Below are 137,342 nucleotides of genomic sequence, written 5' to 3'. Positions count from 1 at the left end.
GGGCTCAGCTGCACCCCATGGGCTGCTCGGTTTGGGGTTCAGCCTGGGGCAACCATCAGCTCAGGCTCCCCAAAACCCCAGGACTTTGGGGCAGGAAGGGCCTCAAGAGGGAGCTCAAAGCTTTCGAACCTCCAGCCTGGAGCTTGCAGGGAGCAGCCAGGCAGAGCCTGGGCCCCCCCTGATCTGGGGGGGCTCTGGGCAGCCCTGCACCCAAAAAGGGGGGTTGGCTGCTGCGGATGGAAGCAGTCTGGGCCAAGCTGAACCCCAAGGAACCCCAAAACAAGGGCAATGGACAGGGAGGTCCCATGGTCTGGGTGGACATGGGTGTCCCTTGTGTGTCCCCAAAACCCCCCCAAGGCAGGAGGGGACACCTGGACACGTGGTGGGCAGAATGCTGCTCTGCCGATTCCCTCGTACTTCTGCTCCCCCTCCCTCCTCCTCCTCTTCAGGATCAATTAAGATTATGAGCAGGGCTAATTAACAGTCTGCTAATTGCACTCTGAAGCCCTCTGTAAATCATGAGCTTTAAAAGCAGCTCTGAGCAAGATGTCACGTCCCTTTCTGCCTGCAAAAACCGCGCAGGAACCCGGATCCAGCCAGCCCCCAGCCCCTCTCTACCCAGGGATGGGGACCAGACCCCTGGTGTGAATGGGGCGTAACGACACGCGTGTGTGTCCCGGGGCTGTCCTGGGAGCAGATTTCCAGTCAACCCTTGCAAACCCCTTCCCACTGCTGCCCTGGAAGCTCCGCTCACGTGGCGAGAGCTGGGGAGTTGCATCAGTTCCCCCTCGCTGCTGTAAACACTCCCCGTGGGATGAGCAGCTCCCGGGCAGCCCTTGGCATCTCCACCCCGGTGGCAGGCGGTGACCTCTCCGGAGCTCATCTGGGGGCCTGGACACAGAGCCAGGATCCATCGGTGTCCCCCCAAGCCCAAGCTGGCCGTGGGTTTGTCACCAGGCGGCGGAGCAGCAGCTCGCTTTGCTCTGCAGAGTGCACGCCGGGTCGCTCTGCACCGGTTTCGAGCTGCAGGATCCACCAACACGTGCATCCTCCTCACCCTGCTTGAGGTAGCCGGGCGCTCAGCGGGTTTCTGCCGCGTGCCCCTGCTGGGGACGGTGCCAGGAAATCACAGCTGGTTCGTCCCAGGTGTCACCGGGTCCTGCCCCTGCCCGGCGTGCGGGATTTGCAGCGCTTGCACCTTGCAGGCGCTGGGTTGCTTTTTATTTTTTTTTATTATTATTTTTTAATTTTTTTTTTCAAAGCAGGTCCCCGGCAGCTTGTGGGGTGCGTGTTGAGGTTTCGCTCAGCGTCCCCGGCACTTCCTCGCAGCCTCCCTCGTGTTATGTCACTGCGGTTCACCGGCCCCCGCTTTGGTTTCCAGGACCACTCGCTGCAGGGTGGGGATGGCCGAGCTGAGCAAATGCAGCAGCGGCCACGGCTGGCGTCTGTCCCGGCTGGTGTCTGTCTGTCCCAACCGGTGTCTGTCCCGCCTCTCCAGGGGGCCAGGGACAAGCCCCTTGCAGGGCAAAACATTTCATTTATAAACATAAAAGATAAAAAAGGGAGCGAGTGCGTTAACTGTTTCGTTTCTGAGCAGGTGAGGTTTTTTTCTCCGTGGTTTTGCTGAGCCCCCTGCGACCCTGGGGAACGGGGTTTGGGCACCCCCAGCCCCACAGTGGATGGATGTGCGGGGAGCTGGTGATGCTGGGGGGTCCTGGGGATCTGGTGTGGGCCAAACCCAGAGCCTGGCCCTAAACCCATCCCCAGGAAGCCTCCGCTCAGCCTAAACCTGTTCCCCTGCAGTGAGGGCACAGCCACCCCCTAAATCTCATGCCAGCCCCAAATCCCCACCAGCCCCACATCTCCCCCTATCCCCAAATCCCTACCAGCCCCACATCCTCCCCCATAACACCCCCCAAATCTCCCACCAAATCTCCCCCAGACCCCAAATCCCCCCATCCCCTCCCCAACACCCCCTTTATGCCACCCCCCCAGGACCCCAAACCCACCCGCTGCCTGCCCGCGGTCCCCCAAACCCCAACCCTTAGCGCGCCTCCCTCCCCTTTCCTATTCGGGGAGGGCGGGCTTATGCAAATCACCGCCCCATATCCTCCAATGGGAAGGGAGCCCGGCTGCTCTATGCAAATTTTTCTCGCGGAGAGGGCGGGGTTATGCAAATGCAGCGGCGCGGCTGGGGCAAGCGGCGGGCAGCGCGCGGCTCCCGGGACTCGCACCGGCACCGGACCGGCACCGGCACCGGCACCGGACGGCGGCGGCGGGGCCGCACCGGGGCCGGGCCGGCTCCGTTGCAGCGCCGGGCCCCCGCGGCCGTGCCGGTGGAGACTTACCGAGGAGAAGCAGCCGGCGGCCAGGTGCGTGGCCCGGGCGGGGAGGGGGGTCCCGTGCGTCCCGGGACGCGGACAGCCCCCGACCCCCGCTGGGGAAGCCGGTACCGGGCGGCACCGGGGCAGAGGGCACCGTTGGGGTGCCGGGCTGGGTATGTGGGGGGGTGCCAACCGCGTGCCCCCAGCCCCGTGCCCGTTCTCCACCCCCGGGTGGTGGCAGCCCCGCGGTGGGAGCCCCGTCGGGGCGCACGGGTTGGGGGAGCGGGGTCGGTCCCGGCTGGCCGGGGGGTGCCGGTGCGGCCGGGCCGGCGCCCTGCGGGCTGCCCTGGGCACGGCGGAGCCCTGGCCCCCGCCCCGCCGTCTAGGGATGGAGCGCTATAAAAAGCCTGCGGTTTGCGCTGCGCTCGGGGCGGTTATTTTTACTCGTGTCTGTGCAGAGAGGAACGCCTAGGTTTAACCCAAAAGTGCAGCCTGGAGGGCAGCCGCCCTGCCCCGCCACTGCCAGCCTCATAAACCTGGTCCCCAGCGCCCCTCTGCTGGGCTTTGGGTGGTGGGAGCGAGCCCACGGTGCAGAGGGGAAACTGAGGCACGGCACAGCCGGGCTGTCTGGGGGTGCAGGCACAGCACCGGGACACCCCAGCCACGCTGCAGGACCAGGGCCTGATCTCCCCGTAGCTTTGCTGGGATGTTGCACGGCTCTGGCAGGCTTGGAGCTCGGTTTCCTCGCTGCTCCAGAGCTGGGATGCCACCCGTGCATGGCTCTTTCTCGCCAGCGCGTGGCATTTCCAGCGTGTCCCAGAGCGTGTGAGCCTCGCTCCATCGCACGTCCCCGTGGGGCGAGCGAGGTGGATCCTCTGCCGGGTCCTCCTGCCCGCTGCCAGCAAGTCCCCGTCCCCGGGGGCTTTACTCTTTTAATGAGAGAAAGTTTCCCAGAGCTGCTGGCTGTGGAGATGGGTAATGAATTAACTCGGCAGCTGGCAGGTGAGCCGGAGGGCAGGGACCTGCCTCGATCAGAAGGTGCCCCAGGGAAGGCGATGGGCTGCGTCCCCTTGGCCCACGAGCATCCCTTGGGATATTGGGTACCGGTCTTGTTGGGAAGGGAGCCAGATCCTGTCCCTTTGCCATGTTCCCAACAGGTCGAGGGGAGGCCTTTGCAGCTCAGGGTGCGGGGTTCGGGGCACAGATGCAGGCCCTAGGTTTGATTTAGGACTTCAAAATGCTCCTGCTCTCCTCCAGGTCTTGGGCACTGACGATACCTTGGTGCCAAGAGCAGCAGTGTGGGTGAAAAGCAGGGTTAGAAAACTTTGCACAGGGCAAGGGAGAGGGAGGGATTGCTGCTTACCCCCAGTGGGACTCATCCCCGCAGGGGCAGGGCTGGAGGGTCAGATGTGCTGAACCACGACGGGGGTCATTTAAACCCAGAAGCAGGGGGAGGATTAATCTATTTTGGGACCCTTGGCTTTCCCTCCTCTTCGCAGCAGGACAGCCAGGAGCAAAACAGATTTGTAACCTCCGCAGCCCTGAGGCCACGAGGATGGGCTCAGGCGAGCTGGCAGCACCTTGTGGCTGCCCCAGCGAACCCCCCCAACAGCAAACGAGTATCATTTCCCTTATTAATGCCCAGCTGCAGTGAGGGGCAGCCCAGCCCTGCAGGGACAGCGTTTCCACCCGGGGCTGCCGCTGGCAGCATTGCCAACGCCAAGCCAAAAAGGTGGCCCCAGCCCCAGCGAGGCTTGGTGTGTCCGTCTGTCTTTCCAAGGAAAAGAGCCGCCTCGTTTTTTTTTGGGGCCATTGCAATCCTTCCTCCTTCCACACAGTCATTTTGGAACCGAAAAGCCTCCGCCCATCGCTGCGCTTCGCCCAAGGGGCCGGGCGCTGGTGGGACTTTCGCTCTGTGTCACTCCCAGCAGGGTCAGAGCCAGCATGGGACTGGGACTGGATGGTGCCCAGGTCCCCCCAGGTCCAGCCCCATCCCAGATTTGGCTCGGAAGGATGCAGGGCAATGCCATTGATCGAGCCCCGTGCTGCAGAAGCGGGCAGAAAGATGAATTTTAATGGTCCCCGGGGATTTTGCATGGTGCTGGGGTGGTGCTTGGTGTGTCTGTTTCTGGGCTCAGTTGACTGTGTGTGTATGAGATGGGGGGGAGGGTGTTCAGTGCGAGCAACCCCCCCTGTCCCCAGCTCCCCGATGGCCCCAGGGGGTCCCCAAGCCCCTCATCCCCCTGGGTTCTCCTTTCCCCTGCTTCCCAGCCGGCTCCTCCTGCTTCCCCGCTCCCGTCCCGCACCACTGGCCCGCTCTGGTTTATACTGGTTGGTTGGTTAAACAACCCATAAAAAGCAGAAGGGCCTGCCACCCCCCTGCAGAAACGCTGCTAAACTTTGACTTTTCCCTGCACCAGCCTCGGGATGCAGTTTGCACCACGAGGTCCCAGCACCACCAGTCCCCAAGGACCTTCCCAGGGACCAGGGTCACATCCCCAGGGCCAGAGTCACATCCCCAGGGCCAGAGTCAGGTCCCCAGCATGGGGCAGGGAAGCTCCAGCCGGCGATGGATGCAGCAGCGGTGGTCCCTGCGCCGTGTCTGGCTGTGACCGGGGGTCTGCACAGCCCCACTTCGAGCCCACTGCCCTCCTAGCCCCTGTGAAGCCGTGTCTGGCCTGCCCCCCCCTGGATTTTGTGGCTCCTGACCAAGCTCACGTCTTATCCCAGTGAAGGATGCGATGGAAACTCTCTAGCCCTCTTTAATCGATGTTTTCCTCCATCAAAACGCAGTTCAGAAGCCACCAAATGCAGGCAGGGGGGATTTGCTGGCTGCTTTCCTCCCCCTTTTCTACCTGCAGACCCCCAGCATTTCCAGATTTGCAACAGAATCCCCGTTATTTGGTGAAAATGACCTCGTTTGCCCAGTTTCTACGCCGATGCTTCAGTGTCCCATTGGGGAGGGAGAGCGGGAGGTGGGACGATGAAGCACGGGGGAGCTCAGAGAGGCCCTGGCAAGAGGTGTCCGCTCCTTGCCCCTTCCTTGTGCCTGGCACTTCGAGGCTCTGGACCCAGGGGTCGAGGCCACGTCCCCTCGGGTCAGCAGTGACCGTCCCTTCCCTGTCCCTTCCCCCTTCTCCTAGCTCCAGGCACAGGACGTGGCTGCGCAGCCGCCCACCCTAATAACCGCCCCATCATCTGTCCCCGGGCTGAATTTGGGGAGAACTTTCTGCGTTTAGCATTTCAGGGGGCTCTCAGAGATGGAGAAAGATGCAAAAGCCCCGCACAGAGCCCGGCACGATGCACCTGCTGCCCGGTACCGTGCCCGGTGCCGAAGCGCACCGATCCTCGCAGCGGCACAGCCAAGCCCCGCGGCTGCCCTGGGGCTGTGCTGCAGCTCATGGAAAAACACGCTGCTCCCAGGGGGCCGATCCGGCTCAGCGCGCTAATTAGGAGAGCGGATAGGAAGTTTACACACTCCGCCGTGATGCAAATGACCCCTAAAGATGCACAGGAGCCGGGGAGTTAATTATAACCCTGGCTGCAGCCGGAGGGCTGGGGCGACACCTCGCTGCGCCTCCCCGGCTGGCCGAGGGACGGATCCTGGCCAGGGGACAGCTCGCAGGAGCTGGGTGGACGCGAGCCGGGTGCGTGCGAGGGAGCAGAGAGCCGGGGCTAAAGATACGCAGGCGTGGGAGGGAGCAGGGGCCGGCGGGACGCCAGGCAGCGCGGGGAGCTTCTGGCCGGCGCAAAGCATCTCCTCTCCTCGACCGTAGGTGGGGCAAGGCAAGCGGGCTCTCCTCCTGGCCTGGTGTGGGCTAGAAGTTGCCGAGGCTGGGTTTGAGGGCTGCAGAGCTCTGCTTGTGTCGGTGTAGGGGTTTGCTGGGCCCCCCAGAGCCCGGTGTGAGCGCAGGGAGCTCCTTTCCTAGGTCCCCGTTGCGCTCTCCAAGTCTGAGGGCCGCAGCCGGGAGCCCGTTGTGGGTGCTGGGTGCTGCTCCTGCGGCACCGGGGCGCTCCCTTGGTGCTGTCCCCGGCCGTGGGGACAAGGCTGGAGGGACGGAGGTGACACCGCGCCACTCGGTGCCATCCCCTCGTGCCCGTCACGGCGCAGCTGCGATAATCGCCTGCAGCACTAATGCCGCTTATCGCCTTATCGCCTGGGCGCAGCAATTAAAACCCGGACCGAGAATCCTCCCCCCCCCCCTTTCCCAGCCCTTAATACCTGCCGGGGGGGGCACGGAGGAACCGAGGAGCCGGTGCCGTGCCGCACTGCGGTGTCCGAGCCCTTGGGGCAGCCCCTTTGGAGGCACGAAACCAAAATGCCAGCACCACCGGTCACAAGAGCATCCCTCCCCGGTGCCCGGTGGTGCTGGGGCTGCGCGAGTCCCCCCGCGGGTCCCTCGTGGCCGCGGTGGCCTCGTGGCCGGGGCGATGCCCCAGGAGGACCCAACGGGGCTGAGCGCTGGCTGCCGAAATAATGAGCTGCTCGGGGAGGAGGCTGATGAAACCGCCCCGCGTGTTGCACGAGGCCTCGCTGCGCCCTCAGCCCCGGTGCAAGGGACCGGGGAAAAGGGGGGGAACCTGGGGGGGGGTCTGCACGCGAGTCCGGCCCCGGCACGACCCCGTTTCCCCCGCCGCAGCCCATCCCGACGGCGCTGTGGCTGCCGCTTCCTTCTCGCCTCTCGCGCCTCGCCTCCCCCCCTCCGCCTGCTATTTTGGGATGGGGCCTCCGCAGCACCGTCCTGGGGGTGCCGGTGCCCCCCGAGGGGCTCTGCAGCATCAGCGTGAGGGTGCTGGGGGGTCCCGACGCACCCTGCTTGGGTGCAGGGGGGGGACGTGGCAGTCCCAGGGGCACTCCCGTCCCCTGCCGTGGCTCAGCACGGGCAGGGGGGACACGGAGAGGTTGGGGGGGCCCTTGCAGGATCAATCCCAGCGGTGTCAGATGAGCTTCCCAAATGTGAGCACAGCTGGAAAGCGGGGTGCCGGAGCAGGGTTTTGGGGTGCCGCAGCACCTGAGGGGTGGCGGTGCCGGATGGGGGGGGCCCTCGCCAGCATTTTGTGGCCCCCGCTGCAGGACGGGCTTGGCCTCCCCAGCACCTCTGAGCGCGTACAGCACGGCCTCTCCTCCGTGCTGAGGTTTGTGAGCCTTTAAAAAGAAACCCTCGGGGTGCAGCTGTGCTGCACTAGCAGGGGCGCGGGGGGCTTGGGGCCGGCCTTGGGGCCGTGCAGCTTCTTCTGGCCAAAAAGGGTCAAAGCAGGCTGCGAGCACGGCCCCCAGGGGAGCAGCTCGCGTTGCTGCACCTTCGACGGAAGATCATGGGGTTGGGGCGGGCAGGTGGGAGCCGAGCTGCCCCCGCAAATGCACCTGGGGATGCCCCGTGCCGTGCCGCAGGTGTCCGCACCAGGAGGGCAGGATCGGTCCCGGTTTTGGGAAAACCTCTGCGCTTTCACCAGGGAACTGGTGGCTGCTTTTCCCGGCAGGGCCGTTCCCCGCGGGGCTGGGGATGGTCTCGTCACCCCCCCTCTGTACCTTCGCGCCGTGCGTGGGCCCGGGGACGCAGGGTGGCAGCGGGGCCGTGGGAACGGCAGCACAATTTCCTTCCATAAATTAAAATTAGTTTTGATCAGCTAAATATAGCAGCTGAGCAAGATGGTAAATGGCAACGTGCTTGAGAGAAGGAAGCGGGACGGGCTGGGGCACTGGGGGAGCGAAAGGCTGGCGGTTCCCCAACCTGCACCGGGGCTGATCCCTGCCACGGGGGCTTGAGGGGCTCGCTTGGGGGATGCCCGGAGACATTTGGGGAGCATCGTCCCCTGGAGGGCTGATGCTGCAGCAGTGTCCTTGGTTCCCAGGCCAGCTCTTGCCCCGTGGCCATGGTTTGGGGTCAGCGGGGACGGAGCTGGCCCAGGGCTGCACCCAATTTGGGGCGGATGCGAGGGTCCCGCTGGGAACACGGTGATGCCAACCGTGGCTCCGTACCAGGTTTCCATGGAACCAAGCCCCCCGGCATCATCCCAGAGGGATTTTGGGGTGACCAGTGCTGGGGGGACAGCAAGAGGAGCCCCGGCTGCGTCCCCACGGTGTCAGTGGGGTGCAACAGGGACCGGTGCCCGGTGCTGGGCTGCAGCCAGGGCTGGCACCTTGCAGCGGGGTTGGGATCCGGGGTCCCTTGGCCCCTCGCTCTTCCCATCACCGCCTCACGTGGCACCAGGAGGTGGGTGGTTTCGCTTTGCTGTCTCCTCGTACAGCCACTTCCTGACCTGCGAACGGCTGAGGTCAAATTTAGTCTGTTCGCATTCAAAAAAAAAAGAAAAAAAAAAAGCAAAAAAAAACCAACACACACACACACACAAAACATTGAACCTAAAAACAGCCCCTTTGTCTTACCGAGGACCCTCCCCGCGGCCAGCCCAGCCTCTTTTGTAACCCCCCTCCCCATCAGCCCCATCCGCCCCGGTAAAAACCCCCGGCGAGGGCGAGCGCGGGGCAACGACGGCGCAGCTTTGGGATGCCAAGGCTGAGCCCACGCTCCCGGAGAGGGATTTGGGAACGTGGCACTGGCGCTCTGCAGCCAGCACACCCAGGTGCCGGGGGGCTGCCGGGGGGCTGCCGGGAGGCTGCCGGGGGGCAGGGGTGTCGGAGATGGGGCTGTGGGGCCGGCTGAGCAGAGCAAAGGGGAATTTTCCCGCCTGCCCCAAAGAATTTCCCATTTTTTTTGGTATTTCGAGGGCTTTGACGCTCTTTGCGGAAAAGCTGGGAAATGCCGCCGGGACCAAAACTTCCTCTGAAAAGTTATTATTAATTTTTTTTTTTTTTTCAGCAAAGCTTATTTTGGCTGGCGGAGGGGCGAGGAGGCACCCAGGAGGTGCTCACGGGGTTTCTCTCTCTCTCTCTCTCTCTCTCTTCCAGTCTCCCTCCGAGTCTAGGAGTCAGAAATGGGCCGGAAAAAAATACAGATCAGCCGAATTCTGGACCAGCGGAACCGGCAGGTAGGAGGAGAGGGGACGAAAAGGGACGAGGAGCCGCGAGGCTGGGGAGGGACGAAGGGAGGCGAAGCCGCTCGGCCCCCAGGGGCATCGGATCCTCCAGAGGCTGGAGATTTTGGGTGCTGGAGGGGAAAGGAGAGGGCGGCGGGGCCGTGGCGGTGGCACCGGGGCAGCGCCGCGTCCCCTTCCCCGCAGGTGACCTTCACCAAGCGTAAATTCGGGCTGATGAAGAAGGCGTACGAGCTGAGCGTGCTGTGCGACTGCGAGATCGCCCTCATCATCTTCAACAGCACCAACCGCCTCTTCCAGTACGCCAGCACCGACATGGACAAGGTGCTGCTCAAGTACACGGAGTACAGCGAGCCCCACGAGAGCCGCACCAACTCCGACATCCTCGAGGTAGCGCCGGGGGGCAGAAAATTGTGGGGTGGGGGAGCTCGGGTAAAGAGCAGGGGACCCCGCTCACCGCCCCGCTCCCCACAGACGCTGAAGCGCAAGGGGCTGGGGCTGGATAGCCACGAGCTGGAGCTGGACGAGGGGCTGGACGGCGGCGAAAAGATGCGGAAGCTGAACGAGGGCATGGACCTGACGGTGGCACGGCCCCGGTTTTACGTGAGTGGCCGCCACAGCGTGATGCTGGGGGACAGGAGCCGTGTCCCCAACCCCAGCCCTGACCCCAGCTCTCTGTTTCACCCCGCAGAGCCCGGTGCCGCTGCCCGAGGCCTCCTACAGCAGCTCCCCACCAGCCGGCGGTGACGGAGCCCTGGGCGGCACCAGCAGCTCCCCGCAGCACCAGGGCCGCCCGCCCGCCTTCAAACCATCAGCACCGAAGCTCTCGGGGCGCTCTCCAGGACCGATGCCCCCAGGTAGGCTCAGATATCGCTCGGCTGCGTGTGGGTGGCATCGCAGCGGGGACAAGGTTCCCCCCGGCGGCCACCTCGCTGGCCCCGGAGGGATTTTCCAGGCCGGACGCCGCATGCAAAGCTCCCCTCGCAGCATCTCCCGGGGATTTACCGGGAGCGGGGCAGGGGCGGGCGCGTGGGCAGGTAGCGCTGCCGCAGCTGCGGAAACGCCACCGGCTTCTGGCCTCCCTCCAGCTGCTTCCTGCGCGCTGCTGAGTCACGGCCGCCGCGCACCCAGGTGGCCCCGGGCACCCTGCACCCATGCCTCGTGTTCCCTCCTGTGCAGCAGAGCTGGAGCCGGGTGCCCGGTGGGGCTGGCGCGGGACTGGGTGCTGCCGGGTGCCCCCAAAGCTTCTGCCACCCTGGGGTCGGGCAGCAAAAACGGGGCTGGAAAAATTGATGCCGCGACTTGACCGGCGGAAAGCCCCCCCGGGTGGGTAGGAGGTGGCACGGGGGTGGCCGGCCCATGGGTGGCTTTGCCACAACCGGGATGGGCTGAGCCTCCACGGCTCCGCACTGCTCCTGGGGCAGGATGTGGGCACGCCGCGTGCCCACCTCGGACGGCAACGACCTGGCCGGGGAGGTGGAGGTGCCACAGGATGTCCCCCCGCTGCTCCGCGGGGAGCTGAGCCGCGAGGGCTGCCCGCAGCGGGGTCCGGACGGGGAGCTTTGCACCCTGCTGGCTCCCGGGGCCAGATCCGGCCGTCGCCTTCGTTTCCGCTCGCAGCACACGGCCGTGGCCGCAGCGGGCCGGGGGTGGCCACCACAGCCCAGGTGCGCTCAGGATGTGGCTTTGCCGGAGCGCGGCACCGTGCACGCACGCACGGGCACCCACCGGGGACGAGGGCACCTAGGCCACTTTCTGCATCCCTGGGGACCCCCTGAAGACAGGAGCCTGATGGTTCCACGTCCTTCGGTGCCACCCGCGCGTCCTCCTGTCCCTCTGTCCGTCCAGGTATCGGCTACCCCCTGTTCCCCCCCGGCAGCCTGAACCGAGCCCTGGCCACCAAGACGCCGCCGCCGCTGTACCTGGGAGCCGACGGCCGGCGCGGCGAAGCCCACGGCAGCTTGGCCAGCGGCAGGAGCGGTGGCAGCACGGCGGTGAGTGACACCAAGGGACTCTGCAGCACCCGGGGACATCGCCCCATAGATATAGCCCCATAGATTCAAGACCCCAAATGTGCAGCCCCCAGCTTTTGGGTCTCCGGGGTGCTCCTGGTGGCCGGGGGACAGTGCCAGGAGGATGCTCGGTGGCCTTGTCCCCCCTGTGTCCCCTCCCCAGCTGTGGCACCATGGGAGGGGGGCAGGGAGGGGTCCCCTGTTCCCAGCCAGCCCCTGTCTCACTGCAGCCAGGGGGCCACTGAGGTTCCTCCCCCCCCCAAATTCAGCAAGGAGCTGCTCTGATCCGCTCCCTTCTCCTCTTCCTCCTCCAACACCGGGGCTTTGCTGCGGGGCTGGGGAGGGAAAGGGAGCACCACAGCCCCCCCTGGGGGTCTCAGCAGCACAAAGCCTGACCTGGGGGGGCACTTTCACATCCCACAGAGGCCTCTGTACCCCGGTCTGCAGACCCTGAGCCCCGTGCTTCCACCGGGCAGTGCCGGCATCCCCAACCACAGCCTCTCCGGCTTCCCCTTCCTCGCCCCGGCACAAGCGGGTAAGTCCTGGCCCCGTGCCCCAGGAGGGTCAAAGACCTCCAGCCATGCCCCCCCCCCCACAGCTCCTGCTCACTTTTCATCCCCTGCTCAGCAGAGTACGGGGCTGGCGAGGCCCCGCCGCCCCCCGGCTTCCTTCAGCCTGGCCCCCCGGCTTCGTGGCAGCCCCCGCGGGACATGGCAGCGCTGGGGTAAGGAGCGGGTTGGGGACACGGGACAGCAGGGGACAGGGTCTGGCAACGGGGTGGGGTGAGGGAAGGGGGAATTTCGGGTTAACCCTTTTTTTTGGGTACCCAAAGCACAGCCCCACACCGTCCGGTTTCACCCCAAAACTGGGGCGCACGGGGACAGGCTGGGAACCCTCCCACCCACCCAGTCCCAGCCCGTCCCGCTGGCAGCGGAGCCTATTTAAAGCCGAATTTGGCCCCTGGGGACTTGGCCCCCGTGTCCCCCCCATCACACACCAGGCTCCCAGCAGCCGTTCCAGCGTGTGGGTGGGTGGCAGCCTGGGAAGCGGGTGCTGCAGCCCCCCCCAGAGTTGCTCGGGGGCGAGAAATTGGACGGAGACGGTGCATGAGATGAGTTGGGAGGCTCTCAGCCCTGCTTGGGTGGGTGGGGGGGGGGACACCCTTCCCACCCCCTGTGTGTCAGCCAGGGATGCTGCATGGGGACACCCGGCCTCACCCTCCCTTCTCACCCCAGGACCAGCACCAGGATTGTCCCCGCCGAGGACGTGGCCCCCGGCAGCTCCCCGCAGCCCCACGCCATCAGCATCAAGTCGGAGAGGGTCTCGCCGGGGCTCGGCTGCCCCTCGGGTACCCCGCAGCCCCCCCCTGGTGGTTTGACCTCCCTGAACGAAGCCTCCCGAAGCTCCGGAGACCTCCAACCGCGGGACGACTACGCCAAGGGTTATCCCTACCCCCTGGGCCCCCCCCGGCCGCTGGCGGAGGAGCAGAGGGCCACCATCCCCGTCCCCCCGCGGCGGGCACAGGCTGTGGACGGGTGGCAGAGATAGCGAGGCTGACGGGGTGCAGGGGGGAGCCGCCCCCCGCTTCCACCCCATCCCCGGACCCCCAAGGAGCCCCCCCCCCCAACTCCCTGGGGGCTTCCCAAGGGGTCCTGACCCCAACTCCGGGGCTGCAGCTCCCAGACCTCTCCCCCCCCACCCCAGCGCTCCCCATCCCTGACACTGCTGTCCCCCCCTTTTTCTCAGCTCTGCCCCCCAGCCCCATGCTCCTGCTGGGCACGGCGAGGTTGGGACCCCCCCGGCGTGACACGGTGTCCGGTGCCGGACTCTGTCTGTCCCCGTCCATCCGTCTGTCCCCGCGTGTCCCCACCGAGCAGGAGTGCCTGGGAAGTGCCACGGGGTGGCAGCAGGACTGAGAGCAGCAGCCGATGGCAGCGGGGGGGGGGGGGGCCCAAACCCTGCACCCAAAGGGCCAAATCCTGCCCCCCCCCGGCTGGGGCGAGGAAGGGGGGGGGGGAGAAGAGGGGGGGGGCAGAGGGCGCTGCTCCGCCAGCCCAGGGACTTTTTTTTTTTCTATTTATTACGTTCTCACCAATAAAGAGCTGGGGGTGTCGGGGTGCCTGGCGTCAGCTCCTTGGGGTGGGGATGCGCAGCTCGGTGTGGGGTGGCAAGTCATCAATGGCCCCGAGGGGAAAACTGGGCTGTGCCCCGTTAATTTTGGCTCGGCGCTGCTGTCCCCGAAGCCCCCCCTGACTCCAAGCCACCTCCCTGGGGTCACCGACCCCCCAGCACCGATGGCAGCAGGGTCACCCCGGCCCTCACCCTATCCCTGTGTCCCCATGGCTGAGCCGTGTGCTCCAGGAGACCCCAAAAAGATGCTTGGAGGATCTGATGCTGCAGGGTCAGTGCGGGTGGACGGTGTTCCCACTGACGGGGAAGCGGAAAACGCCCTCTTGTGCCCCAAATATCAGCATTAATGGGGACACATATGGGGTGAAGGAGGGTTGCTGGCACCTGCCCCATGCAGGGCTGGGCTTTTTGCAGCTCCCTGGGTTGGGGAAACCCTTCATGGGCCCTGCGACGTGTCGGGGATGGGAAGGAGGGTTTGGGGAGGTGGCACTGCCCACCACGTGCGGGTTTTTGGGGGCCCAGCAGCTCTGCAGCATCACGGGGGACGTGGCGTGGGGATGGGGCCCCTCCGCTCGCCGGCGCTGAACTCGGCTCCCGGGGAGATTACTGGGAGCCGAGCCCCGGGATTAAACCACGGCACGGAGATTAATTCCGGGGAGAGTTTTTTCCCGTTTTAATAGAGCCCAGCGAGCGGCGTAAATACCAGCCCGGATTAGGGGCTGCTGCCTCGGGACGCGGCTCCGCCAGCCCCGGCACGGATCCGGCCCCTGGTGATGCTCAGCCACGGGGTCTGGGAGCGGGGCAGCGGCCACCCCAAATCTGGGGGACAGCGGGGTGACAGCGGAGGTGACTGCAGCCCAGGTGCCCCCCAGGTGGTGGGGACGGTCCCCTCCCGACCCGCTCCGGGTCCCCAGGCTGGGAAGGGGCTGGTGAATGCGGCGAGGAGCCGAGACACCCGGGGAAAGTGTTGGGGGCTGGGGTAAGAGACACTGATTGAATAGCAATGACTGCATGATTTATGGTTTGCATTATTGCATGGCTCATTTGAATATATGCTAATAAGGCTTTTCTCCTCGTTTTGTTTGTAAGATTTAGATTTGCTATGGCAACCCGCTGGCATGGAAGGAGCGCCAGGAAATGTCAGGGCGAGGTGAGCCCCGGGGAGGGGCTGGGGCTGTTGGGGGGCCACATCCCACCGTGGGGACACGGCAGAGGCCGGCGGGACCGAGGGCAGCGGTGGGAGACCCAGGAGCCGACCGGAGCCGCGCATCCCCCCCCCGGCTGCCCGCAGGTCCAGTACCACCCCGTTGCGACAGGTCCTAAACTGGGGTGGGGGGTGCCCCGGGGTGCCCCCAGCCCCATTTTGGGCTTGCAGTGAGGCCCCTCTCACCCTCTGGCCCTGTATCCCTGCCCAACTCCCATCACGGTGTGATGTGCAGTTGCGCAGGACCCAAAGGTTGTAGCAAGGCCCCCCCAGCTTTTTTTTGGGGTGACAGTGCTCAGGGTGGTGCTGGGAAGAGACACAGCATCTGGCTTCGCTCTGTGTTCCCCCCCCCATCCACCCTGCAGGGCCCTTATCCATTGCAGAAGGGTCTGGGACACCTTTACGTGCCCCTTCCCAGCAAACGGGGGAACCACCCCAAAAAAAACCCCGTTACCTGCAGGCCCGGCGTGGCTGGGGGCTGCGCTGCTCCGCGAGGGTGCTGGGCTCCAACGCTGGGGGCTGCAGGGCTTGGGGGGGCTTTTTTCCCCACCCCACGCTGCCACCTCTCTGCCAGGCAGCAGCTGAGGAGAGGCTGCTCCATCAGGGCTCTGTGCACCCCATTTTATTTTTTTTTTTTGGGGGGGACACAGGCCTTGCAGCTGGGGAAGAGGCGCACTGGCTGCTTTTGGGGTCCCCCCCCCCCACATGCGTACGGGGCTGGATCCCAGCCCAGCGGGGTGGAGGCTGCTTCTCCGTGTCCTTTGGGGTCGTGGTGATATAGGGGGGGGGGACGGGACACGACAGGAGCAGAGCGGAGGATGCGCGCCCCCCCCCCTCTCCACGGCACCGGGACTGGGCACCGCGCGTCCCCGCGGCCACCCGACGGGATGGGCCGGGGCCGGGCTCCTCTCCCGGGGCTTCCCGTGGTCTTTTCACGCCTTACACCGGGGAGGGAACGAGCCCCGGGCTCCCTCCGGACACCCTCCTCTCCCCCCGGTCCCCCCCCCCACGCCGGTGCATCCTCCCCTAAGCCCCCACCCGGTTGTTTTGCCAAAGCCCTGAAATATTCATGGCGCTGCGCACAGCGCCTCGCAATGAATTTTTGATCAAAACCTTATCAGGGAGCCAAAATACGCCTCCCACCCCCCCCCAAAAAAAAAAAAAAAAACAACTCCCCCCCCCCCAAAAAAAAAACAGCAGAAGGAGGGGGACCGGGCCCGGCGGTACCGCGGGGCTGCAGGAGCCGAGCCCGGAGGAATTTACCGGGGAAGGCCCCGGTGGCAGGGTCGGGATTGGGGGGGGGGGGAGCAGCCACCGACCGGACCCCCCCGTCGGGGATGGGGCAGGACCGGCTTTGAGACCCCCGAGGTTCAGACCCGGGCCCGGTTCCTGCCGCCCCCCCACCGGGACGGGCCCCGAACGGCCCCGGTTGGACGGGGCGGGCGGTGGGGAACCGGGACAGCCCCCCCCGGCAGCCCCCAGCCCCGCGGGGAGAAATATTCGTTGAGGGGGAAATTGAGAAGCGGAGCTCACCGGGGCCAAAGCCGGCAGCGCTGGGAAAGGGTTGGCGGGGGGGGGGGGGGGCACGGAACGGGCCCGGTCCGAATTCGGAGCGACTCCCGATTGCCGGCACCGATTTTTAAACGCGCTACGAAAATCCCGGTGCGCCGGGACGGGGTGACCCCCCCCCAACTCCCCCGTGCTCTCGGCTACTTCGGAGCGTGGGGGTGTTAACAGCCAGGGCGGGGCGTTCTTTAATTATATTTATTTATTTTTCATTAAAGATGAGCCGATTTCGGCTGCGTTTCCACGGATAAATCCCGCACCGGGCTGCGAGCACACCCGGGGCACGGGGGTGACCCCAACCGCCCCCTCCCTCCTGCCGCAGCGTCTGCACCAGCCCCGGGAGGAGGGAGGGGGGGGGCAAAGACAGGAGGACCCCCCCATGCCCCTCGTCCTTCCCCTCGCTCCGGATCCCCTCGCTCCGGATCGGGCTCTCCCCGATCCCCTCTCGATCCCACGGGGCGTGGGGCCGGGAGGAGGCACGGGGGGGGGGGGGAGGAATCCGGCCCCCACCCGGCCCGGCCTCCCGCTGCCCTTGTGGGGCTGCACCGGCGGGGTGACCCGGAATATTTTTTTTTATTATTATTATTATTCTTTTCCCTACAATCCCCGTTATTTTTAGGTTCTGCTCCCGGAGCCGCCCCCGCTCCCCCCCCACCCACCCACCCACCGTGGCCCCCCCCCCCCAACTCCTTCCCAGCCCGTGCATTCCCCCCCCCCCCCAGCGCAGGGCTAACCTATCCCGCTCCCGACGTGAGGACGTCATGCCTTACGTAGTAAAATATGGAGAAAGCGGAAAAAAAAAAAAAAAAAAAAAAAAGCGCATTTTTCCCTCCTCTCTCCTTCTCTCCATTTCCAAAAGGGACAAAATGGATGTTTGGGCGGAATCCGCCCCCCCCGGGCCCGGCGGTCTCTAGGGGGGGGGAAAAGGGGGGGGGTTACCGGGGTTCAGGCCCGTTAAAGCCCCCCGGGCAGACGTTTCTGTTTAACCCCACGTAACGGCAACGTGATCGGGGGGGGCTCCGCTTCTCCCAGCCCTGCTCCTGGCACTCCTCGCCGGGAGCCGCAGCCCGGCTCAGCCGCTCCGCATCGGCTCCAGCCTCGGGGGGGGGGCTCTCAGCATCCTGCCCCCCTCCCGGATGCTGCCGCTGTCCCGGCGGCTCTCGGCTCCCGCTGCCGCTTAAGTCCTAAAGGATGCAGAGGTGCGGAGGGAGGTAAATAACGCCCCCCCCCGGCTCCCCTCTCTCCCTGCCCCGCACAGAACTCCCCGGGCCGGGGCAGCCCCCGAGGTGGGGGGGGGGGGTCGCAGGGGCAGGGCGGTGCGGACCCCCGCAGCATCCCGCCCCCCCCCGCCGCTTCTCCCAACTTGGAGGAAGTCTGCCAGGGGGGACCCCACGCTCCCCTCTTTCCCCCCCCCCACAACCCGGGCCTTTTTTTTTTTTTTTCCCCCTTTATTTATTTTTTTCCTGCGGGTTGCGATATTTTTTTTTTCTGCCTTTTTTTTTTTTTTTTTCCTTCCCCCGGATTAGAGGGTCCCGCCAGCCCGGTGCGAGTATCGGGGTGGGGGCGAAGGAGGGGTGTGTGTGTGTGTGTAAGGGGGGGGGGGGGGGGGGGGTCGAGGCGTGGAAAGCTGCCCTCCCTCCGGCTCCCGCAGCGCCGGGAACAATGGCCACGGGCTCCGTGGGGACAATGCCCGGCGGAGCCGAGCTGCTTGGGTTGCAGGACACGTCCACCACCGCCTCGGCCCCCCCCGGGCCCCGGCCCCCGCTCCCCCGGGGCAGGCTCCCCCGCTCCCCCGGGGCTGTGGGAAAACGCGTGGCTGAGGTCTGGGGGGGGGGGGGGGGGGGGGGGGGAAGGATTTGCAGCAAACTTGGGGAAAGTTCCCCCCCGACGGAGCCGGCTCCGTCCCCTTCCCGGCTTTTGGGGCCGAGCCTCCCCTTTTGGCCGTTTTTTTTTTTTTTTTTTCCTTTTTTTTTTTTTTTTTTTTGCAGCAAAACTCCGAGGGCACCGTCGGGGCTCAACAGGTCGGCAGCGGGCAGCCCGGTGTGCGCGGCTCCTCCGCTTTCCATTTTCCCTTTTTCTCCACCCCTCTCCCCCCACCCTAGCGCACCCCCCCCCACACCCCCCCCACACCCCCCCCCTCGCCTTCCCCTAGCCCCCTTCATTATTTCTGTTATCACAAGGCAGCCTCCGTGCCCAAACGCCGGCATGTGCGAGGCAAACAGAGCGCGATTGTTCCGAGCCTGGGAACGCGCGGAGGGGGCGCGGAGGGGGCGCGGGGGCCGCCGCCCGCCGCCCCCCGCCCGGGCCCGCTCAGACGCGATTGTGATGGAAATCGCCTTCCCGCATGCTGTTGAACTTGATGTTGACTCCTTTTCTTTGGGGCTCCACGTCTCCCCGGCCACTTGTTTGTGGGAAAATTTTCTGCCGGGCTCCAGTGTGAAATTAATTAATCAGGGCCTCGAGATGGCAATGGGACACAAAAGGGGACAGCCGGGGGAAACTCCGGCAAACTCACAAAAGCCACCCGGGGTTTATAGCCCCCGGGGCTGCCCGGACCGACTGCCCTGCCCTGCCCGCTGCCCGAGGTAAGGGGCTGCCGGAGCGAAGTTTCGGTGTGTGCAGCTATTTCGGGGGGTTCGGGGAAGGGATTTGGGGGCCGGGAAGGGGTGTTTGGAGAGGATCCTGGCGGTGGTTGGTGTGGGCATCCTTCCCCCGTCCCCTCCGAGCCGTGCCATCCGCGCTGCGGGGCTGGAAAAGGCACGGAGAAATTCCCCAACCCAAAGGGCCGGGGCTGAATTGGTTTTGGAGAAAGAGGGGGGGAAAAAAAAATCTCTTTTTTTTTTTTTATTTTTTTTTTTCCTAAAAAAGTAACTCGGGTGGTGGTGGTGCTGAAGCTCCTGGCTCTGCCCGAGCGAGCACGGCGGGGATTTCCTCGCCGTTGTTTTCCCGAGCGGGGAAATCTCCGCCGGGCTAGGGGAAAGCGTTCGGCCCCGGTGTGCTCCGGGGGGGGGGCTCCGCTCTTATTTCCAGTCTCCCCCCCCTCGGTATTAGTTTCTGCGAGTGCTGTGCGTGCCCTCCGACGGGCTTAGGAGCGGCGTGCGGATAAATATAAAATCAGATTGTCTTTTTTTAAGCACTTCCCAGGGCAGGCTATTATTGCTTTTAGAGAGATCAATCTTTGCAAAGCGTTCGGGGCTTAGGGGGAATATTTCTGCACGGGAGCAGGCCAAAAATACGAGCGTCAAACATCCTCCCTGTCTTTGTTGCCACCACATCTTTGGGTGACAGCGACAGCAGAAATAAAACAATTCCGAGCGCCGGCTAAATCTTTAGTTTCGGCACACATCGAGATCTCCGGGAGGGCAACGATTGGGGAGGGTCTGGCCGGGGGTTTGGGCCCCTTTTTGCTGGGGGTCGCCCCCCCCCCTCTCCGGCGCTCTCTCGATGCTCCGGTGCTGGTTGAATTGATGTGCGAAGCGATGTGCAGGGAACGAGTCGTTGCGTTTTAAATGCAAATAATTCCCAGCGACAGCACCGGAATCAAAACGCTAAAAAAAAAAAAAATTAAAAAAAAAAAAAAAACGGGGCGGGAAAAAAAGAAGAAGGAAAAAAAATATATCTATATTTCTGGGAGGGGGGAAAAAAATACACAAACCAACAACAAACAGCTGAAAATCCGCTTCCGAGGGGCGCGGGCCGGGCTCCGTTCACCGGGGAGCGGCGGCTGCTGCCCGCTTCTGCGGGCCCGCGGCCGGGGATGCTCCGGTGCCCGCGGCACGGGGGGGTCGGGGGCAGCTCATTGCCCCCCAGCCCCGGGGGCTGCAGGCCCGGCGCTGCCGTTTCTCGCCCCCCGGTGCCCGTTGCAGCCGGCCGGGGGGCAGACGTGGGGCTTCGCTGCTGCAGCTCCAGAGGCCGGGGCCCGGCTTTGCCCCCTGGGTAGGACCGGGGCTCCCCTCGGGACCCCCCCCGAGCTGCTGGGGGCCGGGAAGGGCTGGGTGCTGGGGGGGTGGGCTCCAGCACCGCCCCCGCTGCCAGCCTCCCGGCAAAGTTGCTCCAAGTTGGAGCCGTCGCGCTCGCTGCTTCGCCTCTCGGATAGAAATATATACGTAAATCTCGATAGATAATTTATTTTTTTTCCTTTTTTTTTTTTTTTCTTTCTCTCCCCAGGTGAGCTCGGCCCAGAGGCTGCGCCGGGGGACTCTGCCCGCCCGCCGAGGAGGTAATTGCGGTTTTCCGTGCCTCTCGCCGGGCGTTAGCCCCGGGGCTGATGCTCGCCCGTTCCCACCGTGGGCAGCGGCGGGGCCGGGACGGGGCGGGCAGCGAGACCCTCCCGCGACCCCCGGGCCTGGCGCTGCCGGTAACGGCGACAAGTTGCCGTGCTGGAGGGGGTACGGCTGCGAAGCGGGGCTTCGGGAGAAGCCGGCCCGGGCCCGCCGGTTCCTCCGGTGGGAGCACGGCGCCGAGCCGAGCCGAGCCGAGCCGCGCTGCCTCCCACCGAGGCGCCCGGCGGCTCCTGCGGCGAGCGCCGTGCTCGCACCGGAGCCCAACATGGCTGCTGCAGTGAAGGTATTTGATGCACACGGGGGTGGCGGCGAGGGGAGGACGGGGGACGAGAGGCACCGGGCTCCGAGCCGGTGCCCGCAGCCGCCGGCCGAGGGCTGGAGGCGGCCGAGCGCTCGGTAAGTGCCGGGAAGGAGCGGGGCCGAGCGAGCCCCGGGCCCCCCCTTGCCATCCTCCCGCCGCCGCGAACACGCGTGGGGCAGCCGCCCCTTCGCTGCCGGCCCTGCCGAGCCTCCCCCGCCGCTTTCCCGGGCCCTCCCGGGGGCGCGGAGCCGAGGGGAGAGGCACCGGGAGACCGGCGGGGCCGAACCGGGCCGCTGCGGCTCGCTCGGTGCCTGCGCGGCGGCTTCCCGGGCCCGGGGGGAGGCGAAGGAACGGGACCGGTGAGGATACTGAGCCCCAGCCCTGCCGGTGCCCGGAGCTGCCCCTTCCCGAGGATGCTCCCGGGGCCGCTCCGTGGCTCCCGTTCGTTCCCCCGGCGGAGCTTTAGGGCTGCGGCCATTGCGGGGGGTTTGCCCCCTCGGGAGGCACCGTTTCACCGGGGGAAAACCGCCGGGGTTAGGGAGAGGACCGGGAGGCGGCGGGACCCCCGGAGGTGTGGACGGCAGCGGGGCCGAGCCCGCCGGAGCCCTCGCCGCCGCCCGGTGCCGGGCCCCGCGCCTCCATCTCCGGTGGTGGCGGCGTTTCGGAGCCCGGTGGCGGAGGTAACGGCACCGGCTCGGTGTGCCCGTGCCCACCAAGCCGGGGGGGGACCGCGGGCGGCAGCTAGCGGGGCCGTACGGGGCGACGATCCGTTAATTCGGCAACCGGCTGCCTCGGTGGCACCGTCTCCCACTCGGAACGGTTCGCCGTGCCGCCGCGCACCCGAGCGACGGGAACGGCGGCGACGCTCACGACAATAATTAATGATAATTAGAACAATAATCACGAAGTGGTGGCGGCTTGGAAAGAGAAGGGCCGAGGAAGCACAACCGCGCACGGCTCCGGGGCCTCCCGCCGCGGCGGCGGCCGCCGTTCAGCACCACGGAGAGCGGCGGGGCCGGTGCCCGGTGCCCGGTACCCGGTGTCCGGTACCCAGTGTCCGGTACCCGGTGCCCGGTACCCGGTGCCCGGTGCCGGCGGGAGCATCCTCAGCCCCCGCCCCACCGTGCTGGGGCCGCCGCCCGTGGTCCGGGCTCCTTCCGAGGGTTCCCTTTTGCCGGGAGGCCTCGGTGCGGGGCACAAAGCCCCGGTGCCCCCGGTGAGCCCCCGGTGAGCCCCCGGTGCCTGCGGGGTGGCACCTCCAAAGCCACCGCCGTGCCCGGCTCCCAGCTCCTTCGGGCGCAGATATTTCTATAGGGATCCAACATACCCATATAGATATTTTTCTATAGGTATATCTAACAGGGTGGGTGCGGGCAGCGGGGTCGGGACGGTTCCGTGCGCCCTTGGCTCTCCCTTCCCAAAACACGGGGCGCTGGGAGCGGGGCCCGGGCCCGGCCGGGGGGTGCCCGCATCCAGCATCCCGGTGGGGTCGGGGCCGTGCCCGGCGGCTGGCGATGCCGGTGCTGAGCCCTGGCCGTGGGTTGGTTTCGTTTTCCGCCCTTTTTTTGCGGAGCCAGGTGCGGTGCAGAGGCTCCGAGAGGGATGCGGACCCCCCCCGGGCCGGGACAAAGCCGGGGGGCAGAGGGTGCGGAGCAGGGGTGCGCGTGCACAGCTGTGCGAGCACCCCAGGGGCGTGCACGGCGGTGCGTGTGCACCAGTGCGTGTGCACCGGTGAGTGTGCAAGGGGGGGGGAGTGCTCCCCGGTGGGCACCAGGGTGGGGCCGGGGGGGCGCGCATCGGTGCCCGGGCACCCCGCGGTGCGCGCACGGGGGGCGCGCCTGTGCCCGCCGTTGCGCTGCCCGTGCAAAGAGGCTGGGGGGGCCGGGAAAGGGTCTATCCCTCCCCCCGGCCCGGCTTCAGGGGCTGCCCCCCCGTGCCCGGAGAGCCGAGCGGGTCCCCTGCACCGGGCAGGGCCGGCCCCGGGCGGCCGCACGGGGGGGACGTGGAGCCGGAGCTCGGCGCCGCGCCCCGGGCTCTGCCCCGGCACCCCTCGGAGCCGCGGGCCCGCTTTGTCCCGGGCTCCAAACGTGCCCCCCCCACCCCGTCCCCCTCCGGGCTAAGGGACAAAGCCGAGCCCGGGCCCGTCGGGGCCCTGTTCCTGCCGGGGGGCGGGGGTCGTGCCCGTTTTTAGTCCGGAGCTGCCGCAAAATTTGCCTCTTTGCAAGCAGAGCGCAGCCCCGACGGGAGGGTCCGGCTGCCCCCGCCTCCCTTTCTCCCCCCCCCCCTCCCGACTCGCTCAGGACCGGCCTTTTCCCCGCCCCAGCCCTTCCCCGTCGGGTTTAACGCCCGGCTGGGGGGGGGGCGTAAAGAGGGTCGGGGGGCGGGGGGCGGCCCCGCCACAGCCCGGCCCGAGCGGGGTTAGCCTCGGGGCACCGCCGCCTCCCCCGACGGGGCGGGCCGGCTGCGGCCGGGCTGGGGGGGCGGCGAGCCGGGAGGCTCCGTGGTGTTGGGTAAAGGAGGGGGGGGGCGAGCAGACGGGGCGGCCCCCTTGCGGGGGGGGGAAAGCGGCGGCCGTGGCGAATGGCTCTGCCCCCGGGGGGGTGACCCCTGCCCCGGCCCCACCGCCCGGGCTTTGTCCCCGCCGGCCGCCCCGTCCCTCCTCCCGCCCTTCCCCGCCCTCCGCCGGCTCTGCCTCAACTTTAGAGGCAGGTCCCGGAGGCTCCGGGAGCGGGACCGGCACCGGGCGGGGGCTGGAAGCCTCCTCCCCACCCCGGCAGCACGGAAAGGACGCGGACACCCGGAGCCGACGGCGACAGGTACCCCCGCCCCGGTTCTCCGCCCCGGTTCCCCGCCCCGGTTCCCTCCCCGGTTCCCAGTCCCGGTTCCCTCCCCGGTTCCCAGTCCCGGTTCCCCTCTCCGGTTCCTCTTTTTTTGGGGGGGTTCCCCCTTCCTCTCCCCGCTCCGTTCCCTGCCCGGAGGAGCTTTGCCTCGCTGCGGTGCCGCCGCGGTTCCCCCGCCCGGCCGGAGCCCCCCGGTTGGGGCAGCACCCGACCCCCGGAGCGAACCCCCCCGCGGCCCGGCCGGTGCCCGGGGCCGGCCCCGAGCCTCCCGGTACGGGGATCCTTCGGGTCCCGCTGCGGGCGAGGCTACGCTGCGAGCACGGGACCCCCCCGGCAGCTCCGGGGTCGCCCCTTCGGGGCATCAACCGGTCCCGTCCCCCCCCCCCCCCAGCTATGAGAGGTCCCCTCCAAATATTCGGGGTCCCCCCAGCTCTAAAGGGTCCCCCTCGAAGATGCGGGGTCCGCATCTTCCCCCCTGGGCACGGGGACCCCCAGGAGGTGAAGGCTCCGGTCCCGCCCCCGGGGTCGTGAGCGGGGCCCGGCTGCAGAGAGCGGCTGCGGGAGGAAGGGGAGGAAGAGGAGGGCAGAGCGGAGATGCGGTGGAAACCCCGCGGGGCCCTTTCCGCTGGGTCCGTCCCTTCAACCAGCGACTCTCATGACTCAGCAGTTCCCCGCCAGTAATTTACAGTAATTACAAAGTGGGAGCGGGCTCCGGGCTGGGGCTGGGGGCGAATTTGGGGTTGGGGAGGACGCAGGTCCCTGGGGTGCTGGCAGAGGCTGCGGGGACGGCGCCCAGCGAGCACCGTGCCCTGCACGGCCCCCAGGCTGGGGGGGGGCTGAGCGGGGCTGAGCACGCTTCGGGGTGCGCGCGCGTCCCTTTGGGGTGCAGGTGTTGGGTTGGAGCTCTGGGGTGGGCAGCGCCGCTCGTCGCATCGTGCTCTCCCACCGAAACCGTTGGGGTCCCTTCGTTATTCGCGGCGAGGTGACGGGGCCGGCGGCCACCCCGGGGGGCTCCAACGGGCCGTGGTGGCTCGCTGGTGCCGGAGCGAAACCTCCCCGGGGTTGCGCGGCACGGCCGAGGCCTGATTTTAAAAGACCTGGGTTGGTTTTTCTCTTTGGTTATCTAGCTGTATGAGTGTATGTGATATCATAAAGCTAGAGAACCGAATGTAAAAACCCGCTCGCTATTCTCCGGGAGAAATCCCTGCCCTCCCGGCAGGAGAGGGGCCCCGCGGCCGCCGGCCTCCCCAAGGCACCGGCCACGGCGCCTTCGCCGGGGGAGAGCGGCTGGAAGCCAAACGCGCCGCGTCTGTGGAGTGGAAATTTCAGTGGGGTTTTGTCTTTAATCATTTTTATTGAGGCCCAGAGCTAGCGTCTGTGCCTAGGTGATTATTTCTATTCAAACCCGGGGTTCCTCAGGCTAGCTACAAACCCAGAACCTTTTATTTTATTAATTTTTTTTTTATTTTATTTTTTTCTGCAGTGGTTTTAATTTCCACGCCGACAATTAAGCTCGGTTGCACCGGGTGTGCTGGAGACAAATGAAACGGGGCCAGCTCAGAAATAACCCCCAGAGAAGCCCTGTTTATAACGAAGTAGGAGGAAAGTTGCTTAAATAAATTACCGCATGCAAATTGTAATTTAGCGCAAACCCGTTTCCGAGGCCGGTTTATCTACTGGGGAAGAGAAATAAATCATCGCCGCTCGTCGCTTATTCTGCATCTGCAGAGATAGTGCAGCTTTGTTCCTCGGAGAGGTGGATTTGGGAGCCTCGCTCCCACCGTGCCGGTGCTGCCGCGGTCGCAGCCTCCCCTCTGCGTGCCTCCCGGGCTCCGGCTTTGCTCCTTGCCGTGCCGCGGGTTGGGGTGCCCCGTGCCCGCGTGCGCCGAGCTCCTTCCCTCCTGCTTCCTCGGGCAGAAAGCTCTGCAGATGGACCCAGCCAGCGATGTTGTGCCGGGTCGGGCACGTGTTAAGCCCTCGCAGGATCAGGCCCGCGGGAGGTGGACACGGCGCGAGGGGCTCCGCAGCCCGTGTAGGGCGGTGGCGTTGGGGACATTTCCGCACCCCGGCTCGCTGTTCTGTTTGGTGCATCTCTTCCCTGGCTTGAGAAAAGCAACGAGGAAGAGCAGCGGCTCCAAATAGGAAAATGCCAACCCCGCCACCCCTCGCGCCGTGAGCCTCTCCCTGCCCCGTCTCTCCTGGCCGGAGTTTCGCTTCTGCGTGCAGTCGCACCTCCTCTTCCAACTGACGTTGCCGGAGTCTGCAGGGAGAGGGGAGCGAGGAGGATTTTGGGGGGCGAGAGGAAAGGGGTGCCCCTTTCTCTCCCTCGATAGCTCTTGCTTTGTTCCACCGGAGAGAGGGGCAGATCGCGTGTGCCGCGATGCCGGGCGCTGATCCTTCCCCCCAACCTGCAGGGATGCCCTGGGCTGGCCCGGTTAGGGCCATGCTCTGGGCAGGGAGCACAAGGGCCTGAAATGAGGTGTGGGAGAAAGCAGAGCAGATTGGCGGTGGGATTTCACCTTCTCGTTCCTAACCGGTAATGGTGCTGGTGGCATTTGACAACCTTTATGGCTGCTGCGGCTCTGCCCACGGCTCGGGGACGGGAACGCGCTTGCTTTAGCAGCAGCGATGCCGAGGCTGGGTGAAAGCATCCACCACGGTGTAATGCGGGGACGCGGGGCTGTTCCTGAATCCAGAGGTCACCATGCAGTGGGAAACATGGTGGGGACACCAGGTTGTGTCCTTTACACCGGTCCCAGGAGGGGGAACGCACCCCATCCGCCGCCTGATGCCACCCTGCGCTCTGCTCGCACGGCTGGAGGAAAACCTTCCCCAGCTCCTTGGTGCTGAGCCCAGAGCTCCTCCCGAGGCCCCTGGGCTCTACAGGAACATGATTTCCTGTGGTCTGTCCCCAAATCCTACAGCTTCACGTGCCGGGGCTGCCGGCAGGGCCCTGCCTGCGGCTCTGTAGCACCAGCGGAGGGAGATGCTCGATCGTGGCAGCAGCGAGGCCGCGTGGGGACAGCCAGGAGGAAGCGGCTGCAGCAGCAGGAGGGATGCTCAGGGCAGGTGCAGGGAGCTGACACCTCCCGCCTCATCCCACCCTCTGCATTTGGGGTCCCACCCTGAAGGGTGTCCCGAAACACAACGCCCCGGACCCCAAATCCCAACCGGGAGCAGAGGTGGGGAGAGCGCGGGCTCTGCCGCCCTCGGGAAGCTTTCTCTTCCCTCCTGACTACTTGTAAACCATTCAGAAAGAATTTCTTAAAATAGGTTCCACTTTAAGGACTTATCTGCTGAATGCCATTAATTTTCTGGGGTTCGTTAAAAGCAAACTTGGTATCATAGCAACTGAATCTATTCCAGGAAAGCAGCCAATTGCAAAGCACGGTGTGTGCAACCGAAGGCGAGAGAAAGGAGCCTTTCAGGTTTATTCTCGGGCTTGTGCCTCGGCAAGTGAAGTTTTAATTTTCAGTGTTTTATTCCTTGCAGAATATTTTATATATATATATTTTTTTTCCCAACGAATCTGCAGGGAGAGGAAAATGACGGTGGGGGCAAATGTTTGCAAAATCGCCTTCGTTTTGGGCAGGGGCGGTTGCAGGGGGCGGTGGCAGGCGCTCGGGTGGGCACGAGGCAGGTCCCTGCGGGTGTCAGTGCCACCAACCCCGGTGTCACCCTCGGGAACGGGTCCCTGGGTGTGATGCTGAGTGTGGGCATCTCCAGCAGCTCCGGATATCCGTGGGTCCGGGACCGCCTGGCGGGATTGGGGTCTGCTGGTAAAGAGGTCGTTAATCCCCTTCTCATTTCCATGGCCTCGCTAAGGAAATAGTCATTATTTTCCTTTTAATCCCATCTCTCTCCTCTTTTCCATTAGGCCCTAAACTGCAATCTTATTCCTGGGGGATGTTACGCTGTGGATAATCCCAGGCCCCCCGGCCCGGATGGTTTGGGGCAGGGGCTGCTGCCTGCGTGTCGGGGCTGAGCCCGGCCACCCCGTGGTCCCCAGGTCCCCGGCACGGTGCTGAGCATCCCGGCACAGCAGAGCAAAGGTGGAGCCCTAAAAATCTCCCCACCGATGCAATAATCAGGCAGAGCGGATTTAATTGGGGACGGGAGGTGGGAGCTGTGTTTGCAGCCATCCCGGCTGCTGGTGTCTCAGGCGGGTGCCCAAAGGTGTGCATGTCCCTGGCCACAAAACCCCAATTGCCCGTCCCGTGGCAGCGCCTGCCTCTCCTCTCCCTGGTGGAAGGATGGTTTTCCAGCTCTGCTTTGTGCTCGATAGCAGGGAGGGGAAAGAAAAAAAAAAAAGTCATTTATGATAAAAAGTATCACTTAAATAGATAGAAAGGGTAAAAGCCCCGGACAAAAACATATCCCTGAGCAGGAGAAAATGAAAAACACTGATGTGTTTAACTTTAGGCCATTTAAAAATAACCATTGAACAGGCAACAGTAAATAACAATTCCTTCCAATCAGGTATGTGTCATTGCAGCAGAAAAGCTCCCGTTTATTTACCCAAAGCTGGCAGAGGATGGCCCGGCCAGCTCTTTATCTGCTAATTTTTATAGATGTCAGGCTGGAGTCTCCAACCCGGATAAATCAGCAGCCGGAGGTGGATGGAGCGGCGCAGCATCCCTCAGCTGCCCTCCGGCACCAAGGGGAGCGCGGTCGGTGGGCACATAGGACCCCCACCCGTGAGACCTGGCAGGGGGGGTGACACCAGACCCCGTGTGGGACATTGGGGTACTCGGGGACCCCAGCCAAAGCATCGCCCTCACTGCTGACACCACGTCCTGCGTGGGGAAGCGGCCCCGATGCCGCACGGCATCGGATCCGCGGCTTGCAAGCCTGCCCGCCTCTCCTTTCTCTTCCACCCCCCCCCCCCCACTCCTTTTTTTTTTTTTATGGAGAAATTATTATTTACAGTTTAATATCTTCATGTTTCTATGGAAACTCCGTGGCTGCGCTGGGTGGAGGAGTCAAAACCAGCTGGGGAAATGGCAATATTTGCGAGGGAGCGGAGCGGGTGGGCGCTCGCCTGCGCCGGGTGGCACGGGGGAAAGTGCCCCAGCCCCGAATGTAGGTCACGCACATGTGTGCATAATCACATACATATGTTGACTTCAAAGAGCTCGGGCTCATCCTCGGAGATAACAAACGCGCGTGTGGCTGTTAAACAGATTTGCATTTATAAACCACCAAGGCGGGCACGTGCGCTCCGTACCGGGGGGCCGGGGACACCCCCCCAGCCTGGCACTCATGCGGAAAGAGCGCGGCGCTGGCGGAGACCTTCTCCCCCTAATAGCCGGTGACAGGGACTCGCTCGTGGCGATGTCCCCGCGCTAGGCACGGAGCAAGGACGGAAGGTGTGCGGCGTCCCCGCTTTTGTCAGAAAGTATCTATCAGAGCAGCGGGGAAAGGTCAGCGGGAAACGCAGGCGGCCCTGAGGATGCTGTCCCCGTGCCCGTCCGTCACGCTAACACCAGCCAGCCCCAACCTCTCTCTCTCTTTCTCTCTCTCCCCCCCCCTCAGGACAGCTGCAGATTAGCTTAAAAAAATCACAGCCGCTTCAAAAAATAATAACTGTGGCTCGCGCTGCATTTGCCTTCTGGTTTTTCAGCCTTTGGGGATGGCGTTTTCATGCCTTGCTCGGCAGCCACCAGGAATGTATTTATTTATTTTTAATGAAAAGCACGATCCTGGTGCTTTGCTGGGGCTGGGCCTTGGTGAACAAGGAGCTGCCGCGCGGCCGGGCTCAGGCTGGCAGGTGGAGGCTGCGCGGGTGTGCTGGGAGCTCCGGGGATGAGGATGAAGATTAGGATGAGGATGAGGACGAGCCCCATATCTCTGCGGTCACCGTAGCTCTGGTCAGAGCCTGAGCCCCGACTTCCCTTGTCCTAATTCCCCGGGAAGCCAGGCGAGAACCGCTCCCGTTTATTGTTTTCTATAAATCTCGGATTTCCACCGAGTTTGGAGACAATTTCCTAGCTCGATGTAAAGGAAAATTAATACGTGACACCCCCCCTGTCCAAACTACCCCCTTCCCAGGAAGCCCCAGCCCCGGGGCTCCCATCGCTTGGTGCATCAGGTGGAGATGGGGACGGTGCACAGGGTGTTTGCTCTTGGAGCATCGGAGGCTGGCTGCGAAACCTGGGCACGGGGCTGGGGTCCCCATGGCTGGGTCACAGCCCCCAGCAGCCCCCCCCCCTTGTTTTTAGGGCCAGGGAATGGGACAGAGGACACGGCCACGGCCATATGTCTGCCTGCTCTTGCGGAGCCTTCAGTTTTGGGAGGAAAAGGAAGGTATTTGTGCATCAGGGAAAGGCACTGGCAGCTTTTGCTCATTTCTTACGACAAAATAGAAGCATTCAAATGAAAGGAAAAAAAAAGGGGGGGCTCCACGGTGGGGGCATCGACACCAGCTCCGCTCCCCGGGATGGGAAAAAATCCCCTCGGCCGCTGCGAATTTCTCACCTCCCCACCGGCCGCCGCTTTGGGGAAAAAAAATTCTTCTTTGGGGAAAAAATCGGGCATCAGCCGCAATGCATAACCGTGTGCCTGGCACACCCGGGTGTGCACACGCACGCACACGGCTTGCACACGCGTGTGCACGCACACGGGCTGCCCCGCGGCGGGGCTCGCCGGCCAGGGCCGCTGCTCCGGGAGACGGGGCGCGAGTGGCATTTCAATGCAAACCAGGCAGGAACAATGAGGTGTGTTTTTAAGGGACTGTGAAAGGGGGGTTTTGCTGAATAACTGAAAAGGCGGAGGGGGGAGGAGGGAGCCGGCAGCCCCTCCATTAGCTCAGTGCAGCAGCGAGAACAGCTGTGAAAAGAGCCCAGGCCTTTTTCCCACGCCCAGAGGAGCGGAGCGAGGGAAGGAGCCCTCCCAGCGAGGTCAGATCCCATCACTAATATATACACAGGCTGTGCCCTCATTCACGTCACCCCGGCGCAGGTTTGTTTAAGGCGCGCACACTGACACTAATTTCTCCTCCCGCTCGCTCCCCCAGCCGGCCCCATTATGGTCCCCGCTGCATTAAACCCTCCCCGCGGCCCCGCGACGGCTGGCGGCACCGTGGTGTCCCCCCCCCCTCCCCAATCCCTCTCCAACCCCTGCCCAGCACCTGACCGGCAAGGTCAAGAGGAGCCCGCGCCGCCGTCGCCGCCGGGATCTGGCCGGCAGCTGCTGCGCGGCCGCGCCGGGGCTGCCTCGCAGGAATGCGTCCCGCAGATGGGACCTGGCTGGGCACGTGCAACGTCCCCGTGCTGGTCAGATTCTCTCCTTGTCCCCGTTTTCATTCCTTGCACCCATCCCTAGGTGCTGGATGAGTGCATCCCGGGGTTCTCCGCGCGTGCCGGGGGAGAAGGGGATGCTCCCGCCTGGCTTTCCCTGCCCTTGTCCTCCCTCACCCCGCTGTGCCCGGTATCCTCCGAGAGACGGGCATCAAATAAATCAGGCCTTGTTTATTCCCGTGCTCGGGCTTGGTGTGTGAGTTCATTTGAAAACGTTCTGCCTTAAATTACAGCCTAATAAATCAATAGCCACTTAGCGATGCAAGCGAGTGGGAGCGGTTTGCGCAAAGAATTAAAGTTGGCTCCGCGGCTCTCGAGCTTTGTGACGGGCGAGGGAACGGGGTGCTGGCCGGGCAGCTCGTGCCTGGCCCCGTCCCCTGCCTTGGGACACGTGTGTGCATGGCTGGGACACGTGTGTGCATGGCTGGCACACGTGTGTGCATGGCAGGGACATGTGTGTGCGTGGCTGGGCATGGCCAAGCCATGGATATGCATGGCCGTGTGTGGCAGGGACACGATTTAGGGCAGGTGCGTGCCACCAGCTGCCCCGTGCAGGGGCTTGGTGCAGCCTCAGAGCTGTCCCAGCTCCTCTCTGACATGAATTTCCCCCCAGCACAGGGCGATGCGGATCCCCCATCCCGCTCCCACCCTCCTCTGCCTCGCCACCTTCTCCTCCTTCGGGGAGCTGGGTGATGCCCTGCACTTGGCCAGTGGCTTTCCCCGTGCGTCCTCCTCCCCTTCTCCCCTCCACTCACACCTTGTGCTTGTCTAATCCCCTTGTATTTGCCTGGGCCTCCTTCCAGGGCCACCCACCTCTTTATAGGGCCACTGCTAAGTAAACGCTGCCTTTGCTCTGCTAAACGGGGACTCCTCCTTCACGCAGCCGGGGTTTGCAGGACCAGCCCTGCCCCTCTTGTGCCCCGCTCGCCTTTCTGGGGGCTGCTCTGCCTCCTGGCACTCTCCATCCTCCTCCTCCTCCTTCCTGATGCCCTCAGATGGATGGGAAGGGATGTGTGGCTCTCACAGCAGCCATCATGCCCGCTCCCACCAAAGCTGCCTCTGGCGATGCCCAAGGACCCCGTCCCCGTCCCTGTCCCCCCCCCCCCACCCTTTTGCATCCGAGCCGGTTTCGTCCCTCCCCCCTCGTCTCCCTTGCCAAGCCCTGACACTTGATGGCAGCCCCATTCAAAATGCATGGGCTCCCCTTTCCAAGCGCCCCGGTCCTTTTGAACTAAAAGGATTTTCTCAGAGGCTAAGTTCAAATGTATGGCCGTTATTTATTTATCACCCCGCTATGTATTATTCATTTATTTAAAAATGTATGGCAGCTGGGAGCCCCGTGTTTAATCACCCTGTGGATGGCGAGGGCCAGGTGGAGACGGCCCCTTGCTCCGCCGGTAACCTGGCGCGGTCGCTGCCGCCGGGACTCTGGCCTCACGCCTGATTTAGCATCAACACGGCCAAAAATAAACCCGGCCCCCTCAGCAGCGAGAGGACAGCAGCCTCACGGGGTGGGCACGGAGCTGGGGACGGTGTTTTGGGGGGCTGGGGGGATGCCAAGGACGTGGGGCTGCGTGTAGGGGTGTGGGGATGTTGTAGGATCCCCACTCCAGCACCGCTGGTTGGGGATGGGGTTGGGGTTGGGGTTGGGGACGTGCCCTGCTCGCTGTCTGTGTCCCCCCCCCCCGGTGGTCCCAGCTGGCAGATTGCTGCCCGCCGTACGAGCACGCAGTCGCCAGCACGGTGCTGATGTGCATGGAGGCCAGGAGGGCATGGCGTTGGGCTGCCAGCATGGAAAAAAAAATGAGGGAAAAATAGGAAAAAAAAAAAATAATAATAAAAATATGACCAGCTTCCAACTCACCGCTTTGCTTTCCCTGGCATCGCAGGGATGAGGGCCGCATCCAGCCCCCCCGCAGGGCTGAAGGGCCGAGCCCCCTTGGAAGGAGCACAAAGGGTTAAGGATGCTCTCGCTCCCCCCCCTCCCCAAACTCCCCACGTCCCCCCCCCCCCCATGCGCTCCCACCACCCTCTTCCTCGCCGGCCACTCGCTAATTGAGACAGCTTCAGCCCCTGCCTCCCTCCTCTCCCCCTGGGGCTGAGCTGCCTCTTCCCAGGGGGAGCACATTGTCTGCTCCAGCCGGGTTGATGTAATCCCTAAGCCCGAACAATACTTCCCCACCCCGCTCCCGCTGAAAGGGTATTAGTTGCCCAATGAGATAATTACTCCCCAGGCCACCCTAATCACCGCGCCCGGCCGGCCGCTTTCCCCTTTTCCATCCCGCAGTGCCCGGGCTGAGTTTTTGGGGTGCCCAGTGGTGGTGCCATAAAGATGCAGGGACCCCAAATCCCCAAATCCCCGCAGGGTAAAATAGAGCAGGAAAGAGGCACCTGCTGCCTCCAGTGCATCGGTTGCAGCCCCAAATTACTGCTGTCACCCCAAATTGTCACCCGTGGGTGCTGTTCGGGGTGCTGGCGGGCACGGGATGGGGGCAGCCCCGGTGCTGTCTCCACGCTCACCACCCTGCAGAAAGTTGCTGATGGAGCACGGCTGGGGTGACCCATGGTGAGGTGGGATTTGGGATTTCCTGATGTCCCCGCCTCGGTCCCCTCTTTTAAATTTCGAGGCTAAAATTTTGGGGGGAACAAAATTCCACCTCTTCGCCAAATATCGGTGTTTGCGCAGGCGCGCTTTTGAAAATCAGGATTTCAGCAATTAAAGGAACTACCCCAGCCCGTGGGATAAACGAGAGCAGTTTTCCTGAATTGGTTTAGCAGGAAATAATCCAGGTTTGCAGCTCCCACGTGGCAGCGCCGCGTGAATCGCAGCCCATGGGACGGTGCCAGGGCTGCCTTTCCCCTCCCGAGGTGCTGCAGTCGGAGATGTCTGCAAAAAAAAAAACAACCCCAAAACGGACCCGTTTTGGGATGCCCAAATTCCAGCCTTATTAATCCTCCTCTTTGCGGCTCCTGGCGCTGATGAAGCCGGGGATTATCACATCTGCCTTCCTGCACGCCGGAACGAGGCAGGGGGAGAAATAATCTCCGAAAGGTTTTGCTGAGCCCATCCCGAGGAACGGTGTCTGGGGATGCCCGGGGGGGGGATGCGGACCCTCCGTCGTGGCTCTGTTTTTATGGCTGCTGGTTTGGCACGGGGTTCAGAGGATGCTCACCGGGGCACGGGGTTTACGTGATGGGACCGGTGCGTGCACCGAGCAAACTTCCCAACGAGGACTTTTTTCCCCCAAACCCATTGGGATTACGGATGCCGGAGCGGGGGCCGCGCAAGGCCAATGCTGCGGGGAGCGGCGAGGGACGCTGCCCCGCTGCAGCCACCGCTCCTCCCCGTCCCTTTCTTGGCCGATCTCTTCTGACAGACAAACACAGTTTCTTTCTCCGAAACAAAGTCCTTGTCCAGCCAAGCACACAAAGCGGATCCATTATCCGATGGGGGACAGAAAGGAGGGGCGGGGGGGGGGGGGGTGCTGCCGGGCGCACAATGCACACAAGTGGCGCGCGGGGCCGCCCCTATTGTGTCTGGGCAGGAAGGGCCGGGACCCACGGCGCGGCCCCGTGAATGGCAGCATTGTGTCTGAGCCCTCCGTCGCCTTGGGCGTCCCTGGCCCCCCGGTCCCCCCCCTTTCCAGCTCCTGCCGCCCGTCTGGGGCAGCAGAGCCAACCTGTTCCCTTGGGTGGGGAAAGCCGATGTTCTGTGTTTTTGGGGTCGGAGCGTCCCACCGGACACCGTAGGGGCTGTAGGAAAAGGGGCAGTGGCCAAGGGGTGCTGGAGGGGTTGAGTTTTGGGGTGTGAAGCAAGTGGTCCCAAAGGTGTCGCCCATGGGCAGGGTGGAAATGGGTGCTGGGGACTGAGGGGTGAAGTCCTCGCCTCCAAACCCAACCTGGAGAGGGGATTTGGGGGGTATTAAAAGGCTGATTTGGGGCAGAACGAGGCATCCCGTCACTGGCAGCGGGTGCTGGGGGTGGGATAGACAACCAAGGGCAGGTCTGTAGGGGATTTGTCCCCATCACCCAATGCAGAGCCTGGAGGACCCCAACAGCTTCATAATCCCTCGGAGAAGCTGCTCGGACCCTCAGCCTCTCCAGCACCCTTCAGGAACAAGCTCCTGCAGCTGGTTGTGTGTCGTGCAAGGGAGGAAATCCTCCTGTCTGGGCATAAAACTCCCTGCCTGGGCATCACCCGGTGCTTCCACGCATTCCTGCTCCCCTCCTCACTCGGCTCCTGCCCTGCCGAGGTCCCGTATCCACACAGAGGGATGTGGGACTTGCTCTGGGTGTGATCTGTGGGGTGATGGAGCCAACCAAACCTCCCCTTAAACCCCAGCGAAGAGGCCAAAGGAACATTTTGATGGGCAACACGAGGCAGATCCTGCTCACGGTGCTGTGTGCGGGGAGAAGCTCGGGGCTGGTGGAGGCAGGGTCGGGTACGGGGACCCCCCAGCAGCACATGGGCTCAGGAACCTTCACCATTTCCCTAAATCATCATCTTAGCCACGTGGGCTTGCCCTGCGTGTCGGCTGGGCTGTTTCGGAGGGCTCTGTGCTGAGCAGTGTGAGAGGGATGTGCTGGAGGTGGCCGTGGTGTGTCCATGCCCCCAGCTGCAGTCACCAGTTCGGGTCAGCGGGGTCCCACAGACCCCGGGACCACCACTTATAGGGTTGGCTGTGACGTGTCCCCTCTGTCCATCCTCACTGTTCCTTTCCTTGTGCAGTAACTAGAAGGAAAACAGAGCTTCCAGCTCCTACGGTAACCATCCTCGCAGCACCTCATGCATTGCTCCTTTTATTATTTTTTTTTTCAGAGGAAAAATCCCGGCATCGCCTCGATCAGCGTGGTTTTGGCAGCACCCACCAAAGGGGATGGGGACAGGGACAAGGAGAAGCCGTGCCAGCACAGGACAGTGGGGAGACGACCACCTCGCAGCACCCTCGCCCTGGAAATCAAAGGAAAGAGGAGCTCCACCAGGACCTGGGGTTAGGACTGAGCTTTCCAGCCCAGAGGAGGCTGCTCCTGCCGTGGGTTTGCAGCGGTAAAGTTGTCCCTGGCTTTTGGGGCCGGGCTGGCGTGGTGGCATCCCTCCTCCACAAGCACGACACGCGTGGAGCTGAGCACGGGAAGATACCTGCGCTCCCCCAAGGATCCTCAAGACCCCATCGCCCCTTGTGGATTCGGTAAGTTTCTGATTTTCCTTCTTTCTTCTCCCCCATCCAGCCGGCACGGGGTTTTCTGCTGTATCCAAACCCCAAAGCCAGCTCTGATGGGTAAAACCTTCCCCTGGCTCTCTGCAGCCGGGGATCTGGGGGGGAGCAGGGGAGCGTGGTGGGGGCTGCTCCTCACGGTCAGGTCGGGGCAGGGGGCTGTGATGGCCGGGATGCAAGGTGCTGGGCTCGTGGTCCCTTTTTCTCCATGCTTTAGGGGGAAAAAAAAAAAAAAGCTTGCATCCTCCTTATTTAAATACCCTTTTGAAAATATTCAGCTTTGCACTGAAAGCTGGCGGAAGACTGGTTAATGTTTTTCCCCTCTTTCCCTTTTTAATGCACATCTTAAATCTTTCCTATATGACTCAAAACGTCATTTTCTGTGGGCAAACAGCAGAACGGGGACTCTTCCCTCCACCACCTCGTGCTTTTCCCCCGCTGGGGTTGCATTTTCCCCCCTGAAACCCGCAGTTCTTCCTGCTCTGCCCCATCCGACCCTCCCTGCACACGTTTTTCCTGCTGGCAGACATCGGGTTTAGCCACGCGAGCTCCTTCCAGCTCCTCCAGGTCTCCCATTTTTTTGGGTAACCTTCGCATCCCAGCCTGCGAGCACGCAGGGGAAGGGGGCGGGGAGGAGCGCAGCCGTTCGGCAGCAGGGCTGAACGCAGCCTTGGGGGTTAGTCAAGGGAAAAACCCGCAGCCCCCGCGGCTCGGGGTTTCGCACGTGACAGCAGAGCTGTCCGAGGCATCAGAGAAATAAACTCGCACCTTTCCCAGAGCGAGCCCCCATGCGCCCGGCACCGTGCCCGGCATGGGTGCTGCTGGCTCACCCGCGCTCCCGGAGGGATTTTTCCCCTCCCTGGTCTTGGCTGCTGGGATTTGGGAGCTCCTGACCTGGCCTCGTGCTTCGACTCTCCCCCAGCTGCATCACAGGGAGATGAGGAATGTTTTCCCTCATTTCCACACCAAGACAACTGGTTGTGGGAGGTTTTTGCAGCGGTCCCGGGGAGATGCGCACGAGCAAATCCCCCCAGTAAACCCCACATTTGTGGGCAATCTCCAGCCAGCACCACCCCATCTGGACCCCGGGATGCGGGGCTGGAGGGGGGAGCCCCAGGCAGGGCGAGGAGCAGGGCACCAGGCACGCCACCCCACCAAACGACCCCACCCATGGCTCCGAACCCCCTCCCCATCCCTTTTTCCTCCATCCCTTTATTTAAACACCCCCTTCTCCCCCAACCCAGCGTGAAGGATGGAGAGGGGGGCTGCTCGGGGGCCCCTTTGGTGCCGGCACCCGCGGCGGCCCCGTGCCCGGCGGGTGCCCCCGGCAGATGCTCGGCGCCGCGGGCGAAGCCGTCCTCCGCCTCGCTCTAAGATGGCCGGCGGCCCCAAAATGGTGCTGAGCATGAGACGCCATCTGCAAGGCTGGTCCCACGCCCGCCGTGGCCTTTTTATGCAAAGGGGAATTAATTAGATTTGAATATGGTAATTAAGCCATCAAGCCCCGCCGGTGCGACGAGGTCCCTTCTTTTCTTCGGGCTTTCTTCTCGCCCCTCTCTCCCGCCGCCCCTTAACCCTTCCCCCTCCGCTTTTGCACCCACGGCACCGCTCCTGCATCTTAATGAAACGCCGCGTCTAGGACGTGCCCTCGCCCCCCGTTTCCCGCACCCGTGCCGAGTTCTGTCTGTCCTCGGCACGCCGGCCGCCTGTCCCGGTCGTGCCCCGCGGGTTGAGCGCAATACCCGCGTGTTTCACCCCAAAAAAAAGCCATGAGGTCGTGGAGGGATGCGGGCGACGTCGCCGCTATGGCCAGCGGGTTTTTGGCAGGTGGTGTGGCTGCAGTGGGGAATCAAGACGAAATCCATGCCCCCCGGTGCCGGGTTGTTTCCTCTCGGATCCGTTCGTTGCTCTTAGCGGGTTTTCTTCGTGCTGCCTAAGTCATGGGCTGTAGGGTCGTGGGGTGCTGCTGGTACCCGCCTGCTGCCCCCGCTGATGTGTCGGGATTTCTGCTAGGGTATTTTGTGCTTAGAAGGAAAATAAACAAAAACTGAATGTGTTTTCAGCATCTATGTCCAGAAAATGATATATTTTTTTTTTTCCCACTAGCAATTAAAGGTTTTAACGTTCCCATATTTCTAATTTCCTTCCAGTCCAGCCACCCTGACCCACAGCTGCTGGGTCCTCGTTCACACAACTAGGGCGAGGTGCAGAGGCTGGAAAACTCTTGCAAGCAGGGATCTGAGCAGAGAAAAAAAAAAAATCCCTGGAATATTTTTATGCATATATTTATCTATATAAGGAAAATGTTCCTTTTTTTTTTTTTTTTTTTTTTTTCTTTCACTTACCTCATAAAGCGAAAGAAAGAAATCGGGGAAAAACCTGTGGGAGCTTGTCAGAAAAGCCTGCGGGCGCTTTCCGAACAAGTTGCTGAAAACTTGGGTGGACGTCTTCTAAAATCGGAGTATTTGCGCCGGGGTCATTTTCGGCCAAACTTTTAATGGTGGTGGCGAGCAGCTTCCCACCAAAACCAAGACAACGACCGAGGTTACACACCCATAAATATATGATATGTGTACGTGCAGGGTGTCACCCCAGATAGATGCGTTATGTGCATGTATCCAGGTAGCACAGGTGTAGGTGTCCATGAGCACCATGCCCGGGCTGCTCGGAGTGGTGCTGGATGGTGCTGGGCTCTGGGAGCAGCGAGCAGAGCACGCCGGATCATTGCCCATCACCGCTTGCTCGTTAGGGCTCCTTCGTTTACGCACCAGCAGCTCGCCACCAGCGGCGAGGGCCAGGATGCACGGCTGGGGCAAAACTTGGCGATTTCAGGCGCCGCTGAGAATTTTTCAGCTCTTCGCCCCCGGGAGCAGCAGCTCTGCAAAGCCAGGACCCGCGCCGTCCTCCCCGCTCCCCCGGCGTCGGTGGGAGGCATCCAGGGGTTTAATCCAAGCTGGCACCGCTGCCCGCGGGAGGGGCGGCCCCGGGCTGGAGCCCCCGCGCCCCCCCCAGCCCTGACCTACATAGCGGGCGCAGGATGCGGCCACCTGAGCGGCTGCGGCTGCCACCAGCACCGGCTGCTGCACAGAGGGGCCCTTCCCCAGCCTCAATCCCACCCCCCTCCAGCACTCATTCTGGGTGAAATAAGGGAGAAATTGGGTTTTCTGCTCGCCGCTGGCTCCTGCTTGCTGTGGGTGCCTCTGGGTGCCAAGCCCTGCGCTCTGCTTCGTCCGAGCCCTCTCCTGCTGGCTCTCGCCCGAGGTGCAGGGGACACCGGTGGCATCTCCCTGGCCGCATTTTGCATCCTTCAGGATGGGACCGTGGGAGCCCTGGGGTGTTTGTCCCCACTGCCACCGTCCTGCAGACCCCTCCTGGGAGGGCAGAGGGGAGGAAAGAAAATGGAGAGGGGGGAAAAGAAGCCGGGAAAGGGAGAGGGGGAGAGAGGAGAGAAATCTTCAGAGCAGTGAGGGAAGAAGGCGGTGATGGAGCTAACTACGGGAATGACAATGCCAAACAATGAGGGGAAAGAGGCAGAATGGCAGAAGGAGCAGAGAATGGAGGGGCTGGCGGCTGGCAGACAAATCTGGGGGAGAGGTGGGAAAAAGAAGGAGCTGGGCAGCTCGGAGATAGAGGAGGAGGGCGGCGTTGGGTGCTGGGTGACCACGGAGCTGGGACATAGGGGTGGCAACGGTGGCTGCGAGGTCCCTGCCACGCTGGGAAGACCCAAAGTTGATGAGCATCCCCATATCCCCGCCGCCAAACCCATTAGCTCGTTAGCCGGGGCTGTGGCTAACGAGCCCGGTGCGACGGGGCAGGCCAGGAGCACCCATAGGCGGCCGGCTGCGAGCTGCAGGGCCATAAATCTCGCGCGCGCGGCGCGGGTGCCGCCGAAAGCCTTCCAGCAGGATTTATCTCCCCATCCCGCTCTCCCCGCCTTCCCGCAAATGCCACGTGGATTCCCCGCGGCAAGGGAAAACAAGCGAAGATGCTTTCTTTTGTCTCCGCCGCCTGCTTGGCCGCGTCTCTCCGGCTCTAATCCACCTTGGCCTCCTCCCCTCCATTCACAATTTTCTTCCCATCCCCATGGTGGAAGAAAAGGGACAAACCTCTTCTTTCTAATTTTTTTTTTTTTTTTTTTTTTTTTTATCGGAAGCGATGGCAACTTACATAAAATCAGCGTTTGGGAGGTGGGAAGAGAGGGAAGGGGGCACAGAGGTGCCCAGAGCTTGGCTCTGGCCAGTCCTGTGGCACGGCCGGGTCTCCGTGGGTCTGCCCATGGTTGCACCTCCCCAAACCCCCACTCATCGCCCACCTCGCCTCACTATTCCTCATTATCCCTCAGAGCTCCTACGAACCATTTGTGCTATTCTGTGAAAAAAAAAAAAAAAGAAAGAAAAAAAAAAAAAAAGAAGTGATGGATGCGTGCGGAAGGGCTCAGCACCAGAGGGAGAGAGGGGAAAAAAGGGGGGAGGTTGGAGAGAGCTTAAAAATTACAGTGGGAATTAGCAGGAGTCTAAGCTGTTGTTTGCAGTGCCCATTAGCATCTGCCTATTTATCTGTCACCAGAGCCTCGTGGCATCCATCCATCCATCTGGGTCCTTGTCACTCTGTCTGCCTACCTAATTATCCATTAGCATGGCAAAGCCCCCATGACAGCGGTCTCGGCGAGCCAGACACGAGACCACCTCATCTGCCCCTCGCCATCGCCCCGACACTTTTAGAAGCATCGGGCTGACAAAATTGGGCTGGAACCACCGCCGACCACGCTGCTTGGAGAGGGAGAGGCAGCGCAGGCGTTGCCCGCGGGGCGTTCATTGCGCACGGGCGTGCGCTTGCACACCAACGGGCTGCACGTGCACGACTCGCCACCTCATTTTGCTGCTCGTGGGTGCTCCACCTGGCTCGTACGAGACAAAACCGGGGCTGCCACGCCGGCGTGATGGGCGCTGAGCTGCCGCGATGGCACCAGCAGCGGCACGCCACGCCGCGGGCAGCCCCGGTGCCGGCGGCTCTTTGTGCCCGTGCCGCCGCGTGGGGTTTCTTTGTTCGCGGCAGCAGCGGTGGGCAGGTTCCCCCTCCCCGCCTGCCCACGGGCCCCGCTCAGCCCGAGGAGCAAATCAGCGGCGTTTGCATATTCAGAGCAGGTGGGGGCCCATATGCCTAAGATGCACCAGACAAAATTAGCCACCATAATCATAATCAACTGTGCCGTTGTGCTGGGGGAAGGGAGAGGCTGGCAGACAAGCCTGATAATTATGAAGCTCAGCATGTGCGCAGCGGTTTTGCAACAATTATGCCTAGCTCAGCAAGCCGGCAATGATGCTTGTTACAACAACCCTCAATCTCCAGCCCGCCCTCCGGTTGTGCGCTCCCGGGAGGGCTGTGCCGCGCCGGAGGTGCCGTCCCGCTCCTCCCCGTGCTGCTCTTGGGAAGGGGACACGAGGACGGTGTGGGGTGGTGGCCAGACCTTGTTCTGCTGCCCCTTCCCAGTGCCATGTGTGCGTCCAGCTCTTGGCAAGCTGCTTTGTGGCTTGGTGGTGTCCTCCAGAAAGCTGCCCCTGGCTTTCCGTGTGCCCCATCCATCTTGGTGCGCCCAGCTGCACCCCGATTTCCACCTGGAAAAACCCACAGTGTAAGAGGCAGCTCAAGAAATCGCCCTCCCCAGCTGCTCCCTGCCCGCAGAGCACTGTGAGCCCCTCGCTTAACGGAGCTCTGGAGCTCCAGCAGGTTTCTCTTTGCCTCCCCGGACCTTCCCTTTCCACCCTTCTCTGCTCGCCCTGCTCTTTGTGGCTGCGGTGCTCTGCGATGGGAGATGCTGGCGGGAGGTGACACTCCCGATCCATCGCCAGCCCTGGCGCTCGTGGGCTGGTGTCACGCAGCATTTTCCTGAAGGAGCCCTGGGGAAGGGGAACGGCACGAGGCCGCCACGCGCGGTGCTCTCAGATGGGAAATGTTGTGCGGCGAGGAACAGCCCCTGTGCCGTGTCCTTGGGAGGCGGCGGTTCCCAGCTCAGCAGCGAGCAGCAGTGGTGGCAGGATGCTCCACGACCCCTTCCAACCCGTGGCCAAGAGATGAGGAGGAAAATAAAACGCTTTCTTCTTTTAAATAGGCTGGGAACTGCAGCTCAGTGTGGCCGGGTTTGGGGGTGATGCTGGGGATGCATCCTGCTCGCGCTTCCCTGGGTGCTGTGGGTTCCCTGATGGGTGAGGCTGGGTTCCTCGCTTAGGGCTCAGTGGTCTCCTGAAATCTTATCGAAGTCAGCCACAATTTGGGTTTTGCAACCTAAATTTGGGGTTTATGACCCAGTTTGGGTTTTGCAATTGTTCTGCCAGAGGTGGGAACGGCTTTGGAGCCCCAGGGCTGCTGCTTGGGTTGCGGCGCGTCCTTCCCAGTTGCTCAGGGCATGGATTCCATCACCTTGCTCGGGTACAACAAAGCCAAATCGGCTCAAAAGGAGCTCAGCATGCACGGGAATCACGGCCGAGCTTTCCTCAGCATCTCTCCTCCTCCTCTCATTTCTGCACGGGAGGGACAGCCCTGCCCGAAGCGCAGCGGTACCGCAGCTCCGGGGTGAGTGCAGCCCAAAAGGAGGGGTTTATCCCTGCTGAGAGGCTCCTGGGCATCCCAGGCACCTTTCTGCCCGTTAATTCTGGGGTGGATTAAGAGAAGGATGCGCCAAAGCAGCACAGAAATGCCCATCAGAACTGGAAGCTTTGCACCAGGGATTGGATTTGGGGCTGGTTTGCTCCAAACTAGCGGGTTTATCGGAAGATGAGGGTGAAGCTGGCAAAGGACCGTGTTGGTTCATTGAACCCATGGCTGGCATAGAATTTATCGCAGGGCATTTCCCAAAATCCAGCAAAACACATCCACACCGTAATTATTTCAGGGGTGCTGCATCCTCTCTGGGCTGTTTTTTGTCTCAGGGAGGGGGGAAGGACGAGAGCCTCAGTGCTCCCCCACCACACAGCCTCTGCTCCCCGCCGTGCTCCCGCGCCTGTCCGCAGGGGAATAGCAGCAGCAGCATCCCACGGCATTGCCCGGTTTATTTGTCATCCAACCCACTTGTAAAAGGGAATAAATGCAAAGCGGGAGGTAGGAATTAAAGTGGGAAATAGCCCAAACTGCTAAATATATTTTTTCCTCTTAATTTGTGTGGCGACAAGGATCCAAGTTCAGCACCCCAAAATGCTGCTGGATGAGCGGGCTCCAAAGCAGCTGCTCCATCCTTATGGCTCTGCACATTTATTTGTGAAGGGCACAAATAAATCCACAAAGAATAGGAAATACCCAACAAGAATAAATTTTCTCAATGTCCTGCGTTGCTCCACGAGGCTCTTCCAGACTTTCCTGAAGCCTCAGGAGCGTGCAGGGGTTTGTCATGAAAACACAAAAGGTGTGGGTGCCTCCTCCTCGGCCTTTGGGACAGAGGGAATTTCGCTGATGTAAAGCGAGTTAAAGGCAGCGGCTGGGGGTTCCCGATGCCTGCTGCTGTCAGGGCACTGGGGGCACGGGATTTGGGGTTCCAGTGGAACAATTCAAATTCAGGTACACGTGGGTGTGTTTCAGGCACAGGCTCGCTGGTGTATTTTATCAAGGGTGGAGGATTTAGGGCACCGGGCTGCTTTTACATGCTAAAAACATTTCATACAGAACCCGTTTTTTTGCCTTTTTTTGCCTTTTTTTTTTTTTTTCCTTCATTGTTAGTTAAAAAAAAAAAAAAAAAAAAAAAACAGAAAACAGCAAATTTTGTAGCACCGGGGACATGGCCCCGTTTCACACCCATGCCCTGCATCAGCCCAGTTTTCAGTAGAGTTTGAAATTTTGAAATCACTTTGCAGGAACTTGGGTTCGCACCCGATCCGTTCTTACCCCCGGTCACACGCTGACATCATTTACCTTTTTTTTTTTCCCCAAATCCCAGCAAATTGAGGTCATGCCCTGCATTTTTACAGATCCTCTGTCTTTTGCCCCAAATGTGAAGTTTCCCCAGTCTGTGCCTTCCTGAGCAAGCAGCTTTCCATAAATCGTCTGCTTTGGAGCCGGGAGCTGAGCGAGGCTTTGCGGGGACTCGGGTGGGCTGGGGGCAGCCCCAAACCCCCACCCAGGGCACTGGGGCTGCAGGTACGAGATGTGATGGGAGACAGGGCACTCTGCCCCTTTGCTTTTGTTTTAATCGGTGTAGGAATTAGGCAGCGAACAGAAACACAGGAAAACAAATCAGCAACGTATTTTCCCCACCTTTCCCACCTCCCAGAGCTGGTTCAGGAGCAGAGCGGTTTTGCAAGATTTAGGAAAAGCGAGAAAAAAAAAAAAAAAAATACACCTGTTTGCTTTTCAACTTTTTATGTTTAATTTATTTATTTTTTTAAGAAAGAAAACTTGGCACGAAATCAAGCTGGCTGCATTCCTCGCACCCATCAGCGGTCCCAGGGGCGCAGGGCAGGCTCCGCACCTCCGCACCCCATGGGGCAACCAGCCAAAGAGCAGCAACTCGCTGGCCTATAAATTCCCAAATAATTTCCTCGATCCTGTGCCTGGCTTTTTTTTTCTTTTTTTTTTTTTTTGGATGCAAGCAGCGGAGTGGGGGAGAATGTGACCGCCAGCTCCATAAATATTATATGGGGCGACAGCGCTGCGCGGGGCCGGTGGGCGCAGACAAAGCGTGCATTGAGCCGCCGGCCCAGCTGCTGCGGGCAGTGAGGATGGGGGTCAAGGTCAGAGGTGGCCCCCGCGTGTATTATTCCCCCCCCCCAGCCCGTTTTCTCGTGTCCATAAAATAAAGTTAAGAGGGTGTCGCCGGCCGGAGGATGCCGGCTGTCCCGGTGGCAACGCGGTGCAAAGCCCACGGGGTGGCCGTGCCCGGATGCATCGTGCAGGAGGGGAAACTGAGGCACCGTGCCAGAGCCCAGCCTTGCCCCACCACCAGGAGGGGCTGGGGACTCTTTTTTTGAGTTTGTCTAAGTGCAATAATTGATGTGCTTGCTTTAAAGGGTGCCCACAGCTCTGTGCCAGAGCAGGATCTGCTCCGGGGTCATGCTGGAGCTGCTGGGGTGCCCGTGGTCCCCCAGAATCACCCAACACCCCTGCCCCATGCTCAGCCCACCCCATGCTGGGGGTTTCTCCAATCTAGGGGGGGGTACCAGGGCTTTTGGCTGTTCTGGGGCTACTCCAAGGGTGGCCGAAACCAAGCCGGGGAGTTGAATCCCGTTGCCGCACAAACTTGGATTTTAGAATATTTTGCTCCCTCTTAGGCAATCCCTTAGCAACGCCTGTTTCCATGGCAAAGAGCGGAGAACCTCTGCACCGATGCTGAGCTCTGCCTTACGCTCTCATTCTGCTCGTCTTGCTCGGGCACTGCCCCACGGTCCGGGTCCCCAGCACGGGGACGGAGCCGGGACCGACCGTGGTGCCAGTCCCGTGCCGGGGACGCGAGGCCCCGGGGAACAGGAGGTGAGGGTGCACAGAGCCTCCTCCTGCAAACAGGGGGCTGTGCACCCCTCCCTGCCAGCCCGGCACTGGGGAAGGGTCCTGGGGCATCTCCTTGACGAATGAAAGCAAACGAGGCCAGTAAGCAGCTGGACTAGATGATCTCTGAAGGTCCCTTCCAACCGAACTGTTCTCTAATTTGTGGAACTCTAAGAAATGCACCCGGGGCAGCGAAGGCAGGCAGGGCACAGCGCTCGCCAGGATGATGCTGTGAGCTCCCTCCTTCCCCGGGAAGGTCCCGGGATTAAACCAAGCCCAGTGGGTCAGGGGAAAGGGTTAGACCAAGGTGTGGAGGCACCTCGGTGCTCACATCTTGGAAATCCAAGCGAGTGCCTGCACCGGAGGCAAGGGGACTTTTCCTGAGTGTAAACCCAGCAAGGGTCGGGATTTGGTCAAGGTTTCGATTTAAATTGTGCCTAAAAGCTGGTGGCAGCTCGGTGCTGGCAGTGCTGTGAGGTCAAACTGCAGCAGGGCGAGGGATTCGGGGAGGTGGACGCTGTGCTGGGAAAGCTGCCCGACCCTCACAGCCACGGGGTGACGTCTCGTGCCCATTCTCAAAGGTGACGACGCACTCCAGAATTGGGATTCCCACAGAAAACCCGGGAGCAAAGGTTATTTTTTAAGTTAAAAAAAGGTTATTTTTTAAATTTCAAAAATCCCGGCAACATTCTGCACTACTCTCGGCATTTTGCAGGAACGGGTTCAATTCCAAAATACCGATCCTTGATGGAAAAAAAAAACCAAACACTTGGGAGCAGTGGCAAGCTCCCAGGGCAGGACCCTGCAGGGGAATTTCTCAGCTCCAAGCACCAGGAATTACTCAGGGCCCCCGTTTCCCACCCCAGAGCCCACCATCAGCATTTCCACGGGCAGAATCCCCCTGGCAGCTCTAGCGCGGGGGTTTTGCTAATATTCAAGGCCGTTTTGAGCTCCCCTGAAGTTCTCCATCTGCCAATGACTAACTAACCCCGGGTCACCCGTGCCGATGCCGGGAGGTGCTTTTATGCCTGGGTGCGAGTGCTCGGTGCCAGCGCGCCCCATTCACCACCACGTAAACACCTTTATTCTCCACCACGGCTTCACTGTGAATAAATTGCGCTTAAAAAGAAGCAGGAAGAGAAAGCAGCCGCCGTCTCCTTCTCTCTGCTCAAGGACAGGCAGAATTCAATGCGATGCTGGATGGCCGCGTGCGCTCCCGCGCTCCCTCTTCCAATTCATAATCAAAAATCTTCGCCGTCCTGCAAAATTTCCCTTTGCATCTCGTAGCAAAAGAGCCTCGGGCAGCTCAAAAGCAGCCTCGTCCTTCACGCGGGTGTTCGGTGGGCACCTCCGGTCGTGTGTTTCCTAATTCAGTGCTGGCAGCATTGAACTGGGGGCCGTTCCTAAACCCTTTTGCCTTTCTTCTGCCAAAAGCCACCGTGCAAAATGCGTCCCCCTGCCCGTCCCCAGCGAAGGGAAGCCCTCCTCTTGGAGCAGGGATCGTGCTCCAGTGCAGGAGCTGGCCCGCGCCGTGGCCCTGTCACCATCTCTCCGGGAGGAGGATGAAAAATCTTCCTCCTGGGCTTTTATTTTGCTGCAATGGTAACTAATTCTTGCAGTAGTTCGTGCCCTGAAGGAGTCTTAAAAACTCCCAAATCTGACAGCTAAAAATAGCTGCCGCTCTGCTCGTTTCCAAGCGTTCTGCAGCCCTGATTTATTTACACCAGTTGTTTGAACCCCTCGCGCGCTTTGAATCCCAAATCCTTCGGCTTTCCTTTGGCAGCTCTCATACACATTTGGCCGGGGTTGATTTTTGGTTCCCCCCCCAGAAAAGCCCCCACCGGGCGGCCGTCCCCTGTACCAGGAGGGTTTTGGAGCTGCCAGGGACGGGCTGTGTCACCCAGAGAGAGGGGTCCCAGCACCCTTGGGTGCAGAGCTGGAGGGCAATAAGGGTGGCTGGGGTTGCAGGGAGCAGGTTTTGCCCCCCAGACCCCCGCCCCTGCAGCTCCCCCAAAGCAGCCCCAGCTTTTCTCATGCACGCACGCAGCAACGGGCTCCGCTCGCCTCCGCCGCGCTGCTGGGAAGGAGCAAAATTAATCCCTATGGAAATTTATTTAAATGAATTCCCCGCTCGGACACTCAAGCTGTTCCCAGCCCGGCTTTTCCCAGGGCAGAGCAGCCGGGGAGGAGGGACCAGGACGGGATCCCCAGCCCCCCGAGCACCCCAATTCCCACATTGCAGCCACCTTCCCCCGAAGCCACCACGGCTACATCTCACAGGGTTGTTGTCCCTGCAGCATTGAGCCTGGTTTGGGACAGCAAATTGCCCACTCGTGTCTTATCTCTGGGTGGGATCCAGCAGCTCTCCACGAGGTCCCCCCTTGAGCAGCTGGGACGATCACAGCAGGTTGCGTTTTCATCCCATCAGGGAGCAGAGAGGCCCCAAAGTTCCCCAAAATCTTTGTTAGGGAGAAGAGAAACGAGCTGAGCGCTTCAATAAATAAATAGTGGTTTTCCTGCCCAAACCACACCTGAGTTTACCAAATAATTCACGCTGCGCAGGGCAGTGGGATCGAGTCCCTCTGGTTTCCAGTGCCTTTAGGATCTGCTGAGAGCCCCATCCCAGCCCCCTTTTCCTGCACAAAAGCTCAGCCGGAGCAGTCTCGTACGATAAAGGGCTCTCGGATAATACAAGTGAGCAGAGGGGGGAGGCACACGGGGACCCCCTTGGTGACATGAAGGCAGAGCAAGCTCCGCTTCGAACCCCAAGCTCCCAAACGGCCCCGATCCCATAAGGGAGAAGGAGCAACGGGGCCGCCCCCAGTCCGGGGGATCCGCGGCATCTGCAGCCCCCGGACAAGGCTCCTTTGAGATCGGGCACAGACGTGGCATTGTCAGCCAAGAGAGCCGGAAAAAAAGGGCTGGAGGTGGGATTGTGGTGGGAAGCGATGGGTTTGCAGAACGCCTGGGTTTGTAGGGGCTCCTCGGGCACCAAGCAGCCTCCCTGCACCCCGGCGGCTTCGCTGCGTCCCCGAGGGAGACCCCAGCAGGGATTTGGCAAAACCCAAGCGTAAAAGCACCGAGGAGGAGCTTTCCCCCTGTGCAATGTTCCTGCTGGAGCAAGGGGCGAGCTGAGCAATGCGCACACCCACGTGCACCCATGTGCACCACGAAGGGCACCGGTGTGCGCGGTGCCGAGGGGAACGGGGAACGGAGCACCAAGTCCCCACCCCATGCAGGCTCTGGAGGGTCAATAGGGAAGAAGGTGGACCCCAACCCCAAAATCTTGTTGGAGGTAGGGATCAGGGCCGGGTGAGGCAGCGGGAGCAGGCACTTTGTGGGGATTTATGCCATGCAGCACTTGTCAGCGCAGGTTTAGCACCCCATAAAGCAACGCCGACGGCTGAACGTGAAGGGAGAACACAAAGACGCCTCGGCCGGGCAATTAACGAGCGAATTTGGGCTCGGGCCCTACAAAGGGGGAGGCTTCAGGTAGGGAAACAGGGTGGGGAAGGAATGGGGGATGAAACTGGGATGCTAACGCTCTGCATGTCCACCCGCAGGAAGGGGGCTCTGCCAGCTGCACCCCATGGGCAGGGCACCAGGACCCCCACTGGTGACTCGTGGGGACGAGGACACGGGTGACGAGGTGCCACCGCGCTCCCCAGGGACAACATGAGGGTCAGGACCTCTCTGCCATCAGCCCGTCGTGAAGCACAGCTCTCGGTGAGGAATTTTGGGGCGGGGACCCAGCTTTCTGCAAAGCTCTCAGCTTAAAATTTGCCAAAAAAAAAAAAAAAAAAAAAAAAAAAGCCAGGAATGGTTCAGGCAGCGAGTCAGCGGGGTGGTGGCATGGTCACCTCCTGGCCACCCCTTGTCCTTGCTGCGGTGGGAGCTTGGCAGTGCCCATCCCGGGCTCACACCAGTTTCTCCCATTAACAGGTGACGTGAGTGGACACCGTGCGATGCGGATGGCCGAGAAAGGTTGGAGAAGAGCCGAGGTTTGGTCTGCAAAATAGTCAGGGGCCGTGCAGACGCCCTTCCCATCCCGTCCCCAGGGTAAGGGCTTGCTCTGTCCCCGTGGCTGGAGCCAGGCGTGCCCAGGAGGGTCCCAGGCCATGGAGCCACTGAGCCCGAGGCATCGGGGGATGAGGTCTGCAGCTCAACGAGGTGAAAAGGACAAAAAACAAAACCCAAACCCAAGCGTATTAAAGGTGTTCCAAACCTACAGCAGTGTCACAACCTGGTCTCCCTCACGTTGCTTATGTCTGAGCAGAGTTTTTCTCGCAGAACATCCCAAATCCCACCCCTGGGGGGGTCCTGGTGCTGAAGGGGGGGGTGTCCCAGCCTTGTGGGGCTGGCAGGAGGCAGGAGCAGCCCCGATGTCCCTGCACGAGCCCCGCTTTGTGCCCAGCCACCCCCGACGGGAGCGGCCACCGCGCTGCAGGGCACGGCACAGCACTGGGCATAGCTGGGACCAGCACCTCTCACCTCTCCTGTGCTCGCTCCTCTTCTCCTATTCCACAACCCAAATCTGGGAATGGGTTCTGGCTCCCCTTCACCAAAGCCTGGCCACAACAAATTTGGCACCCTCGGGGGTCCTTTGGGGGGGGCAGCTCGTGCAAACGGGGAGCACCAAGTGCTCAGACCGCCAGCACCCACTGCGCTAACTGGTGGGAACAGCCCCAGCTCGTGCCAAGGGTCCCAAAACCCTCTCCATCTCCACAGCTCCCTTTTGCCCATCTCTAAATCCCATTTCAAGCTCCTGCCTTCACCCCAGAGCCTGCAAACCCAACCCCTGCAGCTCCAGAACCAGCAGCACACGCTCAGCTCAGGTTCGTGTCTCCAGTTCCTCGCTCGGTGTTGGGACACCCAAACTCCAGACCCACTCCTGGGTTCACCGGGGGCCGTGGGGTCTCCGTGCCCCCCAGGGGATCCCCCGACACCCTTTAAACTTTCTGTCAACCACTGAAATTCAGCACGGGTCCAGGCAGACGCAGTGGAAGGACGCCCTCGCCGAAATGCTGCCCGCCTCCGCAGCCCCAGCACGCGCTCGCGCGCCGCCGCCAGCGTCCCAGACGCCCAAATATTGAGCTCGACATGAAATTACCCCGGGAGGGGCTGGGGTTGGAGATGGGGGGGGGAGAGAGAGCTGGAGCACGTCCGAGGGAGCGTGGCAGTTTGTTATGCTAACCGAGGGGGGCTCCGCTCGGGGGGACGTGTCGGAGAGGTCTGAAGAGCAAGGAGTTCACAGGCCCTCTCCCTTTGTCATGCTAAAAGTGCAACACAGAAAATATATACAGGCAGCTGCTCAATGGAGCGTGAAATACAAGTGATTTCTCCGGGAGCCCTGGGTAATGCAATGCAGCCCGGACAATGCCCGCCGCAGCCCCGCCGCCTTTGTGCGAAATGGAAAAACTTCGGCAGGGGGAACGGGACGGCCGCCGGCGGCCCCTCCAGCTGCCCTGGCGTGGAAAGTCCCCAAGAGGGTCCCCAGCACCCACGGGGTCCCCAGCACCCGTGGGGGTCTCCAGAATCCATGGGGTCCCCCTTGGCCATGGGACACAGGGGAACGTGGATGCCCCAATGCCATCGGGGTGGGCGCAGCGGCCGCCGAGCCCCATCCCTTCCTGCAAGGAAACGTCCCCCCAGGACCCACGGGGACATTGCTGGGCCTGGCACCCCCTTCACTGCGCACGGGGCTGGGGACACCGAAAATTTGGTGGCTGCCCAGCGGCACCGAGCACCGCCCGTCGAGGCAGCTCCTATTGCTGATGCTAATTCGGGCATCCCGGCAGGAGGAGGGAGCGGTGTAAAATCAGTCCTCAAAGGGGCTTTTGTGTCCCGGAGCAGGGCGGCGGGGCTGGGGTGCTCCGAGCATCCATCTTTTGCCTTTCCCTCTTTTTTTTTGTGTCTGCCTGGAGCTGAAAGGCGACGCTGTGGGGGCTGCCAGGCTCTCGGGGCCCCCGCATTCGTTCCAGGGAGGCGCTGACACCGGGGTTTGTGCAGCCCCTATGGCCACTACGAGGGTTTGGGGACCTTGGAGGGGTCGGGACCCCAATGGTGCCCAGCCAGGGAAGGTGCTGAGGGGCTCTGCTCAGGGCTGGGGGCACCCAGCAGCCGGGATGGGGGTGCTGGGGGCTTTTTGGCACCGTAGCCCACGAGTTCTGCCCGTCGGTGGAAGGGATGCTCGGCTCCAGGCGAGGGGACGCAATGGGGGCTGAGTGCTCAGGATGTCCTGGGGGGGTTTTTTGGGGGGGATGCCGCTGTCCCCTCCCCGGTACCCCAACCCACGAGGGATGCTCGGGGCACGGGCGGAGGCGACATCTAGCGGGAAGCGCATCCCAAGCCCCGGGAGCTCCGATATCCATGGCAACCCCTCGGGGCCCTCAGCACCCTGCCAGGACCAAGGGGCACCCACCAGCACCCCGGGACCCCCCCAAATAATGGGGGCGAGCGGGTGCTGCTGGCAAGGCAAGGCTTGAAACGCTCCCCAGGGCGGATGAAACACACGCGGACCCCGCTGTGACACGGGTGCTGGAAGGATTTGGGGTCCCGAATCTTTCCTGTGGTCCCGGGAGCTCTGCACGGGGCAGTTCGCAGTGCAGAGACTCCTTCTCTGGACGGGGTGCCCCCACCCCAAGGTGCCACTGCCCACCTCTGTCCCCCCCCCCGTGCCCGCCTCTGTCATTTATGGGACATAAATGAGCTCGAGGCACTGATTTATCTCGCGAGGAAGATTTGGGCAGGATGCAGGGGAGATGCTCACGGTGCGAGGGCGAGATCCCAACCCCAGGGTCCGAGGGGGGGCACGGGGCTGGAGCTGCCCCCTCCCCCCCCAAAACCTGCGCACCCAAATCTCAGCACCCAGGGGCCAAGTGCTGGGACGGGCACCGCACAGCCTCGGGTGCAAACACGCAGCGCTGCGGATGTCGAGGCGTGCAGGGGAGCGCGGATACCCCCGGGAACCCCCCCCAAATGCTGTCCCCAGCCCCCGTCCCGCACACGGGGCTGGGGACCCCGCACGGCGGCGACGGCGGCGCCGGGATTCGAACCCGCGGCCCCGCAGCTCCCAGGAGGCAGCGCCCGCGGAACCCGGCGCCGCCGCAAGCGCCCGCCCCCTCCCGGTTCTGCCTCCTCATTGGATAACGAGCTGCCGATCACGAGCAGCGCGGCAGCGGATTGGTCAGCGGGGAGAGGCGGCGGGGGAGGGGGGGGGGCTTCCTGCGGCCGCCTTTGCGCTGACCCCGGCATGGTGAGAGCGGGCGGGGGGCGGCGGGGGGGGGACGGGGGTGTCCCGGGGGTGCACGGCCGGGGAGGGGGGGGGGGGGGGCACCTCTGGGCTGTCCCGGGGGGTGCATGCACGGGGGGTGCATGCACGGGGGGGGGCACCCCTGGGCTGTCCCGGGGGGGTGCATGCTCGGGGGGGGCTTATATGGGCTGTTCCTGGGGGGTCAGTGCTTGGGGGGGGCACCCCTGGGCTGTCCCGGGGGGGTACATGCTGGTGGGGGGCATATGCATGCTGTCCGGGGGGGGGTCAGTGCTCGGGGGTGCATGCACAGAGGGGCATCATTGGGGTGTCCCGGGGGGGGTGCAGACCCGGGGATTGCATGCTCAGGCTGTCCTGGGGGGGGTTAATGTCCCGGGGGGGTTAAAGCCCAGGCTGTCTCGGGGGGGTTAAAGCCCAGGGATATGTGTCCAGGCTGTCCCGGGGGGGTTAAAACTCGAGGGTGCACACCCAGCTTGTCCTGGGTGGGAGGGGGTGTCAAAGCCCAGGGGTGCATCCCCAGGCTGTCCCTGGGGGGGGGCGATTAATGCCCAGGGGTGCATGTCCCAAGGCAGGGAGCTGGAGGGGGGGCTCCCCCAGCCTAGGGATGCTCCTTGGGGGGGGGGGGGGGGGTGAGGGGGGTGTCAGGGTCAGTCCTTAAACGCCCCCCCGGCGCAGGCGGTGATGGGGGTGCAGGTGGTGGTGAGCCTGCTGGCAGCCAGCGTCATGCAGAAGCTGGCCCCGCACTGCTCCTTCGCCCGCTGGCTGCTCTGCAACGGCAGGTATGGCCCCCGACACCCCCCCCACCCCGACACCCCCAGCCCCGTGGGGTTTCGGGGACACCCGACCCTCCCCGGGCCCCCAGGTTTTGGGGACACCCAGCTTATGCCTGCGTTTTCTCCAGCCTGCACCGCTACAAGCACCCGTCGGAAGAGGAGCTCCGCGCCCTGGCGGGCAAGCAGCGCCCCAAAGCCAAGCGGGACAGGTGGGGGGGGCACTTCCCGGGATCAATATTTTGGGTTGGTGCAAAGGGAAGCGATCCCGGACCTGGTGGGAGCTGCAAAAGTGACAGCAGCCTCAGGCGCAGGCGGGCTGGGGGCCGTCCATGATGATGATGATGATGATGATGATGATGATGATGATGATGAGCCCCGAGCTGGGGACGTGCAGCCCCATGAGGGTCTTCGGGCACCGTGGGACCCAAGGGATGAGCCAGCTCTTTGCCCGCCTGCCCTAAGCCCACGTTTCCCCTACAGGAGGGTGAACGGTGTGCTGGACGACAAGCCCCTCTCTGTGCCCCGTGACATCGACCTCCGCCTGGACACCAGCCCCATCACGGCCGTGGATGCTCTCGGTAACCCCCCCCCGGGGGTGGCAGCTCCAGGAGCACCCACAGAGCCCCCATCCCATGCCCCCACCCCACTGCCCTCCATCCAGGACCCCTGGCCATGCCTGGGTGCCCATGGGACCCCCGCGGCGCGGTGACGCGTCCCCCTGTCCTGTCCCCCCCCCCAAAGTGCTGCGCTATTTCCTGGAGTACCAATGGTTCGTGGACTTCGCCGTCTACTCCACCGCCGTGTACGTCTTCACCGAGGGCTACTTCTGCCTGGCGGACCCCCAGAAGGAGACCAACATCGGGGTGCTGTGGTGCCTGCTGACGGTCGTCTTCTCCGTGTATCCTTCTGCCGGGGCTGCCCAGCGCTGGGGCGAGACCCCCGCCACCCCCCCGGGTCCGTGCTGCCGCTGGGCGGGGGGAGAAGACCCCAGGCTCCTCGGTCTTGTTCTCATTTTGAAGCTGGTTGAAGCGGAAGGATTTGGGGGCTTGGAAATTTAGGTCCAAATTCGTGGACTTGGAAACCACCGGCTGTGCCCAAGAGCGTTCTGGGCCGAGGTGGTGGCGGCCTAATGGCGTAGATGCTAATGAGCAGGGGCTGATTATGATTATTAGGGGCTCCGCTGGCTCTGGGGGGGGTCCCATAGCCCCTGCTTTCCTTGACGACCCCCCCACGCCCGCAGTAAGGTTTTCTTCATGGTGATGCGCCATTATTTCCGCTCGGAGGAGGGGGGCGAGCGCTCCGTCTGCCTCACCTTCGCCTTCTTCTTCCTCCTCCTCGCCATGGTGGCCCTGGTGATCCGCGAGGACTACCTGGAGTTCGGCCTCGAGCCGGGTGGGTACGAGGGGATGGGATGGGGCGATGTGGGTAGGTGGCCCTGAGCACCCCACTCACGGCCGCTCGCTCCCCGCAGGGCTGGCCGGCGTCAGCAGCAACCTGGAGAGCGTCCTGAAGCAGCGGGGCTGGGAGTGGACGTGAGTTGGCATCAGGATGGGAAACGGGGTTTGGGAAACGAGGTTTGGGAAATGGGGCTTCCCCTCTCTGCAACCCACGGGAGAGGAAGGGCCAGAGGGTCCCCTGGGGCTCCATGGGGATGGGGCCAACCTCTGTCCTCTTTCTATCCCCTTGTTCTTTCCGCAGGGTGCCCCTCGCCAAGCTGGCCTTCAAGCTGGGGCTGGTGGCCCTGTGCTCCTTCCTGGGTGCCTGCCTGACCTTCCCGGGGCTGCGCCTGGCCCAGACCCACCTCGACGCTCTGCGGATGGCGGCCGACAAGCCCCTGACCCAGTTGGGTGAAACCTGGGGCCGGGAGGGGACAGGGTGGGGGCCCGGACCCCCTGGCTCTGTGGTGAGGGGTCGGGTAAGGACGTCTCTGATGGGGTCTCTGCTGGTTCTGCCGCAGGGTCCTGCTCCACACGAGTTTCCTGGCGCCCGTCATCGTGGTGGTGATGTGGATCAAGCCCATCTCCAGGGATTTCCTGCTCCACGCGCCCATGGGCAAGCAGACGGTGCAGCTGTAAGCGGGACGCGGCGTCACCCCGTGCCCCAGGGACCTCCCTCTGAGGGGAAACTGAGGCACGGGGTGCTCCAGCTCCCCTCCTCCTTGGCTTGTGTGGGTGGGGGGCATTCTGGACCGCAGGACCCTTTTCCTGCAGCCCCCTCCTCTCGTTGCAGCATGTCGGACTCTGCCTACAACACCGCGCGCCTCTGGACCATCGTCGGCCTCTGCCTGCTGCGCCTGGCCGTCACCCGCCACCACCTCCAGGCCTACCTGGGCCTGGCCGAGCGCTGGGTGGAGCAGATGAGGAGGGAAGCGGGGCGCATCGCCGCCGTGGAGATCCAGCGCAAGGTCCAGACACTAGGGGGGGGGGAGCCCAGGGGTTGGGGGGCACGGCTGGGAGCCCCCCCACTGATCCCCGCTGCCCCTTTGCGTGCAGATCACGCGGATTTACTGCTACGTCTCAGTGGTCAGCCTGCAGTACCTGGGGCCCGTCATCCTCACCCTGCACTGCGCCCTGCTCCTCAAAACGCTGGGTACGGAGCCGCCGGCACCTGAGGCAGCCCCTCCTAAGGTGCTGGAGGTTGGCTTCAGGTAGGGCCGACGATCCTCAGGCTCCTGTCCCCTCTGTCACACAGGGCACCACTCGTGGGGGCTGTACCCGGAGCCCTCTCCCGTCCCTCCGGCAGTGAGCGCAGCGCCGCCGCGTCCTGGCAGCGAGGACGGGGAGGACGTGCGTGCTGCCGTGGAGCAGATCACGGGCATCTTGGGTGGCATCTTCACCCCTCTCTTCTTCCGCGGACTCCTCGCCTTCGTCACCTGGTGGGTGGCCGTCTGCCAGGTCGTCACCAGCCTCTTCGGCCTCTACTTCCACCAGTACCTGGCAGCGTCCTGACTGGGGGAGCTGGGACCTGCCTGGGGGTACAGTCAGTGCCTGGCTGCTGGCCCCGCACGCGTCCCGTGCCCGCGTTTGCCACCTTGCTGCTGCCTTGGCTGGTTTCCCTGCTTACACGTGCCCACGAGGACGTGCACCCGGGACACTTCTGCAGCCAGCTCTTGGCACGAGGGGTTTTGTGCAGCGGTGCCAGCGTGGGCATCGCCCTTCTCCCCTTCCTGCTGCCCTTCACCACCGTGCCTGTCTCTGTCCCCGTGTGGGATGCTGCCTGCACGGGGAGGGAGGTCCCCCCCAGGAGGGTTTGCTGCTGCCAGCTCCGAGCCATCGCTGCTGGGAAGAGGCTCAGCTGCTAGCAGGATCGGCCTTGCATGGCAGAGACCTTGGGGCAACATCCTCCCTTCCCAGCGCAGACTTTGGGGTTTTGCTCTGCGTAGTTTGCCTCTCCTGGCTGAGGGCGAGTGTATTTTTGTAGGGTCTCTGCTCTGGCCAGCCACGTCAGAGCTGTCGGGCTCATCCCTCTGCTTTGTGTGAAATCCGCAGACCCGGCAGCCTCAGCTGGGGGCTGCTGTAGAAATAAATAAGTAAGCCAGAGGCTGGTTGGTACTCCGAAAGCTGCTTTGCTTGCACTTTGCTGCCCCGAAGCCCCTCCTGGGGGTGTTTTCGCAGCGAGAGGACGAGGCCGAACACTTGAACAAACACTCGAGACCTTGTGTTCACCCCATGGCAGCCGGACTCTGTTCCCAGCCACTCCTCTCCATCTGCATTGGGATCAAAACCAGGCTAATAACGCGCCGATCCCAGCAGCATTTGAGGGGATGCAGCCCCTCGTGCAGCTCCTGGAGGCTCCCGGGACAGGGAGGCAGCCCAGCTCTTCCCCACCGCACGGTGGGTGCTGGTCCAGCTGCATGAAAAAGGATTAGCAGGTCTGGGCTGCTCAAAGAAAAGGAAAGGGGCTCTGATCCTATTTGATAGCCTTGTAATGGTCTTAATTCCCTCTTGCTAAGGGCCAAGATGAGAAGGCCGCCCTTTGCCCGGTGTTAACAGGGCTAATCCAGACAGCCCTCCTCCAGCTGCTTCCCCCCGACCCAAAGTGCAGCCAGCCCTTCTGCAAAAAAAAGGGGGGAAAACCTCCCCTTTTGCAAAAATCTGGGGAAACTAGCCCAGAGCAGCACCCTTGACAAGCCACAAGGCGAGGAAAAATTCTGCCCCAGCAGCGTTGTCACCAAGAAATGGGTGGAAAGGTGCAAGGACGGAGATTTCCCCCAGGGCCAGGAGGCAAAGAGACTTGTTCCAGCCTGCACTGTCCCATTAAAGGCCAGTCCGACTGCCTTGATGGCTCATTTATCTAATTTTCCCTAAGCATGTGCAGGAAGCAGCCGGGGGCTGAGCTCGGGGAAGCGGTGGCAGCAGGAGGAGGGTTGCTAGGGCCTGGGGTTGTGCTGCAGTCAGACATGCAGACAGTTCCTCCCCAGAGATCTGCCCAGACGTGACCCTCTCAGGCGGGGACAATGACTGATAGACTAGCCAAGAGCAGGAGACAGATCCACAGGCACTGAAATTGGGCCACATCAAATAAAATGAAGGAGCCCCCCGTCTTTCTCTCCCCGGCATTATTTTACTCGTTGCATCTCCGCTTTATTTAACGTTTTGTGGTGCTCCCCAAAGGGCTCTCAGCAGAGCAGGGGGCAGCTGGGACCAAGAGGTTTCGTGCTGCCAGGGCTCTGTTGCCACCAGGATTCAGGCTGGCACCCACATTTGGCCTCGCATCGCCCCCTCTCCCATGTGTTCACACCTACCTCCAGCTGCCACTGAGCAGCACTCGGCCAGAAAACCCAAAGCTCGGGGAGAAGGCTTCGATGGCAGTCGTTCCTGGAGGTTTTCCTTCATGCCCCTGAGCAGGGAGGAAAGAAAGCAGTGATCCCTGCCTTCCCACCCTGCTTCCATGCAAAACGGGATCCCCTCGTTACTGCCTGCATCCTGCAGAGCTGCTCCTGCTTGGGGCAGCAGGAAAAATTGCGAGCACAGCTCGCTGCGGGGCCCAAACCAACCTGGTGGAGATGCTAACCTCGGGCAGCAGGAGCGAGGAGCAGCTGGGCCAGGTGGATGGGGACAACGCAGCACGCGAGGGCTGTTCTCCAGCTCTCACAGGCTCCCTGCAAGGTTTGGTGCAAATCTCAGGGCCTCCAGGTCTCTGCTTCCCCAGGGATGCAGCCAGGACATCAGCTCGGCCCTGCCTCGCAGGGAGGGCAGGATCTGTCCCCGCTGTGGGATCTTTTCCTCGCAATGAGAGCACGCCAGACCTGAAATGCAGCTGAAAGCACTGAAAACCCCAAGATCCGAGCAGGGCTGAGCGGCAGCCAGGGGACCCCAACTTCAGGGCAGCCGCTGGGCCATGCCTAAGCCGACAGTGCCACCTGCTGCCACTGCACACCCGTCCCCGTCCCACACCGCGGCGCTGGGGACGGGGACAGCAAAGGCTTGAAAACAGCCCCAGAGCTGCTCGCCCCCCTGCTTCCACACAAAGCCACACGTGTGTGACCCCAAACACCAAAGCGTGCACTTCCAAAGGAGCCAGACGCACAGGAGGCCAGGGAAATGGTCAGTCCCACAAGAAGAACCCCCAGCCCCGACACCCCTGTGGTTAATCCCTCGATAACCCACCCGTGTGTGCCGGGCTCCCTCTCTCTGATGAGCAAAGTCCAACAGGAGACACCCTGAAAAAGAGCCTGCAAAGTCAATTAGATTTTTTATTAAATATACATCCTCTCTTGGCACAAATCTTAAAATATATAAACATTATATAACAAAGTGTCTTCACTGCAATAAAATAGAACTCCAGATCCAAGAAAAGCAGTCCAAATTGACGCGCGCACACGCACACACACACACCAACGGGGAGGACACGTCCCAACAAAAGGCATTTAACAGTGTTTGTGCTAATATATGCATAGACCACACAGGCAGTGAGCAGTGCTGGGAAACCCTGCGTCACACGGCGTGTAAGGGGGAGGCAGAGGGAGCAGGAGGAAGCGGCCCCTACAATAAAAAGGCTGTTTTGTAGGACGGCCACCTCCTTTTCTCTGGCCCAGTCCGGTCAGGGAGGGTCTGTGACGTGCCCTGGCTCTCCGCAGAGCCCGAGGACGCGGTCAGACACTGCACAAATGGCACGGGAAGGATTGCACGGTGTTGCCTCCCCTCCTGCCCGCCTGGAACTGGCACCAGACACGCTCAGGGTCGCCACAGTGCTTCTGCCCAAAGTTTCCTTTCGTGCCTCACCTGCTTTCGTGTTCGTGCCACCACAGAGTGAAGATGACAGTGCTCGAGTCCTTCTCGGTGGAAGGCTACAAAAACAGAAGTACCACTACTCTTCCAGAGAAGGCAGGGAGCTGCTCTGGAAGAGCTCTCATCGAGTACCAGTGCTACACCACGCCACCCATCTCAGGGCTGGCCGTGACTTCGTGCCTCACGAGGCCGGGATTCCCCTTCCAGTGCTTCCACCACGGTCCCACCAGCTCCCAGCCTGTCCTGCCGGGGAACTGGTGGGGCACGCAGGGCAAAGGGATCTGCAAGAAGCCAGCTCAGGTCCCACCTCTGGCATACAAACCTCCCTCACCCGACCCTCTGAGCCTCCAGAAGTACAAGCTCTCCCCGAGCTGCCGACCCAGCAAGCAGCCACCGTCACAGAGCACAGTGAGCATCGCGTGGAGGTACCGACAGAGGACATGACAAGCAGCATTTCAAGCATGTGCAGAAGGAAAGGCGCTAGACCGGGCAATTAATTCAAGAACCTTTCAAGAAAACCTCCTGCCCCATTCCCTAGTGCCTTTAACTTCTTGCCCCCAAACGGAGGTATCCTTGCCGGTGAGCAGGAAGCCTCGTTGGGCTGTTTCAGGGATCGCTGTCAAAACTGCAGTTTTGTCATTTTGGATGCATTTCATTGGACCTGATTTTCTCGAAGTGCTAGTGCAGGACTAAAGGTGCAGAATCAGGAAGAAAGGGAGAACGGACGAGAAGAAACAAGCACGAATGAATGTTTGGCAGTAATGCATTAGAGAACATTAAGATACGTGAGTTGAAAATAAAAAGCAAGGAATCTGAGAAGAGCAAAAGGAAAAAAAAATAAATCAGAGAATTTGTGGTAGTAAAGTAGTCCTAAAGAAAAGAAGGACTAGAGGATATTCCTGCTAGACTTGTCTTCTTTCTCAGACCTAAAGGCAACAGACCTTCCTTGCCAGCACACCACAGGCACCTTCCCATTCCAAATCACCATGCCCGAAACTCCTCAGGCACTCATTCCAGGCAGCACAGAGATCTGGAACACGTCACAATTCATGCAAGGATTAAGAGACAGGAAGAGAACGCTCCGTTTCTCCTCTTCTACATTCAAATCAGATTAAAAAAAAAAAAAAGAAAAAAAAAAAAAAAGAAAAGCTATTTAAAACAGCCCAAAGCAGTAACACAGTTACTCTTTTGCCCAAGAAACAAAAGCACCAAAACCATTACAGACTGAATTCAGATCTGCCTCTGAATGAGCGCTCAGCCTGTAAAACTTGGAAAACCACGTTTGGCTAAAAGTTCGTTGAATTAAAAGCAGGTGCAGCTGCTAATTAAAGAACAGCTTCTCTCAGCTCAGTACTTCCAAGCCTGGCTGTACTTCAGGTCTTGATTCTCAGCTCGGGGTCCTGAGGCCCTAGACGAGCTGCTCGCACCGCTCTCATGGTGCAAGGGGGAGCAATGCAAGGGCCGCCCAGCCAGGAGCTGTCTCCTCCACAGTTTTCCTGTTCATTTAACACATCAGCTGCACTCCTGATGTGGCAGAAGGTACCCCGTGCAAATCCATCCTCCTGTTTGGTCCCAAACAAGAGGCTAGTCATCCAGTGTAAATCCTTTCTTAGGAGCCAGGAGGAATTAAGCCACCTCTGTTGCCCCAGGGGTTCAGCGATGCTCAACACCTCCTAAGACAAGGTCTGCTGCGCTCGCCTCAGACTGGGAGCCATACTGGGAGCAAAGCAGCCTGCTCAAGCTTGGACGCCACAATTCTGCTCCCTTTCCTGTTCATACAGTGCCCACCAGCTGTGCAGAAAGGGCCGTGCCTTGAACCAGCAGCTTCCAAGCTGAGAGAGAACTTGGCATGGATTGTACTCACAGTCAGACACCCATACACACGTACACACAGTCAACCACCGACTCTCCTCGTTGGTCTGTACCTCACTTTTGTGGTAGGATGCAACTGCCTTAGTGTTTCCTCCCTGGGCCAAACAAGAGAAAGACAAGAGCAGAAGTAATTGGCTTCTCCATTGGAGAAAAGAAATCAGAGCTCTTGCAAAGGACTAAACCTTTCACCCAAACGAAGAGGACAGCTGGTAATCTTCCACTGACAACGGGGGCAAAAAAATACACACATTTCATGGCTACCATCTCTGAAGCCTCTTAGGACAACACCTAACATTAATTACAAGGTAAATCAGTGACTGCAGTCAAGTTTCACAAGGGAAATCATCATCATCTGTGGGCTTAGAGGCAGAAATTACTGAGGTTAATACCTCGCCCATCCACAACCATTAAAGTACGATCGACCCCGTGTTTTGGGATCAACACGCGTGCTAATACTTCAGAATGCTGACTCTCCACTGTGACCACAAAATGGAAGCACAGGTGCTCGATTCCTAGGGAAATATTTGGCATTAGAAGCAAGTTATGCTCCAAAGAACAAGTGCAAAGACAAAAGAAAGGCGAAAGCTATTTCTACCAATTGTGCAATTACCTCCATTCCCATTAATAAAGCCGTGACACAAGGCTCGAACTACAATGGCTAAAATATATACACCAGAAAAGAACAGCTTTTAAATTATGCCTTATTTTTCTTTTGTATGTTATCTCCCCTCTACATGAACTATATCAGCTGGAAAGGGATTTTTAATCTTGGCTCGTGGAATCGGATTCGCAGAGAAGTCTAAAGCTCGTTGTGACCTCTCTTGCACTCCAAATTTAATACAGGAACGGAACATAAAACAAAACCACCCTCAAATCTCCGTTTCTCTGAAGCCTGACTTGAAATAGAAACAATGAAAGGTACTTTACCATTCATTTTCCGATTGCAACTGGAAACGATTGGCACTCTATTTCATTTTTGAGGGGTCAATACTGATTGGGGAGCCCATTCTCTTGAGGACACAGTTAGTCCAGAATTCCAGGAACGAAACCAAGTGGGCTCAGGTATGGACTAATGAACAGAGGTGATGCAACCTACACAGCAGGCAAATGACAAGAATGTTGTTCGGAAGCAGGGCCAGCAGCATGAGGTGACTACTAGGCTGCCTTCACCAGACACAAACAGCCTGTCAGGGTAGCTAAACCGGCATCACACGTGCATCTTTGAGATGTTTGTTCTTGCAAAACGCATAAAGCAGCGACAATAATACTGAAAGATATAACTGCTTGGAATTTAAGAATGTAACAGTTCTTTTTCTCGTCTAGGGCACAGCCTGCCAAATCCCTCAGAAAATGCTGCCTTTAAGACCACGACAACAATGGAAGGGTTCAGATGGCCCAAAAGCAGTACTGCAGTTTGTTTCAATCCAGTTTGTGAATCCAGGCACAGCCACTAGTTAACGACACTGACAACAAACATAAGAATTTGATTTACAAAACTGCTCAGAGCTTTCCTCCCCTGCTGTCTACAGTCTTTGGTAATCTCAGAGGGACACTGCAAGCAAAGGATATTTTATGCAACTCAACCCAGAAACGAAAAGAACATTAGAAAAAGGGCAGCATTTCCAGCCACAGCTCACATTCAACTTCCAGAACAAAAGAAGTGACCCAGACCTGTTAAATCCTGCTGCGTCCTGTTTTACAGAGACCAGTGCTTACAGGTCAGAGGAATCTGGAATTCCCTACAGATTAACTGGAATATTGCACTTGGCAGACTGCCTCCAGCTCACACATGTGCAGTAAGAGCTGCCTACCAGGAGTAGCAGTCACTTCCCAAATCCAGGAGTTCACTCCAACAGCACCGAGTCCTTTCTTTCATCATCCACCACTTCACCTGCCCACAAAGACCAGGTGAGGAGCCAGCAGCAGCACATGTTTGTTTGAGAGGCTCCACTCCTGGTATCAAAGAGTAAGACAAAAAGGATGAGGCAGCTACTCTAGAGGACACAGGTCCGCAGAACAGTAAGAAGAATTTCTTTCAGGAAAGGGTTAGTTGCAGGTTGAGGTTTCCAAACACAGAGGCTCGTTAAACAGAAAAAAAAAAAAAGGGGGAAAAAAAAAAAGCCCATCACCACCACAAAGTGAACAAACAAACAAGAAAGATAAAGTTCTCAGCTGCAGGAGAGCACGTACAAAGTGAGGGAACACTAGCATTGCTCTTTCTACACGTGTTGTACTTTTCTCCAGCCAGGGCTGTGGGGATTAAGCTACTACCTTTCAACATTAGTGCTGTGCTGTAATTTACGGAGAAGGATCTGCGTCAGGTCAAAGGTCGTGAAGCTTATTCCCACTGCAATTGGACCTTTGACCCAATTCATGCTGAGTCCTTTGTACAAGCCCCGGATTAGTCCCTCTTCTCGTATAATCTCCTGCATGGTGAGAAGGATGGAACTGTACGTGTGTCCCATAACCCCCGCCGTCTGCATCCGTCGGCGAACCACATCCAGGGGGTAGGAAGCCGACTGGCCGATCAAGCCTGCACAGGCACCAAACAGAAGGCGCTCCGGAGGGGATGGCTGCGATTTCCCGCTGTGATCTGGGAAAGAGAAAGTAGCAGAGGGTGGAAAGCTGCTCGTAATAAGTACATGACTAAGGTCAAGTGGGCCAGGAGCCAGAGGGAGGACTGAGCACCAGAGCTCCTGAGATTCCGTTCCCAGTTTGGGGGTTAGCTGATTTGGGATATAACCAAATCCATTCTGCAGTCAGGACTTGCAGAGGAACAAGGAGGTGTGAGACGGAAATACTACTTTTCTTGCAGTTTGCTTTCTTCAAAAGTCTGGAATTGGCATGAGGGAGGCACAAGGCATCCTCCGCAAGCACAGAATTTAGCAATTGGCTTCAAGGCCAGGAAAACGACTTACACCACTGAATTCAAACACCTCAAATTGGCCAAAAGCCTACGGCATTTCATCTGAAAGCAAAGAAAAAGTTGCTTTTACCTGCATGTAGTTTCTTCAGCGTCTCATAGGTGAAGAAGCTAAGCCCGGCATATGGAATCACTCCAAGGATGGTTGGTGTAAATCCTCTATACAATGTCTTCAATCCTTCCTCTCGGGATATTCGGATGAAGACATGAACAATATTGCTGTACCTAGCACGTGGACACAGGAAAACCAAATCTGCGCTAGTTAGTGCCTGCACATAAGGGTCGTATTTCCAACAGGACTTTCTGAAGGATCAACAATTAATTAATTCAGCTCTGAGCTCATCAGACAGCTCAGAAAGGATTTTAGAAGCCTGTCTGCAAATGGAGAAGCCCAGTCACAAGCTCTCCTGTAGCCCTATCACAACGTGCTATCCTGTCTATTAGAACACTTCCAGAGGCATTGTGCCAGCTGGCCTCCTAGCAGGCCAACAAATCAGTTTTTCTAGTGAGGTTTTTGAGTCTCCATCTCCTTCCAGTCCCAGAACTAAGCAGGGCTGTGGTCATTTCATCAGTGCTCAGACCCACACGGTAACAGGTTTCTTACAGCAAAGGCTCCGAGCAAGAAGTGACCCAGAAAATGGGGGGAAAAAAAGTCATCTGACCTTAAAAGAAAGTTCTGTGTTTGTTCATGGTGCTAATACTTGCTTTCATTAGGCACTTACATCTCCTTCGGCGTGACAGCCATTCGAGCACGGACCATATCCAAGGGGTAGGTTAACATGGCAGCCGTTGTGCCTGCCAGAGAGCCAGCAATGAATCGAGGAAAGGGTGTCAGCGCTCTAAAGTAAGGTGAGAGAAGAGACCAAAGAGATCACCTGGAGCTGGTAACGCTACGTGGCTTTTCAGCACGGCTCTACTCTGTCAGCTACTGAATCCCTTCCCTGCCTGTGGACTGGAGAGAGCTGGGGTGGGATGGGGTGAAGCTGCTGTGGTTTGCCACAGCTGTTCAAGACTGAGGCCTTAGAGGACAGAAAGCCTGACTTGGGGGTGTCTCAGACACTACATGCCCAAGAGCAAGAGGCTCAGGCCACATGCACATAGAAAAAGGGCTCAGGTAACAGCACCTGGCTGGATCTCATTGCTTCTCCTGCAAAGAAAAGCTCTTTGTTTTGCCTGCCCACTCACAGCACAGGGAAGTGCTAACTTTACGTCTAGGCCACTTCTTGCTCATGCCTCTAGAAAACAGGGTCTTCTCACCAGTGTCTCCCCTGTGCAAGACTAGAAGCCTTTTGCTCAGCCCCCTCACAGGTCCTGTTTTGCAAACCTATCACGAGAGAAGCTGGCACAACTCTGTACCAACAGCTTTCAATTCAGCAAGCCTGCAAACAGCAGAGAAACGTGCTCCCTCCCTACGACCTACGGTCCCACAAACTGCTCCATCTTCCTCTGCAAGGATCAAAGCCGTGCTGCGTCTTACTTTCCCTGGAAGCCGTAGTAACTCCCCAGGAGCTGCTTGTACTCTTCGTGCGCGCAGAACTGAATGGCAGCATAAGGGATCACACGGACCATGGTGGCTGAGTTCCCCCGCCAGAGACTCCAGAAGCCTTCGTTGAGGTAGGTGCGATAAATCAGCCTGTAGGCTTCCTGCAGGCAACGGATCAAAGGTCAGAGCAGGAGATCATGATAAGAGGAATCCAAACAATAGAAGGGGGGAAAAGGTGACCCTATAGCTTAACCTTTCCAAATCCTCCTTCCCCCCATAACCTCAGTAAGCTGGTATCAGCTGTTTACACTCACAACCCCGACTCCAGAAAGAGACAGCTAAAACCTCTGCTCTAGGGAGACGGATCAGCTACATTAGAGAAAAAAAAAAAAAAGTGGAGCTAGGAAGACAGTTTTACATTCACAACATCTTCATTTTCTCTCTGAGGGCAAGGCAAAGAGCTGGACTGATGATGCACAAACCACTTTTCCACCCAAATTAATCCTCTTAGCATAAGGCAGAAACATTTCGATTACACATATTAGCACAGCACACGTGGAACATCTGCAACGCACATGCAACAAAACATCCAGCAAGCCACGACTGCAATCAGCTCCCAGGTTCAAGTTTCCTATATATTCTGAAACAATTCCAGTGATGGCTGAGAGGGAAAAAGCAATCACTAGAGGAGAATTCCTAGCAGAATACAGCTTGGAGGGAAGCCACGTTTACTGTCAAAGGTAGAACCTGGAGCATGAGCGAGGACTGAGGCCCCTCAGTGCTTGACACTGAACAAAAACATTAACAAGGAAGAGTGCTGTCCTAACAGTATTATAATTAAGTATTATATACTGTTTCCAGCCCTCTGTGCTCTTTCACTATGAGTGCTGCTAATAAAACTCAAACAAGGATGTTATATACAAACAAAAGGTGCTTTTAGGTCTATTACTACCATTAATCAAACACTTCAGGACAACAGGAGACAGACATCACCTCACCTTGGCAGAAAATCTTTTTGAAGACACTAAAAAGAAAAAGCGAGTATTAGGTCTTGCAATACGTTTAGATTGATTAAAAGAAACCATACAGATATTTAAGGAATAAAAATAAAAGCAAAAGAATGAATGCAAGGAAAAAAAAAAAAAAAAAAGATTCTTTAAAACAAAGAAAAGATTTCCCAAACACACTTCAGCAGATGAGTTCATTTTCCCACCTACTTTTATGAAAATGCTCAGTTTGTCACTTCTTAAAGCATTAAAATTAGTGAATAACAATTGCAATAAAAAAGGAACACCCACAACTGATTTCAGTAGAGCATTTCCACGCTCAGGTTCCAGACTAATGCCAGAATCCAGCCAAGAGCGGGTCTGTTTAGCGAGGCTCCACGCAACAATGGTTTCATCCTAACAGAACTCAGATGAATGCTCAGCTTCTTTTCTTGCATCCATTCAAATTGACAGCATCTCTTTAACTATGTAATACACAAGGCATTTGGAAGCAAGATTTGTTTGGCATACGGCAGCTCTGTTTTGTAACATTCCTACTGCAGGAAGAAAACCCAGGCTAAAACCCGAACAGCAACGCTAATGAAACGTGGTTCCAATTAAGTGTCTATTGCAGTTTCTTTCAAACTCCTTTGAGACTTGTAACCTCTCAAGTGTATCAAACAATCACATGCAAATACATTTTCACCACACTGCTCCTTTATGCAATTCAAACTTTTTTTTTTTTTTATAGAACTAAAAACACCTCAATGACCACTTGCAGCTGCCTCTGCAATGGAAAAGAGTCTTTTCCCCAGCTTCCACAGGAAAACTCCTCAGTCTCTCAACCAAGGACCTTCCTAGCTCACACGACCCGAAGATGCTTTCCCTCTTCCGTTTCTGTGAAGAGGGCCTGTAACAAAACCCTTCAGAACAGTGAGAGTAGGAAATCCATTAGATAACAAGAGGATGGTCAAAACAGGCAATTTTTAGTCATATCCTTTGCAGCAAGCTAAATGGGCCAAACCAAACAGGTCCTTTTATAACACTCAGGCCTGTGCATGTTAATGGTGATTTGCACGGACAGCTGTTGACTCACCCCAGTTCTGCAGTTTCCATCTCACCTCTGATCCTGACATTTCCAACCTTAGATGAACTACAGAGCCTGCTCTGGTGAGAAAGCACAGCACGTCCTCACTGCTACAGAAGCAGCTGGTCGCAGACGCAATCCCAGCCTGCGCCCACCCAAGGCTTTAGCTCCCCACAGCTGTAACGCCCTGATCTATATCCCTTCCATTCCAGACCTCGGCCCCTGCTATGCCAAGAACGAAAATCATGTCAAATGAAAGTCAATTTCAAATTAAATCTCATCCAGGGATTAGAGTAAACCTACCCAATTCGTTTAATCTGGGATGGCAACCAGATTTAAAATTCTTGGCCTCGTAAAATGTCTGCTGCATCAATCGATTGCACCTCTCCTGCTGGGACAATCAACATCGCTGATGGCTCCTGCACTGAACCAGGGGAACTGGAAAGAACCCATCAAGGGGTTGAACCCCAAACCCCACTAAATGCACGAGAATTTCCTATTCTCATCAGCTGGATGGCATTTTCAGTTCCACACTCAGTTTATGGGCTCCAGAAAGCATTTTGTAACACAAAGCTAGGTACGCCAGCTTCATCATCTCCCGCAGCACTTTTCATAATTAACCTCAACTCTAACCAAACCAATTGAGCTGGAATACAACACAACTCTTACTAGGGAAGACTGCACACATTTGAGCAGGCACAGCCTGGCATCCAGCCTGAAGGAACTCAAACAGCTCAATTGCATCCTTCCAGTCTCACCACATCCCCTTACACTGCTCCTTTTCCCTCCTGAAATTATTTCTCCAAATTGAACAAGCACAGAAATGTGAAATGATACCAATAATCCCCTCAAACGCAGCCTTTCCAGTGTCTGTTTATTCTGCACTCCAAAGCTCTGCCTTATGTCACAGAGCACACACAGCCACCCATCGCTCACAAGCCACAGTCATCTGCCTCCAGCCAGCAGTACGTGCACCCGCATCACACCAGAATAGCAAAACTCCTGCTGACTACCACAAGACTTGGATCCAAGAGCACGGTCCAGATGAACAGCTGATTAACATCTGCAATAATCCTACCAGAACTCAAACAATGGATTTCCAGACTCGATTCACTGTGGTAATGTCACTACTCTGCCTGCATCCTGCCAGGTCTCTGCAGGTCGAAGCACTGCAAGACAGGCTGGCCGGACAGGTTTGGTGCTGGTTTGGATTCTGCTAACAATAAAGTAAGAGTATTTTGCAAAAGCCAGCAGGACTTACCTTGAAACATGATTTTTGTCCTATCCAGTGGAGCTACTGCAGTTTTAGCAACAGCACCAGCCAATGCACCAGACATCAGGGAGTTGAGAACCTTCTTTTGCTCCTGGACGCCCTGCAACAAAACATTGCTCAGTGTGACACAGCTGATCCTAAACAGAAGTTGTAATATTTACCTCCACCTAAGGACATGGATGAGCAAAACTCAGGTGTGCGCACCCACATTATCCTGCAATCTCACTCCTATGAGCAAACAAACTCTGGTACAGCAACGCCAGACACTCAGTGCACTGTGCCCCCAGAAACGCATCTCATCGCTGCATTGCCCTGAATTGGTTTGTCATGTTGTTTGCAAGAACTTCCCCGTCCCTTCCAGCCCTGTATGAGAATGTTCTCATTTTTATTCCTACCTGCCAACGGAGGTAGGAATGCTTTTCAAAAAAGCAAAAAAAAAAAAAGATAAAAAAAAATCTTCTCAACACTCAACTAAAGAGTTCTCTTTCCTCTGCAAAGGTGCCAAGGATCAAGAACATTCTTTAGGACTTTTGTTTTAGCTTCCCTTCAACAGACAAGGACCACCAGCTGGCCATTTTCAGCTACTCCACTTCTCAGACAAAATCTCTTCATGAAAGACTTGAGACAGCTAAAAATCAATGCCAGGATTTTGGAAATGTCAACATTCCCTTCAAAATGGCAAATTCCAAGCACAATAAATTCCTGGTCAGTTCGTTAAGAACCACGCTCAGACTTGCCTGCCAAAATGCCAAGTTCCTAGGTCTGCCACCTCTCACAAGCACTGTTTTCTCCTGATTTCTAAAAGCTAAGTCACTAGCTGCTCATGTGCTCATGATTTAGCCATGTAGAGAAGTTACATTTCTCTCTTGCCCTTCTAGTAACACACAAGCCTTATTTCTACATTGTCCCCTAGATCCCAGGAATAAAACAAGACAGGCTTCCTACTATGATAAATGGAATGGAAGCGTTTCTGTTATTGACATTCCTGCCACAGCTCATATTTATAAAGCAGCTATCTTCTCGTAACACATGGGCAGAAAGCAAGTAAATGACTTGAAATCTAACACCGTGAAGGTTACGGACTGAAAGACAAGTCAAGCCCGGGCTTAAGAATGTTAACTTTTGATGTGCTTTGTGTCTTCATAGAGGAGTTAACTTTTTTTTCTTTTTTACCCCATCAGAATGCTTCCCAGCTAGAAAAGTTAATTTTTATTACAGAAATACATGGTTCAGTTCAATTTTCCTGTCCAGTCTCTGCCTGTTGGGTGCCAAACGCAAGGTTAGCCACGCACAGGCAGCGCTGTGTGAACTTCAGCCTAAGTTCTGGCCTCACACCTCTAGCGAGGCAATTCCACACGAGTAGAAACCCTGATCTAAACCAGAGCAAGGTTCACTGCAACTTTCTCTCCCAGTGTTTCTAAGAGGAGCCTATTACCAACAGCATGAGCAGGGAAGCAATGCTTATGGCTCTCTTCCCAGCTCTGCCACTGAAGACATAACAAGACGTAACCTTGAGCAAGGAACACAGCCCTGCCTGCCTGTCAGCTCCCAGCCTCTTCCCAGAGGGCTGGAGCTGCTTGGCTGTCCTGGGAAAGCCCAAGTTGCACGGCTTATGCATACACTGCAGCTCTTTCAGGACTCCCCAGCTCAAATCTCACTGAGATGCTTCCTTGAGAGCAGCCACCCTTCTCTCAGCCCTACTGCAGGCATCCCCAAAGCCCCTGCTCTTACCTCTGGAGGAAGATGAGTTGATGTAGCTGGCTCCACATCCTGCCGTTTGAAATCCGCTTGACCTTCTCTCACACCATTACCCATACCAGTTGCACTTACAAGCGGGCAGAAGACCTACGGCTCCTACGTTGAAAACAAGAACAAAGCAAGCGTTAGTGTCACAAGCAGTGAATACCCCAGTAATAAAAAAAAAAAAAAACAACAAAAAAAACAGGGCAGGAAGGAAGGGGGACTGACTCACAGGGCCATTTTCAGCAGGAAAACCCCAGTCCCAAGCTCCCAGAAGAGCCTTCCTTAGAGGTGCAAGGACATGTGTGAGAGGGACAGGGGGAGGAAGGTGCTTTGGTGTTATCTAAGAACCGTGCCATTGACCACATTCACTCTTCTCACTCCCTAAAGAACTCAGGTGCAAGTTTCAAAATCAAACGCGCCGTTTCTAGGAGCTAAGAAACAGATCCTGTTCCGCCCTCTTCCACTGCTTACAGGGAGGATTTTGGTCTCTGCCCGTTCTGACTGCTCTAGATCATTCAGATATTGGAGAAGACACGCTGAAATTTAAAACCCGGGCCTGGAAAATGGAAAAAGTAGTCACAGCAGTCCATCCAGAGAGCCTGCCACAAGCAATTGGAGGTTATTTTAAGGAACAGATAGCTCCAATGCCTCACACGTGCCACAAGGGCTATTTTGATGACAGTGGTGATCTGGCTGAAAGCAGCGCGGCGGTGACTTCAGAACTCCTTTTCTTCCCAGCTGCAGTGCACGTGTGCTCGTGGCCAGTGAGACAGCAGGCTTTGCACAGATGTTTCTCGCTGCGAAACAAGCTCTCGTTTGTCTGGTGAAAGGAAAGGTCAGCCTAACCTGGGCTGCAGAGCTTACATGCAGAGATAGCTTCGATTTAAAGCATTAGCACTTTGGCATCTGGCTCTCTAGTATTTCTGCTTTTTTTGATGCAAGTTTTCATCCTGAGTTATGCAGAAAGGAAAGGGCTAAAGCCTGAAAAACTCGAGCTCGCACAAAGCCAGTCTCCCCGTTTTGAATCTATGCACAAACAGGGCGTAACAACAAAGATCAGTTTTCTAAGTGACAAGACCGCTCCAACAGCCACTCTGCCCCATCTGCAGCTTCCTTTCAAGGAATGCAATATTAGGAAATCTCAATTCCCCAACTGCTCCCCGGTTCTAGCACAGCTTTCTCGCATGTCCTCCAGCAAGTTGCTTCATCTCTGCCCCGTCTGATGCCTAGGAAACCCGCGGCACAACAGCTTGCTGACTTGGAAAGGCTGCCTCAAGATCTTTTTTTTTTTTTTTTTTTTCCTTTTTAACAATCTCGAGACGTTATATGCTTGTCAGCACCTTTCATACTTGCTGACCTATTTTTTTCCCCCCACATCGCTCTCATAAATTAGTGCCAGACTTCACTTCCAAACCCCCTTGGTTGCAGCGGAGATATTAACGGAAAGCCAGCGCCAGATCAGCTCCGTCTGTACTCGTGCATGACCAATTTGTGATGATGAAGCTAGGCATGACCCACGCGCTCACTCCAAGGGAGGACAAACACGCCTGGGTGTCTTTAATAGCAGACATCACTTGCTAGAGCTCTGGAAAGACACTTATCAACGTGTTTACAACTCCTGAGGGTGTTTTCAAAAAGAGGAGCTCTCAGGATGCTGCTCGGAGAGTAATAACTCAAGGTTTTAATGAAAGATAACATCTGATAGTCGGAAGCACGACCTAAACGACATCACCATTTGCACCTGACGAGTTCTATCGTGGACACTCGGTCACATCAGACCGTGAACCAAAATTCCTGTAAGGCTCAGGACTGAGGATGATTCGTAGCACTGCAGAGAAAAGCACTTCATTAAATTATTTTGAAGAACACAGTCTGTTGATTATTCCTAATTACTGTCTCTGCTTATTTCCTTTCCTTCTCATCTCTTGTACCCGGGAAATTTATTGTAAAGTGATATCTTTCAGCGAAAGCCTGAGAGAAATCACAGGCAGAGATATTATCCCCAGCTATTTCAAAAAAAGCAATGTAGGTCACAATATCAGATTTATCTCTACCAAAAATAAACCCACCAAAATAGAACTCACGCTAAAGAGCTTAGGAATGCAATCTACAACTTTGTTTTAAAATGTGATTTTGAAAGATGATTGAGAAAGATGATTGAGATTTGACTAAAAGGAAATCTCAAATACTAAGCTGCTATTATGAGGCCTGGACCTATTTTAGAACATGCACGTCCGTAAAGATGATCTCCATTTACTCGACAATATTCTCTTTGATACTCTTCAGAGCTGCTCTGTTCTTTATTTTTAGTGCCTGATGCCCTGATTTACCAACACCTGTCTATATGCTCAGCTTTACACATTAAAACTGCCCACGTGCTCTACAGGAATATAAGCCCTAAACTTGCAGAGCCTGAAATGCAAAAGCAGTATTTATTAGTTGTATTCCCATTTGCCTGCTGCAAAGCAACACAAGATTTTATTTTGGACTTGGGCTGGATTCTGACTTTGTTATTAACCAAATCCTGGCTGTTATGACTAATGATGCACACCAGAGACAGAGAAGAAAGCCTTGCTTTTAAGTTTCACTGTGAATCTGAAGGGCCCAGCCATCAGAAACCAGACATTATCTTGCATATATATATATACACACATATATATATCAGGCTCCTTCATTAAGTAATTCACAGAAACCCAATCCGGAGCAGCTGGACATTTTTAAAATCTCAGTATTTTGTATAGACGCAGCCATTCCTTACACTCCCAAAGCCAAGGGAAACAAGAAAAAATAGCTGCAGATCAGACGGGCTTTTTATACCACGCTTCTGTGTTATTTATATTGTAGTTACACGAGTCTGTGTCACATATCTGTAGCCAGACCCCTCGAACAAGCTGTAGAGCAAAGCATTCCCCTAAAGAATGCATAATCAGAAAGGAAAACTGCTGGCGAATGCAGGTTCAAGAGTTAAAGGGGAGCTTCATGAGTAACATCCACCGTGTTTTTACAACAAAGCTCACGAGAGTTTATTGAAAGCACAAAGCACTTCCTCTGGCATCCAGTTTCAACTCCACCAGAAAACAAGAAAACGTTGCCTGTAACTCAGCCATGCTAATTTGCAAGGCAGAGATTAAAGCTCATTTGCCAAGTTGCAAAAGAGGGAAGCTCAAGCCCTCCCTTCTGGCAGTGGCACCTTTACAAGCCGAGGAACTTCGCTGCCGTGGTCTCTTTCCCGATTGTCCTTTGAGCCCGGGACTCTTTCTAGAGACGCTGCACGGACCCTGGCAATTGCAGGAGCAGCTGTGTGCTAAAGCAAGTTCCATTCTCTGCATACCACAAGACGCACAGAATATGCTCCGCACATTAAAAACCGGAGCATTGTTAGCCTTCCCTTCCCATTCTTCCAGCTCTCTCTAGCGGCACTTAATGAATACCTGAACAAGTTCAATCAAGCTGTCAAATTGACTCGCTGACAAGTTAGACATTCTACTTTTCTTGGTGGTGATTTTGATTAAAAGGACAGGCGAGACAGAATCAAGTTATTCAGATGATAAAAGCAACCTACTAGGAAGAATGTCTTACAGGCAGGTGCCAGTTCATTGCCCAGAGCAGGGGGGGATTCAGAGAAAAACAGCTCCAGCTCTCCAAGCCACTTGTGAATCCAATCATGTTCGAATGAAATAGCTACAACAGCATCATATTTGAAATTACACAGCCTTAAGATAATTAGTTTCTCATCAGAAGAACCAACGCACTTCGGAGACCAGCATCACAACAGAGGATTGAGCCCAAGTTCTCCAGTTGGGGCGTTCAAAATTAAAATCACATTGCTAAAGAGCAGGCTTGCAGCTCGTCGTGCCTTTGCCTATTTCACAATTAAAGCTTATTTAGAAGTTGGACTTCAGGTCACTACGACATGACCAGCCCCAAATCCCTCCTTTATGTATTTAGCCAGGTAGATACACACGTTCCTGTAGCAGCTCAGCCCCAAAAACCTGCAGGAAGAGCAGGCAGAGGAGGGTGCAGGGCTGAGCTTTGCACCAAACTCACAGCTGGCCAAGGGGACGTCACACTCCTCATCCTCTCCACGGTGCTCCCTTTCTGCCAGCACCTTTGGCAGACCTGCAACTACCTGTTTATAGCAAAATGCCTTAACTGCGAGAGCAGCCCCAGTCATTACGGTTTTCACAGTAGTACGCGGGCAGAAAACAGCAGAAGTCTGGGCACCCAGCCCAGAGGCTGGCTGGCAACGTGTCATTACCAAAAAAACATGTTTGTCTGCTACTCCCCGGTGGAATTTAGACCTGTCACAAAGCACTAAGATTTCCGAAAGAATGTCATCTATCCAGCAAGAACAGCAGATAGATTGCAAAGCAAACAGTCATCACCAGCAGCTATCTGAATGCTAACGGCTGCTATTTTCTGTGAAATGTTTGCTTTTTGCTCAGACGACCCTAGCAGCAATTACGGGGGGAGTTTAAAGCACTGGACATGGGAGTGCCCGGACAGACAGGTAAAGGTAAAACCACACCACTTCAGCATCCACGAGATGCTGTAGCTCTGTGCCACACGAAATGCACTCCATTCATGAGACGGGCAGAAGAACCTCAGCCCTGCTACCCACTTCTCTCTCATCACCACCAAAAACGCAGATTGTTATCTGCTCCTGAGGACAGAAAGCAGGTAGCACCCAGGAGCACGCAGCATTTTTTATTCACTGCCTGGGAGTTGTGAGCAGCTTGTAAAGCAGGATTACGGTAGCCCTGGCAGCACGTTCCTGCCATTAAAACATGAAGAGTAAAAAGGGATCTCTGCAACCATCACATCCACGTGGCTTCCAGCCCGGAGCTCTTCAGAGTTTACCAGCACAGAGACGGGCCCATGAAACACGTGGACTTAGAACGACACAAAAACAAGAGACAAATGCTGTTTTAAACCAAATAAATTCAACCCCGATAAATTCAAATTGAAGGACTTCATTGCCTATAGCATAACGAAGACAGTTCCTTTAGGTTTTCGCTTGCTTATGCTTTCTAAAGACCTCGTAATAACAGCAGGATTTCTGCTTAGCCTCTGATACACAAACATTTAAACCTCTCTTCCACGTGGTTCCCCAGACGACGTCCTCAAGAAGGAATACACGGACTGCTGTGAACTGCACAAACCCGATTCCACAGCTGAATCACCGAGTTGTAGGGCTTGGAAGGGACCTCAAGAGACCACCAGGTCCAAGCCCCCTGCCAAAGCTCACCTCTGGGGCCACGCACTGATCGACTCCACGCAGGTAAAGTCGCTGGGATGACTCCGCTCAGACACATCAGCTTCTCGTGTTACTCCAGAGCTATCCAGTTCCTTAGTTTTCCTCTTTTATTGCGTTGTTAACACCACTTGATAAAAGCATATAATTAAATCGGGGGAAAAAAAAGAAAACCGAGAGAGTTCCCGCAGAAATCTTCACACGTTTTTCCCAGGCAGGCTGAAGTTAAACAGTACCCAGGGAAGTCACTCAATTAGGTTGCCTTCAATTGTTAAACTGAGCAATTGAGCCTGACAGAGAAAGAGACGTGGTAAGAGCGGAGATTACTGCAGCCTTAAATTCACCCTTGGAGCAAAAGCATCTCAGAAAATCACAGAAAAAAGGGCTGAAACACTCAGAAGAGGGGGATCAACTATAACTAGACGGCCCCCTGAGGTCCATCTTTGCCTTCCAGTTTGATTAAGCCATTAAAAATCAAAACCAGATATGCCCTGCAGACTCAGCTCTCTTCAGTCACATTCATCTTGCAGTTGCATATAAATCTGATCCCAAAACATTAGCTCTGAGTAGTGCGTTGCGTTTTTCCTTTAAAGGCCTGTACAGAAACTGTCAGCATGACTTTAAAGAATCATTGACAATCTAATTAAAAGACTCACCAAAGGATAGTATCTGGAAGTGTTTAATTTTTCACATGCTTCCTCAGCTCCAAAGTACAAAACGAACGCTCCTCCTCCCTCCCTCAGCCAGGGAGGACTCAAAGCTGCCAGTAAATCAGGATGAAGATACAAATTCTTTGCATGGTTTTAGATTACCTGACTTCAGGCAGTTGCTGAGCACTGAGAAGCAATATCTAAACCTCTGCTAGCGAGGACAGCTCGGCTATTCACAGGAGTCTGGGAGATTCACGTCTTGAACTAAGCTTGGAACAAACGCATGAGCCACGAACAGAGGAAATCTTGGCAAGACAAAACAGTCTTCGGTTTGAGAGAGACAACTGTTGCTGGGAACACCTCGACAACGCTTTCCACAGCCAAAAAAACGAAGCCCAGCTCTTATCTGCAAGGCAGACAACCGCTTTGTCTGCAGGGGACTGAATGGCTGAGGCCTTCTGCTGAATCCACTCCTTTTGTCAGGCAGGGATCGCCTCCCTTTAGAAACAGAAGGCAGCGAACAAACAAATAAAACAGGCACACCAGGTCCCGAAGTGCCAGATCCCAGCAGAGTCGAAATTTCTGACCTCAAACTGAGATTATCTGAAACACAAGCAATAACACGAGCAATCTTTGCCAGGAGCCATTTCAAAACAGTAACTGGTAATTACAGTCTCAGCTCTAAAATCATCACGGTTTAAAACGCACGTGGAAAACAGAACGAGCCAACACCTCCCATCATTAAGAAGAAGCCACAGGCGTCCCAAGCAGGTGACATTTGCCAACCTCAACGCTTTCCACACCGACTGCTGGAGTCAGGCCAGGCCACGAGTCCCACCCCGCTGTTGCAGTCACCTCTTGCACACAAGCAGTTGGGGCAGAGCTCAGCATCCCTCTGCGTCGATCGAGGTTGTTAGCCCAGCGGCACTAACCCTCCCACGACACGGACACACCATCATTAACTGCTCAACAGCAAGGAGGAGCAGATTTAAAGCGTAACTGGAGAGCAGAGCAGTCCTCCAGCACTCGTTTTTTCTCATGACCTGGAGTAAGTTGTTGGCATTTCAGTTTGCCTTTCTGTAACAAGTGATCTCCCCTCATAAGAGGGTCACCAGGAAGATTTATACAGCATTTGGAAAATGGGAAACACTGCAGTGGGAAGCACTGGCATTAGTTTCATGTAAAGAAGGTGTAAACCTAAACGCATCTTCATCCAACGAACAGCAAAGTCACTCAAAAAAGTCCTTTCGGGTTCCTGAGCTTTTTTTTCCTGACAGCAAACCTGCCTGACCTGTACCAAGCCCATCTGCTTCATCAGGTAACCACGCACCCAAGGCCACAGCGGTGCCCGCCTTGCATTTTCGGTGACCTCTCCAAACAAAGCTTCGTTTGGGTAAACATACCCAAAACCGCGCGTTCTCGGTTGGGCCTGCCTGAGCCAACGCACGAGCTACAGCTGCAGGTCAAGCAAAAAGAGATTACTGCAGCTCCTGACTCATCCCACGGCGCTATCGGGAGCTGAAATCCTCCTGCCTGAAGCAATCACCGGGGCCAGAGAGTTCCTGCTGAAATCCAACACCAAGGACAGTCCCGTCCTGTCCCCCTCCACGGCAGCTCCCTTCCAGCCCAGCCTTCAGAGCTCCTAAATGATGATTTTAATTCGTGTTCAACATTCACAGCCCTGGTGGGATGGAGGTGAAGATGCTGAGAGTCAGCCAGGACCCAGCCCTGGCGTTCTGGATGCCCAGCCCTAGGATTATTTTTAAGCAGGCTCCCCCACAGGTTGTTGGTGTGACTCCACCGACCCGCTGGTACCCTTCTTACTTGCTCTCCCTTTCCGCAGCTGTTTTCTAACACCCACAGGCGCCTCTCCTGTTCCTTGACGCACACCCTCCTCCCAAACCAGAGGCACTTAAAAACCAGTGTGTTTTCCAACACGCTAAATCCACCAAACCACGCAGGAAAACACGTCGCAAAAAGCACACGGCATCCAGAAAAAGCCCTGCAGTTAGCGTGCGTGAAGTGTAAGAATCCAACCAAAAAGAGCCAAGCGGTGGCAGGCTCCAAACCCTCTCTAAATTCACAGCCAGCGGGAAGGGGACAGCCAGGCAAACCCAAACAAAGCTTCACCTCCTCCAATCTTCACGTTAACACAGGTTTTAGGTCAATAAAGGGACTGGGGAAGCAGGTGCCAGGCTGGTGGGGCAGCAGGTTACGCTGCAACGCTGCCACAACTCCCATCCCGAAATATGAAGGAAAATCCCGCCTGATAGGGAAAAACGGCCCCGCTCTGCAACTTGTGGCTTAATATAGGGTTAGATAAAAGCCAGAAGGCACCGAGGCCCGCGTTTATCACCCTCTGCGCCCCCTGACACCCACCCCACAGCACAAACACCTGGCGCTGTGGGCTCCAGAGGTGCAAAAAAGCCCCAAACTGCTCATTTTTGAACATCCAAGGGCGCAGGCGGAGGCGTGAGGGTGCCCTCCTGAGCCCGGCGCCCACCCAAGGGCTTCGAAGGAGAAGCGGAGCCCGCCAGGAGCTCGCCTCAGGCACCGGGGGGGGCAACGAAGGGCAACGGGGGGGGGATAACGGGGCTGGGGGGGGGGAAATGAGGCAAGGAGAAACGGGGCGAGGGGGTAATAGGGCCGGGAAATGAGGGGGTAGCAAGGTAAAGGGGTAACGGGGCCGCCCCCGCAGCCCCCCCACATCCCCTCAGCCACCCCCAGGCCCCCTCAGCCGCCCCCCGGGGTCCCCCTCACGCCACAGGACGGCCGCAACCCCCCCCCCCTCCACCCCGTCCCCGTGAGGCGGAGAAGCGGCGCAACCCAACTGACGTCCCCCCGGCCCTGCCCGGGCTTCGAGGCCGCGGAGCCGGGCGGATAAAGCCCGGTCGGGGGCCGGTAGCGGGGGTTTGGGGGGGGACCCGGTCCCGGCCCGCACTCACCGGGGCTCGGCTCCGCTCCGCGCTCGGCTCCCGGCCGCCAGGCCTCCTCCCCCCGCCCACCCCCGGCAGGGCTTGGGAGGAGGCGGGGCCTCACCGGGCCCTGCAGCCAATCAGCGCCGAGGGGTTGAGGCTTCGCGCGCGCCGAGTGGCCGAGAGGCGGTTGACGGGCGCGGCGGGAGGCCAATAGGAGGCCGGGCTGCCTCAGGGTGCGGGCGGAGGGGCGGGGTGCAGAAGGCGCGCAGGTGGCGGCGCAGGGAGCGCGCAGGTAGCGCGCAAAAAGCGCGCAGGGCGCTGCGCGGCCTTTGGAGGGCTCCGGGAGCGGTTTTGAGGGGTCAGGGGTGCGCAGGATGGTGCCCAGCTGCCCCCTGTGCTGCTTGGGAGGGTGTTCTGCCCAGCCCCTGGTCCTGCAGGGCAGTGCAGAGCCTCAGCTCTGTGTCCCCAGGGGCTGCGCCGCTTCTCTGCCCTCCCAAAGTCAAAAAGAGCGGGGTTGTTTCAGGCTCCCTCCCCAAAATAAGCGGTTTTGCCCTCCTGCACAAGGCTCCCACGGCACCCAGGGGATCTTCATCAGCTCTTCTCGCAGCTCTGGGGTACCTTCACCAGGGCATCTTGGCTACGAGGGCAGAGAGGGGCACCAACACGGCGAGGTTTTTGCACAGCAGGAGCAGAGGAGGCCCTGGCAGCCTCTCCTCACACACACACTGCCTCTGGGGTCAGCAGGCACAGCCTCTGAAGAACGGTCACCTTACCAATCTTCCCCTGGATAGCACTGCAGCAGGATTTACCCACAAACTCAGCACTAAAGGCACTTCTGCCACTCTTCTTTTCCTTTCCCAAAAAGGCTCTGCGAAGAGCCAGCCACCCTCCAACCATCCTTTTTTTTTTTTTTTTTGGAATGTTTCATAGGATCACCCTTCCCACAGAAAATAGCACATTAGAAAACATCCGTTCAAGTACAACAGCAGCAGCGGAGCAGGAGGAAGGTTTTATCAGCACCCAGAGCAGAGCTGGTAACGCAGCACAGCAGCAGGAACCACTTGGCTGGCGGCACGCAGAAGCTTTTAGCTGTGGCTTCAGAAGCTTTCTGGATGTTTCAGCTCTGTCTCGCCTCCAAGTCCACAGCTGCTTTCAGACCACGAGGCACACGGCCTCTTCATTATCCTAACAGCCCTCTTGGATTCAGGGAAATGCTGCTCTGCTAAGAGGTAACCAAAGCCTGGGCTCCCCAGCACTAGCTTCTGGCCAGTTCGTCCCGTCTTTGGTATCACCATCCCCGCTACCAGCCCCCAATTTGCCCATCTCACTGGAGCAGAATACGACCTCTCCTCCTGGAAGCAAATGGCAACATCACGAGGCATGTTGGTTTTGGCCATACCGCTAGAAATCCTTACGTGCTTGCGTTTAAAATGTCACGTTGGCTGAAAATCCCAAACAAAGAAGCAACACAGAATATGGTCAGCAGTAAAATAAGTTAGAACAGCACAACAGGACAGAACACATTCACAAATGATGGGATCCCTCCTCAGCCCTCCCATTACCAGATCAGGCTGCTGGCCTCCATCGGCAGAGAGCAGAGGAGCAAACCAGCACCAGCTGCCATGGTACGCACCAGGCTCCTGTCAGGAGAGATCCACCTTTGCTCTTATTGTATAGAACAAAGCACACGGAACAGCCCTGTCTCGTACACAAGTAACATACAGAACAACAGGGGGGAGCAGATCATCTTCAGGCATTAGATGATTCAAGGAATGATTACTACAGAGCTGGTTTGCAGCCTTGGAATGCACAAAGCCATTTCAGCTGTAGCTCCCAATAAAAAGTTCACCGCAGCTTCACAAGCTAGGCATTTGCATCAGGTATTCCAGGTCAGTTTAACTGCAAGTTAATCCATGCCGCTTCGTTCCCCCCCTTAGACTTCATGTACACAGGTGCTCTGAAGCTCCGTTGCTCAGTGGGCTGACGATTCACTGAGCGAGGCTTCCCTTCTGACCTGTCCACAGCTCTCTGAGCTCCACTTTGCAGCCAAGGTCTCGCAGGGCAGCTTTGGCCACATCGTCACAGTCCCTGTGCGTTGCACGAGCTTCTGTTATTAGGTTCTCAGCTCCCATCTCTAAGATGGGCTGAGAAAAGTCCCGGCTCCGGGAGACCAGGTTGCGGATCAGCATGCAAGCCTGTTTCTGAGGAGAGAGGAAAACAAGAGGGATTAGCATCTCACACAGGAAAATACCAAGTGGGATGCTGGCACACACAAAGCAGATCTGGCTCCAGCTAAGGAACCTTTTCTGGGCAACCAAATGTGAGATGCTATTTTCTGGGAGAATAAAATCCATAGACAAAAGCATGGCTGCTATTTTACACTGATGTTTATGCAACAAAGCCTCCTGCTTCCATCTGAGAGTTACTGATGTTCCAACAGCAGCCAAGCAATACGAAGTACTTCTTTAAATAATACTAAGATTTATTTTTTTTTACCGCAGAGCCACCTTTCCACCCCCCATGTATGCTCTTCCATGTACCTTTCCTGTCACTTTGCTGCAGTAGCTTATGCTGCTCTTTCAAAAATATTTCCTAGGGTATTTTAATATTCTGGAGAGCACAAAAAGAGAAATCAGAACCTAACTCCTTGCCATGGAGTTTCGTCAACTCTGGAGAAAACACGGCAACGTCTCCTCTCTGACGCATCACAGTAGCACAAGATGGCTCTGAAAGAGTCCGTCCTCACCCTGCTCTTTTGAAGAGAAGTAATGCCTTCAAGAGAAGCACTCCACAGTCACTTGAACCTGAAAGCAGGTGGGTTTGAAACCCAAACTGAATTTTGTTCTGACTACGTCAGGATGACAGACACAGGGTGCCCTGCATTTAGATGCTGTAACTATCTTCCCAACATGCTCAACTTGTCAGTGTTCATCAAGTGAAGGACAAACGAAGCAGTGAACAAAACCAACACCAATCCTGAATGAATAATCAAGAGCTCTAAGGCAGGTACCTGGACAGCCACTTCTCGAGGGTGTGCTTTCATGGCCTGAAGAGCTGCCAATGCCCCTCCGCCTTCCATGATGACGTTACAGTTCTCAGGTTTGCGCAAAGCCAACATGCACAGCGCTGCACAACCTTGCTCACAGATCTACAAGGCAAAGAGGAACTCAATTGCTGAAGATGTTGCTTTAAGAAAACTAAATCATTCAAATTCTGTTTTCCTGTTTGGAGGATTTTTTTAAATAAATAATAATTTTTAGTTTCCTCCACTAAAACATCTTGCTTCTCCTGAATGTAAATTAAGTTTCATATGGTCACTTAAAACAGATTTTAAATAATTTCAATAGTGGCTGAAATCTGATCTGCAGTCCCAAAGCATAAAACATTTTATTCATTATTCCCTTATTTAAGGACAAGGAAAAAGAAGTGATGTAGTAAGGTGGGCATACCTTTACATTTACAAAAGTATTTGCCAAAGCATGCACTTAACCACTCTCCGTCAAGTGGATGTCAAGGGTTTAGCACATTGTTCACGTTCTGAAAATAATTTTGTTAAACGCAATCGTTTAACAAACGTACTTAGAATATATCTGCTCTCAGCACAAGCTGTTTATCAGGAATAAGAGCACAGCTGCGGGCCGTTCCCCTATACAATGTGAGATAAGGCTGCTACATTATGCAGCCCATAGCCCTCCCTTCCCACCCACCGGGGGACGTCATCGTCAGCCCAGCAGCTGCATACCTGAGGGTTGGCAAGGTGATGGCTTATAGCGAGCACGATGAGGTCGGTCCCACCAGCGCTCACTATGGCATCTTTCACGTCATCGTTACCTGCAACCGCTCGGATGGCGCTCAGCACCTGCTTCACCACATCCTGCGTTCAGCAAGAAAAAAAAAAAAAAAAAAAAAAAAAAAAAAGCTTAGAAAGCAGAATTAAAAAGTATCACAGGCTTTTGAAAGCCACCCAGAACATCCCCCAGCAACTCCACTCAAACAGCTGTAATTCCAAGCAACGCTATTCTCATATTCTCACGTGTCAGGTACACCTTCTTGTTAGACAGAATAATAAGGAACTTGTTGGTTGGCAGAGGTTTTCAAAGTTTAAAGAATAAAACATCAACCCTCTTGAACCTCTTCTAGCTAGAATGGTGGAAACCCAGCAGAGCTCAGGTTTTCTGGGAGGAAGCAGAGCTCTGCTTGTGCACCAGGGAGGACAGAGGAAATGGCCATGAGTATGGGGCACAACCACTCCATTCTTATCTGACCGAGCAGATGTAATCTAGTTCTGCATATAAGGCTTCTAATAGGGAGGTAAGTGGGATCAATGGCTGGATTTCAACACTAAGTGCACCTAAAATAATGCATTAATTCTAAGGTTTATTCACAGACAGGATTTAAAAAAAAATAAAAAATAAAAATCACAACCTGCTGCATTACGCCCTCTCCCCCAAGTACACATTATTTCACTTACTGGATGGTCAATGCTGTCAGCCAGGAGAGATACCATGAAATTTAAGCCCCCAAGGTCCACAATTTCTTGACAGAATTCATTCCTGACAGAGAGGCGAGAAAGGGTGGCACACAGCTCACTGAGAACACCGGAGTTATCTGTGAATGCTGTGGAGGAGAGATGATGAATGGAGGTAAGTATGAGCAAGCAGAGCTGCTAGCAGAATCAAGGTGGTTTAGTTTGCTTCATTAAAAAATTAAAAGCCACACTACCCCAGGAAACAGTGACTTCCCCTTTATAATTAAAACAGATCATCGCAGATGACATTCTGTTCACTCTGTAGCTAGACTGATAGAATACCTTTCCCTGGCAGAAATGCAGCACCTCAGCAGGGATAATGTGTCTGTAAACCTGCACTGGGCTGTAAAATCCTTCCTAAAGAGACTGACAGATAGCTCTGATAACTGTCACCTTAGTGCTGCTGATAGCTCTGGAGCAGTCATTGTATTTCTCTCTTGGGGCACACTTCATCAAAGGAATTAAATCACGTTAGTAGCGAATTTCCAAACCACCTCTGGGGAACTTCAAGTTACGGCAAAGCACGGGTTTGAGATAAAAACGCACAGAGGATTCCAAATTAACATCAACAGCCAGGGGGTTAATTGTACCTTTCGCGGCCTCAATGAGCACCCTTAATCCGTCGTTCTCCAACACGATCATTTTGGCATGATCGTGAGCATGACCAAAGGGCACACGGATGTCGTCGTCGAACGTCATGATCCTGAGCGCCGAGGAGGCCGTTCGGACGACATCAGCGCTGTCTCCGTGCTGCACGATGGCTCCGGTCAGGAGCGGCAGCACCCCACCTTTCACAAAGTCCTGGCGGTTCTGCTCGTGCTTCAGACAGGCGTGCCGAATGCATCGGATCCCAGCCAGAGTCATGTCAGCATCCTCTCGATATTCTTTCAGGGTTTGTAGCAGTAGATCCTGACCAGCAGCGTCAAGCAGGTCTGGCTGCCCATCCAAGATGGCAGACAGAGTACAGAAGGCTTTCAGCATTAAATTTCTGTCTCCCGAAGCCAACTGGCAGGCAGAGAATACCACAGAGTAGGCACCGTTCTGCCCAGCCAGGTAGCGGAAAGCCAGCTGCTCTTTGCACTGGTCAGTGAAGACCACTAGCTGCTCGGCCATCTCATTGAGATCAGAGTCAGCAACACATCTCGCAAGGGAATCTAAAGTCTAAAAGACAAAAGAAAAGAAAAAAAGAAAGAGAACAAGAGTTACTTCTCAATCTGAACTATGAAGGAACGAGAACAGCTCTTTAGAGTTGGTTAAATTTGTTTATTTATAACAATGTCCTGCTTTTAAACCTCAAATGAATTTGAAATAGCTAAGAAACAGCTGTTTCTTAGAGCAGCATTTTGTCTTCAACACTTTGTCTTCATGCATCAGTGTTGCAACATCCCTCAATGTCAGTCTGACCAGCACGAAAGGAACTGGGTCCCACTAGCACATTTCACAGGGGCCAAGGGCACGCACAAGTACTTTAAATTCTGGCTGGTGCGTGACTGTATTCAATCCTCAGAAGAGCTAGCTAACAGCTCCCACTTATGTTAGTCATATTTCCTTCATTAAAGTTCTTCTGTGCTTTGACCACACCTTACAAAAGCAGAATCTGCTTCTGAGTTGTGAAAGAAATTCAGCGTTTCCTAGCCAAGAAATGTTGGTATTTCGCACTTACGCAGATAATGCTACTGAAAAGCACAAGCCAGCTCTTTGACGCTAGCTCTGAGATCACGTGGGATTAACCACTCGTTTAAGAGCTCACAAAGAAATGGGGCAGAGGCAGTAGAATATGTGTCTCATGATTCTTAGTCTAATACTCAGATTCTTAGTTAACTCTGACCTTTAGGAGACAACACAAATGTATAGTCCTACCAGCAAAATTTCATGCTTTTGCTTTTGACCATTTTCAGAGGCAGGCTGCCGCACAGCTTTCACAATATTGCTTAGATCAACACCTAAAAGGAAAAAAACAGAAACGAGATTCATATTAGCTACAAGAGCTTAATTAAAATTTAAGTTAACTACAGCTAACAAAGACAGGCTTGTTATAAAGCATGGATCAATGCACAAAGATGCTGAAGGGCTGCCAAAGTTCTGGTTAACTCTGATTGTCAGGTACATCCTGGAACAGAGAACTAATTCTGACTAAATCACAGCTGGGAAAAAAAAGTTCAATTTCATTCACAAAACCACATCTTGCACTTTCACTTAAAGCAGTTTCTCAATCATAATTACTCCGTTAAACTAGGTTAGCGTTAATAATATCTACATTCCGCTTTACATAGACTTCATTTCAATACTGAATGATCAATCTTTGCACATTGGTTCTCCGAAATTTTGAGAAACCTCAATCTGTAATAACTTAATTGCAACAGTGGAATTAATCTGCAATACCTTGGGACTCAAACTGCTGCACAGCCTCTCTCACCGCCTCCTCCGGATCCATTTCAAATTCCGTGATGTTTTCCTGCACGGCATCATCAAACGTTTCCTGGGCAATCTGCTTGGATCCCATTTTGCTGGAACGGAGTAAACTCCAAACTGCTCCTTTGTCCTGTCAGGAGGAAAGCCCACAGTTAGCTTTGCTGCGAGACCTTGTGAGGTTAAGACAAGACACAGCCAGCGAGCGACCTGCTCAAAGCACAGAGCTCAAAACCGAAAAAAATACTACAAAAGGGTGATTTTTTAACGTGTAATAAGAGGATAAAAGAATTCGGGGGGCCTGCAGAGGCCCAGGATTGGGGCGGGGGGGTCGCTGCAGCTGGGATGTGGATAGGAGCGGGACCGGGGCCCGGCTCTCAGCCCTGTCAGCCGGCCCTGCACCCCCGAGGGCTACTAACACCCGCTCCTGGACTACCACAACCCACCCTTGGGCTACCACAGCCCACCCCCCGGGCTACCCAAGCCCGCCCAGGCCCCGCGCCTCCCTCAGCGGGCCCGGCCGGCCCGGAGGGCCCAGCACTGACCCCGGAGAGGGCCCAAGACCCGTACCCAGACGCTGGGGGAGGCCGAGAGCGCTCAGCAGAGCCCGGTTCGAGCCCGGTTGCCCCCCGGTTTCCCCCGCCGCCCACCTCCGCCTGACAAAGAGCAGCGCGCTGAGGCGCCTGACCCGCCCCGGCCGCCGTCCTCCCTGGCTCGGCCCTCTCAGTGCGCATGCGCCGAAAGGGGGAGGGAGGGGGACGAAAAAAGTCCCGCCCACCTCCCCCCGCCAGAAGCGGCGCGGAGCGAAAAAGAGCACGGATGCTCCCAGCGCGCATGCGCGCCGCGCGGACTCCTCCCCACCGCTGTCGGTCGGGCGCGTTTTGCGCAGGCGCAGTGTGCGGGAGCCGCCACAGGCAGAGGGGAGGGGGAGGGGGCGGGGGGGAAGGGGGGAGGAGCGCGGGGGCTGCTGGGAGGCTCCCGGGAGAGGGGGGGGGGAGGGTGCGGGGCCGGGCGGGGGGCGCCGCCGCCTCGGTGAGGGCAGGGCCGGGGCCCGGCGGGGCGGGTCCGCGGGGCGGGGCGGGGCCTCCCCTCCTCACGGGGCCTCCGAGAGGGGCGGCGGGCTGCCAGGGCCCGGGGGGGGCCCGCTGAGGGGTGAGGAGGGCGGGAGGTGGTGGTGGTGGTTGCGGGTGTTGCCCCCCTCACGCCGGGCTTCGCCTCAGGTTGGGCGCGGGGGGGATGGGAGGGGGCTGAGGGGAGATGGGGGGGCTGAGAGGGGGCTGAGGGGGCTGAGAAAGGGCTGAGGGGATGATGAGGGGGCTGGGGGGGAGGTGAGGGAGCTGAAGAGGGGCTGAGGGGGAAGATGAAGGGGAGATGAGAGGAAGATGAAGGGGCTGAGGGGGAAGGTGGGGGGTGTTAAGGGAGAAGATGGGGGGCTGAGGGGGAAGATGAGGGGGCTGAAGAGGGGCTGAGGGGGAAGATAAGGGGGCTGAGAAGGGGAGATGTGAGGAAGATGAAGGGGCTGAGGGGGAAGATGAGGGGCTTTAGGGGAGGATGGGGGGCTGAGGGGGAACATGAGGGGCTGAGAAGGGGTTGACGGGAAGATGAGGGGGCTGATGAGGAAGATGAGGGAGCTAAAGAGGGGCTGAGGGGGAAGATGAAGGGGCTGAGGGGGAAGATGAAGGGGCTGAAGAGGGGCTGAGAAGGGAGCTGAGGGGGCTGAGGGGAAGATGAGGGAGCTAAAGAGGGGCTGAGGGGGAAGATAAGGGACTGAGGGGGAAGATGGGGGGCTGAGGGGGAACGTGAGGGGCTGAGAAAGGGTTGACAGGAAGATGAGGGGGCTGAGGAGGAAGATGAGGGGGCTGAGGAGGAAGATGAGGGGGCTGAGGAGGAAGATGAGGGGGCTGAGGAGGAAGATGAGGGGACTGAGGAGGAAGATGAAGGGGCTGAGGGGAAGATGAGGCAGCTGAAGACAGGCTGAGGAGGAAGATAAGGGGGCTGAGAAAGGGTGCTGAGGGGAAGATGAGGGGGCTGAGGGGAGCTAAGAGGGATGAGGGGGAGCTGAGGGATGGGGGGGCGTGAGGGGAAGCAGAGGAGGCTGAGGGGGAGCTAATAGGGCTGAGGGGAGAGCTGAGAGGGTTGAGGGGGGGACTGAGGGAGGAGCTGCCACCACCAGGCACTCTCGGGAATCCGCCTTGGCTGAACCCGGTGGGCGCCCGGAATGTGCCGGCAGCGGGAGGATCTCTCCGGCGGCCGTGCCCCGGTCAGGGACCGCATTGTGCTGTTTTGCTACAGGGGGAAAAATGGCCTCTCGGCGGATCACACGGGAGACGTTTGATGCTGTGGTGCAGGACAAAGTTAAGAGGTATCGCATGGAGCGGACTGACGCTATAGACGACACAATCCATCATTTTAAAGGTAAAGGAACCCGGGCATGACGTGCCGTGGATTACAGCGGCTGCCGTGGCGATAGCTCTCTTCGATTTCTTGGCTGCCGCTTAGGCGTATTTGCCTGAAACGTGGACTCGTGCTGGTGTTTTTCCACATCCATTTTCGTTTTAGAGGCTAGTGGCTTGGTATGGCTAACGCTATTTTAATGTGGAGTGCAAATTCCAGGCAAAACCCGAATTTTAAACAAAGGAATTCTGTTTGGGCTGCATCCGAGAATGGGTCCAATTTCAGGGCGGTCTCCAGAGACATCACTGCAGGGTGGAATTCTGTTGATGTCTGATAAGTTAAATAAATGTAGGAGTGCATTTGAGGCTTTTGAATCTTTGTGTTTCGTGTTATTTTTAGAGAGAAAAAAAAAAAAAAAAAAAAAACAACTAAAAGTGGGATTTTAATTTAGGGAATGCATACAAAACATCTGCAAATTCTTTTGTCTCCTAAATTTCATATTTAAAATGTCTAGGTAAATAACAGGGATTACATTCACACAAAGCTGGGTGTTTTAAAACGAGATCTGTTTTCTTTAAGTTGTCTTAGCTTCAAAGGAATTACTTCTTTTAAATACTTAATCTTTTGCCTTCTGAATTTAAGTTCCAGATTTGGGATTCCTGGATACCGTACAGGAAATTCTAGTATTTCTGACTGCAGTGTTATCTCAGATGATTGCATATGAATTTGTAGAAAATATCTTCTGTTCAGCTGCGGAATCCTGGCATTCAGTGTGAGAACAGAGCTTCTGATTTTTTTACACTAGAGAGGTCTCAGTAGAAGCATTATTCACACAATATTGGAATCTTCCTAGACTGAGAAAGTTGTGATCGAGTAGAAAAGAGGCTTTCTAGCAGAACTTGTATTACAGCTTTAATGAGCAGAAGAGGATTTAATAAATTGTTTTGCAATGTACACATAGGCATTTTGGGTCATTTGTTGCTTTTTACATATTATGAGATGTTCAATGGATATAGAAAAGCAAACAGGGCTATCCTAAAGTTTGGGATGCACACTGTTCTTCAAAAGTTTTGGTACATCGACTCTGCAAGCATCTAAATGTGCCTATTATATTTTTTTTTCATGAGACTACTTCAGTGCATCAGCATATTTCTGTTTTTATCATTGCAGCTCATTCAAGGCCTGTCCCAAGACCAAGATACGAAGACAATTTCCATGATGATGGACGATACGACAATGCTCAGCACCACCCCCACGATGAATGGAGTGAAGACCCTAGAGATGACTTCCCAGGACCATCTTACAGAGCTGCGAGCCCTCTCATTAGGAAAGAGAATTATTACCACGAACAGTATGGCCGCCCGGTGACTCGTGACCGGGAGTTTGGCCATCCAGCATCTCGAGAACGGGAATTTGGCCGCCCAGCAGCTCGTGACCGGGAGTACGGGCGCCCGGCTACGCATGACCGGGAGTACGGGCGCCCAGCATCTCACGACCGGGAGTACGGGCACCCGGCCTCTCACGATCAGGAGTACGGGCACCCCGCAGCTCACGACAGGGAGTTTGGGAACCTGGCTTCTCACGACCAGGACTACGGGCATCCCGACTCTTGGGAATCCACTGGAGCGCATGAAGCTGACTTTAGTTCTGCAGATATTTTAGGTGATTTTAGATCGCCGGGACTCATGGAAGATGAGTATGGCAACATGGAAAGCCAGGAGTACGAGGTGGAGTTTGGGATTCAGTCTGACAGCGAGTTCCGACCCCCGGTGCGGAGGGGCAACATTGGCAGGGGCAGAGTTCTGCGAGGAAAACGTATTGCAAGGGGGGCTGCTAAAACGAAAATATTCAAAGGAGATATCAAAGCTCCCCTAAAGAAGTGGAACACGAAAAAACTGCAGCCAGGCCCTGAGCAGAAGCCAGCTGTGCAACCTGATCAACTGCCAGAAATTGCTGAACGCCCTAACCTGAGGCCGGTGCCTCTCCAGCGCCCTATTCAAAGGCCAGCTCTAACAGCCCAGAGACCTATTCTCAGGCTTCCGAAGCCTGCGCACGTTTTTAGAAATCTCAATTTTGATCTTGTGGACAAGTCTGACATTTTCTCAACGTTTGGAATACAAATCATAAAGTGGGCTGGATTTCACGCCATAAAAAACGATGCGGAATTTTCCCGGCTCTTCGGAGCTCTCTTTGAGCTGGAGACAGAAACCTGTGCGAAAATGCTTGCTTCGTTCAAATGCTCCCTCAAGCCAGAACACAGAGATTACTGTTTCTACACTATCAAGAGTTTACAACATGCTGCTTTGAAAACTCCCAAGGTGGACAATGAATTTTTAAATATGCTGTTGGACAAGGGTGCTGTGAAAACAAAGAACTGCTTCTTTGAAATAATAAAACCTTTTGATAAATATATAATGAGGCTACAAGACCGCCTGCTAAAAGGTGTTACACCTCTGCTCATGGCCTGCAATGCTTACGAGTTAAGCATTAAGACCAGTGGTTTTGGTAACCCCAGAGTAATGGCAAGTGCTTTTGAGACCACTGTTTCTCTTTGTCGTAAGTCTTTAGCACTTCTGGGTCAGACCTTCGCGTTAGCATCTGTTTTCAGGCAAGAGAAAATACTTGAAGCTGTAGGGCTCCAGGAAATGGCTCCAGCACCGACGCTATTCCCCAATTTCGATGATTCCACGTTGTTTGGAAGAGAGTACATTGAAAACTTGAAGGCTTGGTTAGAGAAAAGTGGATATCCAATTCAGATGAAAAAAGCTGAAGCAGAGTCCACAGTACAGCTTCAAAAACCCCCTCCTGACACTCAAGTTACAAGTGAGTGAATGGCTGTAGAATGCCTCGCAGTACATAATTGCTTTATTTGTCACTACTGCTTCATCTCGTATCTTTTATGGCTTTACTAGGTCAGGAATTCCAAGTTCTGGGAACTCCATGTAAATCCCTAGCAGTGCTGAGGCAGGTAATTTTGTCTGCTGTAGCTATCACTTCCAGTTCTGTGCCAGGCTGTACAGATGAAAGTACATCCCCTTCCTGCCCTCTCCCACGTGTGTGAATGTTTCAACTCAAGGATTTTCACCTCGTGCATTATTGCACAACATGGAATTTGAGGAAGGAAGGTGAGGAGAGCAACCTAGGGACACAGACTGTGCTTTCAGCTGGCACAATTTGGCTGCCTCAGCTGCCCTATCCTCTTAACATCACATCTTCCAGATAGGCCATGACCACACCTGCAGCTGGCTACGTTACAGAATAAATATTGGCATATAAGCAGAGTCCGAGACGTTACCATTACCAGTTTTATCAGATGCAGGCCCATATTTTTAAGTTGTTTACATAAAATCTATAGGAATGCCATTTTCTCTGCTGTCTTAGGCCAGTTCATCCTGTCTAAAGCATTCCTAGCCATGACTGTACTCATCTGCTCTTCCCTAATTGAACTTTGGATACTTTTGCAGCAAGGTCTTGCAACACAGACACCAAGTGACTAATAATTTGCAACTTACCCCTTTCAGAGTAGTGCTCGAATGGACTTACTTTGTTAATTCTCCTTAATTTCCTTCAGTACCAAGAGAGGGCATTTTTTGTGCCAATACATTGAAAAATCGCAAACGTCAATATGCCAAAGAATAACAAAGGTGATGTATTCATACCCTGTCGATGAAAATAACTCAATGGCTGCATTTTATTTCTTCCTACAGTCCCCCAGCGAGCTGATCGGAAAATTGTAGAGACAATTGAACAGCTAGTGAACAGCATTGTTTCGGGAACCTTGTCTGCCAAAGAGAGAAATGCTCAAAAGAACAGTCCTGAATACTGGTAGGTGTGTTTGAACAGTATGCCCTGCTACTGCTTTGCTCTCCTGAAGGTGTTTGGATTATATTTCATTAAATTCACTATTTTATTCAACGGGTGTAAGATCAAAGCCTGTTGTATGTTTAACTAGATTATTTGAAAATCCGCGTGCTTCCTAATGTCCCTGGAAATTGTCCTCTTGCTCCTGTTTTGTGTAGTAGACCTCGTTCCTTTTGATCTGTCAAGAATGACTGTATGTCAATCCAAGTTCAAGATACTCAAAATGATTTACATTTACAAGGTGAAAATATTAAATGAATGCGGTTAAAATAAATATATAGTAACGTTTCAGACTTCCTAGCGTTCTACAAGTAATGTTGGAAAATGAAAGCTGAGATGCTTCCAAGTGTAATAATCTTTTAATATGACAGTATCGCTCCATGTGTGAATTGCAGCATAGCTGATTAATTACAAGCCAACAAATTTATGTCAAAACCTTCCATCATTTATTTGCTTGGCATACGTTATATTTACTTGTTGCTTTCAGAATGAAGTTGCCTCTTAGGCTTTCAGGTTTAGGCTTTGTTTTATGTGTATAATTTTCTTTTTATTTAGGTTCTTGTCTGATGAAGATAGTCTAGAATACAAGTACTACAGGCTGAAGTTATCAGAGGTGCAGAGACGGACATCATTGGGAAAAGAGGCAGGTGGTGAGGGCAGAACACTAGAAGAAGCTGCAACAGAATCGGTCAGAGCTATGTTGTATGCCAGGAAAGTCGCAAGTATTAAGAGAAGGCTGTTTAAAAGGAAGAGGCTGGGAATTATAGCACAACATGGAATTCGAGGAAGGAAGGTGAGGAGAGCAACCATAGGGACACAGACTGTGCTTTCAGCTGGCACAATGCTGAAACACCAGGACAAGCATCTTCAGAGTTCAGTCGAATCCAAGCCTTCTATGTCAGAAGCCAACACATCTGAGAAGAATTCTTCTCTTGATGCAACCTCATCTTTGCAATGTGCCACCAGTTCAGAGGCCCCTCTGCCAGCAGAAGAAAAGGCGGATTCTGAGGATTTATTGGCACCATCTGAACTTTTCCTACCATTGCCCTCTCAGTTTCCTGATGGTAAGTGACAGTTCAGGATTAGATTTTAAACTGCAAATTAAACTGGAAATTCTAATCATCATTTGTTTTGTGAAAGTAGATAGTTCTAAACTGTGCTGACCTTCCAGCGATGTAGGTTTTGTATGGCTCTGTAGATAAGGAGTGTTCTGTTTTCTGCAGTGGATGCTAAAACGATGGAAACTGCTGAGAAGCTTGCCAAGTTTGTTGCTCAGGTAGGACCAGAAATTGAGCAGTTCAGCATAGACAACAGTGCAGATAACCCAGATCTGTGGTGAGTAACCTACACGTTTATCTGTCTGACCAGTAAGAAAAATCAAAATCTAGCTAAACGATTTTTAAAGTGAGATTTCCTTTTATTGTTTTTTTGACACGCATGCTTTTATTTGATATGTTTAGGGATGGAGGATTTTGAGCAATACTTCCTCTTGTCCTGTTCAGCACCTCTGTTAATGGTAAATGTCCAAAATAAATAAGAAAGAAAATCATTTCTCCAAAATGCACGTATACTGAAATATTTATTCTTTTTCTTTTGTATCCTAAGTAGTCAGCTTGCATCTTGAAGTAAGTGTTCTGCCAAAAGTGTTTTCAATCTTTTTTATTTTTTCTTTTAAATGAGGCTTTGATTACAATGGCCTATGTGCCCCAGCATAAATTAGCACAGGTCTTTCACTTCTAGTTGTACTGTGCCAACAAAATTGGAGCCCTGTTGTTTTTTCTGTCTCCCTCAGAATCAATAAATCTATTTCTACATACACCACATAACTGAAATTTGGAAGGCCTGAATTCTCTTCTGGGGTCTGCTGTTTGCCTTCTGGGTGATCTAGAGCTAGCTTTTTGTCTTAGTTTGTCCATCTGCATAATGAAGATAATTGTACTAAATTCTTCACAATGCAATTTGGGAACCACACCTCTTAAGAGCTAAGGAGAATGACTGCTGTACTTAGCACATGTTGTAGGGGAATCCTACAGTTCTTCAAAAACATCTTGAATGACTATTCAAAAAGCTAATAAGAGATTTATTTGTAGTATATTGCTTGTAGATAAGAAAATCTTACTGATATTAGTTTTCACTCTAATTTTTGTTCAGGTTTCTACAGGATCGAAGCAGTTCTGCTTTCAAGTTTTACCGGATGAAGGTCTATGAGTTATGTCCATCTATCAACTTCAGTGCTGTGCCAGAAGCAACCGATGCTGGGGAAAATGCTAAACCTGAAGAGAGAAACTTGGATATTTCAGAAGAGGAGGAGGAGGAAGATGAAGAAGAAGAGGAGGAAGACAATGAGGAGGAAGCTGAGTTTGAGGAGGATATTTCTCGACCTTTGGAAGAAATGGAGCAAGCAGAGGAGGGAGAAGAGGATGATATCTCAGCAGGTAGAAGTGCGGAAAACCTTGCTGAAGAGTTGATTTCCAAGACAGGAGAGGAAATTTCAACAGGTGAAAAGCAGCTAGCTACATCATCTGATGGTGCTATACCAAATCTGTCAACACAGGCATCAGCTCCTGCTCCTGGTACCCTATTTCCCCGTAAACGAATCAGCAGCAAGTCTCTGAAAGTCGGTATGATTCCTGCCTCTAAAAGGATATGCCTCATAGAAGAACCAAAAGGTGAGTGCTACAAGTAAGTTTTGTGCATATCAGTACAGAATTTGTGTGTTTTATGTACTTTGTTACCGATGGTTATTGGCTGAAAGATTAACAAAAATTAATGCAATGTTCACTTGAGATGGAAAAGGAAATTCTGAGTAAATGGCGTGACTTTTTTTTTGTATTGTGGCATAATAGCGAACTTGGTTATTTGAGATAGAGATTAGCTGCATAAAACATCATTCCTCACCTCTAACATAGGTGAATGTTACCTTTTTTCTGGGGCTTAAAAAACCCACAGTAGTAATTTTTGCAGGTTTCAGTTCATCAGTGTATGACAGGTTTAACAGGCCTAAGTATAGCACTGAACACATTTTGAGTATCTGACAACTCTATAAATGTATTTAGACTTTGGATTGGCCTGCTAAATTTTGTCAATACAGCCACAGCAGAGAGGTGGGTCATGATATCATGAAAATTGAGAGGTAAGTAGCTTAAAGCTGATCATATGTGCTCTGCAGCTGCTTTAACAAATGTGTTTTCTCTGTGTAATGATATTTATTGGTGAAGGCTGTCATTTGTGATATGAAAATGATATACAATAACCCCATATAGGTCCAGTCTGAATTTTCTGTCAGAGTATTACAGAAGCTCATGGAAAAGGAAGGCCTAAAGTCCTTATCATCCATCAGTGTATTGCTGGCAAGATATATCCCAAACTCTATGCATGAATGCACTTGATTCTCCTTTTTTTTTTTATGTAGTTTGGGGGGCAGAGGGGAGTTGTCTGACTCTTTGTTGTTGTTGTTGGGTGGTGTTTTTTTTTTTTCATTCTGATCTTTCTTGATGATTCTGGCCTTAGGCCAAGGCATTGAGTTAGAGTTCCACTTGAGCATGTACTTTTTGAATTCTGTATTAAAATTGGTTTTCTTTACAGCTAATTCTTGTCTTTTATTTGACTTGCAGTGCACGAACCTGTCAGAATTGCTTATGATAGGCCTCGTGGTTGCCCAGTTACAAAGAAGAAGAAGGTAAAGAACTCTTCTGGTTTGCCATTGCATTCTGAGAATCAACTGTCTTTATAGGAAATAGCCTCTGAAAATGTGTTATTGTCAAAAATTCAAATTAAAATCGTAAAAGCCTGGTTCTCAAAAAGACTAAATCTGAAGAGAGCCATGACTCCTGTTATCTTGTAACTACCTCTGTCAAAATTAAATATTCTATGATTAAAGCACTATTGAATAGCTGTGTGTTAACCTTTTTTTTTTTTTCTTAAAAGAAAGAAAGGAGTGCATTGCTGTCTGGAAAATGTAATTTTTTTAGAACATTTAGTGAAATAGCATTTGCCTGCTGCTGTATTTGTAGTATGGATTCAGTCATTAGATCATTTAGTGGTTGTTAATAAAAAAAAAAAAAAACAAAAAAAACAACATAACTACCATTTAAAATATGAAAGTGTACTCTATTTTAATAATGTAATTAAACAGATTCTGAACCCAAAATATATATAAATATATATATATTTTTTTGGTAAACTAGCAATACAGATGTTTATTATCATACTTTTTTTGTGTGGCTACAGGAAGTGCTGCTTAAAACATAATTTCGCATTTCCAGAATCTTAAAGACAATTAGTTTATACGCTTTTTGGGGGGATTAATTTTTAATATATTATCTTCTTCTATACAAACAACAAAATCTTTTTAAAATTTTTTTCCTCCCCACAGAAACCAAAAGATTTAGAATTCTCACACAAGAAACTGACAAACAGGAATGTAGGTTTCCAGATGCTTCAGAAGATGGGCTGGCAAGAAGGACATGGCCTGGGTACACGAGGAAAAGGAATCAGAGAGCCTGTAAAAGTGTATGTAATGGGAACAAAATGCAGAAATCTGACAGCTGTGGAAAAGGCTGGGATTCTGGTAGCAACTATTTTAATCTAACCCACCTTGATGTGGCCAATTCCGTGTTTTGTTTCCTTCTTGATGTTGCCTCTGGCCTCAGCAAAGTTGAGCGTGGAGACTCCGCGCATTTTTCTGGCCAGGCTGGGCAAAGTGTGGTCTGGAAGGTGGCTGTTCCTTGCTGTGCAATTTGACATCACTGAAGGCTGCAGTGTGAATGCTGCAGGGTGTGGACACTTCTAAAGATACCCGGGTGCCTCTGTTATTCAGGAGGTGTTTTGGTTGGTGTATTTATCTATTTTTTTTTCACCTAGTATTATCTTGGGAATCTCCTTGCTGCCAAGCTAGGTACATACATAACACATAAATAGATTTTAGGAATATTATAAACAGTACTCCCTAGATGTAGGCAACAAAAATATTTTCACTGTAAATACGTAATGCATTCCACTGCATGCTGAAAGAGGTAAGTGCATCTGCAAGGTAAGTGTGTTTTTTCCTTTTAAGCGTAGTTTTGTTTTTGAATCTTCATTTTGTCTTTTAAAGTTGCTGTATCCAGTGTCCACTGCTGCCAGCACAGAGAACGGATAATATCTCCTTCAACTCCCTGACTGAATAAGGAGGCAGAATCAATTTATTTCTATCTAAACCCATCTGCTAAGCTCTCAAGTCCATGCATATAGTTTGTGCGTTAACATTCTGGGTTCTGCAGGGATTTCTATTTTCTTTTCATGCTTTTCACAGTATTGGTCATTTTAATTGGTGGCATACTTCCAGTTGTTTGTTTTCCTTTCTTCTTAACGGCTCCCTGTGGTCTCGTGGCCATTACTTTATTTTCCATTGATCTTTTATCTGCAGCAAATGGACAATGACAGAGCAGTGCACCTGTCCTATGGCTGTCTGGTGATCACAAATGTTAGAACCTCGGGTTCTTAACTTCAGAACTTGTTGGGAGCAAAGATAATAGTAATTTTATTTAATTTCTAAAGCACAAGTCTTGCTGCACAGTTAATCGTAGGCTAATTGTAGCTCATCTGACAGTTAGTCCCTCACATTCTAAAAGTTTCTGGCTGTGTTTAAGAACTGCATTTTTAGTATGTGAAAATACTGTTTTTCCAAAGTAGTGAAGGTCTGCTTTCTGTACCCCTTACAAAAACGTGGTTACTTTTTCTGTAACAAAGAGGTAAGTCCGTATCTGACTGTTTTCATGGTGTCTACCTCTCTTTACTTTCCAGCCAAAGTCATTCTGTGGACAATACAACAATCTCAGTGAGAATGAAACCAGTGCAAGTTAACATTTTGCATTCCCTTGTTTGTTGCTTTGATACAGTGCTGTTTTGTTTATTTTTTTCACCTAGCAACCTGTAGCCTCTACACTTTCCTCCCCATTTCTCCTCCTAGCTCTTCTACTGATGACTTGTTTAAAAGTCCATGTGCTGTCTTATCTCCTCTGAGCAAAACGGGAAGGATTAATAATCGTAGCCACTCCAATCCCAGCATAGAGTTTATCTTGATCATTATATAATGCTGGTATCTAAAATTGATACATGGAGGCACATCAGTTGTTAGTGGAACCTGAGGCTAGTTTTTATTGGAAAAATTATGGTTTGTCTTTGAAAGGTTGCAAGAGCAACTAGTATTTTAATTTGTTATTGTAAAAGATTTACAAATTGGGTGGTGACTCCTCAATGAAATGATGACTCTGAACATTTTAAAGGGAGTTTGATGTTAGCCTTGTGTTGCGCTTCCCTGTCTTGAGAATTTTAATTGTCACAGCTAGGGGTCTGGCCAATTCTATAGTTCAAGAGGCATCCTAAAACCAAAACAAACAAAAAAACAAAACACACCCACTTAAAGGCAGAACACTGTTGTGGAATAGACATTACAGTGAGTAATTATCTTATGTCTTTGATTAGTCTCTTTATTCTGAAAGTAGCCTAGAAGAGGAACTATAGTGTAACCATCAGCAAAAAAAAAAAGTGTTCTTTCTAATTGGAAGTATGAAGCAGCCATTATGTAATAGAAGCAGCAAATGAGGTGTCTGCTTCAAAGAATTCATGCTCTTAAAACACTTATTTGAACTTTTTTTTTTTTTTTTAAGAGTGTGTATATGTAAGGTATTTAGTATTCTGTAAGCTGTCAAATTCTTTTTGGGAAGGCCTTAAATGCAGGGAGCATATAACTCCATGTGGGAACAATAGGCCTTCATTAGATCAAGAAATCAAGAGGATCTTTTAGGTGCTTTACTTCTAAATGTAATTTAAAATGCGACTTTACTTGTTCATACAGCTGCAATGTCAGACTCAAGTACCATTCAGAAATAAAAAGAGCATCCAGGATTTCTGCTGTGGACTGTAAAGTTGAATTTCCTTCTCAGAGCCTTTGAATGTTCTTTTAGACTTGCACAACAACCTACTTGGCTTAAGTGGACCTGTTATTACAGAACTTAGATAAGAACCATTTTTCTCTAAGATTCTCAGATTAATTTCAGTACATAGGGCAATCTGAGAAGTTTTTCCTACTTCATGTAATGAAATCTCTAATAGGTAACACTTACGTAACTGACCTGGAGGATAAAGCTGGCACGGGGTTCCATTCCTGTGGCAGAGTTTTCATTAATCTTAGCTTGGTAATGGGTATGGCCTATGCAAATAGCCTGGAGAAAGAGATGTTTTTGTTAATTATTTGTGTCTCTGCATTCTTGTGGGTCATCCTCTCCCATCTGCTTCCAGGGTAAAAAGCTGTTTTGATATAGTTGATGCCCGTCTGCTTCTGTTGGCAAGTTTGGATGAAGAGAGATGAGTTAATGACTTTTTTTTCTTGAAAGGGCAGGACCTCCAGGTTTTGTCTATGGTGTCTGTTGTGCAAGACTTTAGCTTGCTTGGGGTACTAGAAATCTCAGGCAAGCAGCATTATGTTCCCTTGGTAAAAAATTCATCTTTCTTGCAGAGTTAGTGGTGTTTCCTACTTACTCCTCAATGTCTCTGACTTCTGCAGTTTTTGAATTGTAAGAAACGAGGCAATTTTCACCATCTTTTCAACAGAGAATCCTATCTGCCATGAATAAAGTGGTTAATACAAAAATTCATGTAAGAATTTGATCTGTTAGATGATTCTATCTATGCTGTTCCCTTAATATGGTAGGAACATTTTCTTCTAGTGGGTGTTTGCATGTGTAACGGGAGGTGGGAATTATTTTCTAGTTGATCTGGTATGTCAGGTACCAAGCCTTTGCTCTCTTCCTCCCCCCAAGTGAAGCAGAGGTACTTTCCACTTGAATTGTGTCTATTGGAAGGTATTGTTAAGATCTCTTCTGCACATTGTCAAATGTAACGGAAACAGTGTGTTCTAACTATTCATTTTACTCCCTAGGGGTGCTACCTCTGCAGGGGAGGGCTTGGGTGTTGCAGGGGAAGAAAATAAAGAAGATGCATTTGATGTTTTCCGTCAAAGAATGATACAAATGTACAGGCAGAAAAGAGCAAGTAAATAGGTATGTGCAATGGGCAAGTCTGGTTTGTGAATTCCTGCAAACATTAAAATACCATTATTTTTTTTTTAGTCTTCCCTTACCAAGAAAATATGGTTGTTTCCATGGGTTTATCTGGCTCCTTAACGTTTCAAGAAAATCCAGCCCTACCTTGAACTGCTGAATTACCCCAAATCTTACTTTCTAGGTATGACATAAAGAGACTCGCTCACTAGAAAGTGCATGGATATGCAAAGGCTGCTGTGTGAAAGATCTTCAGCAGAGTATGCCAGTATGAAGAACAATTTGTTCTGTAGTAGTGGACTTGAACGCTAATGTATTAAAACATTTTCCAAGGTTAAAGTTAGTCTTGTATTTAATTGTGCAAGCTAACAACTTGGATGTCATCTTCTGAGGAAGAAACAACTGATTTTGTTCTCGGAAGTGCCTGTTTACCTCTCTCTTTGGCCAAGTTTGCCTGTTTTGTGATGAGATGGCTTACTACAAAGCAACATGACTAGCCTGCTTCAGCTCTGTTCCTTTCTGAAGCCAAGAACCTTCTCAGAAATTCAGATCTTAATGCAAGGCAGTCCAGTTTATATTTTACTACATTTTGTTGATGGGCTAATCTTCTGATTCACTTCTGGAGTCTGCATAAAGCAGTTTCTTTTCCTCTACACACCAATTTCAAGAAGAATCTCTACCTGTGTACTTATTTTATATAGGATTCTATATTATAAGTGTAGGATGAGTAACTCAGTTCATCTGAGTCTGAGAACGCTAAACTCTTCCTTGAAAACTTCGGCTGCTAAGGTTTTCCATTGTAGCAAGCAATCAGTACATATTTTATGTGTAATTTTTGATTTACACAAATTTGCAGCTCTTGTCCAGCAAATTCTTGAGTAATCTCTTTCCTTCTCAAAGAAGTTTTAAGTCATGACCAGGTGCAATCCATTTGTCTGCAGAAAATGCTGAAGGAAGATACCTGGAAGTCAGATAATCAGAAGCGGAGCATCAGTTTTTTAAGACCATCAGTTCAGAGAGTTATTTCTGTTTCCATTAAACATTTGTTTTGCAGAAGTTCTTGATTGGAAAAAATCCCAGGAAATAAGACAAAAAGCTTGACGTTCTGAGGGACTATTCCAGAACATACTGAAAGAGAAGACTGGATTAATCTACTCTGCTTCAACAAAAAGCAATTCCTAACTTCTTGGTGAAGCAGCTCTGAAGACATGAAAGTTTTAGCAGTGTTACCACAAGGTCCAATCATTCATCTTTTTCAGGCTAGCACATCAATAAGAGAGAGATCTGTGACTGGATTACTGAAAGTGACAGAATGTAATATCACACTTTTTAGCATACTCCTTTCTCAAACAAGTCAAAAGTCTTCACTTGAATGTTACAGTACCGAAACCTACTTCACTGACATTCTCTTTAAAGAGTTTATCTTGAGCTGACGCATGTTCTGCTTACTAGGATTGAGTGCTGATGTTTTCATCCTGCATCATGCTTCTTGCAGAGCAAAGAGCTTGTGGTACACCACTAATAGCACCCCACAGTAACGTGGCAGCATCTCAAGTTTCTAACTGATAAATACGCAAGAAAATGTGCTCTTCAGTTATCAACTTGCCTGTACCTGCTGTTTAAAGAACAAAATTATACCCTCTCTATTAAAAAGCCTGCTGGTTGAAAGGGAGTGTCTTCGTTTTCATTCTGTAGCAACAAACTTTTCTTGCCTGTAACAACCAGTTCTAGTTACAAATGCAAGCTTGTTTTTTTTTCTTTACAGTATGAGTCTGTGAAACCAAAAGAAATAATATCATGTCATGGTGTAATTTTCCGATCACTCAGTTTTAGTTGCTTTGAAGCACATGATCAGTAAATAAAACCATAATGGCAGGTATAGAAAAATATCATGCTGGTAGTTGTTTTTCCATGAGCATCACGTGTCTTCACCTTTACATTGCAAGAAGCTGAAGCCTGAAGGCCAGAAATACAAATGAGTTTATCTGGTTATTAAACTTGATTAAAGGATAGGTTAGGGGGTTCTCATAGGCTTTACTTGGAAGTACTTAAAATCCATGAATATTTTGGACCACAGGCTACTTTAAAGTTCATCAGTTACCATATTTGGCAGTGTACACTTATCTGTTAAGTTCCCGTTTGGGTTTGTTCTTCACTGCCTCTCTTTCTTTCCTGTGCCTGTTTAGCAGTTATGCAATGTAAAACTCGAGCCTTTCGAAAAGGAGATCTATCAGTCACAGCCTGTTTTAGAATGACAATCTGGAACCAATATTGTTGGCTTCTGAGCTATTTCTCAGATCCACTCAGAAGCTGTTCTTTTAGTTTCATTGATGAAGCTGCCAGTATTTCTGTTCACGATTTGTATTTCCTTGCAAACTTCCAGTTCACCTCTTCTTTGACGTTCACATTTTGGAAGCAGTCTTGATTATATGTTACACTCCTTGCAAAAAGGCACAAGGCAAAGTGCAGTTTCACTTTGGATTGAAATCCACTCTCTCGCCCAGATCAGCATTCTGTGATATTCTGATTTAACCTGAGTTTGTTGGGCACGGTACCATTTGGGGTGCATTTGCTAAACACCTACTTACCCAATCTGGGAAAACTGTTGGTGTCCAGATTGGAAAATGGTACTTTCCTTTCTGATTGCAATTCAGAGTGTAATGCTGTCTTGAAAATAAAGGTGAACATTGGGAAAATCTTAATCTGCTACCCTGGATGACTGTAGTGTGGTCTATCTTTCTTGTGCCAAACTTTAATTTTGGACGAGATATCAGCAGAGCAGTATTGGTGCTGAGATTCCAGTGTTGCTCTCAAAGTGGGTTGCCGTTTGCCACTTTTATCTTGTGTTACCAAGAGATGACCCTACGCTCCTTTTCCAAAAGGAATTTCCTTATATTTTGTCCTGCTTTTGCAGGCAGCTCTGATTTGAAAATTTAAATACGTGTACATGTGAAACGTTTGTTATGCAGATACATTGCCTTGTTTAAAGTTTACTAGCTTCTTTTCTGTTATTTTAGTTCCAGGCTCTCTTCCATGAAGACTGCAAGCTTCAGTGAACATTTTAACTAACTTCAGTGGTGTGTCTACTGTCTTTTGGTTGTTTTTTTTTTTTTTTTTTTTTCCATTAATCTTGTAGAGCAATTTGCTAGTTTCTGTTCCGTGCAAATTGGCAGTAGTGCTTAGCTAGTAACATTAGCTGCTTATGTTATTGGATAACTGACATTTCTTTTTAGTGTAAGTAAACATGTTAGCATTGTTAATCTTTTAATATCTGCAATAAATGTAGAACTAAACAATTTCTGGTTTAAATGTTTTGCTTGTGAATTTGGCCATCTGTAAGAGATATGCATCATTTTTGGCACTAACAAGTGGAATTGAGATTATGCAGTGTTACATTAGTGTAAAGCAGGATTTTATAGTATACGAGGGAAGGAAGGTCCCTCTGTTTCTGTGCTGCTAAGTGTTTCTGTTGAGAATACCCACTAAATCATTTCTTAGTCACTGTTTCATGTGGCTTCCAGTGCTTTAAACCCATACACAGCAGTGTTACTCCACAGGAATGCCAAAACCAAGGTGCCCCAGTCAGAATGCAAGAGTTTTACCTTTTATTCCCATATCCCAGGAATTAGTTGTCTCTCTGATTTTCTTTATGTACTGACTTAAAGAGAGCAAAGCTTTCTCTTTACGTATGTGTGTGTGGTTTACTGTTGCCTTTAAATTCAAATTCCTTTATAAGACAGGATATGAGGGGGAAAATTGCAACAAAATGAAATTTAACAATTGTGCAGCCACCTTCTATTTAGAGGTGAAGTGAGAGTGTTTATTTTGCTAAAGATACTGGCTAGGTGTCCTGTCCCTTGCTTTTATACTGACAGCTGTGGCATGCTTTACTAGACAAGCTGAAGTCCTGGCTATGCCTTTTTCTTCCTTTTCCTCCTTTGCCTTCAACAACTTATTATATTTAAGGACCTGGTTCTAGAAGAAGGGATGCTTGCTCTCGTTGGAGAGAAATAAGGAGATCCCCATTTTGGGGGAGGTGCTCTAACAGAGTAAAAGAACTATAGTTAATAAATAATACACTGTTTGGAGTAATTGTGTTGGAGTAATATGGATTTTTTTTGCCTTCAAGGCTTTTCTTTGGTGTAATATCAGTGATATTTTTCCTATTTATTGGTTTTTCTTTGTTTATTTTAGACAACACTACAGCATCCTTAGTGTGAACACTTAATCTGTGCTGAGATGTTACTTCTCAAAATCAATGTACAGTATTTTTTTTCTGTTGATATTCCGTTCTGCTTTAAAGTTAATCCTGATGTATGGTGCCCAAAGAAAGTCTGGACTCAGAAATTCAAATACTGTTATTTTGGATTGTTTTCTATCCTACAAGCAGGTATATTTTCTAATTGAAAATGAACTCCTGGAAGTGCTGTACCATCTGTCATTCTGCATATCTCATGACTGAGTGGCCAATCACAACCAGACTGTAGATTTGAGCAATAATAAACACCTGAAATGAGAATATGCTCAAAGAACAATAGGGTACTTCGGAAATAACTAGTTTTTGTGAACCTTGTTAAGTAGGTAACTTGCTGGATTGCAGCAAGTGTGGAAAATGTTTGCATTATCTGTGGGCAATAAAGTTACTGCTGTTTAAGAAAGTGCTAGCACACAGTGTGTTCTCTTCAGTCTTTGGTGCCTAATTCATGTCATTAGAAAGTTGTGCTAATTTCCTTGAAAATCACTTCCTCGCCAAGACTTTGCTCTGAGAGGGAAGTCATATCTCATTATCCTGCCCCTAGGTAATGAAGCAATGGAAAAGTGGCAAATACAAAGGAAGAAAATCCTATTTTTAAACAACTTCCTCTTTGGCAGTTGTCTGTTACAGACTATTTCATTCATGGGATTAACAAAAGTTCCTATCTTTCAACAGTTTACAAGACCTGTTTCAGAAACTGGAACTGTTGTTGGATAGGAAATCAGAACTTTGAAAAACAATCTAAAATGAGAGAAAATTGACAAGTCCCAATCCGTAAATTCTGGCTTTATTTGCCTCAGCAGTTACTGTGGGCTATTTTCCACTGTTAGTGGGAGGAAGGGTGGTAAAGGCAGTTTGGTGCAGTTCTGATTTATCGTGTACACCACATACAGAAAACTCCAGTGAAATAACTGTTCCTGTTCAGTGCTGGCAGTGACATGTAAGTCGTTCCGAGGATGCGGATCCCTTCTCAGATGTGTACGTATGTGATGTGTATGCACCTCCCAAACTCACCATTTAATCCTATGTGTAATCACTATATGATACTATATAATAAATACTAAATACTACTAATAATAATAATAGAGAAGACAAATTGTTCTGGGCGTAATTTGGCATGGAGAGAAGAGAAATAAAAAGCAACTGTCCCTGCCGCCTGCCACCAGTCACTCCCACACCTTGGCCCCACTGCGGTGCTGGAGAAGCATGCGCTAGGAAAGCCAGAGGGAACGAGGGTCTTCATTAGGCACTGGGGAGTGGGATTTTCCTTCTATTCCCTCTGAGGTCCCCTTACGGCGCCCGATGTGGGGACCCTGAGCGGCCATGGCCCCCAGGCCTCGGTCACAGCCTGCGGGATTGTGACGGGAGCGCCGCTCCCTGAGGCGCTGCGGCCATCTTAGGGGGGTGGGAGCGGGGTCCATGCCCAGCCTCAGGGGTTGCGGTGTGGGGTGCTGGGTTTGGGGTTATCCCCTGAGGGGCCGTGGGGTGATGGTTGTGGTGTGGCTGGGTGGCCCTGCTCCTGTCCCTTAGGCTTGGGCCACCTCTGCTCCGCTGCGCCACAGGTGCCGCCCAGCAATGCCCCTCAGGGAAGGGGTTGGAGCAACGTGCTATGGGAATCCGGGCTGGGAATTACGTTTTTTTCCACAGAAAGAACAATGGAATGGGATGGTCACAAGCGCCTGGTGTCGTTTACTGCCAGGACTAGATGTCCCAGGTGCTGTGAGCAAAGCTGGGCACGGGAAAGTCTGAAGTGTGTGGAAAACGTCTGTTCCCAAATAGCACAGTCATATCGAAGGAGGCCTCTGCTGGTGGCCAATAAAACATTTTGGCACTTACAGGCATGGGCAATACCTGTGCAGAATCACACGCTGGATTACAGTACAGGGTCAAACACAAGTTATTTAATAGTATTTTGAAGTTTCCAACCTGATTTATTAATTTAAAACTATTTTAACACAATATTTGACTTGGCTTATGCTAATGTGAACAGTTTCCTCAGCTGTTGGCGTTGCCACCAGATGAAAGTGCAAACAGAACAGAGATTCCCTTCATGAAAGCAGATGTGGAATCTGACTTCGTGGTTTCTGTAATTGCAGATGACACTACCTAGCTTTAATTTTGCTTTGAGTTGGCTGGGGGGCATATTCTTTTAGGTGTGCTGCCAAAATTTCAGGCGCAAGAGTATCTGATTGAAACTAGTTTAATACAATATAAATTCTTTTTTCATAGCATGGTTGATTTGTATACATATATTACTTTATAATACATATAGAAACTGGTGAATTATTGTAGAGAAGAAAGCAGTCGTAGCGATGATTTTTCTTAGACCCTTAAAGTAGCTGACTGCTGCAAAATGCTCCCACTCGTTCTTACTCTTTGTAAAATCATACTTAGATACCCTGCTGAAAATCCAAAACATTTCAGCTTGCAAATGAGAATCACAAACTCAGTGCAAAGCTAATAAATAAATGCATTGTTTGCTGGTAATAACTTGGACTTGCCATCAGAGTAGGATATAGTTCTGATTAGTATCAATATAAGTAATAGCTATAAAATCTTATAAAAGGGGCACAGTTGACCATGTCTTACAAAAATGAAGGTAACCAATGTTATGTTAACTTATGCTTTCACATTCTATTATAGGCAATTTCTTAGAAAAGCTACCTTACAGTTATGCTCTGCAAGAAATGTGGGGTTATTAACTAGTTTGTAGACTGTGAGGAAAATAATGATTTTTCTCTTTCAAAGTTTAGTTGAAATAACTAAACATCTCGAAGGAAATTCAGCATTTTTATAAACCTTTCTGAAATGTAACAGTAATTGTAATCATGTTTGTTATTTTTTATTTCTAGTGCATTGATAATTTTGCCCGGAGTATTGGATATAATACTTCTTCTGACTTGCCTGACAAAGTCTTGCAGTTTGTTAGAGATCACCCTCTAATGGATAATTCTGTAAATCCATTCGGTAATAGGCTTGTGCACTGAAGAGAAATTCAAATTACACCAGGATTGTAGTAGACAGAGTCACTGGCCTAGATAAACAAACATATGATGTTATGTTTCTAGGAACAGGTAAGTGTTTTTATTTTAGCAAATGATACTTTTCATTTTTATGTATTTTGTAGCAGAATTTTTATGGAGACTTCAAAAAAGTAGAAGTATTCATTAGCTGTGTTTGAAGTTTTGCATTCAGATGCTGTCTTGCTAGTTTAATATTTTCATACCAGTTAGATTAAATGTTTTTGGCTTGTTGGACATTAAAAGGCTCTCTTTAGAAATTTTCCATATCAAAGGAGGCTTCACATAATGATATTTGCAAATTCAGGGATTGTTTGAGGTCTTTTTTCCTAGAGAAAAAAAAAAAAAAAAAAAAAAGTCATTGCTTCTCCCTTACTGAAATAAAAAATAAACAGTGCTTTGAAGAATTTCAGAAATTCCTTATGCCTAGGAATGTCTTCTAAATCTCCATCTAATTTCATCATGAAATATCAGGCTGTGACGTTATGCAATGTTAAAACAAGTTTATCTTTAAAAATACATTTCTTTTTATGTAGATGACGGATATTTACATAAAGCTTTCACTTGTGATGGAGAAATGTTCATTGTGGAAGAGCTACAGCTGTTTCTGTCCCCTGAGACTGTGCCATTTCTCCAGCTGTCTTGTAAAAAGGTAGAACTTCTGTCCCTGCATATGGAAAGTGACTGCTGTAATAGCTTGCCTCAGGCCTTGCTCTTCTGCGTTGTTCTGACTTTTAAGTAGTTTGTAAATGCTTCCTAATTCTACTTCTATCACATACTCATTAATATCAGAAGCACAGTACATCTTCTTATCTGTAGAATTTTGTGTGTGTCAAAAAATAACTGAAACAAGCCTTTATGATCATTAAAAAAATAAGGAAGGAGCTCTGACATTTTACATGCTGTTTACAAAGCTGTTTTTTTCTAATTTGTATTGCCATTTATTCTTATAAGCTTTTTAGTTAATGATTTTTTTAATAAATACCAAAAATATTGTAATTCATGCTAGAAAATAGGAGCTTAAGATCTCACTGACATTGTAAAACAAGAACTCCCTCCTGTGTTTCTAGGGAATGCTCTATGTAGGATCCCTATCTCAAGTAGTCCAGCTGCCAGCTCCTGTATGCCACCGATACAAGCACTGCTTGGATTGCATCTTGGCAAGAGATCCTTACTGTGCATGGTCTGAGTCTCCTAATGAAGGTGTTCTACTGGCAAATCAAACTGGTGATACAAAATAAAGTGCTGTTGTTTCACCTGCACACCTGATGTCAGATTGCTTTATAAATGCACTCTTGCTGTCTGCAACACAAAATCAGGATGATTCCTAGAAATGGCGTCACACAAGCTGAAACACTTCTTTTCTGTTTTGTTTTGTTTATTTTTTGTTTGTTTGTTTGTTTGTTTGTTTGTGTGTGTGTGTGTGTGTCTGTCTGTTTGGTTTTTATTTTTGCGTTCCCCCAGGAATTTAATTCAAAGTGTGAAATATGGGGATGCTTCCAGCTGCCTTAACGTAGGTATGTGAGCATTTGTTGAAAGAAAGAATATTTTAACATTATGCAATCAAAATATCAAAACATTTTCAGTGTGTGGTCACTGGAATTCTTACGTTATTGAAAACCACAGAATTAAAATCATGCTGTTTATTACTTTTGAACTAAGAAAGATGAGAAAAACACACTGGACTGGTACCACCTAATGCTCTCAAACCCCCACAAAGTCAGAATACTTTACTTCAGGCTGAAACTCTTAAGGGAAGCACAAATGTAACCCCTTTGGAGCTACTGGTTTCCCTGTTAGTAAAGGGATTTCGTTGTCTTTACTCCTAAAAAATTCATTACCTGTTTTTAGACTGGTGGGCTCAATTTGATATTTATTTGAATATGTATCTGGCTTTGTAAGTTCAACTAAATTTTCAGTGTTCTTACTTAAAAACATTATCTTCATCATTTCAGAATATAACGTGAGAAAATTGGTCTTTCCCCCTGAGAACGATGTTCATCTTAAATGTGTTCCTCTGTCGAATCTGGCAAGAGTAGTGTGGAAGTTTAATGGGAGCAGACTTCAGGAGAAGGACTCTAAACACCTCCTCTGTGATGGAGGAATACCAAAATTTAATGTGATAATGGATGAGGCTGGATTCTCTGGTTGTCTCTCAGTAGAGAAATCCAAAGGGAAGGAATTCCTTATCACTGGGGCCTGCTGTGCCCTTTATGTCCATCAAAATACAGAGAAGGCAAATATTAATGCCACAACAAACAAGTACAATGAAGCAGGAGCTGAGGGTTTTAAGTCTTCAGTACCAGCTTCTTTACTGAAAGAGGCAACAAAACAGAAAGCTGTGGACAGCTGAAAAGAGAAGGTTGTTTTAAAAGTCCTGGGGGCTGGTTTTGCGCTTCTTTTCTTATTTGTTTGGAATTTCTACAAGGGTCATTTATCTCTGCCTTGGAAGATGAGAGAAACCAGTTCAAAAACCACCAATGCAGATTGTTTGGGAAGTCCAGCATTGGCTACAGAGGGATCAGGCAGCAAAAAGGAGAGTTCAGCCACACAAATGGACACGTCTTTTGTTAACGAATAAACGCTTGTGAGCTTTTCTTAAGGAGTGCAGCCCCAATGCATGGCACAGTGCAGGTTTTACGGAGAGCTTGCAGCTCACAGAGATGTTTGGTTAAGATGATGTTTCCTGTTAAGGACTGTGGAATGTAAATTTGGGTAGGAGTCAGAAGCTCGGAGTTGGAGATGACAAGCTGCATTGTGTATTACACAGATGCGTTACCACGTAGTGCTTAAAAACAAAATTCCTTCTTTGGGTACCTTTTTGACACCTTAAAACCACAAGAATAAATTTCTTTCAAAAATTGACGCTGATCTACTTTTTTGTAATGTTGGAGTTGCCCAATTACATAAATTAATACTTCAGAAGCTAATAATACTTAGTATTTAGCGCTTTTCACCTTCAGACTTTGTGTTTAATCTACGAATAGCAACTAATTAAGTCTCCCAATGCCCCAAGAGGTTGCTACTACCCTCATTTTTCATGAGGTTAAATTACTTGTCACTGACCATAGTATTCATGTCAGATCTAATGCTTTGTTAGAAGTTCCTGAGTCATCTTCCTGTATTTTTTCTTTCTCTATTTTCCTCTCTTTTCCCTTTATTTAACCTTTCAAAAGGCTTTCCATACATTTATTTTTCTAATGTGTTTTAAGTGACCTTTGTGATGCATCTTTCCCTGTCCGAAAATGCCATGAGCTGACTTATGTACTGCATCATTGTTCCGGATTTATTTCTGAGCTTTGGTCAAAACTCAGACACTGTAGCTCCTTTTATTAAAGGCCATTGAAAGTTGAGCATTTTTTCTGAGACACTTTTTTTTTTTTTTATATATTTTCTAATAAATGTTCTCTTATGTTTTGTGGTTAGAAAAATAACACGGGTTCTCTGTTACTGAAGTCCCTGAACAAAGGCTATGCTGCCTCACTCTGTCTCATGCCAGACATGCATAAAGTACAAGGCTGATTCTCTTCTAGACTTACCTCATTTTTTCCAGTTCTGACATAGCTATGGAAGAAGTCTGCTTGGAAATGGATTCCTCTTGTGGAAGTCTGCACCAAACACATAGCAAGGCACCTGCTTTCAGGCTCTCTTTTTTTTTTGGAGGCCTTTGTCGTCCCTGAATCAAATTATTCTTCCATTGTGCTTTATAACAACAGGTTCTTGTGTATTATTATGTGCAAATACCATAGAGCCAAGGTGAGGCGAGCTGTTGAATGTTGAATTTGCAAGGAGCAGATTCACAGATTCCTGCATCTGTCTTTTCTACCGGTACTTGCCAACATGCCGATGTTTGCACTTTCTATGGACAGATGTCAAGGTGCAAACTGTGTCAGCCTTTCTAGCAAGGTGAAGCCTTGGGCACAAAGTGTGGACAAGAGGACTGCATGAAATGGACATCCGAAAATTAGAAGACTGGATCTCTGTTGGCAAACTGTTATTCCACAAACAGTCAGGCTGCGTTTCAGTGCAATGCAGAAACCAGATCTGAAGTGCACATCTTGTCTCGTAGTTTGAAAGTGAGTCTACATCTTTACAGGGTTCCTTTACCTCTATTCCTAATCCCTCTATGCAAAGGGCTATATGGAGCTTAATGATGCAGACTGGGTGGTGATATGTAATAATCTAGGAAGTGATCAAAATTTCCATTCTTATCTTTGGGGACACTTAACTCGCTTCCCTCAGTGGAAGGAAGTGCAGATGGAATACAAAACCCTATTTCAGAAAATCCTCACAAGGCTACCAGCATTTGGTTTTAGTTCAATTCCTGCTGATCTAATTACCCTAATTTAAATGTGTAAAATAATTAGCTTCGAAGAGTTGCAGATAAGTTTCTGTTAACAGGTCGATATGAAAGATACTGTGCCCTACTTTCGGTAGTGTCTTCGGTGCAGTTTTAGTTCTTTTGTCATTGGTTCCCATGTTGCACGTAGGAAGGACAGAGAATATGGGGCAAGAGGATTGCTGGCGCTCAGCGGTGCGACAGAGCCACGGTAGTCCTGGAGCTGTTGGTGCAGTTGCCAGCTCAGAACAACCATCCGCAGCTGCTCCAACCTGCATCCTGCAACGACTTCTGAGTCTACACTGTGAAAACAAATACCTCCCCCACTGCTCTTGACACCAGGTCAGCTTTCTTGGTTCCAAAAATCCCTTGTGCTGGTAGCTGCTGCCATCATTTCAAGCAGAGAATTACCTTGGTGTTCTCCAAATATGCCTGTCTGATGTTACACTTAAAATCATGGGCAGCAAACAAACCACAGTCTCAAACATGGGCAGTAGTGCGGACACTGGAGGTGAGGAATTCCAACTCTCATTAAAACTCCCTTTTAAATGCCTTACAGAAAAGGATGGAGGTGAAAAGCTGAAAGCAGAGTATGAGGTGGTGGTGGTATCACTAGTGATTATCCTGTTGGTGTTGGACTCTGGTATTAATATTGCTGAATTCTGAATGCTACTCCTACCTTTTATTGTAAAATTACCAGTACAGAGCTTACTTTTTTGGTGCAAATTCTGAAGTTATTAATGCACAGAGAAATTACTGTGCAGATCTGCCTGGGATTAACAAAATCTCTCTTGGGAAGACTTCCCATTAAAGTGTCCTGATAAGTAAAGAGGATGGGGATCATTCAGCAGCAACATAACTCAGCAGCACCGAGTCTGCTCATGGGAGGCTTCATTAGAGTAGTGCAATATTTTAAAGCGAAGCAAACATTTTTGGGAAATGAACAAGGAGTTTTGGTGTTCGATCAGGATTTGGGTGTACTGGCAGAGGTGTCTGGGAGGAAATGCCAAAGCCACACTTCGGGTTCATTACCTGACGTGTCTCTATGAGAAGCTTGCACAGTGACAGCTGCTCTAGAAGCCTGTAGAACTGCATGTACGCTCACACGTCCGCAGCCCCCGAGCTAATGACATAACGTGCTTAAAGCTCGGGATAACTGCAGGCAGTGCAATTGGTTCACGCTGCCCAGTCCAGTTGATAGCACTCAGTCTTGATTTTTGTCACAACGAAGTGACAAAATACCTGGTGCTCACAAGCAGGCCCCCGTCGTGCCCTTCTCATGTGTGGTGACACCAGGGTGGGTGTGCTTCGGGCTTTGCCCACGGAACACAACGTGGGCAGAGCAGTTGCTGCGTGCCAAATCTCTGCTGTTGGATTTACAGCTGAAAAGGAGCAGACAGGAGAAAAATCCATTCCTGGGCTGGCCTTCTGTCACCTTTGGGAGGCCAGGTCGCTGGTGCACCTCTACGCTGGTGATGAAAAAGACATCTCTTCCCCAGACTGACCTGTTCAGCTTCTGCTGCCAGCCCTACAGCTCGTTATACCTGCGCCAGCTCAACTGAAAAGTGCTCTCGTATAAATTTTCTTTCTACCAGGAAGTTTTTTATGGCTGTGATAAAGTCACCCCATATCCCTTTCTTTGATGAACAGATGAAGTGCTTTTATCCCTTCAAGACAGAGCATGCTTTGTTCTTTCCCAGGGCTCTGCTGGGAGCCCCCTTTGGCCCGGTGCAGCATCCCAGGACCCGGAGGGAGCAGGGGAACCTCTCTGCTGCTGCTCAGCACCAGGGTCCCATCACATTTAAGGTCAGCATTGGCTCCTCGGACCTCAGCAGCACGCTAGGAGCGGCTGGGTGCTAATTACCCACTGCCTCCCTTCTCCCCAAGGCATTTTGCTATGTTATAAAAAACACATTCACACCTTACGTTAATTTACCATTTATACAAACGCCTTCACAAGAGGCGGAACAACAAAGAGCGGCCTGTTTGTGATAGAATACGATTAGCCAAAGATAAAAGAAGACTTTTTTTTTTTTTTTAATATTATTATTTTATTTTAAAATCTCAGCGCAGGGCTGGAGCCCCGCACGCCGGAGCCAGGCGGGGCGGCGCAGGGCTGCCTGTAGCCGGCAGGTGGTGCCGCCGAGCCGGCCCCGGGAATAAAGTCGGGAGAGAAGGGAGCGGAGAAATGTGACCGAGATGGGGCAGTTGGCACGGGGAGGAAGCGGATAGGAGAGAAAAAAAAAAAAAAGAGAGAGAGAAAGAACAAAGAAATCGCGCTGCAGGAGGACGGGCGGCAGAGCTGGCTGGACTCTTGGGGGGAGAACTTGCAGGGCTGCGGGAGCAGAGGCGAGCAGACGGCTTTGTCTGAAAAGGGCTTGCAAAGGCACCACCTAATCCTGCCGCTCCCCTCCCATGCTGAAGGGAAGGAGGGCTCCTGGGAGGCAGAAAGAAGGGGAAAGCGTTGGGGGCTGCGGCATCGCGGCGGCCGGGGGAGAGCCCGAGACCCCCCTGCTGCTGGAAGGGGTCGGGGGGGTGCGAGCAGCCCCTGCCCTCGCTGCCCCGCACGGTCGGGGATCGCCGGGGGGTTGGAGCCGAGAGCAAAACTAGCAGCTTGCAAAGTGAGATTCCGGAGGAAATTTAAAGAGCATCCGGATCCGGAGAAAGACAGAGAAAGAAAGAGGAAGGGAGAAATAAATCAGAACGCGGAGAGAACCCGAGGCAGCTGAAGAAAGGACGGGCGAGAAAGAAGCTGACACCCAGGCGGAGATGGGGTGAGCCTGGCAGTTTATTATTCTTGTATCGCTTTGTTACTGATGGCAGCCGAGCTATTTTTAAGGTAACTGCAAAAGAAATCAAGGCTTTAAATTGCATTCTTTATTTTTCTTTTTTCTCTTTCCATATTGCAAGCTTTAAAGTTTAGACTCGCCTTTGATTTTAGGGGTCAGAAAGTAGGAAATTGCAAGTCTGCAACTTCTTAAATCAACTCGTGTGTAAGGGAAGCCTCTCGTGATACATACGTTGTGTGAAGCCCAAACTGGGAGACTTGCTGGGAGGACTGGAGCTGGGCTGTGTTCCCAAACTTTTCCAGAAGTTGGAAGTTGGAGGTTTTGTTTGGCTGTTGTGACTTTGGCACTCAGTAAAATGGATTCTGTTTGCATTTCTAAATGAATAAATGGCTGGTTGAAATTCCCTGCTGCTTTAGTTTATAATCCTCCTCAGATTTTCCAAGAATGAAATAATGCGGCGTGGATGTGGCAGTGAATTCTGGCATGGAAATAGGGGCTTAGCCTGGTATTTAATTTATGCCCTATTTATAAGTCTCAATCGTGTAAGTTTAAGGACCTGACATGTTGTTGTGAGTTTCTTGTGCAATAACTCCTTGTGGCTGGGGATCTGTAGGAAACCTGTCTGATCAACCCCCTCCAAATGTGTGGGTTTGACATTACAAGACAAATAAATAAAATTCTTTGAGGCTTGTTTTCCTCTTGCTGACTTTCCTCTCGGACTGTCTAGATAAATGATTGAGCATTCAAACACACATTCAAGAGGCAGGAAAGGCAGAGACAAAGAATCAAAAGTGACAGCAGTGTGAATGTGGCACAGATCCGTTGAAGTTGGCAGAGTTTGTGCTGATCCAGGGTAAAGCAGCAAGCGTCCCTGTTTTCCTGTAACTTTTCCAGTGATCCACAAAGTCGCTGTAAAACTTCTAAAGCTGCCAGGAAGGGTGTAGCAAGCAGAGTTTGGGACTAGCTGGTTTATCTCCCAGGGCTGTGGGATGAATCCTTCTTGGATCAACCACAGCTAACACCCAGCAGTTACGTGATTTTTTTAGAGGGCCACCAGCTCCCGTGGAAGAAACATTTGGACACTGTCATCATCTCAGCCTGCTTGGATTTCACTCTGTAATTGTAGCGGTGTAGTAGCAAAACTATTGTTAAGCCAGAGATGACGTTTCTACCCAAAATTCCTTACTTCCACTTAACTCCTGAGTTAAAGTGTCTTCTTGCTCACACACTGATCACATGGGGTTATTAAGTAGCTTTCAGCAGCATTTAGATTCCTCTTCATACAAAAGAGATTAAAAGCACACCACCTTTACGTGATGTTCTGGCAGTAGATCTTAGTTATTCCTGAAGCAGGGATTCTGGTCTTTGTTCCTCTGGATTAGATTTATTTTATTTTATTTTGTAACGTCGTGTTCTGCTTTTCATGGACAGGCTGTCCCTGGTCTCTTCTGTACTCACTGCCCTGTAGATATTAATGTTTAGCATTTCCTCTCTGAAGAGGATTGTTGTCAATAACACTTGATCCTGAGGGAAGTGAGCGTAGGTCCTAGCTGAGCCTTCAGTGGACACTTTATTTCTCTGACTCTGCTAGGCGCACTGTCAAATAGAAGCACAAGCAGATGCAACTTCTAAGTTGATCAGGATAGAGTTTACCCACTTGTCACGTTTATCAACCAAAGAATTCAGCCGCTCTTGTCCATACAGCCATCCCACTGACCTCTGCTGAGCAGGCAATTCACATGGGCCTCGTCGAAGGGGCTGCTGCCGCTCCTGGAGCTCTGGCAAGGACAGGTCGAAAATAGCAGCAGACCTCAGTGAGTTCTACGAGCGAAGGCAGGTGTATGTGCCTGGAAGTGTGACGGGTCCTGTAGCTCGTAATGAAGATGCAGAAGCAGAATTTGTGTCGCAGGCAAGGGGCATTTTGAATTGCATACGTATCTCCACGTCTCTGGTTCTAATTATTACCAGACATGTTTTTTCTCAGGAACGTATAAAGAATTATCTAGCTGCACTCCAGCTCTGCTATTTTCTAACTGTAATTATTGTACAGACTTCCAGCAACGCTGTGAGTGCGTCAAAAGAAAGAGCTGTTGAGCTCAGCAGCAGAAGTAACAGTTGTCCTGGGAGGGTGAGTGTGCAGATTATGCTGGAGACACCCAGCAGCAGGGTACTCAGCAGCTGAGGTACACTGTAGATAGAGACTGGTTTCCAAAAGGGGTGGAAAAAGACTTTTGTTCTCAAAACAAAATGAAAAGGAAAGGGAAAAAACAACAAGTTATGTCTTTAAATGCCCTTGATCCCCTTTCTCTGTGCCTGACCTTGTATGCTTGCCGCTATTCCCCACGCTGATCCTGACAGGAGCGTATTCAGCTGGGATTCCTTTGCTGCCCTTTATCTGCAGGCAGGCCAGGAGGCAGCTGCTTTTCATTCCTGTGCTAAACCCTGCCGGGTAATCTCTTGGGAGTGGGGGGAGGCCGAGGGCAAAGCAGCCCACAGCCAGCTCCTGCTGCTGGAGCTGCGCTGCTGAACCTTCCCCGTGAAGTCTGGCCTCTCCCACCTGGGCGCTCGCAGCGTTGTGCCCAAGGTGACGTGATGCAGCACAGATTGAGAGCAAAGCTGCAGCTGAGGGGGCTTGAAAACCTCCATGGCTGTTAGAACAAAGGGCTGCGAGCCAGCCTTCCCAAACTTTGGTCCTAAAGCAGTGGGGTTTTGCAGTTCAGTGTCTAACACCCAGTGTCCCTGTGGTTGCCACAGGCTCTGGAGGGAGCTGCACCCAGCGAAGGGGAAGGGTTGGACTTGCAGAAGAAATGCAATGGGAAAGAGACAGGGTTTGATTCTGCAGCCCCATTAACCCCCACTTCTTCCCCAGACAGCACTGACACACAGTCAGCAGCTCTTCAGGCTGCTCAGGGAAGATAAAAGGAAACAAAGGCAGCAGCCGAGGAGGAGGAGGAGGAGACCGCTTCTCCTGTCCCCTCTGCGTTCCAGTTCTGCCTTTTGAAATATTGGGCTCAGAAACGCGTTTTCCCTCAACCCACCCCAGGCAACCCCCTCCCTGGAATTATCCAGGGCCGTGCCGTGCTGTAGGGTTTCTCTCTCACGAGCTGGTGATCCGACAGAAGGAAGAGCCCCGGCCCTGACGCAGCCAGCGCGGCCTCCCAGCTGACTCAGCGTGGCAGCGGGCTGAGCGCCAGCGCTGAGCCACATTTCTCTCATGCTCGCCTGCTCACGTACCCCTCTCGGCTCTGCCCTGCGGACACCCATCCAGGAAACCAGCCCTTGCAGAGGGAAAGGGTTTTGGGAAAGACGGCAGCGAGAATCGGAGGGTTCCCACCACGGCAGCTGGGAAATTCTTATCTGCTGCTGTGGCTGGCAGAGGGCCTTTATCACAAAACCACCTCTGTTTTGGGGTCTTTGAGCCCAGCCACAGGGCGCAGTGTGAAAATACATTCCTTGGTCTCTGTGCTCTTGAAGGTATCGTGCTCCTGGCAGCAGGAGTAGCACACCCCAAAGCCCTTCCCTACCCTTGTGGCTTAGCATTGTTGTGCCCAGGGGTCACAGAAACAAATGATTCTGCTGATCTGCTACTTTGTGATTTCTCAGCTGGTGTTTTTGATTAGTTTTTTTTAGATGAAGGGGGACAACAGACTGCCTAGGTGTACAGTGAGGTGTTTAAAATGATTCCCCTGCCTGCATCTGAATGCCAAGAGGCTCCTTTCTCTGACAGGTAAATGAGTGTCCCTGCAATGAGAAGCTGCAGTGAGAGAGGAGTCACACGTGAACTTCTAGAGGTGCCCTTGACCAAACCCCATCCAGGAACACCAAGGCAAATGCAGTTTGTGAACGTGGAGCTCAGCACATTCCAGCTGCTGCCTCAAGTGCCTAAATTGCTTATTCCTAAACCTTGGAAGTTTGCAATATTTGTGTCTCTGGAGTGCTTCGAACTTGGACTTGCCCTCCAAATCTCTCTCTTAAAGATCTATAGGTTACATTTGTGTCTAGGATTCAATCCTGCCCCCTTGTCACATGCTTTTAGAATTGAAAACAGGATGGAAACAGGATCCGTTTGGGGAACGGTGATCCTAAAAGCTTCCCCCTCCCAAGCACACACGACAAGGTTTCTTTCTGGTCATGCAGCAATGGGGCAAGTGAGCAGGAGGTAATAAGTAATTCAGCTAACCAAATGGGCATGTTTCAGGTGGGTAGACAGGATTGTGAGGCTACAATTACTGAGGACAAGAAATAAAAGGTTCTCAGTAGGAAAAATCCTCCAGATTGCACAGAAAAAAAGAAAAACAAGGACAAAGCATGAGCCAAATGCAGTGGTGCAGTCAGAGAGAAACCCCTCCCCACACCCTGCGTCGAAGCTACTGAGCAAAGACATTGCTGGATGCCATAAAAGATCTAAACCAAACAGTGTTTAAAGAAAAAAATAAATGAAAAGGAAAAAAGATTTCTTCCTCTTGCCCTTTTCCTTTCAAAGAGGTCTGGCAGGAGGGCTGCAGTTAGCAGCTACCCTCAGGTTTAGGAACCCGCTGATGAGAGCGAGCCTGTAACTGTCAAATAGGATTTTCCTGAAGAGGTGGTGTTTGCCTTGGAAATACCCCAAGAAAGTCAAAGCAACAAAACATTGCTTCTCCGAGAAGGCTGCGCTGTGTGAGGAGCCCACCAGGCAGCTGAAGTCGGGGGTGTGGTGAAGAGAAGGGAACACGCGGAGCTGCCACGGCGCTATTGAAATTCAGGCATGGAGATAAATGTTTGGCTGAGCAGCTCTTTCAGAGGCTGGCTGTCCCCTCTTCTAACCTGGGCTATTCCTTAAAGTGGGAGATGTTTCCTCGTGGGATTTTACACCCTTATCTCGGGGCTGGAGGTTGCAGTGGGGAACATGCCCCGTTTCCAGCCCGGTCTGTGTCTCCTGTGGCTTAAGGACAAAATCTCTTCACCTTTTTGCTTCTCTTGTGCTGCTAGATTCACCTGCTGGCTTGAGAGGATGTCTCTGGTGAGGATTAGAGAAAGATCTCTGTGAAATCCTGTTGTTTAAGACATCCCTAGCAGAGGGACTCACGGTGGGTCGAACCCCGTGTGGAATTCAGGCTGTGAGGCAGGGCTGGCCCTGCTGCAGCTCAGACATCGTCATATTGTGGCGTGGTGGGTCTGGAAAGCATGGTGCCTGTGGATATCCTGATCCACGTGGCCCCACACACTGCGGGTGCTTTAGGGGATGGTGCTGGTTCCAGTCCCTGGTGCTCCCATCCCCTTTGGAGAGGCCTCTCCTGGCGGTGGTCCGTCTCCCATTCTGTTGCAAGGGAGATTCTCCAGCATGCTCCATCTGCAGGAGCCCTGGATTATTCCAGAAGCTCCTATTTAGGATCAGCCTCACAGGCCTGCGAAGAGCCTGCATCCAGGCAGGACATTCAAGGACAGCCCATAAATCTGGTGACATATGTGTTCAGATTACGCTGAATCGGAGAGACAGCTCTGCTTTTAATCTCCTCCAGTCTTTGGCACCTCTTTGCCCGCTGTTCCCCCACCAGGTAAGACAAGGCACGAGTGCAAGGGAGTGAACTGATGCCACCTGTACCTCCTTGGCATCGGGCAGTGCTTGCAGGGTGTTCTCCCCCAGGCTCTTGGCAGCACCTCGATGCATCCCAACCTGGCAAGTTCCCTCACTTGGAGGCAGTGAACTCAGTCCCTCTGGCCCACTCAGTCCTCACCACCCCGCTGACCCCATAAATTAAGAGGACAAATAATGATTTGCTCTCGTAGCAATGGTGAAATGAGCAGCTATTCATTAAGAAATCAATTTGGATACCGTAGTGATGAGGATAATATAAGAATCAAGGTAGCAATGAGACCAGTGAGCAGTTGTGCATGTCAGCTTAATGACCACTGAGTCAGACTCCAGCCAGTGAGCAGATCAGCAACGATTGATCCAAACCCTCTCTTTGTGCATCCTTCCCAAACACCCAGCGACCTCCTTCCAGCAGCTCTCCTGAAGGAGAATCAACAAGAGGAGGCAGCATCCCAGAGCCAGGTGCTTTGCTGTTGTAAGGAACACGTAAGGAATAGATGGATTAATTAAATTATGTCTCCATTTTTGGTGTTAGCTGTTTGGTTTAGCCTGGTGGCTGGGAGCCTGCTGCTGGAGTGTTGGGGGACCTTTCACTTGGGGGAAATTTACTTCTAAGCTATCTGTGGGGTGTGGGACTCTTAGATTTTACCCTTCCCCCAGGGCTGGGTACAAATGCTGGCAGAGTGGAGACCTGGATCCTTTCCAGTTGCCATCAGACACTTGCTGATTGTGTGTGCATCTCCACCAGATCTTTGTCTTATCACTCATTTGATTCGCTTTTTCTTAATTATCTATGAAGGACAGCCCTGGGGGATGTAAGTGGGTTTATTTACACGTGCCCTTTCCACTGGTATGTCCACGTTGTTACGGGGACTCCCGGCTGGGAGCAGGAAAAGAAGAGTCAGCAGTTGAGGGTGCGTGGCGTATGCAGCATACACCCTTAAAACACAGGGGAAAGAGGGCTGTGGAGGGAGAGAGAACATGACAGTTTGAATCCTGTGCACTTTCAAGACTATTTTTAAATGCTTTGTAGTGTTTTTGGAAACAGGAGGTCAGCAACTTGGCCAGAAGCAAGCTGAAACAGGCGGGTGCTCCTCACACATTACTCTGCCGTGCATCTCAGATGTCTTTCAGCACCGGCTCTTTCCCTGCTCTGAACTTCCTCCAGCACCTATTCCAGTGCCACTTGGTCTTGCCTGCGTCCCCTCCTTGCTAATCCACTCAGCTGTGCTGAGCTGTGTCAGACCCTGCCGTGGTTCTGCTGCTGAGGAACATAGAAAGGTTGAGGCAGAGCCTTTTTCATTTGTACCCTGTTAGAGACGTGCCCTGAGATTTGCAAACGTCACGGGCTCTGTCGTCAGGACCTCCCCGGAGCTCACATCCCATATTCTCACATCAGTGGAGTCTCAATTCCTTGGTTTTCTTCCCTCTTGGCTTGCACTGCTGCCTACTCACTGTCTGTTTTTCTTGTGTTCCACCGCTTAGACCCTGGGAGAGCTTTTGTTGTGCAGTGTTTGCTCTAACCTTGTCAGACAAGTATGTGAGCAGCGAAAGGAAGGCTAACGTGCTAGCCAGCATCCTCTGCAATCAATTCTTGTACTAGCTAGATACGTTTTGTGTCATTTTACTGGATTAAAAAAGGAAAAAAATACACCTTTCTAAGGCAGTTGGGAGAAGGCAATGATGTGCTACCCTCATGGAGCAATCTTCAGCCTCCGTTATCAGGGGCATGCAAGGTGGCAGCAACTATTCCCATTTGCAGTGAGGAAAGGGGAGACATCGCAGAATCTTCTGAAATTCTTCTTGTTTTGCTTCCCTCGGAGGCAGACAGGTGCAGGAGTTCCTGCCCTGGCACCAAGCAGGCAGGTGAGGCTGCAGACATGCCCTGCTGCTGTTGCTGCCAGTCTGCGTTCTGCTGGAAGCGAAGCACATCTGGTGTGGCTGGCAGCCGGCCTGCTCGTGGAGTCTGGGAGACTTTCGCATTTCTAACTGGAAGGGAAAGACCTCTCGGAGACAGCGTGAAGCTTTGTTGCTCCAGGGAAGACCACAAGGCATGAACAAGCATACGAGGAGCGTCAAAGACAGCAGCGATTATGTAAGGACATGAAAAGTGGAGCGCCCTTCCCCACTGACACCAGCAGCAGTGCATATTTCAATGCACCTGGAGCATCTCTTGGAGTACCTGAGACCAGGGGAAAAGACCTCGTGCCCAAGGGCTGTGAGCTGCATGAGCAGGCAGCCAAGAGCCAAGCCAGCCTCATGCAAGTAGAAAAAACATAAGCAAAACCCTGTGAAGATGGGCTGCTCTGTCTGATAGATCTTCCAGAGCTATTTATTTTCCATTCCTGGTGCTCAGAAGGAAGGTAAGGCTGGCTTTTGTGGTTACACTGATTATGAGACAGCAGGCAGCAGGGTGCCCCCTGTCCTGGACTGACCAGGAGGAAGGCAGAGGGATTTCCGTGTATCGAAAGGCTCAGAGGTAGGCCAAGCAGGGAGGGTGAGGGATCTGGGCATCCTTCGGGTTGCAAATTCACTTTCTTACCCCTCTGCTCCTTTTCTCTTTTCGAGACCTTCGGTCCCAATGGTAGAGGCAGAGCAGAGCAGGGTGGGGACCCCTCACTGCAGAGACTACTTTACAAAGCAAATGAGCAGGCAGCTGCCTGCGTCTTGCTGGGGGACAGCACAGGGCAGCCACAGGGGTTCCTCAGGTTGTGCCTGGCTCCGTGCTGCATGCACTGGGTGAATTCCCAGGTCCTGCTGCAGCACCAAGACTGCAGGCAGAGAAGGTTATCCCTGGAGATCTGTCAGGGCATGTGGCAGGGGCTGTCCCATGCACCACTTGGTCCCAAACCTGCTGCAGTCAGCAGGAGACTTTCCACTGACGCTGGGCACAGAGCTCACCACTGAGGAGCGAGCACAGGAATAACTGCTGTGCGTGCGAGGGGTGATGTGAGGAGGGTTTTCCGTCACCGTGTCACTGCAGCCAGCATCACGTGCGTGTGACTGGAAACGTTAGAGCCTTCCAGGCTCCTCCGTGGCCCTCTCCCAACAGCCGGCTCCTGCTGCCAAAGGGATTTGCTCCAGTTACACGGCTCACCCAATTATCTGCCATGACAGGGAAAGAAAACTTATTTAGTGATGAGAGATCGTTACGAATTACAAGCTCTGCAAGCTTGGGACAAACGAACCCCTTAAGTGCTGCCTGGTTGAACGCTCTGTCTGTGCTCTGCGTGATAAATAACAGCTGAATTTCTCCATCGCTAGGAAATGAATCACTCTGGAGGCAAAACCAAAAAGGAGCCTCAATCCAGCTAGGAGACCTGAAAAGGAGGCTGCTGGAGGAGAGACGTGCACTAACCCCCTTGGCCTGTAGTCTGTCTTACGCTTACTAACAAATGTCAACAACTAAGTAATGTCCCTCCTTTTTCTTTCTGACACTAGACCAGGACTTGGGGGTCAAGATGCAGGGACATTAATTTTCCCTAACTCTGTGTCTTGTGTCTTGAAGGATAAGTCATGATCAATGTAAAACATGGTTTCTGTTAGTGGAGCCCAGAGAATTTGAGTCTCATTTGAAAATCAGACTGTGGCTGAATAAAACCAGCCAGCGAGGATGCCCAGGAGGGGCTGGTTTAGACCTTTACGCAGTCTGCTCCTGAGCAAGCGATCTGAGTCAGGACTGCAGCCTGGGAACAAGGCTGGAAGCTGGGAGGGAGAAGGGAATATTTCATTTTTTTTCCTAAGTTTTGGTGATGCCTACAGAAAACACCAGGTACCGGCATCTTCGTTCTGCTCACTGCAGCTGTGAGGACTTGAAAGGGGCTGGAAATAGAAATTTGTGGATTTCAGGGGCTCACATGTCGCACGATTGTGACTGTGCTTTGTTTGCAGCTGTTGAGCCCAGGGAGGGGGTTATGGGATGTATCCAATCCCATCAGACTTCGTTGGCTGTAAATAGAGTGTGGAAATGACCAGTGCCTTGGGTTTTAACCAAAGGCAAATGGAGACCCCATAGGCTGGTGCACCTGGGCTGTTGTGTCACGGAAACATTCCTTCCTGCCTCTTGAAATGCTCAAGTTACATCCTGGTGCCTGGGATTCGACTCCTTAGTTCGGCTTAGACACCGCTGGTTACAAAATGCAGGCAGTGCTTGGTTCGGTGCTTTCACACAGCAGCTGCACATTGTGTGGTGAAGTGTTTCCTCTAATTCATTCTTAAGTGACTCGCCTTTAATCCTGCAGCGTGACCTCTTGCTGCAGGATGCGCTTCCCAAGCGTGAGTCAAGGGAGGAAGAGCTGTGCTGAGGGGAAGGCACTTCTGGTGCTCACAACCCGAACCCACAAACCCATCCTCCATCCATCCACCCATCCACTTACAGGAGTGATGGGGAGCTTTGGTCATGACTCCCCTGATAAGGAGGGACACTAGAAGATACCAGTGCAAGGCTGTTTGAGACATCTGGGTCTGTGGGAGCTGCAGTGCTCAGCACCTATGTCACGGATCCCTGGAGTGGAGGCAAACAGCAGAAGTGCCCCTGGCATCGCATAATGCAATGCGGGTGCTAGAATTTCAATCCACCTCTCCCATTGCTCAGCTTTCCCTCTGCCCTCACGGCTCCGTTCATCTCTCTTGCAGGGAGCAGCCAATCTTCAGCACCAGGGCCCACGTTTTCCAGATCGATCCCGCCACCAAACGGAACTGGATCCCCGCCAGCAAGCACGCTTTGACTGTCTCCTATTTCTACGATGCCACACGCAATGTGTATCGGATCATCAGCGTGGGGGGCACCAAGGTAGGGAGTGTTTGCTGAGAGCAGCACACAGTTTGAAAACAAGTTTGTCTCCAGCCAAAATCTGTTCTGCAATTGATGTTTACTGTGTCGAGCTGGCCAGTTCTCAGCATGGGGCATGTGCTAGCATTCCCACTGCAAGGAATGGAAGATAAAGCACTGTTTCCATGCTCAAGCGTATTTAGTGTTGGACAGTTGACTCCGTGCTGATGGAAAGTGTGCCATAGGGTCTGATGTCCTCCTCCTCCACTCCTCTCTCCCTGCCCTCCCTATCTCTGAGCATGCAAAACATGAGATTTTTCTAAGAGCCTTGACCCTGTGTTAAATCTGACCTTGTAGACAGAATGGACAAAGGCTGAGGGACTCTCAGAGGCAGTTTGTTCTGTCACCACCCCAAGACAAGCTTAACTCTCCCTAAATTTTTCTTGACAGACATTTTTCTGACTTGCTCCTGAAGGCAGATATTCAGCAATCTTCCTAGGCAGTTTATTTTGTTGCTACGCTAACCAAGAGTCTTTCGTAATAGCTAGTCCTAAGTGCAGTTTAAGCCTTTTCCTTTTTTTTCCCTTACTTGCCATGAAAATGGAGAACATCAGAAAGTTTTTCAGTCCCCAGAGACACTCTGTCTCGTCTCTTCTCTTCTAGCAATGAAGGCCCAATGAAGCTTGTGATACTTAAGCTTTTTTCTTTTTTTTTTTTCTTTTTTTTTTTTTTCCATTTTCCTTCAGTAGACAAGAAGATTTATATTTGTTCATGTCACAAAGCTAGACTAGAAAGACTTCTGGTCACCAGAACCCTGAATTGCTGTTTTATACAGTAAAAGCAGGGCTTCTACCCCCAGTCCCTACAGTGCATAGTCACTATGGTGGTCAATCCCACACCATCGTTCTGAGGCAGCAGCGTGGAGATTTCTCTGACTCACTTTTGCCTTTCTCCACAGGCAATCATCAACAGCACTATCACCCCCAACATGACCTTCACGAAGACGTCTCAGAAATTTGGGCAATGGGCAGACAGCCGAGCCAACACGGTCTATGGACTGGGCTTTGCTTCGGAGCAGCACCTCTCCCAGGTAACGTGGCAGGTGCTGCCAGAGCCCTGATCCCAGCAGGGTGAATGTCCCTGAAACCCAGAAGGAGGAAAGATTTTAGGGTCTTTAGATGTAGTGCTGTTCCCACTGTGCTAAAGTCCGATGCACGATGCCAGGAAATGCTTTAAAGGAATATTTGCAGTGTCCTGGATGTCACAACATGAATTTGGATTTAGGGCTCAATTTTTGTCATCTCTACTTAGCTAATCCCACAGTTGTCAGTGCTGTGGGTAGTGGCAGGCGGGGGCTATTCCCTCAATTTTATTATTAATTGAAGAGAAAGTAGAAAGCACGTTGAGCGAAGTAGCAAAGGGAGGAGGAGTGACCCAAACATCAATTCTAGTTTGTTCCGCATTTCAGTTCAGCAGCAGAGTGACTTTTCCGCTCCCCTCTAGTTTGCAGAGAAGTTCCAGGAAGTGAAAGAAGCAGCCCGCTTGGCAAGGGAGAAGTCCCAGGACAAAACAGAGCTGACCAATCCTGCCCTGAACATCACATCTCACCAGGTAATGCTCAGAGCCAGGCGTGGGCAAAGCTCACTGCTAGGGAAAATGGTCCCTGCGCTGATCTCTGGTAACTTGCGTATGCTTCTATCCTTCATCCTTTTCTGCCCGAGGGCGTTCTCGACAGACACTGAGGTTGGAGATTCACATTTCGATGACATCTGTGGCCTTGAGGTCACTCTACTGAAGCACATGAAGTGGATTAAATAGTGCTTAAGTGGAGCTCCTGGGAGGGTTTACAGTCCTCCCTCTTTGACAGTTAAACTATCGTAATCATTTGATGTCTGGTAAAGCCGTGCTGGAAGAGGTTTGGGGTATTTTGCTGGTGGTGGGTTTTGATTTTGTTTTCTTTAGAATGGCTCTCCCAGGGCTCAGCGTGACAATAACAAGCAAGCAGCATGCAGGGGCGTGTGTTTGTTGCCTGGCTGAAGATTGTAGGAAGGAAGATGCAAGGCATTTCCAGCATTTTTGTGTTTATTTTTGGGGGTTGCTGCAGAGGGGTTCTTCTCCCAAGCGTTTCTGGAAGGTGGTGATGTTGTCCATGGGGGTCTGTGGAGATACAGAGACTTCTTAGCACTGCTGACTGAGAAGTCCTTGCTAGACTATTTCCATTTCTGTCCTGTTCCCACTGTGGAAGAGAAGGAGCTGTGCTGTGAGAGCAGAACTCACTCTCCCCTACCTCAGGAACTCTCCACGAAGGTAGAGCTGCGGGCGTGACAGCCAGTCATTCAATTTTCTTTTCCCCAGGAGACCAAGCCAGAAAGCTTAAGCCCATCACATATCATTCTCACACGTGTCACGCTTGCAATTTTTACCCGTCTCCCTGGATAACTAAATCAACTCCAGCAGCAGTAGGGTGGAGAGGAGGGGATAAGTGGTGGAGAAGCCTTCCCGTCTTTTTCTCTTGGTGCAGCAGTTCAGCGTTGAGGGTGAAGTTGCCCTCCCAAATAGTGTGCTCCAGAGGTTTGCTGTGTGTTTCCCTGAGCTCCTGGCAGTAGGAGAGGAGCTGTAGGATGGAGGACTCTGCGTTCTCTGGGTTGAGTACAGATGGAATGGCAGCAGAGGAGGAGGAGGGAGTGCGAACAGTACCTTGGCCTGCAGTGAAGAGAGGGAGGTGGAGGCGGTGGCTCTGCGGAGACTGGAAATGTTGTCTGGGGTGGAAAAATGGAGAAAATCTGCCTTGCTGATGGCTCCCACTAACTTGACCCCATCCTAATGGGTGGCAAATGAGGAAGGGAGTAGGACAAAGCAGTCACAGCAGAACCAAACTTTTAGGTAAAGCACTCCCTGGTCAGTAATAACTGCCCAAGACAGATTCACAGCCAGCTGCAGCCTGGAGAGCTCTCCTGGCTGGGAGATGGGCTGGGAGTGGAGAAACTCCTTGTTCTCTTTGTACCAGGCAGAACGCATCAGGTGTCCCAACAGACACGTCCAGCACCCCTGTGCTGCTCTGGCAGCTTGCAACAGAAGGGATGAGGTGGTCAGAAAGTGTTAAACACAGCTCTGGTAGATGGGCTAAGGCTCAATTTGTCCTTTGTACTTGACTCAGCAGTGCTAAAACTGCCACAACCGAGCCCATGATCGCTCTTCCCTTCCTACCCCTTCTCTCCACACAAGAGCTCACACACAAGGATGCAAAGCCCCTGCCTGCAGCCATCTGGCAGCCAGGATGCCAACACGGTGACACACGCGGTGTCCCCTGCCATGTAGGCACGTGGACCTCGTCCTGCCTCTCCCAGCCCGTACACATCAGCCCAGCAGCCTTTCTGCAGCTATCCCACTGCTGATTTTCAGTCTCTGCATTAATAGAGCTTCAAACAGGAGCTTCAGCCTTGAATAATTGATTGCGTTTCTGTTTGCGAGTGAGCACAGAGCGGATCTGTCTGCTGAAATTAAATCAGAGCGCTCTGATTTTCTGCATCTGCGCTAGTTTATTTAGGCTTCAGACTTCCAGAGCTGTGGAAATCCCAGGCCCGCAGCTCTCTGTTATCCTCTAGCACCTAGCAAGGTGAGGCAGGGTTTTGCAGGTCTCACTTCTTGATCGCTCTCTGGAAGGTTTCTTGAAGCTGGTGTTCAATACATCTCGTGGCCCCGTCTGGCTCTATTTATAGATGTCAGATGACTCCAAAGGCAGGTGGCTGTCCTTACCCCAGGCGTGTAAGGGCTACCTATCAGCTCCAGCAGGCTCACCAGCCACCTGGTCTCACAGCCCTCAACTTAGGATCCCAGAGACTCATTGCTCAGGGAGCCTTTTTATAGCTCAGTTTGCCCTGTTTGTGCCAAGTTTCTTCCTTGCTGTGAGAGGAGGCCGTGAAGGAAGGGTATTCTGGAGGGACCTGTGGATATAAAGTTTGCTTTGGTTTCTGTGTATTCATCTCTGTTCTGCTCTCAGAGTTCCTTCCAGCCTAGGAGGGTGAGTTGTCTCTGCTAGCCCTGATGTACGCAGGAATACAGAGCTGTATCTTAAATCAAGGTACAGAAGTTGCAGCTGAACCCAGGTGGCAAAGCAGGTCTGTCTTTAGAGTTTAAGTCTTTCCACTGCTCTGAGAAACTGCAAGAAAATCCCGTTAGGAATTCAGCAAAACCCTGAAAGAGCCGACTTGAGCAGCTTGGTGTGTCGGGCACAGCCGTGCGACTTGGGTTACAGGCTGCAACGTCTCTGACATTTGTCAGGGGGAAGCTCGGGGCCAGAGAATTCAGTACCTCAAGTTGGGAAGGAGAAATAGCTGGTGTGTGCAAGCTGTGAGCCCACCTGCTCAGGGTGTCTGTGCACTGGGATCGCTGCCCCAGCATGGCATGGAGACAGGGAAAGGGAGGACGTAGCAGCAGAACAGGGCAGCTGCTGGAAGAGCTGAGCAGGACAGACACTGGCTTACCTATCCAAGAGAAAGCCCTGTGTCCACACAGCTTCTGAAGTTATAATTATACCACGACTGGTGCTGCTGAGCCATACGTGAGGGTCTTTGCCACACCTTGTCATGTAGATGTTGAGCACACCTCCTCCTAGGAGCTAGGATTGAAAGCCAAGGTCTCTCACGAGTGTGATAAGAACTAGATCTGTGAACCCAGGCCATGAATGAGTTTACAGGGACCTTGTGGCCACATGGCTCATCTTCACTGCCGTAAGATAACCTCCTCTTCCTCACCCCTCAGGTACTTCCCAGCCCCATCATCAGCTCCAATGGACCAGGAGAAGACAAACTATTCCGCAGCCAAAGTGCCGACGTTGAGATAAGCACAGAAAAGGAGCGGCTGAAGAAGATGCTTTCAGAAGGGTGAGGCTGTCAAGAATGCTTTCTGCTCCTAACACCTAAACTCTCTGTTTTGGCAGGATTTGGAGCGTGTCCCTGTCATCCCAGTGCTCATAGTAGCCTCAGACCAAATGTTGTTAATCCAATACTCCTTGTTGAGTTAGCAAATAATACCCCAAGTCTGCCCAAACCCTTCACTGTACCAATTTCCTTTCTTCCATGGGAGAAAGTTCTCTCATCTCAAAGGTGAAATTTGCTGTTGCTGCAGCATGGGAAGGAGAATGCTTTGTGCCTGCAGCAGGGATGAGTTGTTGCCAGTTATCTGCAGATCAGTAGTCTGTGATACCAGAAGATGTTCACACTTTTCCAGCTGGCCTAGGGCTGCATTTGTGTTAATTCCCCTGATGATTCCAGCAACATCCCTGCTGCTTCCTGTCTTTGTCTGTTCAAAAGACTCGGGGCTAGATTCTGCCCTGTGGCTCCTGCTGAGCTGGGAGCTGAACACTTAGAACATTTTTAAGTTAAAAGCAAGAGTCCTGTGCTACCTTCTGAGTCTAGGGTGGTAGGGTTTCATTCAAAGCAAACTTGGATCCAACAAGGGTTTAAAAATGGATTCACAATCCTATGTGGCAGAGCCCTTTTCTAGTAGCTGTATCTCCCCTCCTGCCCCATTAATCTCACAGTGTGGTTTTTGCAGTTTCAGGAAAGCACGTGTGGCCTCGAAAGTGAATATTATGTGGGGATAAAGGAAAGAGAAGTAGATTCAAGGACTGGAGGAAGCATTTAAATTTGGGAATCAAGACGAAAGTCAAATAGAAAGCTGTGCAGGAAGAGGGAGCACCTCCAGGAGCATGGTTTCAGTGCATGTTTGCACTGCGGGGAGGGAGGAGAGGGAACAAAACCTTTACACTGAGACCCTCACACTGTCCTGCACATCCCCCTGTTCGCTTACACAGCTCGGTGAGTGAGGTCCAGTGGGAGGCTGAATTCTTCAGTCTCCAGGACAACAACAACAAACTCGTGGCTGCTCTCCATGAAGCCAACGCCAACGTGGACCAGTGGAAGAAGCAGCTGGCTGCCTATCAGGAGGAGACGGAAACACTGCGGCAACGGGTGAGCGCTGCAGGGCCCTTGCAGAGCAGATCCGAGGAAACCCTGTCCCAGAGCCAGATGGTGCCCTTGACCCTGTTCTCCCCTGAGGTTCCCTGAGTGTCAGCAGGAGACAGGATTCAGATCCAGGATGCTGCATGCGCCTGGCAGGGAAACATGCCAAAGAATAAGGCCGCATAACAAGGGACCTCTCAGAAGAGCTCCTGTTTTCTGCAGAGCAAGCTGGGGCTGTGCGGAGTCCCTGCAGATAAAGGGAGGAAACCAGAGCCCAAAGTCAAAATGCTGCTTCCCTTCAGATTTTCTGGGGGTAGTTCCTAGGTGCCAGCACTACTGGGTGAGGACCATGCTTCCCTAGAGCTGGACACCAGGGCAGTCTTTTGGCTGCTGGCAGGAAGGATGGACATGGCTCTATCTGCTATAATTAGCTGGAATCCAAGCTGCAACATCACGAAACCCGTGTGGCACAGTACAAACGAGCCCTTGTTCGGTTGGAATAACGGGATCATTTGACCCACGTAATGTCAGAGAGGTCACAGATCAACTGAGGAGCCCTGTGTGTATCTGGACAGAGCACTGACAGTCACACAGCTGGATTTTATTTAGGGGGAGGGCAGCAGTGTATCTGGGAGAGGGTGTTAGGACAGTTGGAGTTCAGCTGCGAAAGGACTCCAGAGCCCTGGAAAAAGAAGCATAAAACCATTTGACTTCTAGATTGCACATTATAAAGACAGCAGGGATTAGAGCAATTAACAGCTGTTTCCACTTGATGGCTGTTGTGTGGCCAGTCTGTGCAGCAAACAACTGTCCCCCAGGATTCACTGTGCCCGTTGCTAATTCTCAGAGCTGGAGTCAGGCAGTAAAAGTTGAGCAGAACATTTTTTTTTCTCCTCTGCAGCAGAAGCCTGCCCTAGGCATGGCATAGGTCTTGGCTGTGCGTACGTAAGTGTGCATTTTGGGGGCTGGCTGAGACAAGCTTCCAGTTCCCTGCCGTTGCTCCACGCATTCTCAATTGTTTGGTGGCTGTTCTCACAGCCAGGGGTTAGGAGTGAGGCTTTCTTGGGGCTTGGGCAAGGGGCAGCCACTGTGAACTTTATAGAATCACAGAATAAACCGGAGCTCAGTGAAACATCTAGATTTTTTGTCCCTAAACCAGGGCATTTGGGGACCAGAGCTGGTTGATTCTGGCCATGGCCATGTGAGCTTCACATATTGTAGACACGGTTACAGGAATCCTAGTGCAGGATTCGTGTCACACCAGGGGTTCAGGGTCTGTCTGTGTGAAAACACCCAGCACTGGAGCTCTGCTTGGAGAGCTCACTGCAAGCCTTGTGAGAGCTTGGGCCTCATCAACAGCTGCTCCAGACCTTCTGACGAGCCTTTAAAAATGAATCCTTGTCATGAATAATGTAAGCCACTGGGCTGAATTTTTCAGGAACGGGGAGCACTCTTGGGCAAACCCTTCCTGCCAGCTCTGCTCTGGTTGAACTGCAGTAACTCCCTCGCCTTCAGCAATATCCGCCTGGGGATGTAAATGGTGCTGGACCTGGCCATAGCTGTGGGTTGTAGGCTCATGTGCTTGAGCTGAAGCCAGTCAGGACTTGCTGGAAGTGCAAAACTGCAGAAGGAAGCAGAGACAGAGTCTCTAGGCAGAGTTTTGCTGCAGTGCGTTTCTGTGCACGGTCTATGCAGAGCAGGAGGAGGGAAATTTTTTCCTAACAACCACAGGAGGGAAGCTGCTACCCTGTTGTGAAAGCCCAGTTGGATTTGCAAGAAAGCCAAAATGTGAGAGAGAATGACTGTTGGTGATAAGACATTGGGGCACTTCTGTATCTCTGAGCCTTCCTTGCTTCTGTGCAGGTAGCAGAACTGGAGTCGCAGGGGGCTCATGATTCCTCCAGCGAGAACAACAAGGAAGAGCTGAGCCAAACCCTGGAGGAGCTGGAACTACTGATCAAGGCTAAAGACGAGGTAATACTCCCTCAAAGCAGAGGAAAACCTGAATCTGGGTGGGCTGTCAGTCACCAACACCCTGTCTTTTATAGCTTGTCTGAGATCTGAGGGCACCTCATGCTCCTGCACAAGATGTCCACGCAAGCCAGGAGCTTCTGTAAGCCAGCACAGCCCCCTCAGTGATTTCTTCTCCCTAGAGAGACAAATCTGAGTGTGAGTGAAGTGCTGGGAGTTTCCCGTGCAAAGGGTCTTGAGCACAGAGTCTCAGCCAGTGCACAAACGACAGGGCTGTCTTATCCCTTCCCCCCTCAACCATCTTCAACTGTAGTTAGCTTCTAGTGGAGTAATTGCTTCTTGCCTTCAGTGCATTTAAATTAATGATTTAACGCTGAGTTTTAATTACAGAGGCTGTGAAGGAAGGGAGATGTGTAGAGAATCTCCCTGCTTTGCACAGCTGTTGGCTCTCTGGTAGCTGTGCTTCAGTAGGATGTGTGACCAGAGCCTTAGGCTTGGAGCCACGCAGCAGAGATTGGGGCAGGCAGGTGCTTTGGGGTTGGCATGTGTTTTGGGGTTCTTCTCCTTTGAAGAGATCTCATGCCCCACGCCAGATTTACTTGGGGTAGAGGTAAAACCCTTGGGCAAAGTGGTGCAGAGTGTTGACCCAGCAGACGAGCAGAACCCCCATGAGCCTGGGATGGGATATTGAGGTCATAAGGGGAGGTATAAGGAAGTCAAACTTCGGAGCTGAGTGTGGTTAGGTGATCCATGGAGCAAAAGAAGGGGCTTTTGCTGGGGTCTGCGGTGGGAGGTGGCCCTGCTGGGACAGGGGTGGATCTGGTGTGATGCTTTTCCTCTTTGTGTTTTAGGAGATTCAGATGCTAAAAAGCCAGAAGTGTGGTCGATGGGAAACAGAGGGCGAGCGTGAGGAGACCCTGCAGAAGCTTCAGGTAAGGATGGCAGAGCTGGGGACACCTCTGCACCTGGATTAGAGGGACCTGTCCCCATTTCTCCTTTGAGCCAAAGAGTGAATGCTGCAGAGCTGCCATGCCTCTCTTGCTTCAGGATGATGAAGGACTGGTCCTTGCAAGTCTCTGCCTTTCTCCACCCAAACTGTGTTCCTCAGAGATACAACGTGGGGCACCAGAAGCAGGCAGTAGCAAATCCAGCCTGCACGTACTCTCCTCTGGCACTTGCAGTTGCCCCTGACATGGGACTGGGAGGGATGGTGGTGTCCTGTAACCCTCTACCTCTCTCAAGTCCTGCTCAGCTTGCTGGATGGCCAGGGATGGCTAGGGGAGAAGAGCTGTGGCTCGATCTGGCAGGCAGGAGGGATGCAAGATGCTCTGCACCTCAGGGCAAGGGCACAGATGGAAGCACGATCTGTTGTGCTGTCTCTGGGGGCAGTGCCTGTGCGTGCTTATCTCCGAGCTACTGAGCGAGGGGATCTGCTATGGGGCTCAGCCCCATACCGAGGCACTGGTTTTCATGGAAGGATAATATCCACAAACATCAAATGGGATCAGACCTGGAGATGATAGGTGTCTGGGGAGGACCTCTTCAAACCACAGATATATAGATGCCTGGGTTTGAGGGACACACACTCACATGCATGTGTTTACTGGGGTGCTGTGGCTCAGGATAGGGAGGACCCCCTGCGAGAGAGCTGCTGCAGTCCTGGGGTGGCTGGGTGTGGGCAGCCTTGTGCTGGGGTGCTGGTGGAGCTGTTCGGTGGAGATAAGCGTGCTGGTCCGTGAGCAGCAGGTATCGGTGCTGGGGCAGCCCCCTCACTGCACTCGTGTCCTTTGGCAGGAGCTGGAGGCTCGCAACGCAGAGCTGGAGCGGCGCCTTCACCTGGCCGAGCAGACACTGTCGGAGACCCTGGCGGAGAGGGAGAAGGTGCAGAATGAAGTCACCAAGGTGGCGGAGATAATGGATGTGAAGATATTTGAGCTCAGTGAGATCCGTCAGGGACTAGCCAAGCTGCTGGAGAGCAACTGAGCAGCAGCATGCTCGGAGGAGACGCCTCCGGAGGAGGGGAGCCTGAGCTGGGACTGGTCGCTGACAGCAATTACGGTCACGGAACAGCCTCGAGGCCTGTTCAGGCAGGATATGCCACCATACCAGCAGCTGCCTGGACAGCGTGGAGACCAGCCGCAGCCACTTCACTGCCCCTTGAACACCCAGATGGAGGGCAGAGAGGATCCGAGCTCCTGAATCCTCCGCAGGGAGGATCTACAAGCCACAGCCAGGCCTCTCTGGACCCTGCCATGGCTGTGGCGTGGTCCAGAGACTGCAGCTGCCCCTGTGCTGCCTTCCCAGCCTCCCTGCTGCCACACCGTCTCCAACATTTTTACCGTTTTCTAGGGGAAGGGACTAAGCAGCCTTTGCATTTTTTTTCAGTAGTTTTTTAGGGAACCACTTGCCTTTTGCAGAATAAGCTGCCTGTTTCCCCACCTAGAGAGGGAGGAGAGGTTCCAGCACGCTGAGGACATCAGTTGCTCCTCTTCCTCTCTCCCAGCCCTAACAATTTTGTGTCTTTCTAACAGGAGCCAGTAACACTGGTCACTGTCAGGAGCTTCCAGAGGTAGCAGCCGCCCCACTGCAGAGAAGGGTGCTTCCCTGACCGCGTGCCCTTTCCACTGTTCAGTCACATCCTCCAGAGGAAAAAAAGAACTGCAGGTTTCAAAGTTCTTATTAGTTTAACACAGTGGGATTTAATGACTTGTTAAAACTTCTTCAAGCTGAGAGCAAAGGCCTGGTTGGGAAGGGGGCATTTGAGAAATGAGTCGTCCCCGTGGGGATGGCCAACCGACTGCTAGATTGGCATCTCTCCCAGCCTCTAAGGGCTGCAGTTAATTGAAATTAAATGGAGCAAATCGCAGTTGCTCTTGGGTGTTTTTTTCTTTTTTTTTTTTCCCCTTCTCTCTTTTATTGGGAAACAGTCCCCAGAGATGTCCTGCTCTGTGTCAGATGAGCCATGTTCTTTTTGAAGGGTACAGGTCCCAGCTTGCCATCCTTGGGCAGATTAAAGAACATTTGGAGCATGCTGGGACCAGTGCCCTCTGGGGCCTGTGGCAAGTCCGTGGGTTATTGTAGATGTTGTCTAGTCGTAGGAATCGAGGGAGGCACCACAGAAACCTGGAAGGTTTTGTCTCCCCCGCGGTGCCCTTTGAGTCTCCTGTAGTTAGCCAGGAGCACGCTTAGCCCTGTGCTGGATGATGAAGCAGTGTCTGTGTAGTAGTTAGTCAGTAACCTCACACGAGTGTTGGATTTGGATTCTGTGGTCGTTTTTTGCCCTCTTTGCTGCTGTAGGTCAGGCAAAGACAGCAGAAATCCTGGGAAT

At 53.5% G+C, this 137,342-nt stretch overlaps 6 protein-coding genes across 10 annotated transcripts; 4 read left to right on the top strand and 2 right to left on the bottom strand.

The window, feature by feature from the left end:
* Positions 1-9,260: 9,260 nt before the first annotated feature.
* Positions 9,261-12,880, top strand: MEF2B (myocyte enhancer factor 2B; the record flags this gene model as incomplete). The annotated part of the gene is made up of 8 exons (XM_084302504.1): positions 9,261-9,314; positions 9,507-9,710; positions 9,795-9,923; positions 10,012-10,177; positions 11,169-11,314; positions 11,756-11,867; positions 11,960-12,056; positions 12,568-12,880. 8 exons carry the CDS (start codon positions 9,261-9,263, stop codon positions 12,878-12,880), a joined length of 1,221 nt encoding a protein of 406 aa, XP_084158630.1.
* A 39,981-nt stretch (positions 12,881-52,861) lies between these two features.
* On the top strand, positions 52,862-57,221 carry TMEM161A (transmembrane protein 161A). Its single transcript, XM_084302551.1, has 12 exons — positions 52,862-52,893; positions 53,584-53,687; positions 53,810-53,890; positions 54,162-54,259; positions 54,423-54,579; positions 54,922-55,073; positions 55,153-55,213; positions 55,380-55,523; positions 55,639-55,752; positions 55,911-56,085; positions 56,174-56,270; positions 56,373-57,221. The coding sequence occupies exons 1-12, from the start codon at positions 52,891-52,893 to the stop codon at positions 56,627-56,629; spliced, it is 1,443 nt and encodes a 480-aa protein (XP_084158677.1). The 5' UTR covers positions 52,862-52,890; the 3' UTR covers positions 56,630-57,221.
* Positions 57,222-59,362: 2,141 nt separating this feature from the next.
* On the bottom strand, positions 59,363-80,206 carry SLC25A42 (solute carrier family 25 member 42). Its single transcript, XM_084302756.1, has 8 exons — positions 80,128-80,206; positions 71,267-71,389; positions 69,524-69,635; positions 67,188-67,213; positions 66,184-66,350; positions 65,429-65,545; positions 64,780-64,931; positions 59,363-64,376 (listed from the first exon to the last, which is right to left on the bottom strand). Exons 2-8 carry the CDS (start codon positions 71,348-71,350, stop codon positions 64,051-64,053), a joined length of 984 nt encoding a protein of 327 aa, XP_084158882.1. The 5' UTR covers positions 71,351-71,389; positions 80,128-80,206; the 3' UTR covers positions 59,363-64,050.
* Positions 80,207-81,484: 1,278 nt separating this feature from the next.
* ARMC6 (armadillo repeat containing 6) lies at positions 81,485-87,751 on the bottom strand. 2 transcript variants are annotated; one of them, XM_084302911.1, is made up of 8 exons: positions 87,688-87,751; positions 87,011-87,170; positions 86,489-86,571; positions 85,219-85,789; positions 84,572-84,717; positions 83,843-83,974; positions 83,111-83,248; positions 81,485-82,301 (listed from the first exon to the last, which is right to left on the bottom strand). In XM_084302911.1, exons 2-8 carry the CDS (start codon positions 87,129-87,131, stop codon positions 82,089-82,091), a joined length of 1,404 nt encoding a protein of 467 aa, XP_084159037.1. In that variant the 5' UTR covers positions 87,132-87,170; positions 87,688-87,751; the 3' UTR covers positions 81,485-82,088. The 2 variants fall into 2 exon arrangements, with proteins under 2 accessions (XP_084159037.1, XP_084159036.1); XM_084302910.1 differs by having other exon boundaries at positions 87,608-87,740.
* Positions 87,752-88,211: 460 nt separating this feature from the next.
* SUGP2 (SURP and G-patch domain containing 2) lies at positions 88,212-109,127 on the top strand. 4 transcript variants are annotated; one of them, XM_084302831.1, is made up of 11 exons: positions 88,212-88,257; positions 89,330-89,452; positions 90,602-92,254; positions 93,139-93,256; positions 93,848-94,356; positions 94,516-94,627; positions 95,444-95,961; positions 96,907-96,971; positions 97,668-97,804; positions 101,214-101,334; positions 104,352-106,089. In XM_084302831.1, exons 2-10 carry the CDS (start codon positions 89,338-89,340, stop codon positions 101,332-101,334), a joined length of 3,348 nt encoding a protein of 1,115 aa, XP_084158957.1. In that variant the 5' UTR covers positions 88,212-88,257; positions 89,330-89,337; the 3' UTR covers positions 104,352-106,089. The 4 variants fall into 4 exon arrangements, 3 of the variants coding, with proteins under 3 accessions (XP_084158957.1, XP_084158956.1, XP_084158958.1); XM_084302830.1 differs by having other exon boundaries at positions 101,519-106,088; XM_084302832.1 differs by lacking the exons at positions 101,214-101,334; positions 104,352-106,089 and adding an exon at positions 108,442-109,127.
* Positions 109,128-115,130: 6,003 nt separating this feature from the next.
* HOMER3 (homer scaffold protein 3) lies at positions 115,131-136,880 on the top strand. The gene is made up of 9 exons (XM_084302533.1): positions 115,131-115,722; positions 125,945-126,101; positions 127,039-127,170; positions 127,584-127,691; positions 130,842-130,963; positions 131,896-132,052; positions 133,907-134,017; positions 134,866-134,946; positions 135,809-136,880. Exons 1-9 carry the CDS (start codon positions 115,718-115,720, stop codon positions 135,995-135,997), a joined length of 1,062 nt encoding a protein of 353 aa, XP_084158659.1. The 5' UTR covers positions 115,131-115,717; the 3' UTR covers positions 135,998-136,880.
* Positions 136,881-137,342: the final 462 nt, after the last annotated feature.

This window comes from Netta rufina, assembly GCF_964035555.1.
Source record: "Netta rufina genome assembly, chromosome: 28".
Classification (NCBI taxonomy): domain Eukaryota; kingdom Metazoa; phylum Chordata; class Aves; order Anseriformes; family Anatidae; genus Netta; species Netta rufina.
The sequence above is the reverse complement of the archived record's forward strand: the minus strand, read 5'-3'. Positions and strand labels throughout refer to the sequence as shown.

Bases quoted from the DNA above. Each gene is read 5' to 3' on its own strand.
- TMEM161A (XM_084302551.1), top strand. The intron at 54,260-54,422 runs GTAACCCCCCCC...CCCCCCCCAAAG, and splicing joins CACGGCCGTGGATGCTCTCG to TGCTGCGCTATTTCCTGGAG. The intron at 55,524-55,638 runs GTTGGGTGAAAC...GTTCTGCCGCAG, and splicing joins GCCGACAAGCCCCTGACCCA to GGTCCTGCTCCACACGAGTT.
- SLC25A42 (XM_084302756.1), bottom strand. From the start codon at position 71,350: ATGGGTAATGGTGTGAGAGAAGGTCAAGCGGATTTCAAACGGCAGGAT. The intron at 69,636-71,266 runs GTAAGAGCAGGG...GTTTTGTTGCAG, and splicing joins CAACTCATCTTCCTCCAGAG to GGCGTCCAGGAGCAAAAGAA. The intron at 64,932-65,428 runs GTAAGTGCCTAA...TCCACGTGCTAG, and splicing joins GCTGTCACGCCGAAGGAGAT to GTACAGCAATATTGTTCATG.
- ARMC6 (XM_084302911.1), bottom strand. From the start codon at position 87,131: ATGGGATCCAAGCAGATTGCCCAGGAAACGTTTGATGATGCCGTGCAG. The intron at 86,572-87,010 runs GTATTGCAGATT...TTTTCCTTTTAG, and splicing joins GCAGCAGTTTGAGTCCCAAG to GTGTTGATCTAAGCAATATT. The intron at 84,718-85,218 runs GTACAATTAACC...TCTCCTCCACAG, and splicing joins GCTCATTGAGGCCGCGAAAG to CATTCACAGATAACTCCGGT.
- SUGP2 (XM_084302831.1), top strand. From the start codon at position 89,338: ATGGCCTCTCGGCGGATCACACGGGAGACGTTTGATGCTGTGGTGCAG. The intron at 93,257-93,847 runs GTAGGTGTGTTT...CTTTTTATTTAG, and splicing joins AAGAACAGTCCTGAATACTG to GTTCTTGTCTGATGAAGATA. The intron at 94,628-95,443 runs GTGAGTAACCTA...ATTTTTGTTCAG, and splicing joins GCAGATAACCCAGATCTGTG to GTTTCTACAGGATCGAAGCA.
- HOMER3 (XM_084302533.1), top strand. The intron at 126,102-127,038 runs GTAGGGAGTGTT...CTTTCTCCACAG, and splicing joins TCAGCGTGGGGGGCACCAAG to GCAATCATCAACAGCACTAT. The intron at 130,964-131,895 runs GTGAGGCTGTCA...TCGCTTACACAG, and splicing joins AAGAAGATGCTTTCAGAAGG to CTCGGTGAGTGAGGTCCAGT.